Genomic DNA, 115,246 nt, shown 5'->3' on the forward strand with positions numbered 1-115,246 from the left:
ATGAACCAAATTAATTAATTAATCAAATTAAATTTATCTAATACGTTAAATGAATCCCTTTTCTTATTCTAATCTCAAGCCTAAAAATATTTTAACATAATATAACTAGAAAAAAATGGCCCTTTAAAAGGTTAATGCATACGAGCAAAACGCCTACAAAACGAAGAGATCTAGATGAAAGAAATTTGGTGCATAGATTTATCATCTAAAGTATAAATAGGTATCAAGTTTAGAACCACATCTGTGAAGAGTTTGATCATCTGTCGGTCAGTATTTTCACAATTATATAAACGGGTCTACTCAATTCTTTAATATATGAAGGTGTGTGATTTTATGACTATAATTGTAGGCTATCTGTATCAAATTATAGATGTATATAATCGATAGGAAAAAAGCGTCCAAAATATATATTTGGCTTCTGGTACTTTTGTGTTAACAACATCTGAGTGATTAATCGCCAACATCTTACTCGAATAAGCTTTTCCGTAACTATTGTTTGCTAATGGCATGCAATTAATAAGTAGCTACTGTTCGCTAATGGCATGCAATTAATAAGTAGCTACTTTTCGCTAATGGCATGCAATTAATAAGTAGCTACTGATCGCTAATGGCATGCATTTAATAAGTAGCTACTGTTCGCTAATGGCATGCAATTAATAAGTAGCTACTTTTCGCTAATGACATGCAATTAATAAGTAGCTACTGTTCACTAATGGCATGCAATTAATAAGTAGCTACTGTTCGCTAATGGCATGCAATTAATAAGTAGCTACTTTTCGCTAATGGCATGCAATTAATAAGTAGCTACTGTTCGCTAATGGCATACGATAATATAAAACGCAACTGCATTTATTAAATAGTATACAAGGGCATTAAGGGAAGATTACTCCCGCTGGTTTAAGTCGCATATTCAACAAATTGATACCAGATTCCTTATTACAATTCTAGTTATCTCTGGCGACTAGTCGGTTCATCAGGATGAAGGGTTATTACAATTTTCAATCTATTATTTTTCATAATTTAGTCTTAATGACTTTCTCTGCAATATATTTTTGAATTTCAAATTTGTCAAACATATAAATTATACTATTTTAAAAGCTTTATATATTTCTGTTCATTGTGTCAGTCATTTCCTTAATTTTCTGTTTAAATATTTCCAATATCACGGGAAAGAGCATTAGTATTTAAAAATGGATAGACATAAAATCAAGTGGAAAATTTCTCGCCACTACTTGGCTCCGAATTTGAAATGCAAATACAATAAAGCTTTAAATATTTTATTAAAAGCATGCATTATATGGAAATCTACTGAAAATGGGAAATTAAAGTGCATCGTTATACCTTAAACTATGAACAATGGAAAAAAGACCAGGATGAAATATTATTAGCAACAATAAAAATATTTGAGTTTCATGTTTAGTAGGATGAAATACGTCGTGAAGAATAAAAAATACACTGACATTCAACAATGAAGTATATATTTGCAAAATACATTTAAAATATTTTTTAATTTAATTAAAAATTGAAAAAAATATGAACAAAAGGATTTTTACATATTTGAAAGTTATCGCATTAAAATGCTAAAATTATATTCAATTCTAACTGATTAAAATTTCAGAATCTTGCTTTTGTAATTTCAAGCTTAGTATTCTAGGCTGATCGGTCTGGCCTGTAGAGAGCCGTCATAACCACACACATTCATTTTTATTATTACTAGAGACAGAGAGATGGAATGAGAACGCAAATGAAGCAAAACTCCTTTCTCTGAAAACATGCGTTTATTACAGTATTTATTTGTAGAAATATGAAAAACTGTAAAATTTTGAAGAGTTTATAAAAAAGTAGTTTTAAGTGCATTTGTATAACCTTTCCCTGCAAGCATGCATTTATTAGAGTATTTATTTGTATATTAAGTGCATTTTAATATTTACTGAATCAAAAAACGATATTTTTTTTCTTTTTTGTGTTTGAAGAATATAAATGAAAAGGAACTAGACATTTTGACGAATTTTTTTGTTTCAAACATCAATGATCCCAAAAGACATATTTTCGGATTTATGTCTGTCTGTTCATTAATCTGTGTATGATAAAGATATTTTATTCCTAAGAAAGTTCAAGTTCAGATACATAAGAATACTGGAATACCGAGTTTTTATACCAAAGAAAAAAAATATTCATTGATCTTTCAAAATCACAATCACAGCCCGTGTTCAGAGGAAACTGGTGTATAAAAAAGAGATTTTTTACACCTCAGTTTTAGATTTCTTTCACAATTTGAGTTAAGTTTAGCTGTCCAGGTACAAGTGAAAACGATAGCTATGTACTGTAAAGAGACAGATGGATCAAAATTTAGTATGCAAATCTAATATTTAAAGTGTAGATTCTTATCAAATTGTAAACAAATATCGCAAAAGATTAACCATTGGTCGATCGGTGTTTTTGCTTATATGGAAATGCAATGATTAAAAAACGCAATGATTTAAGTAAATGCAATTGAACACTTCAACTCGTGACTAATCTATATGTAGTTCTGTGCCAAATTTCGCCACGGTTAAAGTAGAGTAGACTTTGCTAAGGCTGCCTTACATTTCTATAATTTGAAGTTATCTCTCTACTTTATTATTTTCTTTTTTAAAAAGTAATTAATCTTTATAAATTCCTTTTTTGGTAACGTTATTTTTCTTCTGACGTCATTGGGCTTGTGGCGTCATTATGTTTACTTTCAGATGTAATCTCGGCATGAAAAGGAATTGTTTTTCTGTGAAAGTTGAATTTTATGCATTTAAACCTGTAAATATTTGTAAATAATTACTGCCGTAGCAGAAATTTTATGTATATACCTAAATTCTGAACGAGTTTTTATTAAATCTGCTTCATTAGAACATGAAGTGCAGTGAATTATTTACAGGCGTCCGCATACAATTTATCAGAAAGCTAAGTTAGTCAGTGACTGATTTGATACGCTTTAATAGGCTCAGTCGTAATAATAGTGTACAAAATACAAGTTTGATTATTGGATACATGCGCTTTTACCACAGGCCATGAATGAATCGCCAAAAAATGCCGCCCAAATAGTACGATATGTAATGTAAGATTGCTAGATTCACATCACAGATTTAAATATTTTATTTATTGTTCAAATGGCATACAATACGTTCGGGGCTCTTATTCAAGGCCTACAATTTTATGCAAGGGAAGGGGGACACCACTTTATTAGAGATATTTTTTATTTTATTAGAGATTATGAGAAACTTTTATTAGAGATATATGAGGATATTATTAGAAATATATGAGAAAAACTTTTGGTTAGCTGAACTATTTATTTCGTTTGCAATGCCTCACGCATGGGTTTTGGTTTGAACTTCAGATTTCTAAAACAAACATTATTGAACGGTTTTTAAAACATTTTGGTGGTATTTTTTTAAATTTAATAAATTTTATAATTTTTTTACTTTTAATAAATTTTATAATTTTTTTACTTTTAATGAATTTTATAATTTTTTTACTTTTAATAAATTTTATACTTTATTAAGCTAACTATTATGGAATTTCAGGAACTTTACTATCTGGTTAAATCTTCCGAAATTTATCACAAGACGGCATTTCAAGTATTAATAATTCGAACAGTTTCTCCTGTCTGAGAACCTATGTAATTCGAGTTTTGTGAATTGGGACTTTGCATTGTTGATAGTGGAAAAAGCTCTCAAAAATGATTCGGAACGCTGCAGATTGTTATGGTTTTCATCTTTTCGTAAACGAACTATGCAAAAAGAAAACATTGTAATGGTAAAAAAAATACCAAATCGAGATTTTGACGAATTTCCATGTTTCATACTTCCCTGACTTCAAAAAACACATTTGTTTAATAATGCATGTCTGTCCGTTTGTTTGTGAGCAGGAAAACTCAAACACACTTTGAATTTGATGGATGGAATATGGTATATGGACTATACACAACATTTGTAGATTTCTGTTTGATTCTGAACGAATTACATGAACAAGAAACCTGCTGTTTGAACATAATTGAACTCAATAACTGCGAAACGTAAAGAACTATACAGGTAAAATTGATACACAATTTTAGCATTTAAAATGTCGATTCTTATCACATTTTGTGCCAAATTTATTTAAAGGTTGACTGTACATTGGTGTGTATTTTCGTAAGGGTGTAAATGCAATAATTCATGAACGGAATGAATTCATATTTCGTAATTATTATAAGCTAATTCCAGGCAAGGTATTCTCGGTCTTACGTTAGATCCATAATTTATAAGGGAGGTACGAAATAAAATCTCAACTGGAGAATATGCGAGAAAGTTTCAGAGAGACCACTCCCAATGGTTTAGTAATGATTTCATGTTTGCTTTATTTATGTTGATTTCTGCAGCGTATTCTTGAGGAATGAAACATTGTTATCCGTTATCGAGCGTGGTGAACTCACCGTGCACTCACTGAACAGATTTTCCGTAACAGCATATCTCTCTCGAAGAATGTTTTCAATTTTTACGTTAAACAAGTTTTTTTTTTGTTTCAGAATGTCTCTTCCTCCGCCTCTGAATAATCCTCAATAAAACTACTTAACTCACTAAGAATTCATATTTCGTAATTATTATAAGCTAATTCCAGGCAAGGTATTCTCGGTCTTACGTTAGATCCATAATTTATAAGGGAGGTACGAAATAAAATCTCAACTGGAGAATATGCGAGAAAGTTTCAGAGAGACCACTCCCAATGGTTTAGTAATGATTTCATGTTTGCTTTATTTATGCTGATTTCTGCAGCGTATTCTTGAGGAATGAAACATTGTTATCCGTTATCGAGCGTGGTGAACTCACCGTGCACTCACTGAACAGATTTTCCGTAACAGCATATCTCTCTCGAAGAATGTTTTCAATTTTTACGTTAAACAAGTTTTTTTTTGTTTCAGAATGTCTCTTCCTCCGCCTCTGAATAATCCTCAATAAAACTACTTAACTCACTAAGAAAATTATTAAATCAGAAGGAGGAAGCAATACATATTTAACTAATAAATAAATGACTTTATTAAAACAGAAACTCATTCGCAAATAATAAATAAAAAACAAATAATCTTGTCGCCATTATTCTCTTTCTCTCTCTCTCTCTCTCTCTCTCTCTCTCTTTTTTTTTTTTTTTGTTTCTTCTACTTTGAAGACAGATATCAAGACATTAGTGGATAGAATTGTATTTTTTCCTTTGATCAGCTGCTTCTTTGGGCACGTGAGAGATAACATCACTCGAAGGTTCTTGGTCAGCCCAGTCTTGTTTATTGGAAGTTGAGAAGAAAATGAAAACGAAACTGGCGAAAGCTAATAGAGAAGCTGTTATGCTAAAAGCGATTCTCCATTGATGTAGAGTATTCTAGAAAAACAAAAAGAAAAAAGGAGCTTTATGTAAGAATCTAATTATGTGAATTAATGTGAATTGAATTATGTGAAAAAATTACATGATACATTATTCTTAAGCCAGAAATATTATTTTTCCAAACAGTTTTTAAGTCTTAGAAAGGCAACACTAATTGTTCTAGTTGGCAAAGCTCATAGAAATTCAGGCATGCTGTAGAACTAATCGAACTAGTTGTTTGTCACTTTTTAAATTGTTGGAGTTATGATTGTGGTGAATAGCATATACGCCACTTAACAGCTCTGCTACCCGAACGACTGTTTTGGTATCATGGTTATGTTACTGGACTGCGAACCACAAGGTCCCAGGTTCTATCCTTCGCGCATCGCAATCGCTACATTGGTGACCTCGGACGATGAACCTAAAAGCTTTCTACAGCTGTTGTGGTGCCATCTACCCGCAACCAAAGTCGTCAGATTTACTTGATGCAGAAACCAAAGTCACTTGACGCAGCAACCCAAAGCCGTCAGACTCACTTGGCGCATCAGCAACCACAAAAACGCTCGCCATAACGCTTGGCGTTACTCAACTGGGTACAGGCCCATTAGACAATAGCTAATACATCACCACTCAACGGCATATCATTCGTCTCACCTCCGATTCACTGGAGGGAGAGTCTGTGGTGAATAGCATATAAGCCAGTTAACAGCTCTGCTACCCGAGCAGGCGTCCGCTCGTTTGTTTTGGTATCATGGTTATGTTACTGGACTGCGAACCACAAGGCCCCAGTTTCAATCCAATTTCACTAAATGATAATGACGAGGCCTACTCTATATATCAGTTACAAGTCAGAAATCAAGCGTCATTTCGAATATAGTCTTGATTTAGCAGTTACTGAATACTTCCACAAACAAGGGAGCACTTATGAAGACAATTATGAAGAAATCCAGATAACTTTCAATAAATAGCCAAATAAATCAATGCATGATTTCAACTAAGCCGCACTAAGCAAGTTTAACCTAATGATATCAAATTGGTAATCGTGTGGAAAAGTATTTGTAGATATTCTTCAATGTTCCTGTCATTATATACCATCTATTAATTCATAATTTTTTTTTATTGACATTATAATATTTTTTTCTGATTAACTTATTTAGTACAAAAATGTCCCGCCTACATTTTAAAATTGATTATTCTATTGTCAAGAAAATTTCAGTGCTAATAATTGTAAATTTTCCATATTAGAAAGAATTAAAGCATAATTGTGAATGTTTTTTTTTCGTATTTGCAATTTTTTATGTAACCTTTAACAATAATTATGTTCTGCTATAAATTATTACGGATTCTGCACCTCTATCCAAATCCCACTTTATCTCATTGTAAGAAAATTGCAAGATGTATTTAAAACTGGAATTGTATCCAAAGGTAAAATTCTAGAATTTACTGCTAATGATCACTAATTTTTCTCAAAAATTTAATATTATCATCATTTTTTCGCAATTGTTTTAGAATTGAAATCCATTGCAGGAAAGAAACCATTTAGATTCTTAAATCAAATTAATCAGTTTTTTTTATAGTTAATATAAGCTATTAAATTTGTTTAACAAATGAAGAATATAGGAATAAAAAAAATCGGCTTTTTATTTGAACGAAAAATTTGGTAAGAGTTTAGAAAAATCTTGTCAACGTAAAATGTTGACAAATTATTGTCTCAAAATAATTAAAAAAAAGTACTAACTGATTGATAATTAATTTATTTGTAGAAATTACATTTTGCAAATAAAAAATTTATTCACATTTTTTGTGGTTTCTGATTTTTTTGACTTCAGCTTTAATTAAAGAAAGTAAAAACTCTTTGGGTGATGAATTTTTGGTGGTGATAAATTGATGAATTTTTGTGGTAAATGCATTTTGCATGTTTATAGAAAGAGCCAACAAAGATTAATAAGTAACAATTGCTTTTTTAATCAATAATTCATGGCTTATTTTTGTTCTTGGTGAACTATTATTTTGTAAAAGCTGTTGGATAAAAAATAATATTCTCTATGTAAATAACCTGCCACCACTTACCCTTCCATCAGTAAGTGCCCCAACTACTAAGGGAGTTAGGAATCCTGTCAAATTAGCAATCGTATTCGTTATACCAAGTAAGGTGCCTAAAATAAATTCAAAACATCATTTATACATATTAATCGTATAGAAAGTATGAGGGAGGTCATTTTGTAAACGTATAAGGCAAAATTATATTTACAGTCATAATTCAAGGAAATATTTAAGATAATTTCCAAAAACTACAAATACATTAGTTATTTATCGGCATAATCTTTGTAAATTCAAAGGCATTTGTCACATGCATGAAGAGACGTTTGTACCATCTGCTGCAAACTAATTTGAATATCCTTTCGCAGTATTGCTGTTTGTCAAATTTCTAGAAGTTTTCTAGTGAGGTGTTTTGCAAATCCTCCTGAATTTCAAAACATGTTTTCGCTAAAAATGTTTCTTACTTTTAGAACGAAAATTAGAAGAGGTCTGAATTTCGAGCAGTTATCATCAGTGTATGAAGAGCTTGGGCTGTCTTTTCTGTTTCCTCGGATTACCCTTCAGATCCTTTCGTCTATATTTACATTTTTTGGAACCAAACGTCGGCTTTTGTTGACTTAAAACTTCAGCGCATAAACACTCACTAATCTGCGATGAATTTCGCTTTAGAAATTAACTTTCTAACTCTTTCAACTTACCAAAAAACTGATAACTTTCACGTTTCTTAAACTTTGTATATTCTGCAATTAAATACTTAAAGTTTTTTGGTTTATAGTTTACATATAAAAACGTAAATATAAACGGAAAGATCTGGCGATAAAAAAGACCAAAATTTTCACACATGGATGGCAACTTCTGAAATGTCCATCTACCTTTGATTTTTATTTATTCGAACCTGCAAAGAATGTTTTGGCGAGAAATCGTTTTGTTTTGGCGAGAACCGAGGTGCAGGAGAATTTGCAAAACTTTATTCTGAAATACCTCAAGCTCTTAACATATACTAGCAGTATCACGAAGGAGAGTTCAAACAAAGTTTCACCCTGGGACAAATGTCTCAACATTCATGGAACTTAACTGCATCTGGAACAAAAAGGCAGTTCTGTCTAATTTACTTCACTGCTAAACATGCCAAGTGATGCATTCACTCCAACATTGTACATATAACTTTATTATCGGACAATCCTCATAAATATAATAATTACTAAACATGAATATACAAATTAATATTTTCAGATGGATCAGTTATACAATGCTTTCTAATATGTTGGCAATTAAGAAGACTTACCGATGTCACATAAAGATGTTTAATCTATATAATGCAATCAATTCGGTTGCAATAATTGTTGAGGCTACCTCAGACATCTTTGATATCAAACAAATCGATGCAATTTTATAAAATTCCTCCTAATTTTCCTCACAGTACAATTTACAATTGGTATCTAACGTTGTGAAATTGCTGCCGTTTAAATTTATATATGATTGCTTAAATACTTTCGAAACTGACGAAAACGATTTGAACTACATATAAAAAGAAGTAATATATATATAAAGAAAATTTTAAGTCAATTCTTACTTAGGTCAACAACAAAAAATTAATTTTAGTTACTTTTTATGAAATAATTACAATTATGACAGAGTTACAATATTAAGAGGCAAAATGGAGCTTGGCGACGAATTTGGCGACCATTTGGTGACAGGGAGACGGATTTGGCGACTTTGGTGACCAAATAGAAATTACTGGACAAATTTAATTAATTAATTAATATTTGAAAAAACTGTATTAACATCAAGTGCCAGCCACTACAAGTTTAAAAAATATATTTTAACTTGAGTGGATGAATAAAAAGTATTTTATTAATGATTAAAATTTGAACAAATATATATAGAGAGAGAGTGTGAGCTAATAGGAGGAATTGAATAAATGTTTCACAGTAATTTTTTTAAAAAAAAACCCACGACGTAATATTTTTGACATGTATCAATGAAGAGGATAAATTATATATAAAGCACTTGCGTCTATAAATTTTTATTCTTATGAATCAAAGTTTTTTTATTTCTTTCTTACATTACAGTTTTTAAGTTAAATTGCGAATCATTTTTGTAAACATGAATGAAAAATAATTTATTGTTGGCAAAGTGGTTACAATTCCAAGTGATTTGTACCTTTATCTAGCAAGTGGTTTAGCACCGTATATTGGTAAGGAGATTTAATGATATGGGGTAAAGGAATTGAAGCAAAAAACAAAAAACAAACTTTACAATAAGATTTTAAAATTAATGTAATATTTTTTAAAATCTGAAAATCAAAAAAACGGGATTTTCATATTAGGCCAAGAGCGCCAACATAATGAGTTTATTTGGCAATTATGAGATGGCCAATCTTCATTGTACATAAGATACCAATGTATCCCCAAAATGGTTGCCTTTCTGTGTTACTTGGCGATTTTCAGATTTACTCCCAAAATTGTTTATGCTGTGTTGGAAACCACCACCAACTGGCGACGTTATCATTTTTGGCGATATATCGAAGGAACCATAACAATGAAAAAAGTATCGAAATCTGCATCACTGTCCATAATATATTATTTGAATGATGTTTTGGAAGTAAAGAAAGAACATCTTAATAAATGTATGTTGGGTTTAATTTTCAATGAAATACATGAATTATTATGATTCCTGTAATATTTTTTAAAAATCGAAATGTAAGAGACATTAAAGCTGTGTTATTTTAATAATTTTACATTCGTGTTGTTTATTTGGTCATTAAAATTCTTAATAGAATCACTATGTATGGCATCATTATATCATTAAAATCATAATTGTTCAGGCAATCTATAATCTAACTGGCTGTTGACATTCACGGTTGATTCCATTCATTCAAAATTTCAATTTCGTACATCACGTGCTCAAAACGCTATGAGTTAAAAATTGGATTAAATAAAGAAAATGGTTAGAACTTTTTTTATCATCGAAATTCAACAAAATATTGCTTAACGAAATATTGGTTTATATTTTTAAAATATCAAGGTAGAGCCATTAATTAAAATATACATATATAAGCGATGCAAAAATAATTTTCGTTTAAGAGTACTCTTGAAAATTATCTACATAAAAATGCCCAACTCTCGCTTAGTTTTTCACTAATTAAATATCTATTTATAATTTCAAAAACTAACGATCGGAGGAGCACGTTCTGATCAAACAACATATATGTGTAGGACATTCATAGTTCTAAGTGGCTTGTACAGCGCCAACAGGCTCATAGATACGTTTTCCTTTATATTTAATAGAGTTAAAAATATATCATTCAACTTTTCAATTATTTTCATTCTGTTTAATCTTTTGCAGAACTTACCTGCATATTCCGGTGACATGTCTAAAAGTGTGAGATTCTGTCCATTGTATGCGAAACCACCAATAGCTATGGCGAATATGAAAAAAAATTTGTTCAACGATACGTCACATCCTGAGAGACAAACACCTATCAGACCTAAGACAGTACCAAATCCTGCTGAAAGAAAATGAAGGAAAAATGTAAAGACAACTTCAATCTTATCTTTACTTGTAATTCAAATAATAATTTGTAATTCAGTGATGCATTTATTAGATCACATTCTCAACATTTTTTTTTAATCTGCTGAAAAATTATATAAAAGTATATGCTAATTATTGTATATTGTGGGATAGTCTCATGAGCACCGATCCCTAATGAAAGTATCACCCTCTATATCTTCAGTCTGTTGGTTAAAAGACGAACTCCCCTTCGAGGAATGATCGAACGATTCGGGATTGAAAAGTTTTCAAACATGCTAACTCATCATTTCTGAGTAATATATTTCATCAACGTAGATCTCAGACGGATGTAATAATCAATTATTTGTTCTGTTCCCCATTAGAAACTGACTAATCATTTTTAAACATTTATATCCAAATTGTCAAAGAATTAAAAATCCGATTTCAATTAATGAACTCTTCAATCACTTTCCCACATTACAATCCATCTTCGTCGACTAGCTTGTTAGATGGAAAAACTAACGTAATTTAATGTCATTTAAACCTTTTATGTATAATTTAACATTCATGGTTCCCTAATTAAGATAAATAAAGCAAACCTTATCAAAGTGCCCCAGAAAAGTAACTTCAAATTTTAAATCGTGATAAACAATTAATCCGTGCTCTTTAGTATCCTTTCAAATGTCTTGTTTATTGACAGCATGAAAGTACCATATGGTAACATAATAACACTAGAATGTATCAACGAAATTTATATCCAAAAACATGTTAATAGAATTTAAAAATAAAACTGAGAAGATTAAAAAAATTAATAAGCGTGATCTATGGCAATATTTCTTTTTACTTAAAAGATAAATTGAAAAAATAAAGAATAAGAAGAAAAGTTGCAAGTATCTATATTGCAGAGTTGGCTTTATCAGTAAGATAACCTGTCGTTCCAAGTGCCCTGGGACAATTCCGACCTTTTCGCGAATTGAAATCATGTTCATAATTTGCTCTTAATTTATATTGCACATATAAACAATATAGTCCCTTGTTATGTTTTATTAAATAAAAAGCCATATTAAAAGGATTTAATTAAAAATATATAAGAAAAATTACCTTCTTTGTTTTTAAAAAGTATAAATTATAATCCATCCGACCAGAGAAATAAAAAAAATGCTTCTTTGATTATATAAAGCATGGTAAATCAGAAAGGACTAACCTATAATTTTTTTGCTCAACTTATCTAATATTTATTTCCAATGAAAACTTAAAGAAGAAAAATTCGGTAAACATTGTTATCTTATATATCTAATACAAGATAAAAAGACATATAAAAATAAAATGACTGCAAATAAAGTATTCTTAATACTTTTCAAAAGATAATAACTTACGTTTACAGCAAATGAAACTATGTCACATTTCTGAAAATTCAGTTACTCATCTGTAATGTTCATTTCTTGTTATATTAAATTTAATTAATTCGAAAATTAAGAAAAGCAAGCTTACACACAGAATTGCGGAGTTTTCTTACAAAATTCTAAATTCAGTTACTCATCTGTAATGTTCATTTCTTGTTATATTAAATTTAATTAATTCGAAAATTAAGAAAATCAAGCTTACACACAGAATTGCGGAATTTTCTTACAAAATTCTAAATACAGTTACTCATCTGTAATGTGCATTTTCTGTTATATTAAATTTAATTAATTCGAAAATTAAGAAAAGCAAGCTTACACACAGAATTGCGGAATTTTCTTACATAATTCTAAATTCAATTACTCACCTGTAATGTGCATTTTCTGTTATATTAAATTTAATTAATTCGAAAATTAAGAAAAGCAAACTTACACACAGAATTGCAGAATTTTCTTACAAAATTCATGGAAAAAATCTCTCTACGAATAAGTGAATCAGCCACATATGCAACCATCAAACCAACAATGGTTTGTAGAACATGAGGAAAAGATGAGTAGAAGCCATTCTGCGGGGAAAACATTTCAATGAATAATTGAATAAAATTTATTTGCCAGCTTACAATTTTAAAAATATAAAAACCAAAATATTAGTAAGTTTACGCCAATATAATTTTTTGTCTACAATAATATTAAAAATTGAGTGAAGAATCAGAATATTCAGAACTTTTTTATGTGCAGTGACTTGTATATAGGATTGACCCTTAATGTGATTAGGTCGAAACTTAAGAATTTTGATTGCAATAAACGATTGATAACAGTAATAGAATTGGATAAATCTATTATATTTTAATCAAATCAAGGAAACGGGAAAATTACTTATCTTGAGGCTATCTATAATTTATTACAAAAAAGTAATTAAAAATTCCTTAATCCTTTCTTATAAATATTTATTCCTTTATAGTTCACTTCGTACGTAGTCCTATTGTTCTTAAAATTGTTTAAACAATGCTGCAGGCTACGTTTCAAATTATTAAATACTGGAATCATTTTGGTATTTGTTGAAGCATTGATTCCACAGATTCGTCCCCGTCCAAATTATTAACGTTTATTGTTTGGTCTTTATCATAAAGAACCTCGCGAAATTTCTAATCTTTTCAAAGAATAGGTAATGAAGTCTTGAATAAAATGCTAGCGTTGTCGTGACCGTGTTTGGTAAATTTGACACTTGTTTTTCTTTAATTGTGAAATCAGTTCTTTTTTTAAGCCCTTTAACTTTTATAGTTCAATCGCAGACAAAAGTAATGTATGACTTTTCAATAGATATAAAGCCAAATGTGACAACCCAATTGTCCATTTAAACTGATCCAAACAACTTTAGTCAGACAAAAGAATAGTACGAATCCTATATGAAAAATGATTCCCAAATACTATCTGCTTATTTGAATAAAATATAAATATCTATTTCACCATCTTTCACCCCAGGCTATTCTGATAAAATCAACACAATCTGGCAGATACGAAAAAGCACCATATCTGAGAGCAAATATCCCAGACCGATGTTCGTCAATCTGATAAGTGTCCGCCACAGTTTTAGCAAGTTTTACAAAAATCCAATACTCCTATACATTTTATTTTACTCAAAATTTGATATAGGCCTGTGATTTCTAACTTTAGAACACTTACCATTGTAGTGCTTTTAGATTATTCATAGAAAAGGTCTGTTGACGGATTTTGATGAAAATAAATCGTATTTCCAATTTTAGATGTAAAGACCATGTTGAGTGTTGGATTCATATATCCACGAAGATAGGCAGATAAATTTATGAATTAATTAAAAGTTTGAAGGAGATCTTCAACACAAGTAATAAAATTGACATTTTGTTTATCTAGTTAATTGAAATTTTAAACCATTCTGTTTATACGTTCATTTCAACAAGTAGACTTCCGGAGAAAGGATTTCACTTGAAAGTTTGCAAAAATCTACAGTTTGTAAATATATGACATCCACCTTTTCGAGTTTATAAATTATCTTGTCCAAAAATGCACCAAGAAGCATCATTCGAAAAATAAATATTTCAGATTTAAGGTTGTCTAAAATGTAGAGCTTCATCAAAAATCTAATCGCTTAGTTTCTTTTTGCATGCTTCATATCAGAAACAAGAAAATATGTAAAATGAATTGCTGGTATTTAAATATATACAAACACTTCAGCTTTCTAATCGAATCTCAATTTGAAAAAAGCGAAAAGTATTTCCGAATTGAGTTTATGGCAGAGAGTAATTTTATTTGCATTAAGTATAGTTCTCATATTAGAAAATATTTATTAAAAATGAAATGAGCAATCACAAAGCTAAATAATATAATTTATAAAATAAGAAGTAAAACATACTTCAGTCATCGTAAAATGTAAAATGGTGCTAAAATATGACGGCAAATCTGTCATCATAGTATAAAATGACCAATTTTGGCAGGTGATAGTGATGACGGCAGCCCAGAACGGCACGGATGTCAGTATTTTCCTCCATGGAATGGGAGGAACCTAAAAATAAAGTCATTTTCATTGCTAAAAATATAGATTTCTCATTTTTTACTCTATACAGGTTTTCAGAAATAAAAAAATAGCAACTGACACAATTTTTTTTATTATTCAATCTAATAGTACGCTATCTATAACTAAATTTTGCATGTTTTATGATTTTCTTGCACCGTGCTGGGCCATTCTCTGTTTTACTATTTCCTTCTTAATTAATCAAAATATTACATACATGACAGAATATTAATATTAACATTAATAATAATTAATAAAAATATTAAAATTATTATTATTATTATTCTATTAATAATAAACTCTAACAATGTCGCAATTCAGAATGATTAATTTTAGCTCATATTCTAAAAAAGCCACAAACCTTGAATTAGAAATAAATTTTTCATTTTGTTGATTATAACTACCTTATTGACATATTCATTGTATGTTGAGATGCCAGATATGCTTACGGCATGATTTTCGTACCTATCAAGATCGTGGTAGTTTGGTAGTTAGGACATAGCATCGGAACAAACGGTTCGAAACCTGGTCCCATTGAAGAATTGTCATTCAAATGGATGTTGACCATTCTAAATCCATCGAGACCAAATGTTCTCCTCCTAAGGCGTGGACATTTGATAAGGTATTGCTGGCTCGGGTGTCTTTCTCGTCATCAGGACACGAGTCAGAATTATTAATTGCGCTCTAAAACTGTCCAAACGTTGTTTCAATGCGGGGCAAAAATATAACTAAAATGAGCTTCAGCATATGCCGTGTTTTTTTCCGTTTCAACTTAAAATATAGTTTCACTTTGAATATTGATCAAACTGATTTTCATACAATAATTAAAAGAGCATTTCGAAAGTAAGTATTTCGTTGTTCTGTGCTAAACAAGGAAAGGATAATTTACTTACATCTGTCTGACAACAACAAGAAAAGATATAAAACCTCTAGAGTATTTAGGATGATTTGTTCAGTAAATGCTTGTCAAGTGATTGTAATGTCTCCTAAATTCACTCCGTTAACGATTTCCTCATACTTCTTATGTTCTCTTACATAATTTAACAGAATGTACAACAGGATTTAATAGGACGGTATGTCATCTTAAAACGCTTTTCCAGCTAGCCAGCGTTATAACATTTGTAACTATTAACAAAATTTGTTGGTTTGTTGTAATTTTACGTCAAGATTTTGGTGAGCAAACATTATTACATTAATCACGTAAGTATGTAATTATAAATTAGATTTTTTAAGCAAAACATAAAAGTACTACTTTGTTTCAGTGAATACAAGGATTTGAATGAAACTATAAAGAGCATCGTCTACTATAGGCACTAGTCATAGTATGTTGTGAACTTAGGCTAATATCACCTTTTATATACTAACCCATAATTCGCCAATTTTACGATAACCTTATTATAGTATTCACTTACGATATTAGTAATTAAAGAAGAAAGTAAAATAACTCTCTTTAAACAACTGCTCAAAGAGCCATCTTCTAGTTATAAAGTTTGATACCAGTTTTTTTTTTTTTTTTTTTTTTTTTTTTTTTTTTTTTTTTAACTTTTGTTCACTAGAATGATATATTTTATTTTTCAGCAACTAATCAATTATTCAATATTCTTGATAACCAGAAACATGATCTTCACATTGATTGGTAAATAACAAAAGCATTTGCTGCAATTGGCAAACTACAGAAGGATCTATACGGGTCCAGGACAGAATAGTATTATACTGAAAACTAAGTTTACGGCTAGTCTCACTTTTGGTTAGTTATCAAAGTTCTTTTTTTCTGAGATACAGATTAATACCATTGGATTTAATGATTAAAATGAGCCTTAATGGATGCAAAAGAAAGGAATAGATGTTAACATCTATTCACCAAAGAATAGATGTTAAAGCATTTAAAAAGGTTTATAGTTCCTGACCAAAAAATGATGTTAAATGCTAAAATTGCATTGTCCATTCTTATTATCTAAGGACTAAATTAATATTGTCTCTGATGAATATTAGTAATTATGATGCAAGTTCTTCATAAGAAGTTCTAAATAAATAAGTTATTTCAGCATTTCATATATCTATCTTTTCTTACCAATTTTATTTGATATTTCCACTAATTACCTTTGATTCTTATCCCATGTAAACAAATCCATCAAATTTTGATATTGTAGGTTTATATTTGGAATGTCATAAATAAGATGATCGCTATAGAATATGCAAAATTTGAAAAGCTACATTTAAAAATGGAAAAAAGTTGCATTACAAACGTAAAGGAAAAAGGAAAAGTCATCTCAGAAATGACATAAAGAGACATCATTTTTGAAAGTATACATAATTCTATGTATATATTTATTTTTGAACTTATATGTGTTATTTAATACCATAAAGTCATAAATTTACATATCATGAACTCATGAATGTGACTGCCAAGAGATAGATACCTATTTACTGTGTACTAAATTCCATTCTTGGCAGCATATCTAATGTTATGGTTTCAAGAAACAGGAATATTTCTTCTTCTGAGCTTAATTGTATTAATCATAACCCGAGAGAAGAAAGGCTTGATTTTTTACCAATTATTATAAAAACAAGCAGAAAAAATTATATCTAGATAGGGATTAAATGTCTGATAACGATCTTCTCTGCTGGAAATCTGAGCTACAACAATTCTTCTTACAAATATCCACAAAATCCTAAGAGACACTTCTCACCGAATAGACAAAATTCAAATCGTCCTATTCACGATATGCTATTCAATAACTAATTCTTTTATAGGTGCTTATTATTTGAAGTCGAGAATTGACTGACCTAAATCATGTATTTAAAACTATATCTTAAGAATTTTGTTGTAAAACTGTATTTAAAAATTTTTTGGCAAAACTGTTTTTTAAAAAAAATTTATGAAACCGTATATTAAATTTTTTTTCTAAAACTGTATATTAAAAAGATTTTGTAAAACTATATTTTAAAATTTTTTTGATAAAACTGTATCATATTTTTTTTTTTTTTTTTTTTTTTGTAAAACTGTATTTTAAAACTTTTTTGTAAGACTATATCTTAATTTCTTTTTATATACTTACTTCTTTTCGTAGATCCATCTTCTGGTTTGCTGTGATGTAGTTAATTTCTTTCTCCGAGATAAACGGGTGAGTCAAAGGTGAATCTGTTACTACGAAGCACCACAAGATAAACCACATAATCCCGATACAACCTGAAAAGATTTTAAACCAATTAGCAAACTCATTTTTGCATTCGAATCTGAGCAAATTTGCCCTCTCAAGAGATCACAAAATTTCTCCTAGATTAAATCTAATGATAGATAAAGCGCTAGTAACTGATGTGGCTAGTAAAAGAATAAAGTAAAAAAGAAATTGGTCCATTTTCTAAATTTGAATGATTTTATATTTTTTTAAAATAATTTTTGCTTCTCCCTCACCTGTAACATAAAAGGCTGCAGGCCATCCCCCAATAAAGTCAGATTCACAGAGATATCCAGTCAGAGACATCGCAACCAAGCTGCCTACATTGACACCTGCATGCACTAAGGTATTAATCATGCCTTTTTCTGAATCCGGTGCCCATTGACCAACCATATAATTCATAGCTGGAAATGTTACTCCCTGTAAAAATTCACTTAAATTAGAGAAATCAAAAATAATTCATCGGTTTTATTTAGCCATAGAATTCCCAACTTCTGTGTTTTAATATGTTTTATTTTGATTTTAAATACAAGTTATTACAGCATTCAACCAATTAGAAGGCTTTTAATTCGAGATCGTCCTTAATTACAACCTTTTCTGATCCTTAGAATTTTTTTCTAATATAAAGTTAAGATAGTATTTACAATTTATTTTGTTTAGTTTCAAAGATATCCTAAAAATTGTGAAAATCAAAATGAAGATAATTGCATATAATGGTGCATTAAAATTAATGATTAAATTAAAGATTAGACTAATTGTCGTAAAGTTGGGGTATTTAGTCAAATGATGAATTAAACTAAGTATTAAAAAATAGAAATCAGGAGAGTAATAAGCTAGTCATCTTACTAATCATCTAACATTTATGTCAGAAAATGTTTATATTTTGTAGTTTAATTATTTATTTAATTTTTTTGTGACTAGAGATAGTCCAGATGTCTGTCAGCAGTGAATAATTTCTTAAAATGTAAGGAAATTCAAATAGACTATGAAATGATTTAGATCAAGGACTTTCATCAATGTCATTTGAAGCATATGTATTATAACCAACAATTTTGAATAAACAAGGATTTGAGAAAAAAATATTAATACGATTTCTGTAAACAGTTGTTCAAATTTAGGTTTAAATTCAGATTATACTTGAAAATATAAAACAACACATTAAAAAAAATCTGAATTAAAAAGAAGCCTCTCTGAATCGAATGTCATGTTTTAGCATTTAAGAGCTTGAGTTATGAGCTTGTTTAAGGAAAAGCTACAAGAGTAGTGCGACGATATCACCATGTTGGAATTTAAAGTTTTATTGCCAAATAAGTTTTAGTTAGCCAAATTAGAAATTATTTGGGTAATTACCTAGCAATGTTGGTTTTAAGATAATTCTGACTTTTTCAAGTGCATGTGGCGTCTGGTAGTACTCAGGTAAGGGAATGGACGAGAAATCTTACTAAGGAATGACAGTTTAATTAAAATATTAAAAATAATTAATAATTAATAAGCAGCTCAATAAAAATAGTTTAATAATAAGTCAAATATTTAAATTAACTTATCAAATATATAAGCTTTCATAATAAACGAGAATCCTTTAAATGTTTATCCAATGAAATTTCATTAAATGACTTTCAGATTAATTTTTCAGCAACCATTAAGAAATAAACAACGACAAAATAAAAGAATTCAAAACTATATCGTTAACATCAGCATAAAGAGACTTAAGTTATCTTTCTAAAATTCTCACAATAATACATTTAATTTGCAACAAAAAAAAGTTCTTTTTTCCACTGTTAATATTTAAATTACAATTAAAATCATTCTAAAAATCAACGTCACTCTTAAAATCTCTTCAAACTCTTGTCCCTTGGGACCAAAAACTTTCACTTTAGTTTTCACTTTTACTCTTTCACTGTGGGCAAGAATTTGTACCTCTAAATGCTCCTTTATAGCATTAGAGGCCAACTTCTCAGCCTCATAGCCAACTTCTCAGATTAGCTATGCCAACTTCTGAAGCGAGAGAAACCATGCCCATTCAAAAAATAAGACCTCTTATTGAAAAGAGATGAGCTATCGGTTCCAGATCGGGCATTCACAATTTTCTTACTGCCTTGCCGCCCGCCAACTTACCAGCATAAAAATTTTATCGTAAGATCAGAAACAAGAAATAAATAATTGATTTTACTTCATTTCTACAGGATTAATGTGCCATCCAGTACCTATAGACTATACAGGAGGAAGTGACGTCTTTGCTAAACAAATTATTAAAAACAATTCAATTTTAATAGCAAATTATTATGATTTCGAGTTTGGTTTGTGCAGCAGACGTTCAGGTCATAGAAGGCTTTGAGAGGTTTAACCTGATTGCAGTTGAAAGTCTTGGGAGATATTTTGAGAAGTAGCTCCTGCTGTCTGAGACTCCCGTTGCTTTGGAATGGATTTTCTGGTAAGAAAAATAAGATTTCTTGTGAATGATTTTGTTGGCTGTTAAAAAAATATTACAGCGGTTATTTTATCAACCCTGCACGAAGCTCGAAATGTGCAGCAATATCCTACTAAGGAAGAGTAACTTGTGACTTTATTCCTAACTCAAAAATAAAAATAAGAATTTACCATCCACTGATAGTCCAAATTATATCAGGACATGGGACATTTCCTGCATATTTCCAAATATTTGGAAGAATGCGGCAATATAAATGCATCTGCAGTGGAATTGCAACTGTTTATCAATATTCAATGGAATGCATACTAATCTCGTATTAAAAAAGAATCTGAAAGGTGAAAATGATGACTTAAATACAGTACTGATGGTTCCAAACAATCTTAAAACATTTAAACAATGTTTTTTTTACAAGCTATTTGAAAGTTTTTAAAATTTTTTGGAACTCTTTAGTTGTGGAACGAGAATTTGGAGGAATATTGAGAATTTTGAGGAGATTTTCTTTATGTGGTTGCTTATTCCTCGTTTAACAGGATAATAGGTGTATCGGAAGATGAGAAGGAAGGTCAGTGACTGACCACTAGTGTCTGGGGGCCAGCCGACTCGAAGAGGATGACAGTTCGGGGAATCTGCCAATGTTGTGGCTGGGTTAGGCTTAAAACAACAAATCCACACAATTTAGAGTGGTTCAACTGAGTAATGTTGCTACCGCAATAAGTCCTGTCGATACTGCTTCGTTCAGTGATGGTGGGTAGGTCAGCTGCATATCAGAAGGAAAATATGCTACAAGATAAAAAATTTCTTCCCTTGCTTAGCATCATGACCTGGTTAGGCTTAAGACAACAAATCCCCACAATTTAGAGTGGTTCAATAGAGGAATGTTGCTACCGCAATAAATCCTGTTGATACTGCTTCGTTCAGTGATGGTGGGTAGGTCAGCTGTATATCAGAAGAAAAATATGCTACAGGATAAAAAATTTCTTTCCTTGCTTAGCATCATGACTGGGTTATGCTTAAGACAACAAATCCACACAAATGGTGTGGTTCAAGAGAGGACTGTTGTTACAGCAATAAATCCTGTCGATACTGTTTCGTTCAGTGATGGCGGGGGCGGGTTGTTTGATTGTACATAAGAAGAATATCATACAAAGTAAAATTTTTCTTCCTTCGCTTAGTGTTGTGTTTTTACGCCTATGCTGTTAGTAATCCTATGTAATGCTGTATTGCATGCCACAAAATAATGTATTAAATACAATTAAATCCATAACAGTTAAATTACTAACCTGCGCAAATCCTTCAATGGCTCTTATTCCTATGAGGAACCCGACTCCTTTCCATGCTGCCCAAGGTGTCAAGAGGGTAAGAAAAGATGTTATGAGGGTACTGAGGCCGAAAACCCATTTAGCACTGAATAGCTCTGCAAGTCTTCCACCAGGGATTTGAGAAATAACATAGCCATAGTAAAAGGCACCGAGGACGATTCCCTGCATTTGAGATGACCATATAAATTCTCCATCCTGAAACAGAAACAGTCACTGTAATTTTCAACAGAATTTATCATCATTCTTATGACTGCAATTTTAGCAACTACATATATTTTTTTTTTACTGCTTATAACTCTACAATAATTATGAATTAGAAGCCTGAAAAATGCATGCATTAACTCCTGTTTCTAAGAAATATGTTACTTTATGAATTACAAATAAATCTGTATTTGCATCAGATTGTTTTAGACGTACTTTAGGCATCAAATTATTTAAATTAGAGATTTATTAAAATTTTTTGATTAAAATTATTATCCTATCAATGTTAATTATATATATAAAAGATGAATACTATTAAATCTTCTAACTTCCTTATTATCATTTAGATACAACTCTATGAATAGTCTGAATACTTTTGCAAAATCTTCATTTCCATTTAACATTATAACAAAGTGTAATTTTTAATGTGACCTATTCTTACGGACATAAAAATTTTGGTCACTAACAGTTCTGAAGAGTATTAGCTTTGTTGATATTCAAAGTAAACTTTTGATTTCAATAGTTAAATTTAACAATTAATTTAATTAAAACACAAACATACTTTAATATGAGTCAGATCAGTGACCAACAGAAGGGGCACCTTTACAAAGAATAAGGGGCAATTCAAGATACAACCATTTATTTATAAGAACAATTATATTTAGCAAAATAAAAATAGTTGTTTGTAATTCAAATTACACTGTATCATAAAGTATATGTCAAAATTAAATAATATTTGCTAAACGATCGTTTACAGCTAATGAAGTGCTCTTTGCAAACAATCCTTTAATTAATAGCAGAAAAATATTTAAAAAACTAATAAAAATAAAAAAAACAAGAAAAATATAAAACAACACAATGCTATTATGAATCTATAATTCTGCTTTTCTGTAACTCTAGTTCTTCGCTGCAAAGACAAATGTAGGAATATTCGAATTAGATATTAAATTGATGCAAATTCAATCATCTGCGATCTTGGCGATAAAATTGATAGCATTGGCGATAAGAATAAGGCTCCTAAAAACACAGGACAATATCTCTATTAGAAGTCGAAAAGCGTAAATTCTTCTATAAAATTACGTATTCTGTTACGGAAACTTTATAAGAGGAGGTACTCGTTCTTAAGAATATTAATAGCGGAGCAAACTTTCTGGCTATACTCTGAGTGATACTACGGTTTTCCTTCTGCTTGTGTTGTGAATTTCTACAAATACATCTCATTGTTTAAGCATTAAATTTATTTTTACTGTGCGTTGCGTTTTCTTGTAGAGTAAAGAGTCGTCTTAAATTAAACTGTGCCTTTTTTACAATAAAACAACAGACAATTTCAGTAACAAAGACATAAAAAAGGAAATTAAAAATTCAAAAAATAGCTGCTTTAAAACAAAGCAAGCAAAAAGGGATTACCATTCTAATGCTAAAAAGCTTTATGTAACCCTATTAGCAAATTTCACGATGTCGTCCGACATTTTGAAATCCATACAATATCACGAAGACAACGTAACAATACATGCTAATAGAAAAGATGCTCTCTGGTAGGAAAATTTAGAATTAATTGTTGTTGTTTTTCATTTATTGAATATTTTCCCCATCTTTCTATTAATCATTCGACGCATTTCACAAATATTTGATAAACGGTTAATTGCAATGAACTCTAATTAGGGGAAGTTTAAATATGCACATTCTGTACTTAGCCACTAGTTCTTTCATGAAAATAGTTCATTAAAATCAAATTACCTTGATATCGGAGTTGTGGGAGGAATTGCTGAAATCGTTAGAAGCGGTAGGTGATGGACATTCTTTCGAGGAGAGATTGTTGGCTGAACTGGCAGCTATCGCTGTTTGATTGACCATGGCAACGATGGCCACGCTGATATTCACTCGCAAAGCATACACAATCAGGAAACCAAGCATTCCATTCAAAGCAAATAGATAGCGAACGCCTGGAATCTCTATAGAAATATATAAAAAAAAAAAGAAAAAAAGAAATCACTGTAAGAAAATATTTTAACTAGTCAGTAATATTTCTTTCGCAAGATGTTAGTATCATCGCTAAAAAGAGAAATTTGCAAATATTCTGAGAGGATGATATGTCAATGATCCTCAACTTTCGAGATTCATAACTTGACGGACATTGACGATAAAAATCAAGGATCTGGAAAATGCAATAGTTATGAGGATATATATTTTAATAACTAAGATCTAGAGATCCATCTAGAAAATTCCATACCTTGTTGGGAGAATATTAAAGGTGAAGTGTTCATATAAGGAATCAATTCTCTCTTTGATGCACTGATCGCAAAGCGAGCTTTACAACTGTATACGCCCAGGCGCTATAGTGCTGTGATGTTATTTAATTAGCTGTTTTTGGTCTGTTAGCTGTTGTTAGTGTCTACAAAGGCTTCATTTTATGTACATTTTAGCTATGCGTTTATGACCTGATCTTATTGTCTTCTGAAATGTTCATAGAATATAGTGCCCCTTTATAACAGTCAGTATATTTTATTCTTTTTACCGCACACCAAACAGAGGATTTCCATAATAATACATTGCATATAACCGAATATCATTTTGTAATTCATCATTTTAAAGGAATCAATAAATGAAAATCAGTAATTGAATGGGATTTCAGGAACGAAAGCAATATATTTTATCTCAATATCCAAAATATACCTATCTGAAACTGTTCACAGAACCCAAACAGATGGTTCCAGTTCGTATAAAAAATTTGGAGATTTGAGATGCCAAATGAATAACGATTCAAAATAATTAAAATGCTTATATCATAAATTCCTTTTTAACCATAAAAGATGTGGGGGATTTTATAGTTTGAAGATGTCATTATCATTTGAAAAAATATAATATCGAAGAAAAAGAACTTAAAGTGTATATCAAAATGTCAACATAATCTCAGCTGAATAAGTTTCTCTCTTACGAAGTCAATAATCCACGAACTGTTACATTATTACAGAAATCTGAATGCAGATGGTATGCTGGAGCTTTTGCCAGGTCGGCATGCATGTCTTAATTCATCTAGTTTACATAATATGTTTCTAACCATCAATAATCGATGGCCAAAAGATGCTGCAAATTACAACCTGGAAGTTTTGTTATAAAAAAAATCCATATGTTACTTTCCTTGTTATTTTATGCTAAATGACCATTATATTCTATTTTCGTCTGCAAACCTGCCTTCCAGCAGCAAATTTTACCGCATTTCGTATGGTGGGGATCAGTTCTAACATTTCAGGGACTTGCAGTTTGAACATTAGTACAAGTTTAGTCATTGGAACCAACTTTGCCAAACTGCAATTTATCATGCAAAATAATAATATTATTTTAAATTTCACAATAAACATAGAGCATTCTAACTGATTTTCAATGGACATAAAGTGACAATGTCAATAGGCGAAATCGGTCCAGTTATTGAAACTAATTGTCAATGGCTTATTTTGTGAAAATTGTTGATGTTTCAGTTCGTGAGAACTCTCAAAACTGGAAAATGGAGGCATAGAATGACAAGGTGAGGTTAATGTAATAAACCTCTAAAAAATTGACAAGATCGGCATAGAAACTGATTCTGGAGGGCTCTATTGGGGTCTTTTTTTATTGAGAATGCAAAATGAAGTGAGATTTTTGGAACACAGAGTTGGTGCCGTGGAAAAGGCGACTATTGATGACATATTTAGATAAATGAGTTTTCATATAAAATAAATCAGTGATTGGGCTTGGGTCTGATTCTTTCGGTTTTTTTTTTTTTTTTTTTTTTTTTTTTTTTTTCATTTTGAGAGATTTGGGTATCAAAGAGTAAAACTAAAAAAGATCTTAATATGTTAGAATCTTTCTTTCGAAGATCTTACACTTAATTATGTTTTATATAGATAAACAGAGCTTCAAATTTTAATGAAATTTAATTTCGTATTCTTCCACTTTGATCATTCCTTAATATTATAGTGACTTCTTTTTCAGAGTGTTACCTTAATTAAGTAAAATACTGTAAACCAAACTTCGAATTAAAAGAAGAAAATAAAAAGATATATATGTAAAAATTAAGGCAAACGTTCATGTTGATGACAGTTCATTTATTCCTTTTCACATTTATTTTCATCTTTTCAAATTAAACTTATCTATAATTTTCCATTCAAATCAATAGAATATTTTGAAAAGCAGACAAAATAAGAATTTTTGAACTTAGATATTGGTTACAACATACTGATATAAAAGACAATGATAAGATAAATTGAACGATTAAAATTATTGTCTTTATTTTTCAGCTGTTATGGCATTTTTCGCTTTAACAAGGTAAAGATAATGACTGTGAATTATTCAGTTAATCTAATGAATAGTTCATCTATTGTGAATATATAAAAAAATTCTAATTTCTCATAGCAAATCAAATAAATCACTTGTGAAATGACATAGTATTCTATATCACTGAGATAATAGTAAATTTAAGTAAGTGAAAAGGTAAAAGTGATTAATTTTTTTTATTGTTTTTTTATCTATTTTATAAGTTTTTTAAATCAGTTACAGACTTTAAAAGAATCATTCATTCACTTTTGCTAAAAACACAAGAAAAACACGTATAAGAAATCAAAAAATTTCAGAAACAATAAAAGAAATTTACTATAATTTTGTTTTTAATTTAAAATGTATCAAAATAAATTCAAATTTTGGTTGATGTTATAAAATTGTGTAGTATATTTAAAGTATTTAAGAAAAAAATTAGAACTATTGGCTGTTCTGAATAAAATTATTCAGTAAAGGAATTCCTACATTATGCAGCAAAATACATAAGAATAAGATAACTTACCATATTTTCTTATTCTTTTTTTAGTTGGATCCATTGAAGCTCTATTAATAATTTCCAGAATTCTATCACAAGAGCTTCTCTACAATTCAAGTTAAAGATTTCGGTCCCTTTCAGTTTCCTTGTAAAGTTAAGTAAGAAATAATCGTCCAGCAAATCACTTAATCAGGAAATTTCCATATTCATTTTTGAACATGGAGAAAACTTCAAGAAATCATTCCGCGAATAACCTAAAATGAAATTTTATTTTAGAACATTTCAATATTAATATTTTAATTCAGAAAAATTCTATGATAATAATCGCAAAAATTTGTAGAAAAAATTCTATTAAATTTTTAATTAATTTTAACTATACAGTATCATGCATGATATTATTATAAAGTTATGGAGCTTATTTTTTAAATAACTGATTTCATTTTCTGTTGAAATTTTAATAAAAAAATCTATAATTATTTGTTCAAAACCCCTTTTGTTAAAAAAATTACAGAAACATTCAGTCAATTTGGTACTGCTCTAAGATGGGAAAGTGTCTGTATATTTTATAGAGACAAGGTTAGACAATAACTTTTTAAGAATTAAAATACTTTTAAATACAAAACTTAAATCAAATCTTTTTTTTGTTATAAATTATACTGATTAACACTATGTCATTATAAATCTGCAACATGGGGAGAAATTTCATGAATCAGTTATCAAGCTTGTCATTCCAGTTTAACACTTCACTGTTTTAATTAATTTATTCAACAAAAATAATCATAAAGCCATCTTAGGATACCACTATTCAACTTGACTCATATATGAAATCCATTTCATTCGAACGGTTTGAAAGACTCAGCTGAAATGAAGGCAACAGCCTCTTCCTCTAGTTACGAAATAGTGAGGATAGTCGGAATTCATAGAATTTTTTCATATTTAAATTCTATGGTTAATAAATTTTAAAACTCTCATAACCACCTTAAGCATAATCACGTTGAGCGATAATTTGACAGCGACCGTACAACTTCTCAAAAACATCTCACTTTTGCAGTACCCAAAACAACATACTCAGGTACGTTGAATTGATTCTAGTATTTACACTACCTGCCCCTACCAACAAACTTAGTTGGGGGGGGGGGGTCTTCCTTAATAACATTCTGATTGGAATAAATAATATAGATATATAATCATAATTTCATATACAGATGACTTCCTAGGTTAAATTAATCATTGTTTATTGTAAAGATATAAATTAATCATTTTGCTTTCTGACTTCAACAGGATAATTTTGTATTCAAAAAAATAGAAGAATTTTATTTCCTGAGCTACTATTAGGTTTATGTAACAACTGTGCTAAAATGATTAATAAATGAAGTAAATGAAAAAAATTAAAATTAAAATATTAAATAAATATATTAAATTAATTAAAATTAAAATATTAAATAAATATATTAAATTAATTAAAATTAAAATATTAAATAAATATATTAAATTAATTAAAATTAAAATATTATTGACGATAACGATATTATAAATAAAGTGAACATGTACTGAAATGAAATGTTTATTTTAAACTGAAAACTGTAATTGGTAAGTTTTAGACTTTCTAAATAAACACAACAGAAATTGGGTATGATGTTTAAAAAAATGTTTATTGTTGTATGATATTAAGTTCTATAATCTAAGATATTTAGACAAGTTAGCGATTTTCATTTCAATTGTGAAGCAGCTGCAACTGAACTGAATAAAATGGAAATATTTGCTATTTTAATTCAAACTATTTTTTGTTTCCAAAAAGTTAATGAACAGTCATTAAAAAATAAATAATTATAATTCATTATATAATCAATAATATTAATTAAATAAAAAATTAATTTATAAATGTATGTGCATAGAATATTTTGTGCGTTATTCTTTTATACCTTATTGACTTCAAAGAATGTGTTTGTGCCGTATGGCGGCAAATGATATTATCTGTTGATTATTAAAACTAGATTATTCTGTTTATGACAAATGACATCAGTATTTTACATTATTTTCATCAGAATATTAAAATTTAAAAATATATCATTTCTGTGCCTTTCTTATGCCTTGTATCAGATTAAATCTTCCATATTACAGAAAATAATTTTATGAAATTCTTGATGTTTAAAATACACAAATATGTTTCAAGGTATTCATTTTGATTAAAGTACCTGTTTCAGCTATATATTTAATAATATTTCCAAGAGAAAGCGCTAAAAATGTCAATTTCATTTTCTAAATATATTTAATAATTTTCTCTAAACTAAAACAAAAAAATTAATATGTAAATAAAAATGCAGAATACAAAGCAACTTCCATATTTGTAGAAAAATTTATAATTATAATACAGGTTGAAATCACAATAAACTAAATATAACATTTTAATAATATGAGATTAAATGTTCAAATTTATTGAATAAATAATTGCTAAACAAGGTATTCGACTAGGTGGAAAACATGAATTTGGATGACAATTAGTAATTTTATTTTACTTTTGCAGTTTCAAAAAATAGATACGTTTCTGTTTCCAATTATATCTTTATTTTCTCTCTACGTCAATTAGAAGCAAACTATTATAATAGCAAACTACTGACATGTAAGTGATGCCTATTTATAAGCATTTAAAATCTTTAAATGCATTTTCTGAAGGACTAGTTTTAAAAAAAAAATGTAGATAATATGCAAAGGCAATATATAAGGCAAATTCCATATTTCTAGTAAAATTTATAATTATAGTAAATGTTGAATTCTCAGTAGACTAAGTATATCATTTTAATAATATGACATAAAATGTTTAATTAATTGTTTAATTTATAATTGTAAGAAATATTTTACTTACCAAAAATGAGCTAATTACAGTATAAAAATAACGTTATATTTTCCAAGCAGGTACCTCAACTCTTGTTTTCCTCCACAACACAATGTCAGCTGATCTCAAAGATGACGCAACTGGTATGCTATCGTGTAGTCCTGGATACAAACACTGATTAGGATTCTGATGACCTTGACAAGAAAGTGCATGCGACTCGTATAGCTTTAAAAGATATCTCGATAGATTTGAAATTCATATAGTGAGGTGTTACACGCCACAAATTTATCTCAGTTCACACATCAATTAGGAAACAATTGCAAATGCTTTATAACGAAAGGCCTAAATCATCGCAAATTTGGCGCTATTAAATTTGTTACTTGTCTTCAAAATTTCTTACAAAAATGTTGTTTTTTTATCAATCAATTGTTTTTATTTATTGTCATAGATAAAAATAATTTTCAAAATTATACTCTTATTAATGTACTAAAGAATATGTTTTCAATTTTTTTTTCATTTTTAATTTATAATTCCTTTATTAAAAATATTATGAAACTTTGAAATATTTTTTTTTAATTCATAATATGTGGCATTATTTGTTGGAAACAAAATTTCACTTAGTTGATCAATTCAGTAATAATTAGGCTCTGAAAATATCAAATTAAAAAATATCAAATAACGATACGAAAAATCTAGAAGAAAGTATGTATATGTGATGCTCTACAGAGTAGACAATTTGACCATAAAATACCAAATTTGACACCCACATGTAGTAGATAGAAATGCGTGTCTGAAGGCATTTTTAAAATCTAATTAGAATTTTAAATAATTAAAAATGAAAATTTTTTAAGCCATGATTTATTGAAAATATTATTGCAGGTAACTGAATTTTTCACCATTTTTGAAATGTAAAAATCGCAAAGTGCGAAAATTTTATGACTTCTAGCAATTTTTAACTGCATTTTTGGCACAATTTTCAACAATAGATTTCATTTTTTCTATGGAATTGAAATGTGAAATGAATTTATATTACTGCAAGAGCCAACTCACATTTTGCAACAGTTTACCCAGACAAGCTCTGAATAGCACTAAGTTGCTATAGGAGTCGATTGCATTAGTGTTCATGAATACATAGAACAGGTGCAAGGCTATTTTAATTTTTGACGCAATTTGATGCTTCTAAATAATTTTTTAAGTGAGTCATTATTATAAATGGAAAATTCAATTGAAATTAAATACAGCAAATATTCACGCGAATCATCTGCTCGCAAACGCGGCTAATGAAAAATACATATGTGTACATAATTTAAATTTTAATACATCAAATAATGTGTCAGATCTAGATTAAAAATTCTATTTATGCAAATATGAAGCTAACTAATTCACTAAAACACTTTTTTAAAACAAAGTTTTGTTAAAAATTGTTAGTTAGTGCCAGAGCATTTTTGTGCTTGTGTGTGGAACTGTAATTTCACTCTCCAATTTCTCATGAAAACGTTGCAAATAATAAATAGAATCTTTCTTCCTCTACTCTCAACAATCGGAGAAAATAATCTTGAATAATAATATTTTCGTTCGATATATATAATTCAAAAAGTTGCAAGAAATAGTTTTAAGAATTTTTCAAAATTGTGGGAAAATAATTTTATGGTATCTAAATTGGTACTATTGAAATGAAAAATTTTTAAGTGGTAAAAAAAAAGGCATTTTTTTAATAATGTGCTCCAAAATTAATGAGAAAACGTTAAAATCTCGCTAAATTTTTAATTTAAAATTCAGACATGACTCCAGATGGCGCTACTCTATATAATCGTTAGAGAAACATAACATGAAGAAAGTGACTAGGCAGTTACAGTGTGCTAATGTGAAATGTATTTTAATTGGTGAAAATGCATGTTTATCAGCTTTTGGGATATTTTTTTAATATGAGTGTGAGTAATGTTTAGAGTCTGACAAACTATCCGTAATTAAAATAATATACATTGTCGATTGTCAGACTTAGAGTTTCAAAATTTGGTAGGAATTACTTCTTTTGTTGTAAGTGCTAAAACTATTTTTGCTAAAAATTATTTTCAAAAAATTATTTCAAAAATAATCAAAATTTTAACGTTTTCTTCCATTAACAACATTGCAACAAATTAATTTTCAATATCATTTTTATACAGCAAATTGAAAAATATGCTTTCCAGTAATAACATTTTATTTTCGAAAGATTATTTCTTAATTTTGATATATTTCCTAAGATATTTTCAAGTATATTTTATAAAAATACAATGATTGTTCATTTGCTACCATTACGATGATATTAAATATATTTTTAGCACACGTTGTCCTTGCTTATTATTAAGAATAAATTTTTAAAGTAAAGTTTAAAACGTGAAGAAAAAATACGGAGTAAATGAGGAGTCAAATAAAAGCAGATTCAAACAAAAAATAAAACTTTTATTTCACAATGTATGATTATCCTAAATTTAAAGAAGTAATTCTATGAAATATAAACTTTCTGAATTTTTGAAATCACTAAAGTGATTGAAACTATATAAAAATATTGCAGGTTTTTTTTTTTTTTTTGACAAACATGAAACAAGACGATATTCTTGTATCGTTGTGATGCGTTTTTTTTTCCAGAGTTTTTTGTTAAGTGTACTAAATGTACTAAAGATTCTAATGTGCATTCAATATATTTATTAAAGTTAAAATGATTTGAGGTAATAACTGATTTCAAATTATTACAATTATCTTCAATTTATAAAACAAAAATAAGCACACAAAAAATAGCTAAACTTTAACTGAAATAAAACAGTATGCAACCTGGGAGTAAGTACACAAAATTTAGTATCACTTATAAGGTATTAAGAGTGAGATTAACTGAAGAGGTTAGGATGATTTCCATAATAATGAAGACCCTCAAAACTGACGAAGTAGGTCGATTACAAACTGCTTATGAATAATGTAACGTTATTTAAATTAGGAAATTCAATCTGTGGTATTCAAATATTTCTGGGCATTTTGCGGATGATTACCAGTATTTATACACCAATGAATTATTTCATTTAACAATTCAAATATTTCTGGGCATTTTGCGGATGATTACCAGTATTTACGCCAATGAATTATTTCATTTAACAATTCAAATATTTCTGGGCATTTTGCGGATGATTACCAGTATTTATACACCAATGATTTATTTCATTTAACAAAATGTTTATCTTTCGATGAATAATAAATGAAATAAATAAAAAGAATAGATGCATTAATCATCAAAAAAAAGGATGTAATCGAATGTTTTGGACATGTTCTAATTTAAAAAGTGAATCTTAATTTTAAAAAATCAAAAAAAAAAAACTTTCAAATTATTATATATACAATATTTTCTCTGTCAGTTTAGAGGAATATATTTGTTAACGGACGATGTCTTTGGAACAGTTAACATTTCATCACTTTTATCAGATTTGGACGGCTCCGGGTCAGCCCAGTCTTGTTTTTCAGAAGAAGAGAAGATGATGAAAACAATACCAGCGAAAGCTAAAATACTAGCTGTCATAATGAAAACGATTCTCCACTGACGAAGAGTATTCTAGAAAATAAAAAAAATGAATTAAAGAAATCATTTAGTTAAATACATTATATTTGACAAAACAATTTTTAAAAACACACTTTTATTATTATACTATAAACTAAAATTTTAATTCCAACCTCAGTGATTTTTGTATGTTTTACTATTTAATTTATAATTCATTAATAATAATATTATGGAATCTTGAAATATGTTTTTCTTTTGTAATTTATAGCCAGGTTTCCGCTAGTATGGAATCAAATTTTAACTATATAAACTGACAATTAAGCTCAAATATAATTAAATACGGCAATAGCATCAAGACCGTATAAGTAAATAAACTTTCAAGATATTAACATATGAAGTGAGTTAAAAAAATAAATTCAAACTTCCATTTTTACTAACTTGATTCAAAAATAAAGAAGTAATGTGAAATAAAAGATTTAAAAATGGTGCTAAAATAGAAAATAAAGGTAAAAATTTAAACTCAAAATATATTGTTTTTCTACAGAATAACAATGAGACATTGCTTATTTCATTAATATAAAGAACGAGAATATTAATTTACACATATACATGAATATAATGGCTTAGATTTGAAATTTTTGTCGGAAGTTGATTCTTTCTTTTTGTCAGTAAGCATTCACCTACCGAGGAGTACTTCAGAAACAGTGATGAGAAGTTTCTAATTCAATAGTTGATCCATCCTTTCCTAATGAACATAATAATATTGCGAGATTGATTTGCCTGTACTTCAATGACGGGGCATATATTATTCAGGTGGGATGTACCATAGTCAGTAATGTTCATTTGGACTTAGCTTTAATTTCAACCTCATTACTTTTGCAAATGTTGCAGCGAAGGTTGTTCAATTATCTGAAATGATTATGAAGAGCGAAAATAGCTCGAATGTGTAATTATCATTATTCCTTTTATTGTGGACTCAGCGTGCTATTTCTTTATTAGAGTATATTGTATTTAATATTTCAAATGAAAAGTTAACAATTTCCATATCATCATTACTTTTGAACAAAGAATGAAAAGTTGCAAATATTTTACAGATGCGCCAAATCGTTAAAAGTAGCTTCTAATTAGTGATTTAACTTTTTATTTCAAAACCAGGCATACCCTTAATTTTTGTTAATCAGTAGATAAGAAATCGATGATTCGGTATTTTGAAAAAATATGTGCAGCTCGTTGAAACCAGACGACTAAATTAAGACAGTGGAAGTTACACACAGTAGTAGAACATTAAAAAGCAGAATAAAGAAATATTTGACTTAAGCATGTAACAAATACAATGATATCAAATGAACTTTTCCTTGCCATTGTGATAACTTGTAATATTTTCTGAAGTTCGCATTTTTTTCTTCCACACACTATTTTTTTTACAATACCAACCAATTTTTTTAAAATTATTTTTTCACATTTTGATTATATGAGTACATGCTGAAGAGCTTTGTTTTGGAGTGAACCTAGAATATATTCTTCACAGAATATATTCTCATAGAATTCGCCATTTTAATATACTTTTAATTAACCTTTTCTCAATCTGTTTTGATCAATTTCAGTAATTTATTTTCACTTATTTTCTATGTGCTGTATTTCTAAAATTTTATTCAATTTTGTGTAAATTACAGCATTTCAGCATTTTAATGATTTTGAAGGAATAGTTTGATAACGTAGTTCAAAAGACTAAATACAAAAAAACGAGAATAAAAAGAATTAAGACAAGTGCGTAAAGAAAACATATTTCTAAAAGACCAAAAGCAAATCGCGAGAATAGAAAGAATTAAGACATGTGTGTTAAAAAAAGAACATGGTTTGATAAACTTTTATTTTTGAAATAAGATCACTGAATGTATTTGATATAAAATTATAATCTTTTTAAAGATGAAAGCAATATTTGGTGACTCATTATCCAGGTTGTGAAAAAATATTTGCATTGATTAGATAATGAAGCAGTACATGTTAAATTCATATATTGGAATATTCATCTCAAAATGATAAATTCAACACATGAAACGTTAAACAGTGATTGCTATTCTAATTATGGCTATCGCATATCTTCTGTAGTAAATCTCCTATATTTACATATTTTTATATTGTCTTATCATGCGCGTATGATAAAACTACTTTTTCGCATGTATATTATAAACTCATTCAGCACTTATGATTCGAAAACATCTTTTTAAAGTTTCACGGTAACTTTATTTTCTTATATAAAAATCTGTTTCAAAATTCATGCACCATTATAGTTTTAAATATGTAATCAATTTATTAAATAAATTAAGGAAACTAGAAATTTACTAAAGGTTAAGGAATTCTTACCTCTTCGTTGGTTAGTGCTCCTACAACTAGTGGAGCTATGAATCCATTCAAGTTAGAAATAGTGCTTGCCATGCCCCATAAAGTACCTACATGTAAAAATAAATAAATAAAATAAAATCAGAAAATTAATGTATTATAAATTGGGATGTAAAATTATATAAAGCCACCAAATTGTTCTTTAAAAAGTAATGAATATAATTTTGTCTTGATCTTGGGGAAAAAAAAAAACTCTAGACATCTTTTCTTGGTATTTTATATGAAAAATCATGTTTGACTTCTCAAAAGAATAAAAAATATTCATATATAAAATTTGTTAATTAACCACTTCAGCTGAAGAATGTTTCTAATTTACAATATTCTTTGCATATTATCAGAAACGTCAATGAGAATTACATGTTATCAACCATATCTTAGTATTATTATCGAGTCATTTGCTATCGCCAACAGCAAGCATAATTTAACAGTTTCATATATACCTTTAAAAAATAAGAAAGTCAGAACTGAACGATCATTGAAAGAATAGATGGAAATTGAAGCCAGAGTTTATTAGTTTGCACACAAGTGATCACTTATTAGTGGCATGGCTTATAATTTAAATCAGCTGCTAATATTGCGATGGGTTAAAATACATAACATTGAGAACAAGTAATTCAATGGAATAATTATATATATATATATATATATATATATATATATATATATATAAATTTTGCAATCAGAAAAGACGAGATATACATATTTCTCGTAGTATAAAGTTTAAAGAGTCTCGTGATAGAAAGGAACATAAGGTATACAAGTTTTGACACTCTTGATCCATAATTTTTTTAAAAAATTCGAAATGGAGGATATATTTAAATATTTGGTATTCATTATATTGACTATTTATACTACATAACACGTCGTATAACATGTATATTATAATTCAGCAACTGATTGTAAAACCCTCCGCGCTTTTGCGCATGCGTTAGGATGGGTTTAATTCTTCAAAATAGGGATGAAAGGAAAGATGAAAAGAGGAAATGTTTACATTTACTAGGGAAATCCAAGGTCAAAGGGATTACTCATCGTTCCGCTTTTCACCCTTAATGAGATGGAATCGTCGAAATGCAGTCATCTCAGAATCTGTTGACGAACTATACACAGCAAGCTGGGCAAAACTACGCGTATCTACAAAGCCATCTGGCGGATAAAATTGTAAACTACTTCCTGTGGGATTTTTTCTTTTTTTTTCGTGATGAAGATCAACTTTCCTCTACGTTTTTTCTATGCAAATGACATTTATTTATCCTCATTATTTTGCATACATATGATTTTAACATTTTTGATAATTTTGTAAATTATCCTTATATTAATTGCATTAAAAATAAAATTATTGAGTCAGATATTATTAAATTAATCTTTAATTATTTTTCATATAAAAATAATTGCATTTTTTATGTTTTATTTCACATTTGTATAAGATCTCTTCCAATAAATGTGGTATTTCGCTTTTGTTTAAGTAACAGATAAAAATCTATTCGAGAAATGTTGAGAATATTTAAGAAAACATTTTGTTTAACTTTCGTATCAATTCCAGAATAATATGTTCCAAAAACTCAAGTAAATAACATTTTTCTAATCAGTATGCTTCTCTGTTGTTTTAGTTAATAATTTCGAAAAATATGTACAGTTATAGTCTTTGATTTAAACAACATCAGACTTAATTTACATATAGTATATGGAAAAGAAAAAAAATACTATTGAGAGCTTCTGTAACTATTAAATATATTATGTTTTAAATTTTTTATTTATATATATTTATAAAAGAATTGGCACAGAAGAAAATGATTAATATTAGAATTTAAAATCATAATCAACTTGTAGTAGGCATTAGATACTTTCCCTCTTTAAGTCGGCTAAATGCAATTTATATTTATAACCATAAATGTCATTTCAGTAATTAGAGGAATTTCAAATTGAATTCCTGATATTATAATGAACTTCTATAATTTAGTATTCTTTAATTTTACAATTTAATTTAGTAATTCTTTAATTTTTATTTTATTTTTCCAGGTATATACCATCGCCTCTTTATTTTTCAGAAAGTTTAAATTTTTGTCGTCGTGTACATTTTATATCAACAAATCTGTGTTTGACAGACATTTGAACACTAAGAATATTATATGAAACTAAGAAACTATCCTTTATTCGGTGTAGATATTGTTGAATACCCCATATACGCTAAAACTTCATGGATATCATGTATACATTAACCTGCTGAACGGGTAATCAATTTATATTCCCAATGAAATATTTCGTCATATCCGGTTAACAGGTTAAAGTGGCTTCAATTGTTTGGGGTTTTACCTGCATATTCTGGCGCCATATCCAAAAATGAGAGCACGTAGCCACTATGAGCAAATCCACTAATGGCTATGGCAGAAATGAAAAGAAACTTATTCGTCACCACATTGCAACCAGCGAAGCAGACTCCTACTAAGCCTAAAGCCATTCCAAATTCTGCTAAAAATGTATAAAAAATATTAATTCTCTATGAGATTGTATTTTCATAAGCCAAGATTTCCTAAGCTTATATGGCATATTGGTATAAAAATATACATGAGATGGAACAGGAAACCAATAAGTAAATAATTCATTAAATGTCTAAGAGATTGTATTTTCATAAGCCAAGATTTCCTAAGCTTTTATGACACATTAGTATAAAAATATACATGAGATGGAACAGAAAACAAATAAGTAAATCATTCATTAATTCTCTAAGAGATTGTATTTTCATAAGCCAAGATTTCCTAAGCTTTTATGACACATGAGTATAAAAATATACATGAGATGCAACAGAAAACAAATAAGTAAATCATTCATTAATTCTCTAAGAGATTGTATTTTCATAAGCCAAGATTTCCTAAGCTTTTATGACACATAAGTATAAAAATAGAAATGAGATGGAATAAATAAGTAAATCATTCATTAATACGACTTATATTTACAATCGTTATTACGTGAATTTTATTAATGACTGCTTATTTATAGCAAATTAATGCTTCCGATTAATAGAAACATTGCATGAAAAAGGATTAAATATGTAAGAGGATAATAATTTATAATGACATGCACAGAAAAAAATTAATTAAATCTCAAAGGCAGTTATTATTATGAATAAAATTATGAAAGTGTTCACAAACATACTTTCATTTGTGTACTAAAAAGAAGAAAGTTCTTTTAATAAAAAAAATATGAGTAAAAACAGAGTTCATAAAAACATGACGTACTAATACATATAATGTAAACAAATGCGCATTCAAAATATGTTTCAATTTTTTTTTTCGTTGAAAAATTATTTTTCGCATAATATATATACATTATGGTTTAATTTCCTTATTATACTGCTTCCTTGTTTTTATGCTTTGTCTTTTAATTCCGAAATTTCAATTATAAAAAGTGAAAAAAAAGTCTGTTTTTACGATTTTATTTTCATTGCTTTCCAACATTTTAATTTTGAATATAATTTATAATTGAATATAAATATTAGGAAAACAGTTTTTTTCTCAAATTCATTATCAGTTGACATCTAAAATCAGAGATAATTAAATTCTAAACATATTTTCCTCAGAATGTGAATAGCATGTTGTATTTTAATCGGAAACACTCAACTATACAAAATTTCAGAATTGGCAAACCTGGAAGAAAGTGAAAAATCCATCTCAAAATTCGATTTTTAAAAGCATGAAAGAGGTTTCTATGTAAAAGTTTCTATCATTTTTTTAAAAAGTACGTCCAATTCTGTAAGAATTTAGTATTTATCTTTGTGCCAATTTCAATAAAAAAATGTAAATAAATAAAACTTACATACAGAATTCCAGACTTTTCTTACAACAGTCGTTGATGCTATCTTTCTTCGAATAAGGAAATCAGCTAAGGCCGAAACCGCTAAACCCACTATTGTGTGCGTTAAGTGAGGAAGTGCAGAAAAGAAGCCATTCTGAAGAACAGGAAATAAATAAATAAATTTCGTTATTATTGTTACTTCTCAACTTTTATTCATTTTGTACAAAAAATAAAGCAACAAATAAACTATTGATTTATACACAAAAATATACTTGTTTTATCTAAATATATATATTTTTACATCAGTGTGAAGTTTAATTTAACTGCCCTTTTCGTATATATATATATATATATATATATATATATATATATATATATATATATATATATATATATATATATATATATATATATATATATATATATATATATATATATATATATATATAATATCTCGTAATCTAACTTAAATCTTAGCTAATTTTCCAATATTTTCTTTGAAATCAGCCCAAGTATATATTTCCTTCTAAAATGTTCTTTTATTTCCTAATCGAATTCCCACTTTTTATTCAATTAATTCTATACGCGCTCTATAAAACTGCTTAATTCAGCAAGTCCAAACGCTCTGGGCGAAGGAATAAAAATCCTTAACGCTTACAAGATTCTTTTAAACATACCTGTATCAAAGAAATCCCTACCAAAATCTCATAATAAACCACTGGAAGCAGAAATTTTGGTCACTTTTGCTCTTGTATCGCGATGTAGACTGACGAATTTAAAATTTCAAAAGTTTCCTCTTTTCGGACCCGCATTTAACTTCGTTTTGTTTCCATCGATTTCGATGAGATTTTGATAGGGATTTCTCACACGTGATAATTTTGATAAGGAAAACACAAGGATCTTTTAGAAGAATTTGCTTGGCTGTCAATTTGTTTATCCCTTTACTATTAGTAAGGGATTAGAGGATATTCAATGATGTATTATTCCATTATTATTCTTAAATGTTATTAAATCTGACTCAACTAGATTATTAAATTAAAAATGAAATATTAAATTATTGAATAAAATATTAACATTGCTATGATTTCACATAAATGAAACATCAATATAATGATTTTAAATAAAGTATTTGGACTGTAAATACAAAAAAAAAATTCAAAAATTCAAAAAGATTCAAAAATTTCAAGTAAAAACTTGGAATTAGAGTTTTATATATATTATGATATGCATATTTGTAGAAATCCCTTATTATTCGTAATATATTATAAATCTCTTATTTTGGACATTTTAAATTATTTTTTGACTAAAGGAATGGGAAGTTCTTTGTACCGTGTAGGTTTAGATACTGCTATTGCTTAAAATAAATGTGTAAAGGAACAGAAGAGTGTAGTCGATATTTCTGAAAAATATACGTATCCATATTTTTATATTCATTCAAAATGCAGACAGTTTTATTTAATAACTAGCCGCCTTTGGCGACCAGCCGGTTCGCCAATCTTAATGTTCGTTAAAATTTTAATAATTAAATATTTTATGCAATTTCTACTTTAATAGCTTCTTCATCAAAATATTTTAAAACTTCAAATTTTGATTATCATATAATTCATTCATAATATTATAAAGGCCTTCAGTCATAACGTAATATGTATCTCTCTCATTTTCTGTTAGCACCCGTAGAATTTATGCTTTAAATAAAAGTGGAAAGAATTTATCTTCAATTAATATAATAATATTTTTTACTGAAACAAAGCATTTTTTTATAATCTGATTACTGAAAATAGAGTCACTCAGCGTTTAAACTTTATGGGCACTAAAGAATCTCTTTTTTAATTTATGTAATATCTCAAGAGTTGGTCAACAAAATTTTCTTAGATTCATTATGAGCAGATCGATTAATTAACAATGTTTAAATTTAAATGCATCAAACACTAAGAAAATAGAACTAATCGTTTAAAATAAACGGTTGAAAACAGGTTTAAAAAAAACTACTTAAAACTATAAGCATATACAAAAAATATATAACTAACATAAATACAATTTACTTACAAAAGCATGCAACTAACCCAAAAATAATTTAAATCATCCATTGATAACGTTGTCATGGCAACAATCAGAACAGAATGCGCATGCGTGAATTTTCTTCGCCGGTTACGTAACGCAAATACGTGATTTTTTCTACGCCAGTTGGGGTAACGCTATTCGGATTAGAAATTTTTAATTTCCTTTATTCTGTTTTATTTTAATTCAAAAGTACTTCAGAATGAATCTGAAAGATTGATTCATTAACAATGTTTAATTTTAAATGCATCAAACATTAAGAAAATAAACAGAACCGATTGAAATAATCCGCCGAAAAATTTAACCCTAGCCTCATTACTGTTGGGAGAAAAAAAAACTGAAACCTTTCTCGTTTGGCGCTGGGGATAATGGAAGATTTTTTTGGCGGAAAAGTTGGCGGTGGGGAAAATGGAAGATTTTTTTGGCGGGAAAGTTAGTTTTTAATTAATAATTAAAATTCTAATTGAAAATTCGAAAAAAGAAACCCCAGGTGCACATTCCCAACCTCCAAGGTATACATGTACCAAATTTGGTAGCTGTATGTCAAACGGTCTGGTCTGTAGAGCGCCAACACACACACACACACATTGAGCTTTATTATAAGTACTAGCCGCCTTTGGCAACCAGCCGGTTCGCCAATCTTAATGTTCGTTAAAATTTTAATAATTAAATATTTTATGCAATTCCAACTTTAATAGATTCTTCAGCAAAATATTTTAAAACTTCAAATTTTGATAGTCATATAATTCACTCATAATATTATAAAGGCCTTCAGTCATAACGTGATATGTATCTCTCTAATTTTCTGTTACCCCTCGTAGAATTTATGCTTTAAATTAAAGTGTAAGTGATTCATCTGCAATTAATATAATAATATTTTTTACTGAAACAAAGCATTTTTTTTAATAATATGATTACTGATAATAGAGTCACTGAGCGTTTAAACTTTATGGGCACTAAAGAATATCTTTCTTAATTTATGTAATATCTCAAGAATTTGTCAACAAAATTTTCGCAGATTCATCATGAACAGATCGATTAATGAACAATGTTTACTTTTAAATGCATCAAACACTAAGAAAATAAAATGAATCGTTTAAAATAATCGGTCTAAAACAGGTTTAAAAAAACTACTTAAAAAACGATGTAATTAAAACTATAAGCATATACAAAAAAATATATAACTAACATAAATACAATTTAATTACAAAAGCATGCAACTAACCTAAAAATAATTTAAATCATTGAAAACAGGTTTAAAAAAAACTACTTAAAAACGATGTACTTAAAACTATAAGCATATACAAAAAATATATAACTAACATAAATACAATTTACTTACAAAAGCATGTAACTCACCTAAAAATAATTTAAATCGTCTGTTGCAAGTGGTTGTCATGACAACAATCAGAACAATGCGCATGCGTGAATTTTCTTCGGAAACTTCTTTTCCTTTTCCAGCTGTGTTGCCATAGAAACCGGCGCACAGCTGTTTACACGTTTATGTTTATCTATTCAGATTTTATAATATCTAATCAGAGTAACGGTGAATATCAGTGTTTTCGTGTTCGTCAATAAATGTTAATTTTTTTAATAACATGATTAACGAAAACAGAGTCACTGAGCATTTAAACCTTATGGGAACTAAAAAATATCTTTCTTAATTTATGTAATATCTCAAGAATTTGTCGACCAACCGGTTCGCCAATCTTAATGCTCGTTAAAATTTTATATTTAAATATTTTATGCAATTCCTACTTTAATAGCTTCTTCATCAAAATATTTTAAAACTTCAAATTTTGATAGTCATATAATTCACTCATAATATTATAAAGGCCTTCAGTCATAACGTAATATGTATCTCTCTAATTTTCTGTTAACACCCGTAGAATTTATGTTTTAAATTAAAGTGGAAAGAATTAATCTGCAATTAATATAATAATATTTTTTACTGAAACAAAGCATTTTTTTATAATCTGATTACTGAAAATAGAGTCACTCAGCGTTTAAACTTTATGGGCACTAAAGAATATTTTTATTTATTTTTTAATTATGTAATATCTCAAGAGTTGGTCAACAAAATTTTCTTAGATTCATTATGAGCAGATCGATTCATTAACAATGTTTAAATTTAAATGCATCAAACACTAAGAAAATAAAACGAATCGTTTAAAATAGACGGTTGAAAACAGGTTTTAAAAAACTACTTAAAAACGATGTACTTAAAACTATAAGCATATACAAAAAATATATAACTAACATAAATACATTTTAATTACAAAAACATGCAACGAACCTAAAAAAAATTTAAATCCAGTCCGCATCGGTTGATAATAATTCGTCAACACAATGCGAAATTCAGAACACAAAGCGCATGCGTGAATTTTCAACGCCAGTGACGTAACGCAAATACGTGATTTTTTTTCTACGCAAGTTGGGGTAACGCTATGCGGATTAGAAATTTTTAATTTCCTTTATTCTGTTTTATTTTTATTCAAAAGTTCTTCAGAATGAATCTGAAGGATCGATTAATTAACAATGTTTAATTTTAAATGCATCAAACATTAAGAAAATAAACAGAATCGTTTGAAATAATCCGCCGAAAAATACTAACCCTAGCCTCATTACTGTTGGGAGAAAAAAACCCCGGAAGCCTTATTCATTTGGCGATGGCGAAAATGGAAGATTTTTTTGGCGGAAAAGTTGGCGGTGGGGAAAATGAAAGATTTTTTTGGCGGGAAAGTTAGTTTTTAATTAATAATTAAAATTCTAATTAAAATTTCAAAAAAAGGGACCCCAGGTGCACATTCCCGACCTCTAAGGTATATATGTACCAAATTTGATAGCTGTATGTCAAACGGTCTGGCCTGTAGAGCGCCAACACACACACACACACACACACACACACATTGAGCTTTATTATAAGTATAGATAGATATAGATATAGATAAATGTGCCCTACTTTGTAAATAACAAATGAGGTACACTTTCACCTTCACAGAGTTTGTAACGAATCATTAGCATTAAGTTACTTTTCGCTTCACTATATTGTCCCTAGATGGAAGAACTTTTTTGTTTAGCTTAATCGCCACTAGATGGCAGCCCTAAGACAAAGGAAGCGTCATATTGCAGTACTACTTTCTGATGCTTTTTGTTTCTGTTCATTTATGTACTTGTTTTTCAACCTGTTCAGAAGATTACTTTTTAAAAATAATGTTCACTTTACTTGCCTTATAAGTACAGGAATGTTGAAATAAAACGGAAATTACAATTACATCACAGCAAAAAAAACAATAAAAATAAGAACTTGCAGAACATATTTAGACCAATTTTATTGAAAACAAAATCAGTTAATTATATTAAGCGAAAAAAAAAATATATAAGCTAAGAATTTAGTTTCGTAATTTTATTTTAGTTTTATATTATTAAAATTTTATATTATTAATATTTAAGTTTTATATTTCAAATATTCTTATTTTATTTCTGTCATTTGAAAGAAATAGTATATAATTTATTATTGTTATTCACATATTTAAATAACCTTAATAATTCTTCATTAATTAATTTTTTTTCTTAATATTATCAATTAAAATTCTCTTTGCTAACAATAAGTTCTACTCTAGCAACTTTCACAGAAAATTTACTATACGTTTACCTCTTCTATTGAAAAGTGCAAAATAGTACTAAAAAAGGTGGGCAAGTCATTCATGATTATAAAAAACGACCAATCCTGGCAAGTTGCCGTAACAAACACCGCCCAGAATGGTACAGATGTTAATATTCTTTTCCATGGCAGCGGAGGAACCTGAAAAATAATTTTGAATTAGAGAAGAAAAAGAATTAATTCATAATAAGTAAGAGGGATTTTTTTTTCATGATCTACTTAAAAAATATGGAACGGAAAAAAAAAAAAAAAAAAAAAAAAAAACGGTAAAAAGGAAAAAAAAAAAAAAAAATACTTATAAATTTTGGATTCAACATGTCTGATGTTTAAAATTAACTGCAACTGAAATATTAACCATTATGAAAAGATTCAAGATCTTGATTAGGATTAATCATCATTAAAATAATCATAATCTTCATTAACAGTAAACATTATTAACGCTAAAGAATAATTAAATATGAGCCGGCTTCTTGGCATAGGGGTAGCGCATCGTCCCCGTGATCTGGACGTCCCGGGTTCGAATCTCAGCTCGGGCGTGGTTGTTCATTATCTGTGTTCGATCTGTGAGGCGTGTGAATGTGCCCCCCTGTAAAAAGGGGTTGTGCAAGCGACTGTGTGTGTCATCTTCATATGAGCTAGAAGTCAGGCTTCTGCCCTCGGGTGCTCAGGGGTCTTTACCCTCAGAAGCTACTGCACCCCCTTTCCGTGTTAACTTGACACGACATCATCATCAATTAATGATGAGTTAAAGAACAAAACGTTCAAAATAAGATAATCATAATCTTCTAAACATAATTAATGTTAATGAAGATGGATGAAAGATTCCATGATATTCATAATTAATGATGTATTAAAGACTAGAAAGTGTACAAATAAGAGAATCATAATCTTCACTAACAGTAACCATTATGAAAAACTATCAAGATCTTCATTACTATTATCTATTACGAAGACTATCATAAATCGTTATTACTTTTAGCCATAATGAAGATCATCGTACATCTTTTATCATTTTCGAAATTCTTCGATCAATTAATTAATACAAATACAAGATTCTCAATGACATTATACCATTTTATTATTTTTAGTAGTTAATCGATTAATTTAATCTAATTTTCATTCTATACAAGCGGGTTGATTTGAAAAATGGATGCAACATTCCATATTATTCATAATAATTATTTATTAATTAAAGTTAAAAAGCTTCAAATAATTAAAATGGGACATTTTATTTTTTAATTCGCTAATAAAATCTATTTTAAAGAAACGCTTTTTTCACTGATTTCAACGTTTTATTTAAAAATTTCATCGCACAGTGAATAGAATTTTTATGGTCAATATCAATGTATTGATTTCTTTTACTAAATCCAAATTATTACCAATAATGTTAATGAATCATGTTGGTATATAGGTATGTCCATTTCAATTAATAACAAGCCTTGGAAATGATAGTTGCTGACATGAAATCTAAAATTGGTGAGTATGACATCGATTCAAGTTTCATTATTGCCATATGGCTTAATTAACAATCTGGCTTCTGTAATCATTGTTACGTAAGCATGTTGCCCCGACTCTCACTTGTAACGCCCTCTAGCGGTATATGTAAAAAACCATCAGTCTTTGTAACATCATCGACGTAGCAGCAACGCCGAAAGGCAAGGCTCAAAGTAACTCCCGAAAGCGGAGAAACAATAAAATCTTTTAAAATACAAAAAAAGGTCCGTCATCATTATCGAACCTCTCCAATCATCACTTGTAAAAATCATCACTCTCTAATCATTGTTGTAAAAATAGATTGCTACTCCAGCAAATCTAAGTGCAACAAGTCCTCAGAATTACAAAATAATTTCAGTTTTCTTATATCATGAATATGTAAAAATGTGTTCCAGAGAATAATTAAAACTTCAATACTTAATTAAATATCCTTATCTTAGAACAAAATGCATTTAAATTACTCAAAAATCTTTTTAAATATTTTTGCAAATAAATAGCTTTTGCTATTTGATTCATTGTGGAATAGTTTCTGTATATTGGGATCTTAAAAATGTTTTTTTTTTAATTTTAAACCACATAAATAAGAATAAAAGATACCATCATAAATATAAATATATTGAGTAAAAATAAATTGATATATCCATTCAGTGTTTATAATAAAAAAATAAATAAAAGGTGTTTATAAATTGTTGTTACTTTTCAATAATCTCAGCATGGTTTTTGAAGACAGCACATTTATTGGACATAGGAAACGAAAAGAAAAGAACACAGGTATTGACAATTACGCACACAGCATCTTGTTCGCGGGAGGAATGGTGCCGGAACGAACCGTCAGAAGCGTAGTCACACAGATATTCCTACGCGATAAAAATAGTCCGCTCGCTTCATCCCAACATAAATGAATATCCCAACTTTGCAGGACTATCAAAACAAAATATAACTTTATTGTTCATCGAGAATGACAAATAACAGTTGAAAGTTTAAATTCAACTCAGCCATAAATGTTCATTGAATTCCCTTCCAAAAATGCGAATGATATCAATACGTTACGATAACTCATTCCATCGTTTTCAGCATCTCTAACGTAAAGCTTTGAAAACGTGCAGATATGCATGTTTCAAGTTCGTTAACGTTATTGATAGTAGTGACTCAAACACCAGTCATTTGATGTAGCTCAATAAAAAAAAAAAAATTGCCATAGAAGCAAATCTGTTCCTTTCAAAGCTTCACACCAAGCATGGAGAAAAAAATCGTACGATGAATTACCGTATTGCTTCAATATCCTTCGTATTTCTCAAGGAGCTCACATAGAACACTTATAAATGTTGAATTCAAGCTTTCGACTATTATTTTTTATTTCTAATGAACAAGAAGACTTTACTTTTTTTTTTTTTTTGATTTTTTAACAGACCTGCAAAGTTGGGATAATCTTTTATAAACACCCTATCTGTTAAAATTATATTATTCAATTTTTGTTCGTAAATGAATTTTTTACATTATTTCAAAATGTACTACATATTGTTATAAATGGTGGAACATTTTGAACATATATATATGTAAATAATTTCAAATCCTGTCGACTAAATAATATGTAATGCTTTTCAAATCCTGTCGGCTAAATAATATGTAACACTATTTTGGTTGAAGCAGAATGCAGGTTTGAAGACATAGATGAGACGTTGTATTTTTAATTCTCTTTAATATCCATCTCGGGAAAGCAATTTATTTACAGGCAGACGCAGAGCGGCACAAAAGCAGAAGTAAGAAAAAAGCCCGAAACAAATGATCACTAGTCTTATATAACATAGGATTTCCGGCCACGCGCCATGTTTTGACCTCTGATAAGGGCAAAGGTATCACTTTCATTTGAGACGTAGTACTGATGGCGTATTAGTTTTACAGAGGAATTAATGAAACCGAAAGTGGAATTGGATCACGAAATAAGAGAATATTTTAGAATGAAGTTACGATGGGCTAAATTAAGATAAAATCTTGTAAATAAATTAAATTGAAATTAGAATTAAAATATCATTACCTATATAAATAATTTAATACACAATTAGTTGTACATGCACCATTGCATGATTAATCCTGTTCTATATTATAAGAACAATTTGTGTGCTATATAAAAAGAACAATATAGGAACTGCAGTCAGGGATAAAAATGGATGAAAGGTCCTTTTAAAAATAAATAGAGGAAAAACGTTTGGCAAATCAAAATGTTTAAAGAATATTAAGCGAATAAAAAACTTACTTCCTTACGATGATCAACTCTCTGATTGGATGTGATATATTTCAATTCTTTTTCTGATATGAATGGATGAGTGAGCGGTGTATCCGTAACCAAGAGACACCAAAATACAAACCACAAACAACCAATAAGACCTAAAATAATAAATTAAAAAATATGTGATACGATATATTTCAATCCTTTTTCCTAATAAGAATGAATGAGTTAGAGGTGTATGCGAAACAAAGAGGCACCATAATATTTAAAAAAAAGTCAATGATATAAAAAATGTACCATGAAACTGGCATGCTATGTAAGTTTAAATAATTAAACTAATATATTTATCTCTGTAATTTAATGAAAATGTGCATTTTTTAACTATCTCAACCCAGTTCAACAAATAATACTCATTACCTATTTGTAACTTCTTCCTTTTTTTTTCAAATTTTAATGTGTAATTTCTTTATTTAAGGGTGGCATATAAATATTATAATAGGCTGTTAATATATTCTTAGCTCTTTGTCACAGTCAATCATTTTGTTTAAATTATTTAGGTAGAATCCTTATGGCATTAATACTTACTACTAGGTTGTCATGATAAACTTCATGAAAACATCTACACATTTTTCCAGATCTTTAACCATCAAACTCGAAAGAAGAAGGGAAGAAGAAGTTGGGCTCATTCCCGCACCTCACAGATAGAACAGGGGTACAGGTGCACAGAGGGTTGTACTCACACAGGGTAGAAAACAACCATGCCCGAACAAGGGCTCGAACCTGGGACGTTTAGATCGTAGGGAAGATGCACTATCCCTATTTGAAGACGCTGGCGCACGATCTTATTAAATGATTAATAAGATCAAAATATGAAGGATATTTTTGTGTGCAAGTATGTGTTGTAGTCATTTGTACATTGTTTCTAAATAATTGTATATTTTATAGCTCAAAGTTTTAAATCTATATTTTCTTCACTGAAACAAGTAAAGCATAGAATATCTTAAAAAGGGTATTTTGATGGCACCCTATTTTATGCAATATTATCTAAGTAATAAGTAATTCATTTAAAATTATTTTTCAAAAATAAATTTTTAAAATTTTTACATTACATATACTGTACAAAACATAAAAATCTGAAAAACATTTCTTGACAACAACCTTTGTATATCTTCTTAATAGTTAAATGCTTACAATATAACTTGCCATATATAACCAAAATTTATGTTCTAATCAAAATCATTTGCTGTTCATTAAAAATAATACATGAAGAAGCTTTGAATAATGCAAAGATTCAGAATATTCCATAAAGAATTAATCAGTAATAAGACTTAATATATTTATATACTTGCTTGTTTACAAAGTGGACTTAAATAGGTGTTTGTTTTGCTCTTACCCATAATATAAAAAGCAGACGGCCAACCTCCAAATAAGTCAGAATCACACAGATATCCAGTAAGAGGCATGCTAGCCACAGCGCCAATACTAATACCACAGCGGACGATAGTGGCTAAGAGACCCTTTTCGGAATCTGGCGCCCACTGACCAACCATATAAATCATGACAGGCAATTCTACACCCTACAAAAGTATCATTATTATATGTCAAATATATTTATTTAAAACTGTTAAGAAAGTCATTTTATGAGTTAGTTGATTGAATGAATTGAGTGGAGCATCTCAAAAGAAAGACGTGTTATATGCTTCCTGATATTAATTCATTTTGGATTGGATAGAATGATGTTAGAATTAAACTATCTCTATTTTAAAGTATCTTACTTTTATGGGAAAAAAATGCTTTGAGAATGTCAAATATAGAAGGTATTCAAATATAACAGATAAGTGGATGGCGAAAAAATAACAAAAAAAAATAATTAAGAAGAATAAAAAAAATTCGGACAGTAAATTCGATATTTTTACCTAAATAATATATATGTTACCGTTAAAGTATGAAATCCGTTATTTTATGGAATACCTAGTTATTCCATGAAATAACTGATCGTGTCCGTTAAAGTGTAATACTCTCTTGTATTTCATGGTTTAACTAGTTATTTCATAGAATAACGATCTCTAGCCCGTTAAAGTGTAAAATAATCTATATCATATATCTCGCAAAACAAGAAATATCGCTCCTGTCGGTTGCTACAGCTCAAAGTTTAGGTACTGGTTAGGGATTTAAAAAATGTTCGAGTAAAAACCAGTGTGTCAACAAAAAATGTTTTTGTTTTAGAAATAATGTTCTTTGTAATTCCAAGCGTCATTTTAGTAATCCTTGTTGTAACAAATGATTTTATGGTACGTTTCCATAAATACCATTTATACGCTGCATAAATTAGATAAATTGCTTCTTTTTCATTTTAATTGTCTATCATTAGTTTAATTTCATTTTAGATAAATTGTTTATTTTACACTTGTAACTGTCTCTCATTAGTTAATTTATAGAATACCTAGTTATTTCATAGTATAACTAGTTAAAGTGTCAAATTAATAACATATTACACACTTTAACGGATACGATCAGTTATTTCATGGAATAACTAGGTATTCTATGAAATAACTGCATTATATACTTTAACGGTAACATATATACTAATTAGATAATATACGTTAAGTTTTGAATGTTTATGAGTATTACTATCTATTACTTATGACCTAATCCTATACCATTTATAATTACTCTTTAATATATACTATGACCGAATTACATGGCACCACAATTTTGACCGAATTATGGTGGAATTACAAACAAATTATCTAAACTGTTCATTTTCGGAACATATTGCACATCCTTCTTTTCCTAATTTTCCTAAAATGAATAATACTGAGATATACCTTTTCCTAAGACCGCAAATTTTAATTATTTGGGATATTTTGTCTGTGGATATTCTGCAATTATTATTTTGTCTTTTGAATAATCTTTTCCCTGGTATTTTTCAATGTAAAAATAACTTGGAATAGAATGTTGTTCAATAAATATTGTCCACTTTTTGAATTATTTATTTACTGCATGTTGGTGCAAAGAAGGATCAAATGAGGTGTCAATCGTGATAGTTCATTAAACTCTTATTTCTGGTTTCTCCTCTGAAATTGAAAGTAATCATATGTCAATGAAGTTTGTAGGTATTTATTTATGTTTCCCATTGAAATCGTGGAATGTGAATATATATGTTGCCGATGATATGAGCATGAATTTCTGCAGAAAATTCATAATTTCTGATACTTAAACTTCAGGGCAGAATTTCAGGATGAGGTAACACATGTTTTGAAATGGATAAGGTTTAGCTTTCTTATAGCTCATTATGTTCCTTTATAGTGTTCTAAATAAGGCTTGTACTTAGCGCCCTCTATGTAGAAATTCAAAAAAAAAAAAGACCAGAATGAGAGAAGCTGTGATGGAGTGACGTGAGTATGAGTGGTGTTATGTGGTAAGACAATGTGCGAGTGATGTGTCTCGTGGAATATGACCTCAGAAAACTGTTAATAAACGGTCCATTTATTGCTGAAAGAACTACATATCTCTTATATGTGTATACCTGCGATGTGTGCAATTAATTACTTATTAAAACATATTACACTAAAAAGTTGTTGACTATTATTTGCTCTTAAGAGACGTCACAGGGTGCTTTAAATGCATCCATTCAATATATGGATTCAATTTTCATTTCATTTACCAACGCTCTTTCAAAAAATTACTCAAGTTAGAAAGTTAGAAAAGGTCTCACACAAGGCTTTTGGAATTTTTCTTTGTACGAGAAATCCCTATGCCATTTTGCACAGTTGGAAATGAATATGAACGCTAAAGATATTAAAAATTGTTATGAATAACCATTTTTTTACCATATCTATTTTAATAATGTATATGTTACGGTAAATGTGATTAACTGGATGATTAAGCATAATTACCGGTGATTATTAATAATAACTTATTTAGAAAATTATGATAAAAGTGATTATGAATAAGTATCGGTAATTATGTATAATCATCAGTGATTATTGATAATAACTTATTTAGAAAATTATGCCGGCGTCCTGGTATAGGGGTAGCGCTCTTCTCAGTGATCTGGGCGTCGTGGGTTTGAGTTCCGGCTTGGGCATGGTTGTTCTTCTATCTGTGAGATGTGTGAATGTGCCCTCTTGTAAAAAGGGGTTGTGCAAGCGCATGCGTGATGCGTGAGTAGCAAAGTCGTACTCTTGGCCCTAATTGGCGCTACTACAGAAACAAGAGATGCTCCCCCACCGGCTTAAAATCGCTGTCTTCGCAACAGCGGACTTGTGCATGGCAAGTGCCATAAGAAACAACAACAGAAAATTATGATAAAAGTGATTATGAATAAGTATAGGTAATTATTTATAATCACCAGTTTATAATATTTACCGTAACATATACGAGATTAAGTTTTCCAAGTTAAAATTAGGGAATTTTTAATAGATACTTCATTTCTTTTAAAAATTCATTTTCTTATTCTGACAGGCAAGCGGGCGAAATTTTCTGTTCTTTTAATACCTACCTTTTTCTTTATTATGTTCTAAACATGGGGGCATGAATTCTACCTACCTTGTATTTTACAATTTACAAAAAAGTCTTTTAGTGACTTTATGATTTTGTTAGTTAATAAGAACATCTTTCTGTAATCACCACAAAGTGTTTTCTATTAATTAGTAGTTGCATTTTTGTTAATTGTTGCGAATCATGTAAAATGATTTTAACCTGAAATAACTCTTAAATTCTAAAGAACCCTTAAAACTAACTATAAGATATCCTATTTCTTTTCGAACATTATGGAGATCACATATGCCTGATGTTCCTTTTTTTTGTATTTTTTTGGCTAATTCTTTTATGTTCTGAATTCCTTGCCACCAAGGATTAATATTTTCAAATTTCTACTCTCAACTCTAAAAGGATTTAAGGGAAATGCATGAATTTTCATCAGCCTGAATATTATGTTTATATGGATACTCTTTACCATTTATTTAGTTTTGGATTTCAATGCTTCGTAAATTAATATTTCTGCAATCTCAATAAAATATTTTGTGAGTTAATAACTTTATCAATACCAATTATTGGTAATCACATGATTTCTAACCTGAAGTAACCCTTCAATGGCTCTGACGGCTATTAGATATCCAACCCCTTTTCGAGCGGCTATGGGGGTGAGGAGGGTGAGAATGGAGGTGAGAAAGGTGCTGATGCCAAAGACCCATTTTCCACTGTAGAGTTCGGCCAGTCTTCCACCAGGAATTTGAGAAATAACGTAGCCATAGTAAAAAGCGCCGAGGACGACACCTTGCATTTCTGGTGACCACAAGAACTCTCCATCCTATAGGAAAGAAATATTTGCATGAAAAATATTATTATTAGATTATCTATTTATTATTGAAATTGAAATATATATATATATATATATTGGAATCATTATTTTTGGATCTATTCAATGACCGTTTAGTTAATTTAGAAATATGAAGAATTTTTAAATGCTTTTTAAATGAAAGCTTGAAATCTTTGTGATAGAGATGTGGGAGAATGTAAGGATAAGTAATTGCAGCACTCAGATTGAGCTTATAAAAAAGCATTAGAAGTATCAAAAATAAATTATCATGATAATGATGTCGTGTCCACGTTACCACGGAAAGGGGGTGCAGTAGCTTCTGAGGGTAAAGACCCCTGAGTACCCGAGGGCAGAAGTCTCACTTCTAGCTCATATGAAGATGAAACTCGCACATTCGCTTGCACAACCCCTTTTTACAGTGGGCACATTCACACACCTCACAGGTAGAACACAGACGAAGAACAACCATGCTCGAACCAGGATTCGAATCCGGGACGACCAGATCACGGGGAAGATACGCTACCCCTATGCAAGGACGCCGGCAATAAATTATCATGAACTGCTTATAATGATAAGCAATTTTTATTACTCAGTTAAGATTACAAGAGATTCCAAGTTCGGGGATATTCTGTGGCGAAAGAAAGCGAAAGAAAGTTAAGATTACAAGACTATTCTATCCAGTTTCAATTGTTTCATCAAAATTATTTATTATGAGGAAAAAAGTATCAACAATAAATAACAAGTCATGTCACAATCGTTTCAATAAGGAATTTCAAACTAACATGAAACAGTGAAATGTCTGGATATTAAATTGTTACTAGATGAGTTATGAAGTTCTTTATTAGATATATTATGAAGCCACTGTTTAATAAATATATAACAGATATTACAAAAGTAAAAAAAAATCTAATTCAAAACTAGCAGCTTCAATGGCAAATTTATTCGTCTGGAATACGGACTTTCGCAGCATTTACAAATATTAGTATAGAATGGATTAATGGATTCATTTAAAATGTCACCTTGTAATTTTATAAGATTGAAAAATAGAATTTCAATAGAATCGGTCTATAACGAATTACTGTGCGTGTAAACTAAATAGTCTAAATTTTACAAATAAAAGCGAAAATGAAAAAAAAATCTTATTTCGGTACAAGTGTCCAAAGAAAGTAACATTTTATCTTAACTCTGGCAAAGCAAGCGGTAGTACAATAAAAATGGTACAGTAAAATTAATTTAAATCTTTGGTGTCAAAATGCGTTATAGTTTATTTGTGATAAAGGGAAATGTGTTACCTTGATTGGCTCACTTGTCGAATTACTAAAGATTTCCCTTGGGGAAACGAAGCATTCATCAGAAGTATTATCTTTGGAGGGTTTGTGCTCAGCTGTCTGGTTGACCATGGCCACAATCGCCACGCTGATGTTCACTCTCAATGCATACGCGACACATAGACCAAGAAATGCATTCACAGCAAATAAGTATCTCACACCAGGAATGGCTAGAAAAAGAAGATCATTCAATAAATTTTTTATCTTTAAAAAGCTTGTGCTTAGCTGCTTAGTTCACCATGGTCACAATTGCTACATTAATCTTCACTTTCAACTCATATACGACGTATTGCTCAAGAAATTCTTTACATCATATAAGTATCTCACACCCCTAGTAGAACACAAATATTCTACAATATTGCATGACATTGATCAATATTCGCAATATTGTTTAATATTGTAGAATATTATTTAATATCATATAATATTGTAGAATATTATTTAATATCATATAATATCGTACGATATTGTACAAAGACATAAAATTTAAAGTAAGGCATAAAATGAAATATCAGTGTCTGACAGTTTTAAATACTTAATTTCATTCCTTGATGTCTTGAAGTATTTTTGTGATTTCATTAACTTTACCACTATGAAAATATGGTACTGAAATATGCATTTTAAATATTTATAGTAACGATAAAACTACATTGTTACGATATCTTCATATTTGCCAGCATTCTGAGTAACGGAAAAATATCATGGAAAAATCTTAAAATATCTTTTGTAAAAAAGGAGAGGAAAACCATTTGACAAATTATTTAATAAAGACATTTTTTCATAGAAGTACATAAATTTGAAACAAAAACAAAGCTATACCAAATCATGAAGAAAAGTAACTAAAAATTAAAAATATTTGAAAAATCAACATACTGAACTTCCTTTTATTTTCATTGAATTTGTCCATTATGTGTTTATTAAGGTTCAGAGCATCAGCAACAATTCATTATCAGCAGATAATCTGAAATAAAAATGATTATAATTTGTCATTTAATTTATAATTCGCCATTTATAAATATACTTTTGTACATTATCAAGTACAATAATTAATAATATGCATTTAAGTTTCATAACTTAGGCTAATGAACACATACCTGGAATCTTATTGGTTTTCGAAAGTTTCACAATTCGAAATAATTAACCCTTTCAGGGCCCGTAGGAAGTATGCTTCCCACCAAATTTTTCAGTTTTTGTATTGAATTATGTAGACTAGCCCAAGTTCTGTCAAATTTTGCAATTAGAAAAAAACTTTCAGTTCCTTATCTCACATACAATGGTGTATCTTGATTTGTTATTTAATTACTAATTAACCATATTAATTAATTAATCAAATTAAATTTATTTAATAAGCTAAATGAATCACTTTGCTTAAGCCAATCTTAATCCTAAAGATTTTAATACACCATAACTAGAAAAAAAATGACCTTTTAAAGGGTTAATATAATATTAATTTTAAGGCTTTTACTCTAACTAATCATAGCGAAATCTTAAACTCTAAACCATTAGAAATAAACATATACTAACAACTGAAAAAAATGCTTTAAATGGCGTAATTAAATATATATAGTGTTGCTTCAGTCAATAACAGAACTTTTGGAGAAATATTGTAGGTTTAAATTTTTCTGGCTCCAATTTATTTATTTAGCATATTTTGCATATTTATTATATATTTTTTACACACTACAATTTTAGAAAAAAGAATCGCACTCTTCTTTTCTATTGAAACTGAAATTCATAAAACTTTCAATACCACTATTTTACATGATTTTATATCGTTTCAACAGCTATGAGGTGAACATAACAATGAACGAAGCTCTTGAGGCATTCATTAATTCTAAGCTTCATAATTCTAAGCTCAATCAGGTTCAGTGCGAAAGAGAGGAATTTTTCAAATTTAAACTAGTGTCAGTAATATTTTTGACTGTCATGAATTTTTTTATGAAACATGACTAATAAATGGGAATGACTGTTTAAAAATTTAGATTTTGTAATTTTTCAGAGTACATTTAATGGTTCAAATACTATAAAATATATTTCTATGGTCATTTAAAGCAATTCTTTAAATGGAAGTATAAATTTAAGCTCTTAGAAATTACCTTTCGGACAACAATTAGAGTGAATATTTTGTATATTTATCTCAATTTATCATCATAATCACAGCTACTCAGTAACTGATAATGGGTGTTCCAAATTAAAGCAAAATTTGAATCTGCCACCATTTGTATATTAAAGTATTGACAACGCTATTAAAAAAAATTTGATACTCATAGTTTAGGGTTTGTAAAAATGGAGCGTTGCACGATAGAAAACGTGTTAACACAAGATTTGAATTAAATAAAAAACACAATTTTTTGTCTTTAAATTTTTATATTTTTATTGAATCTTAAAGAGTTGTAGGGTTATGTAAAAATGATAAAGTCATGTATGGAATAACACATAGGACAAATTGCCACCACAACTTTGCTGGCACATACGCACCCTTTTGTTCAAATTTTCCATGACCATTTTGTATAAATGCAGCTGAATTTCTTTCATGCAGCTTTGCATTTCCTCCTTCCACACGTGCTTGTGGGCTTGTTTTCACAGATCTTTGACTTCAAATAACCCCATAAAAAGAAATACAATGGTGTTAAATCACACGATCTAGGGGGCCAATTCACAAATTTTTGAGAAGTGGCCGCTAAACTTTCATTTTAAATAATGTTCAACAATGAAAACACGTTGTTCTATTGCGTAAAACAGCATTTTTACTAACCATAAACTATCAGCTGTCAAATGGTTTATTTAATAGGATTGCCAACACTTCACTGCGCGAATGATGGCAGATTCAAATCTTGTGTTAATTTTGGAACACCCTTCATTTCTGAGGGATATCAGTGGGAGTTATTGGGGGAATAAGTGGGAGATTAAGGGGTGTTTCACTGTCAAATATTCATTCGAAATGTAGCATCCAGTTGATTTAACAAATATTAGCTATTTTGGGTGTGGAGGAGAATGGATACTAGAGAATGGATTAAATAGACTTTTCAACTTTGAGAATACAGGGACTGATAATATCCTTTTGATAATAGGAAGTTTATATCTGAAGTATAGCATAAATGGTATTTGCTGCGTTATAAAGCATATCGTTTTGCTAATGAACCAACTTTGATGGAATTTTTGTGAACAGATAGTTAGAGTGAAAAGAAAGCATAGAATTCAACTTCCTGTTCTCCGTACATAATTCCGATGGATTTATCTTTCTAATAATAAATGGAACTCAATAATATTTATAGCTCAAGGCCGACTACATTCGCTAATTGGAGAGTATCTATTGAAACATTATGCACTTAAATTCGAAATGATTTACTCCTTTTGCAATTCCATCAGTTAGTTTTATCATTAATGCCAGGCAAATATATAATCGATGAAGACTCAGACAAATTTTGTAATCAAATTCTACATTTATATAAATCGATCTGACATGGGAAAGGTTGACTTTTTTGTGAATTATTTATATAACAGATATTCAAATTGTTAATGTTTTCTTCTGGGATACCATAAAAATATATTGAATTCAAACGTTATTTAAACGTTATTTATTATTATCCCTGCTCTGCTATATTTGAATTGTACATTGCTATGCAATCCAAATAAATAGATAGACTTGAAAGTAGTCTTGCGGTAACAATGACAGTTTTGAAATTCTTATTTTCGCATAATTGTTATCCTAAATATATAAACAATGTTGTTTTTCGAACAGAATAAAATATTGCAATTGTGTAAGAATTTAGATAATGGCAACAAAAAGACAAAGAAGTCACTTCATACTCACATAATATATATATATATATATATATATATATATATATATATATATATATATATATATAACACTGTAACAGCTTCATTTTAGAAAGGGCGTGATTTGACATGATAATGTGAAACATACAATAAATTCTCTGTAATTCGTCCCCCTTTTTCAGCCCAGAGGTATCAAAAGGCAGAAGTTAGCGTTACATAGAAAATAAGCCACCACAATTATTCAGTGACCTAGGCGATACATAACAACATGATTTCGAAATATTGTAATCTTTTGCATAATTTAGTTCATTCTGTAACATTTGTGCGATGAATATAAAATGTTCCATTCAAATTGACTTCTTAAATAAACTTATATTTATCCGCTGCTTTAGTTAATCGGTCTGTCCTCTAATCTGATAGCTGTCAGATTACTTAGAGTCTGTTGTACTAGACTCTTGCAAACGTAGTTAGCTGTGCCCTGTGAATGTGACGTCACAAGAATAGTTTGACAGATTTTTAATAGAAAAATCATTTTAAAATTTGAATACTTCAATTTATAGTTATGACAAAGTGGTGAAGATAAAGGATTTACATTAATTGAAATAATAATTGATAATGAAAAGAATCATCAATATAAAATTCTAACAGAAATTTCTAAATATAAATTTAATCTGATGTAATCTGCATTTGATAAAATATTTACACATATCGTCAAAAAATATGAAATTGAATTTTTTAAACATTTTTTTTTTTAAAAAAAACAAGCTTTTTTTGTTTTTGTTTTTTTGTGCAAATGAAAACTTCTCTAATATTAGAAAGTTTTCTATGAAATGTTTGCGAATTATATTACATATGAATATCAAATTTAGATTAAAGCAAACACATTCTTAAAAATAAAAGATTGCTAGTGCATAATTCATGGAAATTGCATTGGCTTTTTACCGCGTTCGATGGCAAAATTACATTTAAATATGCATTCATGAATAAATAAATATGTAGGTAATAAACATCACTTACCAAATAATTCTTTTTCAATAATATATTTGGGCGAAACACGAGCTAATTACATTTATTTCGTTGCATTTTCGCAATATGTCTGCTGAATATACAAAAGTGACATAACAGCTATGTTATCACTTATTGTGTTCAGAATCGATAAGAAATACATGTTTAACCTTGATGAAAAAAGGCATTTTTTTTTATCTACTGCGATAGCTGATATTATTAAAATAAACATTTTAATTTACGTTTTATTTCGTTTTATTTATCATCTCTAGGAAATCGACAAGCGATTATTAATTATAAATGCATTAAAAAAAAAATTTGTAAAACTCAAAATATTTGATGCACAGTTTCAACATTTATTGTCAAGATGCCAATGATATTTTGAACCAGATTCGTGAAAGAGGCTAGTTCAAAATGTCTTTCAATCTACAAATTCGCATGTACGTAAGCTTAGCGATTGAGATAAATGAAAGTCCGTGTGTAATCTTACGATTTAAATTGTAGTTTTTGTCAAATTTTATTTTCAGTCAGTTTGCAGAAAGGTGATCGAAATGCATACTTAGATTTCATAAAATGCTAGAATGTATTATTCTAAAAATAAAAACGTCCCACAAAATGCTGAAGTATATTATTCTGAAAATAAATATCCAAGCACTCGTGGCGTGGCATATACGTCCTTTCACAAAATCCACAATTTTTATATAGGGGAAAGGGAGACTAACAATTTTTTAGGGAGAATGGAAGAAAGCTTTAGTGAGACAATTCTCCTTAATCTTATCATGAATGACAAATAATCTAGGATAGCATTAATTATCATATTATTACACTAAAAAATCAGAAGTGTTCTTTCATGGAAAGCATTTATGTATAACTTCCTCCTTTATAAAGTATATAACGTAGCATGCATTTTGAAGATTCTGATTGTTAACTGAAATCTATATACAAATCTAGATTAATAGAAATAATAATAAAAATACTATATATATATATATATACTAGCCGCTTTTGGCGACCAGCCGGTTCGCCAATCTTAATGTTCGTTAAAATTTTAATAATTAAATATTTTATGCAATTCCTACTTTAATAGCTTTTTAATCAAATTATTTTATAACTTCAAATTTTGATTGTCATATAATTCATTCATAATATTATAAAGGCCTTCAGTCATAACGTAATATGTATCTCTCTCGTTTTCTGTTAGCACCCGTAGAATTTATGCTTTAAATTAAAGTGGAAAAAATTTATCTTCAATTAATATAATAATATTTTTTACTGAAACAAAGCATTTTTTTATAATCTGATTAATGAAAATAGAGTCACTCAGCGTTTAAACTTTATGGGCACTAAAGAATATCTTTTTAAATTTATGTAAAATCTCAAGAGTTGGTCAACAATATTTTCTTAGATTCATTATGAGCAGATCGATTAATTAACAATGTTTAAATTTAAATGCATCAAACAATAAGAAAATAAAACGAATCGTTTAAAATAAACGGTTGAAGACGGTATAATTTATGCTTTAAATTAAAGTGGAAAGAATTTATCTTCAATTAATATAATAATATTTTTTACTGAAACAAAGCATTTTTTTATAATCTGATTACTGAAAATAGAGTCACTCAGCGTTTAAACTTTATGGGCACTAAAGAATATCTTTTTAAATTTATGTAATATCTCAAGAGTTGGTCAACAAAATTTTCTTAGATTCATTATGAGCAGATCGATTAATTAACAATGCTTAAATTTAAATGCATCAAACACTAAGCAAAAATAACGAATCGTTTAAAATAAACGGTTGAAAACAGGTTTTAAAAAAACTACTTAAAAAACGATGTACTTAAAACTATAAGCATATACAAAAAATATATAACTAACATAAATACAATTTACTTACAAAAGCATGCAACTAACCCAAAAATAATTTAAATCATCCAACGTTGTCATGGCAACAATCAGAAAACAATGCGCATGCGTGAATTTTCTTCGCCGGTTACGTCACGCAAATACGTGATTTTTTCTACGCCAGTTGGGGTAACGCTATGCGGATTAGAAATTTTTAATTTCCTTTATTCTGTTTTATTTTAATTCAAAAGTACTTCAGAATGAATCTGAAAGATTGATTCATTAACCATGTTTAATTTTAAATGCATCAAACATTAAGAAAATAAACAGAACCGATTGAAATAATCCGCCGAAAAATTTTAACCCTAGCCTCATTACTGTTGGGAGAAAAAAATACTGAAGCCTTTCTCGTTTGGCGCTGGGGATAATGGAAGATTTTTTTGGCGGAAAGTTGGCGGTGGGGAAAATGGAAGATTTTTTTGGCGGGAAAGTTAGTTTTTAATTAATAATTAAAATTCTAATTAAAAATTCGAAAAAAGAAACCCCAGGTGCACATTCCCAACCTCCAAGGTATACATGTATCAAATTTGGTAGCTGTATGTCAAACGGTCTGACCTGTAGAGCGCCAACACACACACACACACATTGAGCTTTATTATAAGTACTAGCCTCCTTTGGCGACCAGCCGGTTCGCCAATCTTAATGTTCGTTAAAATTTTAATAATTAAATATTTTATGCAATTTCTACTTTAATAGCTTCTTCATCAAAATATTTTAAAACTTCAAATTTTGATTATCATATAATTCATTCATAATATTATAAAGGCCTTCAGTCATAACGTAATATGTATATCTCTCATTTTCTGTTAGCAGCCGTAGAATTTATGCTTTAAATTAAAGTGGAAAGAATTTATCTTCAATTAATATAATAATATTTTTTACTGAAACAAAGCATTTTTTTATAATCTGATTACTGAAAATAGAGTCACTCAGCGTTTAAAGTTTATGGGCACTAAAGAATATCTTTTTAAATTTATGTAATATCTCAAGAGTTGGTCAACAAAATTTTCTTAGATTCATTATGAGCAGATCGATTAATTAACAATGTTTAAATTTAAATGCATCAAACACTAAGAAAATAAAACGAATCGTTTAAAATAAACGGTTGAAAACAGGTCTTAAAAAAACTACTTAAAAAACGATGTACTTAAAACTATAAGCATATACAAAAAATATATAACTAACATAAATACAATTTACTTACAAAAGCATGCAACTAACCCAAAAATAATTTAAATCATCCATTAATAACGTTGTCATGGCAACCATCAGAACAGAATGCGCATGCGTGAATTTTCTTCGCCGGTTACGTAACGCAAATACGTGATTTTTTTCTACGCCAGTTGGGGTAACGCTATGCGGATTAGAAATTTTTAATTTCCTTTATTCTGTTTTATTTTAATTCAAAAGTACTTCAGAATGAATCTGAAAGATTGATTCATTAACAATGTTTAATTTTAAATGCATCAAACATTAAGAAAATAAACAGAACCGATTGAAATAATCCGCCGAAAAATTTTAACCCTAGCCTCATTACTGTTGGGAGAAAAAATAAACTGAAGCCTTTCTCGTTTGGCGCTGGGGATAATGGAAGATTTTTTTGGCGGAAAAGTTGGCGGTGGGGGAAATGGAAGGTTTTTTTGGCGGGAAAGTTAGTTTTTAATTAATAATTAAAATTCTAATTAAAAATTCGAAAAAAGAAACCCCAGGTGCACATTCCCAACCTCCAAGGTATACATGTACCAAATTTGGTAGCTGTATGTCAAACGGTCTGGCCTGTAGAGCGCCAACACACACACACACACACACACACATTGAGCTTTATTATAAGTATATAGATAGATATAGATATATATATATATATATACAGGGTGGTCAAAAAAATCTTCCCCTATATATGAAACTCTAGCTGCCTATCCGCTCAACCAATCGAACCAAAATTTCAGACATGGTTGTTTGAAAGTATGCGCTGGAGATTGTGATGATTCTAAACAACGAAGAGCTCACAGTTACGGTTACAGTGAGAGAATTTCGAAATTTTCGAATGGCAAAACCCACTTTTTCCTTGCGCAAATTGATTAGCGTATTGAAAAACCACAAACTGTGTTGTCATCAGTCCTTTATAATGCTCTTCTTTGCAAATGCTCTACGGCGGCAATTTTAGTCCACGCTAATCGTTCCAACTCCATTTGTGGTTTTTCAATACGCTGATCAATTTGCACCAGGAAAAAGTGGGTTTTGCCATTCGAAAATTTCGAAATTCTCTCACTGTAACCGTAACCGTGAGCTATTAGTTGTTTAGAATCATCACAATCTCCAGCGCATACTTTCAAACAACCATGTCTGAAATTTTGGTGCGATTGGTTGAGCGGATAGGCCGCTAGGTTTTCATATATAGGGGAAGTTTGTTTTTTTTTGACCACCCTGTATATATATATATATATATATATATATATATATATATATATATATATATATATATATGTAAGAAATTAATCAAAAATACAAACATTATGAAATTTTAATCAAAAAGTTTCTTCTGAATCAAACTAAAAAAATTTAAAAAGATGCAAATATGTTTTAGTAGAGCGCTTATGCTGCTACTACTAAAACACAGATGCACTTAACCAAATTAGAAAAAATATTAAGTTAAAATAAACAAAAAGAATCAAAAAAAGGAAAAGAAATGATAAATCCGACCTGAAGACTTTCTCAAGGGTCGCTCTCAGGCAAGGTTTCAAACAAGGAATTTTTTCTGTGAGGGCTCTGAGTTTCATCAAAGAATATTGATCCCTCGTGACCCGAAAATCCCCTGAAATTGAGGCCTTAGAAATAAACTAGTTTCATAGAAATAAAAGTGCTTCGTCATTCTAAGAAATAATTGTAGGTTCTCAGCGCCATCTATTGAGTAGTTTTAGAACTAAGATAAATCTTCTCTTATTAAAACTTCTATATTTCAAAAGTTTTTGGGAAATTCTAGTTACGTTTTTAATGAGATTATTTGTTGCTTCAATATAAGAAATTTTGTTATTACAAATCGTTTTAATCCTGTTAAATTGTGAGAAAATTAAATTTTTTAAAATTTTAGAGTTTTAATTAGAATGGTAATTACTAAGTTTTATTATTTTAAAGTTGAAATCCATCCCTTTTATTGTAGATACCTACTAATGTTTTACTATTAGAAATTTTGATTCTTAAATCTAGATAGGTAGCTTTAAGTTGATTTTCGTTTGTTTCAGTTAGAACTAATTCTTTTGGATAAAATTAGTAACAATATTAGTATTATCTAAGCTTAACGAAAATAAGTCATCAATATATCTCCAACAGTTTATTAAATTGTGTTATATATATATATATATATATATATATATATATATATATATATATATAAAGAGAGAGAGATTAAAAATTTGTTTTTCTAAACCTTATACATTTCTCCATCCATTGATAGATTCATGTGAAATTTGGCACTTTGTTCCTTGATATATAGAAGAATTAAATGCACTATTGAAATTTTTCTACGTCTCTCGAAGGAAGGTGAAATATGAGTTGAAATAAGATTAAATATTTTTTCCAATTTTTTTTTTTTTTTCAAATTACAGTAAGAAACTGACTTTGCACTATCTGAAAATTCAAAATATTCCTTTATAGTAAAATCCATTTAATTGTCATAAAAAGCGTGTCTGATTTTTAATCATTCTTTTTCCAAAATTAAATTTAGCATACATTTTATCCAATCCAATTTTTGTCAAAATATTAAACCTATGTTTTATTAAAATAGAAAAATATTTTAATTAATTAATAATCAAATAATATTAGGTTTTGTCAAAATATTAAACCTAAACATATGTTTAATTATATATATATTATTCGCATGCTTTTGCCAACATTAATATTAAATTACTTTTAATTACTTTGACTTTTAATACGTAGTGTAAAAGTTAGAATTTTAATAAACATGTTCAGAACTAAACACTGTATTTTAAATTTTTTTTGCATTTAATACGTAGTATAAAAGTTAGAATTTTAATAAACATGTTCAGAACTAAACACTGTATTTTAAATTTTTTTTGCATTTAATACGTAGTATAAAAGTTAGAATTTTAATAAACATGTTCAGAACTAAACACTGTATTTTAAATTTTTTTTGCATTTAATACGTAGTATAAAAGTTAGAATTTTAATAAACATGTTCAGAATTAAACACTGTATTTTTCATTATTTTGACTTTTAATACATAATATAAAAGTTAGAATTTTAATAAGCATGTTGAGAATTAAACACTGCATTTTTAAAGTTGTTGCAATTTTTTTAAATGTTTCGTCTAATTTTTCTATCACTTTTTGAGCTCTTTTAAAATTTTAATGCATCCCACTGAGAAATCGTTTTTAGTTCTATAGATTTTTATGTTTACGTATGTGTTCAGTTGAACGCGTAATAATTTTGAAATTGAATTTTAATTGGAATTTGAAATAACTCTGCATCAATAAATATAGACATTAACCACTTTTGAAAATTAATTACTAATCAGCTACTTGCATTAAATATCTATAAAACTGATTACAAGATTGTCTGAAATTCGATCCGGCATGTTGTAGTATCCAAATGAAAAATTCGAGATAGCAACTGGGAATTGAAGCAAAATATTTATACCATAAAATTGTTTGCAATTGAAAATTTTCAAAATAAAGATAGCAGAGATGTATGCAGACATATAGAGGGTAAATGTTTCTATAACTATTTATCCCTCAAATTAATTCATCTATATCTGGAATTGTTACTATAATTATATTCTATTATGTTCAAAATGTTTAAAGAAGAACTTTTCGAAAAGTAACTCGAACCCAGTCTTGAGAATAGTATCCGATCATCAAAGCTGGATTTTCTGAACGATTTCTCGCCAAATGTGCCAACCCAAAAATCATCTTTTAGCTTTTAAAAAATTTATTCAATTTCTTACGATCATCCAAGATGCAGGTTTTCACCGCACTTCTGGAGAATGGCATGCCGATTGGAGCACATGTTCGGAGTGTTTTGGGAAAAACCAGAAATTTTTTGCTAATTTTTATTGAAAATTTATTTTTGAAAAAATCTGATTTCAGTGAATTATTTTTAATAATAAGTTTGACAGTTAGAAATCTCAGACGCTTATTAAACCAAGAACAATGTAGCGGATTGGAATGAGCGACGATAGAACCAGGGACCTTGTGGTTCGCCGCCCAGTAACATGACCACAATACAAAAGCAATTGCTCGTGTAGCGTAGCTGTTAACATAAGCTTTCACCACATACTCTCCCTCCAGTGAGTCGGATGTGAGACGAGAGATACGGCTGTTGAGTCTAATGTGCCTGTGCCCATTTAAGTAGCGCCAAGCGTTATGGCGAGCATGTGTGGGTGAGTGGTTGCTGATACTGTTGCGCCAAGTGAGTCTGACGGCTTTGAGTTGCTGCGTCAAGTGAGTCTGACGACTTTGGTTTGCTGCGGGCTTTCGCCACAACAGCTGCACGAAGTTTGAAGGATCATCGTCCGAGGTCAACAATGTGGCCGATTATTATGAGCGAGAATAGAATATGGGACCTTGTGGTTCGCAGCCCAGTAACATGACCACAAAACAAAAGCAATTGCTTGTGTAGCGTAGCTGTTAACTGGCTTATAAGCTATTCACCACAACAATTAACTAATATAGCTGTGCATAAAATATATAATTTGTTCGTTCAATTTTCTTCGTTCACAAATTTTATTTTATCAAATATGAAGAATGCGTTTTATTTTTTAATATCCTAAACTTTTAATTCAAGAACATGTTTAAAATTGGCAAAAAAAAGTTTGAACACAACATAAAAAAATAAATATTTATTTTATTTAAAATATCATAAATGTTAAAATAAATTGAAAGTTCAAACATCAATTTAAAATTCTTCGAATATTATTACTGAAATGAAAACATTTGAAGATAAAAGTCTACTTCAAGGTAGGCGAGTTCATTTGTTTTTTCAGAAAACAGTATTTTCTGATACCCTTGTAAGCATCATTATATCAGAAATAAATAAAATGGCATGAGTATTCAAATAGTTCCATAAGTACTAGGATTAATCGACTGTTCTTTGTCTGTTATAAGCATGCTAGTGCTCGGGCTGCTAGTTTCAGCCCAATCTTGCTTCTTTGATGACGAGAAAAAGAGAAAAACTAGCGAAGTTGTCGACAAAACTAATACGGTGATGCCAAACACGTAACGCCATTGATGTAATGTTTGCTGAAAATAAAATAAATATTTCAGAAATTTTATAAAATAAACCCAAATACAAAAAAATATGTTAAAAAAATTAATCATGAAAATATAATGTGTGCCAATCCTATTAGCACAAAATTCTCAATAATATTGTTACAATATCTTCGCAATATTGGCCGGCATTCAGAATATCGAACAGAATCATAAGGATATTGTACAATGAAAAGGAGACCTTAACTGAAACAGTATTGTATCAAATCACAGTGAGTTAATAGATTAGCCGATAGATGGCGCGGTAATAGTCCCAGTTGTACATGCGCAGTTAATGGTATTACATTAATGTCTTTATTTCCAAAGAGTTGTTTTCTCGGTTCATTGTATGATGTATTCCTCAAGATGCAGCACAAATAGCAATTATCCAATTTCTTAGCGAAGAAGGGAAAGAATGATTCAAAAATTAATAGCAGGATGGAAGAGATGCAGGAGAAGCAGTGTTTCGCATGAAGCACCATATTCTAATGATTTAGGGTTATGAGGAGGGATGCATAAATATCAAGGACTTGCCATGCTCTGTGCAATAGGTCAACAATATCATGATGGAGGAACGCATGCGCTTATCGTCGGATCATCCCAAGTGAAATCTTTGTTCAACTGTCGATAAGCAAAGAAATTATATCACATAACCCCCCCCCCCAAAAAAAAAGAAAACTTGGTTATGGTCTAAGCATCGGAATAGGTCGAAGCTCAGAAATTTCTGCGTTGAAGCCATTCCCTCAGTTCCTATGTGCTGTGATCAATGTTTTATTGTCAATAGCGATTATTTATAATTTTAATGTTTCATGTGCTCCATATGAACTGTGATTATAATGTTGTTATTAAACCTTCTTCAAATATAACTGTAGTCTCCTTTTCATTTGTGCACAGTTTATAACATTTTGTATTTTAAGTACATTAATAAAAGCACAATTTTATGTTGATTTAGTAACTACATCAAAACACACATTACTCTCAGATTTACAGAAAGAATTGCCCTAGTTGTAAAAGTAATCTATGACATAATTTAAATGGAGTTAAAATGTTTTCTAAACTGAAATTCAGTACATTTAAAACTAGATTTACAAAAATAATCCTAATGAACAGGTGATAAAAAAAACACTTTTAAATAAAATATACCGAGTTCAAAACAAAAATTAACTTGTTAATAAATAAAACAGAATTACGTAGCTAAAGAAAACAGGAAAATAACCTATTTACTATAAATAACAAAAGAATTTTTCACAATTGTATGAGAGGAAATTTTTATCTATATTAAATTATAAGTTTGGCATGATGCCGTTCATAACTGTTATAAAATTTGCAGAAAATTTTAAATTCCGTATTTCTGTTTATATACATTTAAGCCGATTAAAAATGATTTATTTAACATTTTTCTTCTAAAATGTTGTATATAATAATAATTCAGAAGTTATTTTTAAAAAAATAAATCAGATTTGTATCTATAGTTTCTCTGTCTGATTCTTTTTCGTAAAAATTCTTCATGAAATTCGATGATAATTTTTCATGTGTGATATAGTCTTCTGTTTTTATGTTCTGATAAATTTTACTTTTCGTTAACGATGATACACACACATATTCAAATGTATTTAATACTTTTGTAATCTGCGAAAGCATGAATGTGGTAGAGAAAACAATAAACATAATTGTTATAAAATATATTTAAAACATTTTATAAAAATTAAGTCAAAAATTGATCAAAAATGAATTTGATATGAATACAAAACCGCTTTTTTGCATTTTAAATTTGGATAAAAATGTGTAATAAAATACTTCGATTTTATTAGAGAAAAAAACGCAAAAAATTGATAATATTTTTTATTGGAAATCTAATGAAAATTTTGAAGAATCTTTACTTAGTGAGCCCCAATTATGTAAGAAATAACTACGTGTCATATTTAGTAGCTCTAATACTAACTGTAAAATTCTTGTTAGTAAAATTAATTTCTTAGCATAGATAAAATGAATTTTCAATGATATAATAATTCATACTTTTTCCAAAAAATATTCTCCATTTAATGAATTTGTCTATTAATGTATGGTTACTAAAACTGATTTCTTTACCTGTTGATCAGTGAGGGTTCCGACAATCAGTGGCACAATGAATCCAGTCAAATTAGAAACAGTATTCGCAATACCCATTAAAGTACCTGAAATTCGTAATATGAACATCCGTTAATTTTTTTTATGATGATAAGAGAAATAATGAGAAAAATATTAATAACTTATAAATTGAATTCAAAAAGACATTATTGAAAAATATTATGTTCATTTAGCAAAACGACTTATTTGCATATTTTTACCAAACATTTTAAGAAATTAAAGATGCTTTCATATTACTATAAGTACAATTTCATTTACAGCATATTAATAGGCATAAAAACCTGAAGGGATTGTTATACATTTGGGAAATAAACAGGAAGAAAAATATATAAGAGGCATCTACATTTTTACCGCCTGATCAGTAAATCCAGAATAATATTGTAATTATAAAATTGCAAAAAATATTTTCCTGCAGAGTTAATCTCACAATAAGTAAAAAAGACTGGATATTTTAATGGTATGCCAGATCCGTCCTTGCTGATGATGATTTGGCGGCAATTTCGTGACTTTGGCGCCAAAAATTAATTAATTATAGCTTATGTCTATGTAGGAATCGAGATCCAGAGATCCTTCAAGAAACTTCTGTTGGGAAACTATTAAAGGTGAAGCGATGTCACGACGACTCAATTTTCTATTTTAAAAAATAATCGCAAAGGAGCTCTTCTAAATTGAAAACTGTTCTGCTGTATTTTTATTTATTTAGTAATTTATTCACTGCTAGTGTATTATTAGTGTCTACAAGTGCTATTTCTGCAGATCTTTTCTATGGGTTTTTTTTTTTCAATTGTGCTCAGTGTTTTCTAGAATAAGGCGTCATCTTCCCTTATCCAGAATGTCGGGCTTCTTTCACCATGCACTGCAGGAACGTTTTTCGTAAAAATATGTGAAAACCAGAGCATCCGAAAGAAGCCCTGTGGCGTAGTGGTAGTGGTTGCGCTTCGCGCGCCCAACGCACTGGCCCGAGGTTGGATCATCGAGCTGGACAAAGTCGACTCAGCCCTTCAGTGAGTCGATAAACGAACCAAGTATGCTTGGGAACTAAACACTGGGAGATCCGCCTTAGGCTGAACACCTAATCGGGTCGTATGCTTCGCACCCCAGGACCCACAGTCAATAAAGCAGATATAGACAATGTAGGCCTTGGCCGACATGGGCTGTCGAGGCATTTATTTTAGAATATTCGAAAAATATTTTAAACTGTTTTAGATTTACATCTACAAAGTCAAAATTTGGCTTAAGATTGCAAATAATCATAATTATAGAATTTTAGATGACATACATTGAATAGAATTTCGAACATGTGTGCTATAGAAAATTAAGGCCATCATATTATTAATTATTAATTCGTTGGTAGAAGATGGAAAGTTTTTTCAAGGTAATCAAAATGTATTTTACGATATTATCAGTAATTTTAAAATAATACGCGATTTCCAGAGAATTCGAGGAGTCAAACTGTTTTAGACTTTGTTAAACAATCAAAATTTGATTCAAGAATATCCGATGTTATTATTACAGGATTTGAGTAAAGTATTTTATATATGATTGAAAATTTTAGTACTTTATATATGGTCGTAGGTAGTGGGTTGTAGTTGGGTGTAGTAATTAAATATAAGTAAATAAAAATGAATTATCTATCTATATCTTTATTCCAAATATATATTTTATAAATACAACATATGTATGTCGTTACAAATGTGTGAAAAAACTTCATTTGAAAAAAGAAATAACATTTAATTAGCTATATAATTATATATATGAATGAAAACTTTACCAAGAAATAGGCGAGCAGCATGGAGGCATCCATTTAATGACTCCAATTAGTGAAATTTCTAAACAATGGAATTAGGAACAATAGAATGACAAATTTTATAAAAATCTATTAGTACCAGAATATATAAGGAACCATGGCTAATTATTTCTGGTCTGTATGAATATCCTGATTAAATTGCATTTCTCTGCACTCACGAATAATATTTTAGACCGAACACATAGTCTCCATTATTAACAGCATATACGACGCCTCAGACAGAAGCATAACTAGATATCGCCGCCAGGCCTATTTACTAGGAGTACTCTCTAGAGAAGTAAGAACCTGCTTGCTTCCCATTGCTATAACTGAGCACCGTGAAGAGAATGGTGGAACGAAAAAGTTGAAATATTAATATTTTCAAATAATATAAGCCTTTTAATAATATAAACCTCACTTACATCAAAGTTTCCCGACGTATGTTAATTAAAGCAACTGTAAAATTAAAAAAACAGATAAAAAAAAACTCAGATTTTTGGGAAACCTACCAGCATATTCTGGTGATAAATCTAATGCAGACAACATATATCCACTGTAACAAAATCCACCAATTGCCATCGAAAACATGAAAAAGACTACATTCAAAGTTACATCACAACCTGATAGAATTACTGCAACCAATCCAGCGGCTGTTCCAAATCCAGCTGCCGAAAACATAAAATTTTATAAATAATATATTTATTAAAGAAATACTTTATATCCATATACTTATAAAATCGAATTTATGTATACAAATGAAAAGAATTTTTGACCCAGTAAAGATTAGAAACTTACATACTGTGTTACAAAACTTCCGAACACAGTTCGTCGTCGCGCATCCTCTTCTGATAAGTTCATCCGCAACGAAACCAACAATTAAACCGACAGCAGTTTGCAATAAGTAAGGAAAAGACGCCAGGAACCCATTCTGAAATGCATTGACAAAGTCAGCATTTGGCTAATAGTATTTGATTAATTTAAATTGGTAAAAACTAACAAACATCGGAAATTTTTAATTCATTCCTGTAAAATATTTGATTTCACAAAAATTTTCTAAAATAGAAATAATTTTTCCCCTTCATCTAAGCAGCCTTACAATACAATAGCTATTACATCTTTCTATATTGAATGATATTAAATTTATTCGCATTATTGTATAATATTGTGTAACAATATCGCACAATATATATATTATTTATTTATTAAAGAAATAATATTATTATTTATTTAACGGATTGTGTTACTTGCGTCGTTAATATTATATTGAGTGATTCAAAAAGTTATGATGGCGTTATAATTCCGTTGATGCGCTGTGCTGTTATCAAAATAATTTTTTATTCGCTAAATTAAATCAATATGAAAATTTGAGAATAAAGGAAAAAAATTTTCAAATATTCTATTTATTTTGTACTTTTAAAATATTTTCTAATCATAAAAAAATACTTTATATTTCACAAGTCACAAGCCATTCCTAAATTAAAATATATTGGCTCTTAATTTGTGGACAAGCTCCACACTGTTCCCAATATTAAATGATAACGTGACGTAGTAACCAAATATTGACGCCTGGCTTTGTCGTGTTAGCACTGTTTCTAAGAAATGATTCGAATACCTAGAGAAATCTACGAAATCTACAAAAAAGTGACATCGCTTTATTCAAAGAACAGTGGCAAACTCATAAATCTTAAACTCATTGTTTCCAGTTTGTACGAATAATTTCTTTGTCACACGATATGGAAACATTGAGAGAATTGCATTTCATATCATTAGCAAATTTAGCAGATTTTTTTTTAAAAAACCTTAATATTGTGGTAGATCGGTTTTTATTCAAGTGATAATACACAGAAAGATATCCAATCGAAAATGTAACTAATTTCGAAATAGGCAACTTCCGAATTAAGAGAAAATAAATTATCACACTTTAAAGTTGCTATTGCAATAAGCGATTTGAAAAAAATCAATTAAAGCAAAATGCCTAGGCCTAATCTCAACAATCAACGCAAAAAGTTCAGTAGTCATCTCAGAAAAACGTTCAAGAATAATCTCAGCAATCACAGTAAAACGTTCAAGAATAATCTCAGCAATCACAGTAAAACGTTCAAGAATAATCTCAGCAATCACAGTAAAACGTTCAAGAATAATCTCAGCAATCACAGCAAAACGTTCAGGAATAATCTCTGCAAAACCCCAAACTATTGCTCACAGGGATGCACTTGCTCATGACTTCAGTCTTGTTTACACAGAGTGTATAATGCCATCATTTCGACTGGTCGCCTGTTCAATAAAAATGTTTGACTTAAGTAATTTCAGATTGCATATAGCAGCAGAACAGTAGTATAATAAAACGAACGATGTGTCATTATCATAAAGCCTTATCAAAACAGACGAGATGAGAGCTATAAGCATAATTTTGAGCTGCCATCTGTCGAATTTCTATGGAACTACTGCTGGGATTCATTAATTAATTTATTTATTTTTCAATCTTTTAAGATTGTTTTCGACTCTTACGATTGTTTTTAATTAATATTATTTTACAAACTATTTATCAGTTTTATTTCCAATGCGAATTTAAATTTGATATCAACAATTCACAAATAATTTGACATACAACAACAATTTCTGCCATGTATACACATTGTTTTAAACACTTCTTAAAGTTATTTCTAAAAAAAAAAGAAAAAAAAGAAACGAGCCTTCAACTGCAAAGTTAAGCCAACTCCTTAATCTCTTTTTCTCTTTGTTTCACTTTTCATTTTTTTATTTATTCAATATTCACTATGAATAAAGTACGTTTGAATGCTTACTTTTTCCACTTTAAAATGCAGGACAGTAGCGAAGAATGTTGGGAGATCATTGAGAATGGTATAGAAACACCAGTCCTGACCAATCTGTGTAATGACCAGAGCTAAAAAGGGAATGGACGTCGCAATTCTCGACCATGGCATCGGCGGTAACTGAAAATAAATTACAAGTTATGGTACGTCAGACAAGTCAGAAGCTTTTCTTTAAGTGTCTCCAAGCAATTCTTTAAAAATATTTTTTTTCTTTAACAATATCCAAAAATTCCACAAAATGTCATTTTTTTAATTATTATTATTATTATTTCTAGCTCCTATGATAGCTAAATATGCCTGGATAGCGGTATCTGTAATTTTAAGAAAATATTAGTACATTTTCTTTTAATATTCTTGTATCTATATATATAAGCGGTAGTATCCAGAGCGGTATCTGTATTTTATTAGGTTATTTAACAATTTTTGGTGCATGACAAGGAAATGAATAATATTAAAATACTAATTTTTCAGATCTCCTATTAAAATATAATTTGATAAATATAGAATTTCAAGACCCAAATATTATAGAAATCTTTTAAGATTTTTATTAAAACAAATTTATGGACGTAATTCTTCAATTTTGATTTATTTTATATTTAAAAAGTTCTCTTTTACAATAATTAAAGCTTTGTTTAGAGTTTATTCGCATATTGCTCTTATACAATCTAAGAGTTTTAAAATAGTAAATAAAAGTGAAATATTTTTATGCACGTATGGAATTTACGTTAATTGTAAAACCGGGCATAAAATAAGCTCTGTGATACATATAACTGCTACGATTAAGATTTAAAAAAATGTTAGTCTTTACTTTATTTATTTTTTAATGGATTGAACAGATTTATTGTACAAATATAAAAATTTATTATTAACACAAATTTTTTCAATATCTTTATAGAAAGTGTTTAGAATAAATTTACCTGCATTTCATAAAAGTTGCATTGAGGTTTATTTGAGGAATGAAAAACTTAAGCTGATATTTCTCCATTATGATTCATATATACTAGTTTTAAACCCTAAGTTTTATATTTTTTACAGCTGAAACAGAAAGATTTTTTACAATTGTAGAACGAGATTATTTTCTAAAATGCATTTTCATAGAAACCGTATATAGAATTAACTTCAAAATGAATATAATTTTTTTTAAAAAAATTTAAAGAATAAAATAATATATTCTTGAAACTCTTTTCTGTGTCTAACAATAAAAAAATAATATAAAAAATGAAATATTAATAACACAAAGAAATCCACACCAAGTTTTGTGTAGTATATTATAAGGAAAAATTTGTAAAAAATATTAGTAAAATAATCAAAAAGCTTAAATTTAAAAAAAAAACTAAAATTTAAATTAAATTAAATTTTAAAATAAAAATATTAGAAGCCTTTTACAATAAATACAAAATATCTGTGGATGATAGCTATGTAAAATTAGTTTACTAAAGATCCAATTAAAATCTAATTCATACGTTAAAAATTAAATACAGTAGACTCCCGATTATCCGCGGGCGGGTAATCCGCGCCTGCCGCACAAAGTTTTTTTTTTTTTTTTTTGACTGATTTTTTCAAAAAGATGCAGTTTTACAGTTATGCTTTTGTAATTAAATACATTACAGTATTAAAACAGTACATATGTATTAATGTTTCTGTGCATCCTTAACGCCTCTCGTAAATACAAAGCACTTTTCTATTTTCATTAACAAAATGCAATTTAGGTTAGTTTTGAGTGATATACTAAAATATTAAGCGTTAGTTAAACATTTCCTGCTGTTTATTTTACGTTTTATTGTATATAAAACGATTTTTCAAAGTTGAAATGACTGTTTTCTTTTTTGCTATACCCGTTTTTAGCTTTTTTCGGATTATTCGCGATTTTTGTTATCCGCGGCGGCCGCGCCGCCCAATTCCGCGGATAATCGGGAGTGTACTGTATATGGAATTAGATTTTAATTGGATTAATCGTAAAGTAATCGATTCTTAATCGTAAAGTAAAAGATTAAATCGTACCTGTTTGTTCAGCTCAATTTTCTGATTTGAGGTGATGTACTTCAATTCTTTCTTTGAAATGAATGGATGAGTCATTGGTGTATCAGTGACACAAATACACCATAGAATAAACCAGAAGCAACCAAAGAGACCTAAAAATGAATATTTGTTACGATAGATTTTAATGATGGATTTATCTAGTTTAAGACGTTATGCAAAAGGAGGAATTAAACTTTTTATTTCATGGCATTTAAGTACATTTATTAAAAATTAGTGCAAGTATGAAAACAAATGCAAAAAACTAAGCAACTTGTTTAATTTATTTTTAATTTTCTTGCATAGGGTCACTGAGGGTAATTGGTAGCAAAGAGTAATTGGAAATAGTGTCAACCGCAATATATACCGGTAAAGTCTCAGTGAACCTGTGAAACATGTGTCTTCTTTAAAGTACTCTAAAACGAAAGCACTTTTTTGCTTTTTTCACTGTTATTTTGTAATGTTTGCTTAGTTGGAGCCACCTTCGAAAAGGAAAAGCTGATTGAAGTGAAATAAAATCTTCGGAAGTATCTTACAAAATCCGAGTACAGAAGAAAATTGATCTCAAAATATTAAAAAAAAATGATGCAGGAAGAGAAATTTAAAAATGAGGATTTTGACTCGTTTAAATAAGAAATGGATGTCTCGGATTGATCAGATTGTCATGGTTGATGTTTTAACTAATATGAATTTATCCGTTATGTTGAAGGTGCCAGATAATTTACTTTACCAAAAGATTTTAAATAGTTTATCTAAACTTGATATTTCAGATAATTTACTTTACCAAATCTGAATAGAAATTCAGCCTGTATAAATGTGAGAGAAAAATTGAATTTAATCAGAGGTTGAATGTACTGTTTGAAATATGAGCTCAAATTTCTATAGCTAAATTAAACCACAAATTGTTATTCATTTTAAAGCAAGTTTTGAAATCTTTTCCTTTTTCTATCTAAAAAGTTCAGCCATTTTTATTTTTATAAAAGTTCATTTCCTAACTTTTCCCGTTAAAATTTAGAATAGAATGATTGTAAATTGATACGAACTACATGTATTAAATAGTTAGGAAGATTTGTGTGCAATATTTCATGAAATACAGTACCCTTTTTTATTGAAAAATAGCAACAAAAAAAAGCGCATTTTGGCGTAGTTGGGAATGGGCCGTCAAATAAATGCTGAGGGAGAAATGGTACTTTTTTTATCATTACAAATATATTCTTTTCAAATCAGTTAATGACTGATCAGAAGTCAAAATAACTGCTCCTAATTACCATATAGTCTCCGAGATAATTAGGAAAAACCGGGGTAATTACAAACGTCACTGTAACTTAGAATGGTTAGTTATTAATTTATTTTGGAAAACAATATATTGTTTAACGAGTCCTCTAGGACATGTTTATGCGCTCACATAAATTATATAAATTTTCTATCTCATAAGAACATTCAAAATCGAAGAAAATGAAAAAATCTGCAAAATTCCTTCCCAATTAACCCTATTAGGTACATAAAGACAGTATACTGTAATTGGCAAATTATTTGATCGCAAAATTTGTTTGAATTTTAACGCTTTAAACCTTCTTATGCCAAAAAAGAAAATTTGTAAGTTATGAATGTTTGGTATCTTGATCACTCAAAAGCAGAAAGAGTCAGACGAATGTATTTAACAGTATTCTATATTCACGCACAATTTGTAAATGTCTTCTAGTTTACAAGTAGACTGTGAATTTAACCCTTTAAAGGGCCATTTTTTTTCTAGTCATATTATGTTAAAATATTCTTAGGCTTGAAATTAGAATAAGAAAAGGGATTCATTTAGCTTATTAGATAAATTTAATTTGATTAATTAATTAATTTGGTTAATTAATAATTAAGACACATAATTTTCTCTGAGATAAAGAACTGAAGCTTCTAAGTTTCTGTCTTTCTAAAAAAATTTGTCAGAACTTATGACCACCTACATAATTTCATACAAAGATTGATAAATTTGGTAGGAAGCATACTTCCCACGGCCCTAGAAAGGGTTAATTGGCTACCACTTTATATGGGAGTATGATGATGCAACAACATTACGAATAAGATAAATGAAATTTGATAAGAGATTTTGATTCAAAAATTGTGAATTCGTTTGGAATTTTAGATAGCTGATGGGCTGATTTTTTTTTTTTTTTTTACTGATTATGATGCCGAATATGAAATTTCAAAATAGTCAGAGTTTACGAAAGTTGAAGCGAAAACAATCCTCTGTTTGTGCCTCCTTTTCAAACAAATTTGTGTTTCCTTTAAAACCTCATTAAGATTGTGCAATATTTTACAGAATAATGTTAATAAATAATCTATTTGGAGAGGCACAAAATACTGTTAAAATGATAAATCGATTATTTGTACAAATAATCATATTTAAATGTTGAAATTTTTTTAAGAATATAAATATTATATGTGCATTGTCATAAAATATTTTTAAGTTCTTACCAATAACATAAAAAGCGGACGGCCATCCGCCGAACCATGTAGAGTTACATAAAGCTCCAGCTAATGGCATAGCTGCTACTGTACCTATGTTTATACCTGTATATACTACAGTACTCAGAATGTTTTTCTCTGTATCTGGTAACCAACGACCCAACATCGAATGCATGGCCGGCATAGTCATACCCTGAAAGAAAATTAAGAGAGCTTGTTTATTGAACGTTTTAAAAAATATAAAAGAATTTCTATGTTTATCATCAATAAAATGCCTAATTCAAATTTAAAAATGGTCATGTATGATATTTATACCTATTTGTTAAAATAACAAACATGTTAAAATATCTGACTCATGCGACAGATATCTTATATCTTTATAAAGAAGAACAAATTCGTAAATAACAAACAACGCAAAAAAACACAATCTAAAATTAAATATCAGCATTATAGTACACTTGAATAACTGGTACATATTAATTCTGTACTTATGGTACATTCTGGGCTGCTTTTAAATTTATTTTTTGCTGGTGAAGATTCTAAATGTTGTAGTCTTGTTCAACGTTGGCTTAAACTTTGCCAAGATGAAAATTTTGAAGAAATAGGAAATTAAATAGTTTTTAATCTTTTGATGATTTAATACCTAATTTTTGCACATACGTTTTGTGAGTCAGAGATTCTATTTACACATATATGAGGACTATAACCTAGAAATGCATTGGATTACATGAAAGAAATTTGGCTTGCGATCGTACACCAAATTTGTAGTTCTTGCTAAATTTCAGATTAACTCCGGGGATAGGAAGAGGCAATTCTATAACGTGCATTCTCAATTTCCATTACAATATTTAAACATTATTTCAAAATATCATATTTATTAAAGAAAAACTAACTATCTTTATCCTATAAAAGCACTGCATAAAATGTAATTGTCGCTTAGATTAAACAGAATTAGATCCAATGAAAATATTGCACAAATATCTTAGTGTGCAACTTTATATTACAACTAGTCATCAGCGTCATAATAGCATCAGTTTTGTAAAACAATCAACCAGTTTTTAAGAATTATATTGCATCATAGCAAATTAAAATTTTAATTTTAAATTTAATTCAAATTTTGAAATATTAAAATATATTTCTACTATGAACATCGAATAATCTGCTTGGTTAACTATGTATGCAAAATAGTGAAATTATTTTATGACTAAAATTAGCAACATCAGTGTTTACGGTTTGTTGTGGATTGAATTGAGTGAGAATAGAACCCGAGACCTTGTGGTTCGCAACCCAGTAACATGCCCACAATACAAAAGCAATTTCTCGGGTAGAGTAGCGGTTAACTGGCTTATAAGCTTTCACCACAGACTCTCCCTCCAGTGAGTCAGAGGTGAGACGAAAGATATGGCTGTTCAGTGGTGATGTATTATCTGTTGATTCTAATGACCTGTACCCATTTGAGTAGCGCTAAGCGTTATGGCGAGCGTGTGTGGGTGAGTGGTTGCTGATGCTGTTGTTGCGTCAAGTAAGTCTGACGGTTTTGTGTTGCTGCGTCAAGTGAGTCTGACGACTTTGGTTGAGGGTAGATGGCGCCACAACAGCTGTACGAAGGTTGAAGGTTCATCGTTCGAGGTCACCAATGTAGCGGTTTGGGATGAGCGAGGGTAGAACCGGGGACCTTGTGGTTCGTAGCCGAGTAACATGACCACAATACAAAAGCAATTGCTTGGGTAGCGTAGCTGTTAACTAGCTTATAAACTTTCAGCACAGGTTCTTTAGTTTTATTAATGATTTAAAATATATAAATAACGGAAAAAAGAAAACTTATAAAACTGTAGATATTAAAGGATTTCAACAATTTTAAAACAAGAGAAAGAACCATTTTCAGTGGAAAGATTAAAAAAAATATAATTAAATCTAGAAATAACCTTGAAAAACTGTCAGTTAAAAAAGTAAAAATGAATTCTTCGAGGTAACTTCTTAATGCATAGATAGAACAATTTATTACATAACATCTGAGCTCAATAAGTTCAGTTATATGTTCCAAGTGAGATGTTCTTAGTGAAACTATTTGGGATACGTTTATTATATATTTTCAAGCTTTATAGACCAACCCAGGTTACATATTTAATTAGTATAAAAACTGAGTATTAGTATAATTATTAGCATTCATGAACTATTCGATGATCTAATAGAAACAATTCACATACCTGTGCCAGTCCTTCCAAGGAACGCACAGCTATCAACAGTCCAACGTGCCATCGCGCTGCCAAAGGTGTGAGAAGTGTCAACAGTGCTGTGATGACAGTACCGATGCCAAACACCCATTTACCGCTATATTTTTCAGCCAATCGTCCCCCTGGTATTTGAGAGATGCAGTAACCATAATAGAAAGATCCTAGGATGACACCTTGCATTTTTGGCGACCAGATAAACTCGCCATCCTGCAAACAAACACAAAATTAAATAATGTTCAGTATGCAGTAGTTTACAGTTTCCATTGAGTATATAATTCTAGCTTTTGGAATAAGAAACAATGTTATTACAGATTGCTCTTAAATAATTTTTCTTGGCCATTTGGCATGTGAATTTACGCTAATGAATTTATATACAATTGAATATTTGTATATAAATACAATATACAAATGAATATACAAATTACAATTATATACAAATAAATATATACAAATGAATATTTGTATGGCTTTTATACAAATCTACAATATTTCACCAATTTTGATGAAAGTTTGCACATGCGCTTTTAAAGGCAAGAAAAAAGTCGCTGTCAACATCTCAAAGAATAAAATGTAATTAAAATAGTTATTAACTAAAAATTAAATAAAAACTTAGTGTTTTTCATGTAAGTCTCCCTAAAATATTATTTCACAAAAATAAATTATACATTATTTTAAAACTAAGAAAGAAATTTATCTTTTTAATGATAGCTTCAGTTTTAGTTTAGTTTAGTTATATTAACGTCCCGTTTGAAGCAACATGGGCTATTTTGGGACGGACCTCGTCATTTTGAACCGCGGTCAGATGACGAGGACGACACCTGAGCTGGCACCCCCCTCTCCACACCGCACCACACCAGCGGGAGGACGTTTGGTCATGACGGATTTAACGTGCAACAGACCCCCCTTACACGACGGTTCTTCGGTGGAATCGGGTCTCGAACCTGAAACCCTTCGGTTCCGAAACCGAGACCTTACCACCAGGCCACCGCGGACATCTTTTTAATGATAGCAATTTCATTTCTGTGCTGTTTTTTCTGATTTTAATAATACATAAAATTTTAATTTATTGCGCCATTTGTAACAATATTTTTATTCTTATGATGAAATTCAATTTTTTTCTAAGAAAATTTCAAATTTTATGATACATTCAAACTTACAATCGTGCATTTTTTGCTAAAATCGCGATGTAAAAAATCACGAAGATCAAAATATGCTTCCTTGGGTATTAATTTCAAAGTGAGAGCTTAACCACCGGATTTATTTTGTGGCATCTACTCTTTTTACTTTACACAAGTACAAATATGTTATAAATTGTGTTCACAAAACTAATATTTTTAGACTTATAAAATAACAAATTTTAGATAAATGTTTCTCATATTATTAATTTAATAACCAGGAAAGTCTATATTGTTTCGAACATTGCTGGTTGCCAAATGCGGTTTGTTAATTGATAAAATTTGAAATTAATTTCCTATGACATTCACTTCAAGACTGCCTTGAGGCATTAGTTGATGGAATTTTATTTTGATTTTTATCATATTTACTGAAAAATAATCTTAAATGAAATATTAAATTTTGTTATTTCAGTGTCAGAATAATTATAGATAAGAAACTTAAAGAAATTCGGTACATTTTATTTAAAATCTGAAAACAAAAGAAATATCTCGAAGATTAAACGCCATGTCTTTATATTAAAAACTAAAAAAAAAATTCACATTTTTCATGGACAACATATCATTAATATAGGTTTATTCAGTGCTTGATATTGGAGTTAAAAAAGATTGAAATGAAGAATCATATCGAAATCGTTTGCTCTCAAAAGATAATTATGAGTTGAAATAAATATTCAGTGACTGAAATGATTAGAGAAAGCGTTTAATAATAATTTTGAATCGAGCATATATAAATATCAGAATAAATCGTCCCTTAAAATTAAATATAAGATCATGGCTTCTCCAAAAATAATGTTATTGTTATCAATATTGCTTTAAAATTCTATGGACTTCAAAAAAAAATGAGATAAAGTGTGAACTTTTTATCACAATTATAAATCAACCTTGTGCCAGATTTATTTGTTTTTGTTTTAGTTTCCCATATTATTTATTGAAAACAAAATGGCTGTTGATAAAAACTATGACATTGTGGAGATAATTCCACAAAGAAGCTCGTTCGTGATAAGGACGATTCGTTCCAATTTTATAGGGGAAAAAATAGAAACTGAATTTAAAAGTAGATCAATTATGATAAAAAGATGATATTTATGTGATTTTTTACTGTAAACATCTGTTTCGCTAAGTGTGTACTGATTGATCTGGTTTCGTTTGTACTGATTGATTTGAGAATCTTTGTTATCTTTCTTTTGCACGCAGCTGTATTTTTGATCATATACAATTTACTGTATTTTTGATCATATACATAATACTCGGGTAAAACTATATAACAAATAATATAACAAAGATTCTCAATTTGTCAGTTTTGGAAGTCTCAGTTTTGGTCATAATAAGCTGAAATATGGAAACCGTGTGGGATATGAAAGCATATATGCCTTATATGTGGGAATCTTAAGGAACATAAAATACAATTATGCCATAAAGAACATCATACGACTAACATTTTAAAAATAAATATGCAAAAGTGCAAGTTTAGAATATTGATGGTACTTGGAACAGATATGCTATATGGTATTTCAACATAAATTGTTACTTAAAGATGCTTGTGAAATAACAAATAAGTCGATGATCTTCTAGTTGAATTATTTCTAGTTATTTTAATGAAAAAAAAAACAGTGTAAATTTCAAAGCTACTAATTATATACGAATAATTTTATGTTTTTATAGTTATGATTATCTACACTAATATAATACTCTTAGGTTTTTAAGTCTTTTATATTGTGATTGATTTGAAAAGATGTATTTTTTTTTAATCTGTTGCATTTTTGATCACACACAGTTTACTCGCGTAAAAGTATCAAACCTGCAAAATTGACCCTTAATTTGTCCGTTACGACTCCTTATAGATAATATCATTGTAAGGGCGAGGTCTGGTCATACTAAACTAACCTATAGAAACCTTATGGATTAGGACGCAAAATATAAATAAATATGTCATAAAGAACAAAGCAATTAATATGTAAAAAAAATATGTATTTTAAAAGTAAATATGTAAAAATGTAATCATGCAGAATAGTGATGGTATTTTAATAGATATGTATGTGGTATTTCACCATAAATTTGTATTTAAGGACGCTTGCGAGATAATAACTAAGTCGATGATCTTCTAGTTGAATCATTACTAGTTATTATAATGAAGAAAACAGTGCGGATTTCAGAACTTTTTTACTACGCCCCTGGGAAGGACACCTCAAACCCCTGAGGGGGGGGGGACACCACGAAATGAGGATGAGATGCTTCCAGCATGGTGACTGGATTTCGCCACCCTGGAGGTTAAACAAATAGGTGGAGGATCTGACTCCTCCCATCGATGACGCGACGTACTCCCTTCGGGGAGGGTTGTACAGTGGCCAGTGATGGCCCTTAAGTCTCAACCACAGTTCCCGCCAGTGTTGCTGTTGCGGCGGTCTGGTCATTCAGTTTTATGGTTTAAATCCGTGTGCCTTCGTGGTGGGTCGGAGAGTCAGATGGCTGACTTACTACGCCATCAGAATGAGGAGATAATTTTACATTTTTATAATAATACTGATCTAAACTATTATGATTTAATCATATGTTACTGCTAAAGTGCAAAAATCAGTCAAACTACAGATTAACAAGCTAACCTGCACACTAATTTGGGTGTTACGTTAAAGTGCAAAAAATTGTTTCATTTCACAAATTATCAAGGTAATATGCAAATTATTTAGATAATCTGCATATTATCTACTACGCACTTGTTGAAGTGAAAATAAGATCTTCGCTAGAACAATAGCAACGTTTATGTACGCTTAAATTAAAATATGTTTATTTATTTTTTGATATCTAAAGAATCAAGTTAATATAATTGAACAATCAATACATTAGTTGATAAAATCTATCATCAATCAATTAAAAACTTCAATACAAAGAATCAAACGGTTTAGAATAGTGTTGCAATTAAGAAAATGGACTCAATGTTATTTATTTATTTTTCGATATCTAAATAATCACGTTAATATAATAAAGCAAACAAAAAAATTAATTGATAGAATCAATCATTAATCAATTGAAAAACAATTATACAAAGAATCAAAAGGTTTAATAGACTATCACAATTAAAGATATGAATTTGCGAAACATATGATAAACAAAATCAAACTATAAATGGAGGGAGAGGGGAGGGAATAGGGAAAGGAAATGAAAGAAACTAACTTCTGAACTTTAATGATACGGAAGCCACTAATGTACACATTACCTAGTTAAAATGCGAAAAATTCTTGATTCTACACTTTAACGGAGCAAATCAGGCAATCTGTACATTAACGACTTCCGAGATTTAACAGTAACACATATAAGCGTATCAAACCATACAGGGTTGATCCTTAATTTGTCGGTTATGACTCTTTGTAGATGATACTTATATCTCATTTTATTTACAAGAGTCAAGTTTGGCCATACTATGCCAAACTTATGGAAACATAACGGATTATGAAGCAAAATATAATTAAATATGTCATTAGGAACAGCACACACCTAGCATTTTAAAACTAAATATATAAAAATGTAATCCTCCAGAACAGTGAAACAATAATGATATTTGAATAGAAATTTTATGTGGTATTTAAAGGAGAAACAAATTGATTTTGTTTGGCAATGGATTCTAAAATAATCTGCGGTTTTGCGCATTCGTCAAGATGGGTTTAATTGCACAAAATAGGGGTGAAAAGAAAGATGTCAGGATGGGATGTTAACATTTAACAATAAAATAAACTCGGACTACTGGCGAACTAAATTAAAATAAAATAATTTGGTCAGAAACAACCCGATTCTCATTTAGCAGATTATGATGAGCGAGGATAGAACCTGGGTCTTTGTGGTTCGCAGTCCAGTAACATAACCATTATACCAAAACAATTGTTCGGGTAGAAGAGCTGTTAACTAGCTTATATGCTATTCACCAAAGACTTTCCCTCCAGTGAGTCGGAGGTGAGACGAACGATATGGCTGTTGAGCGGTGATGTATTATTAAGCTGTTGTCTAATGGGTTTATACCCAGTTTGTAGCGAGTGTGTGTGGGTGAATGGTTGCTGCTGCTGCGTCAAGTGAATCTGACGACTTTGGTTGCGTGTAGATGGCGCCACAACAGCTGTACGAAGGTTGAAGGTTCATCGTCCGAGGTCACCAATTTAGCGGTATGAGATGCGCGAAGGATATAGAGATGCATAATCCACGATTTTTTGAATAACAAATAATATTGCTATTGTTATTTTTAAATATGCGTTCCAAATATCTGTTATTTCAATCATATTATTCATTAAAAATTATTACTTAATATTAAATATAAAATTTATTAATTGTAATTAATACTGAATTTACTAATTTAATTAACGTGTGATTGAATTAATTTATCTGTTTCAGCTTACTTCTTAAATTTTATTTTTTTTCTCAACACTATTTATTTAATTTATTTATTAGAGTGAACCATTTTCTGGAAAAGATGAGTTAAAAATATATGTCATTTCTTTAAAATGTTTACTTTAGTCCTATATTCTACCAATAGATGGCGTCAGCAGTAAACAGAGTACATGTAATCAAAGTCAATCACGAGCAATTAAAAATGATCTGTATGGAATAGTGCATCATCAAATACGAATATCGGGCACTCCCGTAAAGTGGAGAGGTGACTTCGCACTTTCCAGTGAAGCCTCGCACTTTCCGGTGAAATCACCGCTCCGATAAATTTCAGTGATATGCAATTCAATGATACGATACGATAATTCCAATAACCGGTCCGTTCACTTTTCAATCCAATCACAGATTTCTTTCGAGAGCTTCCATTGGACAGATCGTATCGTCACCGCTCCGGCAAATTTCAGTGATATCGTATCGATTGTTAGTTTCTATCGTGATCCAAAACCTGTAATCGAAATATCATCAGTAAGATCGTATGAAGGATTTGAATCACACCCCTCTTTGAAAAGTATTGATCACTTGTATTTGTGACTTTTTGATATTGGTTACGTAATAACCGCTCTGAAAATATTCGTAATCCCTAGAAGGATAGATAGAACCTGGGTCCTTGTGATTCGCAGTCCAGTAACATAACCATTATAGCAAAACAATTGTTAGGGTAGAAGAGTGTTAACTGGCTTATATGTTTTCACCTCACTCACATACACGTTAAAAAATGAACGAAAAAGTATCTAATAGGATGGAAATCAAGGTCAAACAATGAAGGAGAATTCTGGAAATGCGCTCTCCTTCGGCGTCTCGCCCTTTGTGAGATAGAATCATCGAAAACTGGTCGTCTCAGTATACTGAGACGAAAATTGCTAGAAAATGTTTGCGAGATAGAATCTTCCAGCCAAATCATGACTAGTTATTCTAACTAGAAAAATTGATTGCTAGAATTTCAGAGCTTTTAGTTATGTTATCAAAAAGTGTAGATAAATTTATGTTGAATCAGTGAATCAGTACATTTACAGCTGATAAATTCTTGTATGGGTTTTGATAAATGAATCGCAACTTTCAAAGATTTTGCTTTAAAGTATCAGTGATCTGATGATGGTGCATATCAGTTTTACCGAAGGGAATTATTGCTATTGGTAGTACATAATTTCACAGAATAATCATAACTCCCTACAAAGCACAGAAAAAAAATGTTTTTTTTTTTTTTTTTTAAATATAATATATTTTTTTATCTCTTACAATCCCTCAAAACTTATTTCAAATCTTAGTTGGGATTATGAGATAAAATATTTTTGTATAAAACAATAAAGTACACGCACCACTGAGATTCTATTATATAGTGTTTGTTTTATAAATCCTTTTTTTACTGTGTTTTCACAATATTCGCGCAATATTTAACAACCGCGATATCACACATCATCTGTCAGCGAAATAAACAGGACAATTCAAAGTCCAGTTTATCACCTCTTTTTACAACCACGATTTTATGTTCACGTGATGCAAAATTTAAACTCTGGAGCTATGTGCTTCAAGACATAACAAATTTTTAATACCGCAGTCTTGTGAGACTTATTTAGTGTCAAAAATTAGATAGCGGGAGATTACATGCAATTATTTTCTTGTAAATGTGAGTGATTATGAAATGAATTTCAATTATTTGCCAAGCGTTCATCATTCGAAATTTATCTTTGAAATGCATTATGCCATTAATTTTTAATTAATCTTTGATGCTTTTTCACCATAACTTCCGAAAAAATTACGCACAGTAACTTTTTTACTCCACATCAAAATTCAAAAACGCTGTTTTTACAATCTTTTGCCTTATAATTGCTTTCATTACTAATCAATATTTTAAGTATATTTTTTAGCAATATATTTCATAATAAAAGTGAAATTTAAATCAGTTTCCTTATTTCTGCTATATTTGAGCCAGGCATTTTCCCTACTTTTCATGACTAAGGTTTGGAGCTTCGGTTTCTGCTATTGTTGCTGTTTCTTATGGCACTTGTCATAGACAAGCCCGCTGCCGAAGTCAGCGATCTTAAGCCGAGAGAGCGTCTCTTGTTTCAGTAGCGCCATCTAGGGCAAAGAGTACTTCTTAGCTACTCATGTATCACATTCGCTTGCACAACCCCTTTTTACTGGGGGAGGGGCATTTACACACCTCATAGATATAACACAGATGAAGAACAAAAATGCCCGAACTAGGACTCGAACCCGGGACGCCCAGATCACGGGAAAGACGCGCTACCCCTATGCCAGGATGCTGGCACCTCCGTTTCGTTTTTCATGTGAGTAGGTCTCAGTGTAAGGCTTACTTACGATTAAGATTTAATTTTGGAGCCAAGCAATAGTGATAAACTTTCAAATGACGGCCATTTTTAAATACTGCTTCTTTTTCTTGTGATTGTAACTGGGTGTATAAAAATACAGGCTATTAAAAAAAATTTAGAACACAGTGAACAAAACGGTGTAAAATTTCCAACATAATATCAGTTATATATCTTTCAAAATTTGCAGTATAAAAATATTTTGCAGGTGAAGTCATTAAAGCAATATATTTAATTGTAATTTTTACAATAGATAGACTATGATTAATAAAATATTGACTGAATATTGATTAATTAAATATCAGATAAACCATTGATAGATATTGTACTAAGCAAGAAACCATTAAAAACATCAAAATATTCAAATACTATGTTTAAAAACTATTAAACTCGATGAATCAACAGATCCTCAGAAATGACTAGTTTATAAGACCAATGAATCATTAAATATGAGAATTAATAATTAAATAATAATTCAAGTTTCTGAAATTATTTAATAATGTCATTTAATTCAATGGCACCGATTGCGGCATACTTACACACCCATATTTATTACAGTTAAAAATTAGATAATAATAACCAACAATAATATAATACATTCTAGTTGAAAAAATACATTAGATGGTGCAAAGAATTGTATTCTATGTGATCAATAAATTAAATGCTAAAAAAAAATGACAAACTTTTGTATATTCCCCCGAACTTATTAGTCCCTTTAAAAAATTCTTTTAAAGCTTAACATTTTAAACAAAACAAAACAAAAATATTCCAAATTTCTGTAATTATAACCGATTGATTTACGAAACTTTGAATATCATTATTTTAAACAGTTTTAGATCACTTCAATGGCGCCAACTATTCACTCCTTCAAGGGGTGAAATAAAGAAACAAAAAACAAAGAATTTTAAAGCTTCATAACTCGGTCAATGGCAGGAAAGAAGAATTTTGTTTAAACAACCTTTTACTAAATGTGTCAATTAATAGAGAAGGAAAACTTAATACAAATTTAGACATCATAATTCTTTCATCAATCCATTTATAGATAGACAACATAAAATATAATTCATTAATTCATTTCAAACGTTTTTCCTATTCGAATTTAATGTCTATCTAATCTATCATGTCTATATAGTCCTCTATCAAGCTACAATTAAAAGAGACATTTTAAGTACTGCAGGAAAAATTGCTGCTGTAATCTCTAATTATCTTTGATTTTAAAATTAATTCCTGATAAAGAAGAATAAATACTTATATCTCGAATAGAATATTTATATATACAGTACCATGTTTTACCAAGGTACTAAATCTTTTTCTTAGTATATTTTTTGGCTTCTAGAATACGAATACAATGGTTGGGAATCCCTCACTTCATTGAATCTTTTATTATTACATTTCCAGAAATAAGTATGAAAAATGACTACATACTGGTTCACGCAGTCGTTATGCAAGCAATGGAAATTTTGATTATTTTTTTTCTGAGCATAATCGAGAGTAAAATTGTCAATTTTTCGCTTTGTGTGTAGTTAATTTATGATCACTGGTGTCTGATCAAAGACAACTGACATACTTAAGTGAATAATGTCTTTTTCTGTTGCTGTTGTTAAAGAATGACGTGAGAAAATGAGTAAATCAGCTTTAAGAACACTGCTTTCTTGTCTATAAATATGTGACGGACTTGGGAAATTTTTCTTAGGGATACGTCGGAGAAGGCCTTTATGATTTTCCAGGAAGAGTAAGTTCGTTAATCGATAATTTTATATATACAGATTAAACCTTTTAGATGTAGTTTTTTTAAAATTAAAACTATATTTGTGGTTAATGCAAGTTAGATTAAGTTAGTTAACTATATTACGGATGACTTAAAAAATTGCTATTAAATACTTCTATTTTTAAATTTTTGCTTAAAATAGATTGAAAAAGTGGCTAATTAATAAAAATAGAGCAGTTAAAAACCATAAGGGTATGCGAAAAATTCATAAATTTTAAGAGATGAAGAATTAATATGTATGTATTATTATGATGTATTGTATATGTTTTAATAGCATATGCATTAATATGATGTATTATTTTTGAGAACATTAATCGTTAACAATAGTGAACTGCGCTATGTAATTTATAGAAATACGTAATTTGCTATAATTTTATTTAAACAATATAAAATGCACGAAGGGCTTATATCCATTAAAAATATATATATAAAAATAAAATTTAAAACTATATAAATTAAAAGTTAACATAAATGACTCAATATATTTGATTTTGAGAATAAACTTTGAAATACTTACATCGTAAAAAATGTTTATTTTATTTATACGGATGATTAAAATTATAACATGCTAAATCAGTTACTAAATGATACCTCTGCGTCAGAAACGTTTGCGAAATTGCAAAAATATATTAATTTAGAGCTAAACAGAATTCTTAATTAAAATGATTGTATTTGTAGCATCAAAGAGTTTTCTTAAAAAATACAAACTGTACGAAACAGCATTTAATAAGCAGCAAAAATCTACCTTTTTCTATAAATTACTAATAGATTTAAAAGAAGGTTAAAATATTTAATTAAATATTGTTGTACAAGTACAGTTTAGAATATGAAGACAGCAATTTTTCGCAGTAAATTTCAATCTAAATCGACTGTTAAAATTAAATAAATAAATTTTGAATCAATTTTTAAGCAAAAAGATATTTTGACTGAATGTCAATACTATAAAGTCTCAACGTAATGATCATTTAGGTAACATTCAACAAAATTTTTTATTTAATAAGCTTTCTTTTTTATATTTTTGCTTCTCTTAATTCTAATAATTAACAAATTTTGCAAGCAGCTATTTTATTTTCTGGGTAGTATTGCGCTACACAAACAAAACATGATTTTATTTAAGAAAAAATTATTATGGAATTAATTCTTACGAAACCATTACTAAAATCTTTTAAATGCTTCATAATATTTGTGAAGAAAAACTATTTTGTAGTCTGAAATTTTGGCGTTTGTTTCATTTAAATTGATATAAACATTCTCGGAAAGAATACATTTTATTTTGTATTAAATTAAGAGATTGATATTAAAAATAAAATTAAAAAAAATCGAATATAAAATGCTTTATTATTTAAGAAAAGATTTTTTTTCCTTCAATTATTCTAAATCTTTCTATTGATATAGCTTGCAATTATTATTTTTGCGGTTTCGTTAAAACTCTGACTTTCTTTTACAATCTTCCGCCTATATTAAAACTAAAAATTATTTCAATAAAGACACGATTTTTAAAACAATTATAATGTGTTAAATGAGTAACTAGATAAACTGAAATAACCTGCGATTAATCTTTTTTCTAAATATCGCATTATAATAACTTCACTATTATAAACTTTTTATAATACAAAATATAAATATAAAATAGAATCGTCCTACTTTAGCTTTCAACAATGAGAGAAAATCAAGCGATTAAATAGTTGACGAAACAATGAAAATGATGTTAATCACAAAGTAGCAATGTAATATATTTTATTTATTTTAAAATATTTTATTTATTTTATTATTTATTTAAAAATCAAAAAGTTTTGTATGAATTTAAAGTCGAAGCATTCAAAAAATAACCTTTTGAATTTTTAAGACATAATTTTTCTGATGTTTCATCTTTGAACTGTTAGATTTTGGTGGGGAAAGTAAAAATTCCTCTTAATTTTTAATTAATTTAAATAAAAAAAAACTCGCTTTGAGCTGAACGCTCCCACCCCCACTCACAAAGTTTAGCTCAAAGCCAACCCCCCTCTACCCCCAAGAATGGTAGCTCTAAGTCAAAAAATTTAGCCAGTAAAGCGCCAACACATACATACATTCGTTTATATTATTAGTAGACATTTTTTTCATTCAATAATCGAAAAACTGCTGACTATAGAATGGATTTCATCTGAGTTTCTTACCTGGGGCGATTCATACGACGTCCCGTTTAGGTTGAATGGAATATTAGTATCTTTACATTCCCCAGAAGTTGTCTCATTATGTTTGTCATAAACTGCTGTGTTGTTGACCATAGTAACAATTGCGACATTTATGTTTACTCGGATTGAATATATCACACAAAAACCAAGGAATCCAGAAGCTGCGAACAGATATCGAACTCCAGGAAATTCTGATAAGGAATAAAAGAAAATCCGTAAATATCACTTTAATTTAAAGTTATTTGACCTGTTGTTATGCACAGTTATCTACTAGTAATTCATTCTATTTAGATTAGAAAGCCATTCAAATAAATATTTTCAAATGAAATCACTCTTTTAACGTTACTTAAGATGCACAATTAGCACAAGATATTGTACGCTATTTTCATGATGACATTCGATATTTTAAATACTGGCCAATATAGTGAAGATATTATAACAATGTTGTCGATTCTATGCTAATATAAATGCAGATATCGGTTAAAATGAAAGCGAACATGAAATCAATATGCTAGCATTCAAATTTCTACTTTTTCTGGTAATTATCTGCAATCGGATACAAAAATTAACTTTTATGTGTTAATGACCGCTTGAAATATATAAATTAGATATACATTGTTATGTATGATACATAGATGTATTTTATTATAATGTTTTTTTTTTTGTTTTTTTTTCTTTGCAATTGAGTGATTGTGTAATCATAACCATACTGTGATATTTACAGATTAACACAGATAGTATATAACCTAAAATTTCTAATTATTTTTATTGATGTGGAGAGAAGAATTTCCTTTACTTATCTGAAATTCTGAGAGCCATGTAAACGATATTCTTATATCCAGTGTAATTCAATAGAAGACTTTTACGGAGTGTGAATAGCACATAGATAAAAAAGGTTGTCTGAAGACTCACTACAAAATACTTTTAATGTTATTCAAACGGATTGACCAACTTAATCGCCAGGTTTGAATCCGATTGAACATGTATTGGATCCTTTGAACAGCAAAAAAGTTGCAGTTTGTCAAATGTTCCTCGAAATCTCGAAGAACTAAAGATTCTGCTTATTGATGAAAACTTAGATAGAAAACCTATAAAGCAAAGATGTGAGGTTTATATTTCTATCAGGAATGATGACATCTCGCAGTGAAACTGTACGTTTGAAACCATTTGAAGCAATTTTTCAATCACTAAAAACTTTTCTTGAAAACACTTATGAGTTTATTTCACAGAAATACATGTTGAAAAGAGATTTGGTAGAAATTGTTTAAATTTTTTTTCGATAAGAAGAGTTAAGTTGTATTAATATCCTATAACTTTGACCAGAAGCGTTTACAAATAGATAATTCGATGTTGTAATAAGAATCAAAAATGAATTTGAATGATATAATTATAATTATTTCCGTGTTTCCCAAAATAAAATTTGATATACTTTTGAGAATAATTCGGAATAAATTTATATTTTAATTTTGAACACTTACATCCGTATTAAAAAGCATATTAATCATTATAGTTAAGTATAAATGAAATTAATGTAACATAAATATAAATTAATGATAAATTAATTTATATATTAAAGCAAATTTGATATTAATAATTATTTGATACAGTATATATGTACAATTCATAGCAAACTCCAATTACATATAATGCTACAGTATATAATTAATATAATATTAAATTAATATAATATTAATTTCATATAAAATTAATTACATTAATTATAATAAGAATAAAATAATTAAAAACTAATAAAACTAAATTATATTGACACAAAATATTATATGAATAGTTTTGATGTCTACTTACCAAATCGTTTCCTACTTGAACGATCCGCTTCTTCAGCTTTCTGCATTTTTATTTTAATAAATGATGATTCTTTGATTTAAAAATGAAAACGATTCATCTAGAAATTAACGGAAAACTTATTTTAATAAACTGTAATATTGTTCAAAACAGTGCAATAAACATGTATTGCAGCTCTTTTTTTCGAAACAAATATGTCTCGTGTTAAAAGCATATTAAACTCGCTTACTTAAATATATAAACAAAATTTGTTTTTCACATAGCAAGACAGAATTGATATTTATTTGATGCGCAAGGTAAAAAATATCAAAATGTCATTGTCTTTAATAAGAAAAATATTTTTTTTCATCAAGCAATAGATTTTAATGAAGAATACACATGTACTACTTCCGCAGAATCATAATATTTTTAACAAAAGCAACAAATTACTATAATCGTTAATAAACCAAAATTATAAATAACATTAGCGAATAGTTTGTTTATATAAGAAATTATTGCAATAGTTTTAAATGTTAAGAAATTGTTCGTCGAAGTATATATCATCACATAGATAAAAGAATGAGTTTAATTGAAAACGGAATATTTTTTCTTTGCTTAAAACGTCATTAAGGACAGTGGTGGCCTGGTGGTAAGGTCTTGTCTTCAGAGCTGGAAGGTTTTAGGTTCAAGACTCGATTCTACCGAGGAACCGTTATGTAAACGGGTATAGCGCATGCTAAATCCGGCTGGGCCAATCCGTGGTGTGGAAGCTTGGAGAGCGGGTACCGGCTCTGGTGCCGTCCTCGTCATCTGACCACGGCTCAAAATTGCGAAGTCCGTCCGAAATTGGCACTAGTATTGTTTTAAAAACGGGACGTTAATATAATAAATTATAATTTTATTAAATCTGTTTTACGAATGATTCAAGCACTTTGTATTATTATTGAACATAATGTATAAGTTCTTTCTGCAGAATTCAACAAACGTGAATGGTTTCCTCACAACTTCTCACACGCTTTCCAATAAATGTACTTGTGTAGTATTATCTACATTCCATTAGGGAATAATAGTTATGAAAGTGCTCTTAATATACGATGTCTGGAGTTAAATTGCAGGGATGTAATTAAAGCTCAAGCAACAGAATACCAAATGTGTATTTTGGACGTCTTTTTTTCTACCGATTGAAAGCAACATTTGATACATAAATCCATTATAATCATATAATTACGCACTAATTTTCATATATTTGAGTTATTGCATTTACATGTGAAAGTACAGACAGACAGACAGACAGACAGTCAAACCTTGAGAGATTCCAAATTTGACTCCTATCTATAGATGTTAAATCTGTGTACAAAATGTTATCTGTCGTTAGATGATAAATTTGTGTACGAAATTTTTGTCTATCTAACTTTTTATGTTTGTAATTATTGTGTTTATTTGTACTTTTACAATCGGATAGCACTATGTTTATATTTTTTCTAGCTCTCATCGTTTTGCAGTCATTGTTTCAATTTACATTAATACAGCATTCACTTTTGTATATAAAATATACAAATAACAACTTTTAATAACAAAAGAATTTTTATTGTATTAGAAAACAAAGAATAATGAAATATTTCAGATTACATTTATATTCCAATACTAGCCGCCTCTTGCGACCAGTTAATTCACCGGGATCAATAGCTGTTAAAACTTTTAATTAAATATTTTATGTAATTTGGTTTTAATAGCTTTCTTATCAAAATAGTTCTAATCTTCGAACTCATATAGACGTATAGCAAATATACTTCATATTTTAGAAATCCTATTCCCTTCTGTCCACTGTGCGATGCATTTTAATGCTTTCCTTTGAATGACTTTATATACTTATATCACAAAAAAGAGTAACAACGTTTCAAAATGTGCACATCATTGTTTAATTCCGAAGCTGAACTGCAATTTTAATAATTAGATCAAAATTTCAAAAATTGCATGAAACCGTGCCTTATATTGAAAGCTACTCAACAAACAAAAATAAAAGTAATTATTATATTTTGATTCAGAAAAAATGGAGAAAAAAGCCATTATAAAATATTAGTATTAACTATGTAAATGATTGAGTTTAATTTAAATAATGGAATAAATTGTAGTAAAATGTGCTTAAGATATTTTTAAAACTAATTAGAAAATTGAAAAAACTATACGAAAAAAATAAATTTGGCATAAAAAAAAGAAAAGTTTTTTTTCTAAATTTAAGGTGACATAAAGGTTATTTTTATATTTTTTGCTATGGTGAAAAAAACATCAACATTTCGACTAATTATAATTAACTAAAATATAATCAAAATTTCATTTGAAATGCACATTCCCACATTCCAAAAAATATATGTGCCAATTTTGGTACCTTTAGGTCGAATAGCATGAACCTAAGGCATGACCCATGAGAAGTAAAAAACGAAATTCTGAAGACGAAATACTTATCAACTTACGCATGTATTATGTTGCTAAAAATGAACAATACTTAATTAAAATGCTTAATAATGATGATGTCGTGTTCGCGTTACATCGAAAAGAGGGATGCAGTAGCTTCTAAGGGTAAAGACCCCTGAGCACACAAGGGCAGAAGCCTGACCTCTAGCTCATACGAAGATGATACTCACACACATTCGCTTGCAAAACCCCAATTTTACAGGGGGGCGGGGCTCTTTCACACACCTCACAGATAGAACACAAGTAAAGAACAGCCATTCCAGAACCATGACTCGAACCCGGGGAAGATGGGATGCCGACATTAAATGCTTGAAAGTATATTTTACCCTTAATATAATATTTAACAGAAGTATAAGAGAAATTTGGAATACGCGTATAATTTTCCACACAACCACGTGTGTAGAGGCGAAACGAGACGAGCGGATTTTAAAGGCGTCGCTTCGTTTAGATTTCGTTAGCACACTATAAGACATAACAATCCTCAATCCGATTCAAATTTTTCTGCTGCATGTTCCTGGGATAAATTCGGTGTTATGAAAAGTACTTATCAGATTTTACTTTCACGCGGACCCGAAATGGAAAGCTTGTGGTTTGCATTGCATAATAACCACACGTTCTCGTGTATTTTAATTTAACAAAATATGACCAAATAGATTATTGTTTGCGGCATATTGTTTGATTTTAAAGACTTTATTGAAAGGAAATTATTTATTTTACTAAATGTAATCTCTGAATCCATAAATTATAACTTAAAACTAGGCACTTCTTTAAATAAAACCATTAAAACTAAATTTGGTGTTCCTTAGATGACCATTACCCCCCCCCTCCCAAAAAAGAACGATGCAAATTTCAACTTAGATGTAACTAATTTAATGATGTAACCATTACCCCCCAAAAAAAGAACGATGTAAATTTCAATTCAGATGTAACTAATTTAATGATGCTAATGACATCTGTAGTTAAGCTTATTTGAACTAATCAATAATTTAAAAGTAGAAAATCTCAATCGAAATAATCTTTTGGGCAGAATAATTCTGGATATTTAAACAATATACAAAAATCTAATAGAAAATATGAACAAAAATTGTTTAAATGTCGTTCTTGAAATTACACACATGAAATGGGTAAACTGATTGCAAACGAATTATAATTTGAAGAGAATTTTTTTAATAAACTAAAATTTTGACAATTATGGTTTATACAAATTACAATGAATATATGATTCGAATTTAAGATGTAATCTAGTTGCATCTCTCTTAATACTTAAGCGCATGAAATGCAAAAACACGCCTGATATAAACGCTATATGAAGATTAAATAACTGCATAAACATCTTAAGGTAGTTTTTTTAGAAACGCATAATGAAAATTATTAGAAAAAATTGTATTAGAAAATTTTAATTCGTTGTATTATAAAAATTTAAGTACAACGTAATCATCATTTCGTTTAAATTATTTTGCATTCTAAAATGCAAGTTTTAATTTTTCTAAGTACGCAATAAGTAAATATCTCTTTTCCAGAAACTTCAATCATTTAATCTTTCTTTTCTGCATTTTTATTGATATTTGTAATCGAAATGTTTCTAGATAAATTAATGAGTTTGTAAAAGTTTCGTTGCAATCAAACTTCGTTAATTCTGAAATAACTATAGCTTCCGACATTATGCGAGAAAAAATTTCACTTGAAAAAAAAAATTGTATTTGAAAAACGATTCCAAATTCATTATAGACTAGGAAGGAAATTTTCTTTGTGTCATCTTTAAAGAATAAAAGAATACCAGAGTTTCAGAACACAGTAACAATAAATTCATTCTATGTAGAATTTAAATAGAATTTAAAACAAACTGTGCTTGTTCAAAATATATACATTAGTCATTTACATTATATTCAAATTACAAATTATGTTCATTGCTCAAAATTATCAATAAAATTGCAAAAGCTTTTTTCTCGGAAAAAGCAAAAACATCCGGTCCATAGCGAATAAATGCTTTATCCGAAGTGGTAATTAGGGGCGAACTCCAAATTACACATTTTTAAATACAACTGCTTGCAAGACAACGCAATGAAGAAAAAATTGGGACTGCACATTTTAAAAAAAATCCATTCATTGTATTATTATAAATATGTTATGAAAATGATTGCATTAAAAATTTATAACAGTTATATAGATTTAATTAAAGTTCTATGTAGAAAATTCGTTATTATACATTACCTTCTTAAATGGTACTAAATTGCCTGTTGCATCTTCAGGTTGAACTCATCATGGAATCAATTTGTAATTTATTGGAATATAGACAGCAATACATGCAATTCAACTATAAAATAAAAGAATAATACTTGTACACATAAACAATAAAAATATTGAGTTCATTCAAATATAAGTCGTAAAACCAGACAGATTTTGAGATTCGAGACCTGTCTTCGCAAGGTGTTTACTTGAATACAAATAGCAATTTCGACAAATTTTCAATTTTAAATATCAATGTTATTAGAGAGAATTATTAATTTATCCTTTATCTAATGAATCTAGTTTTTGGTGAATAAAAAAAATTTATCGTATTACATATCTGACAATTTATTTTTTTAAAGAAAGAAAGTTATTCAGTATTTTGCAATTTTAACAACTGAATATCACAAAAAAAAATCTATTATGAAAAATATTATAACCATTATTTAGCATTAAGAATACAATATTAGTTTTGAGGAAAAAAAGGTCTGAATTTTTTTTTAAACAAATTCTCAAAACCTTTTTTTTTTTTATCCTCAATAAGTGGAAAAAAGTTTAAAATGTACTGACTAAGCTTGTCAGGTTATTTCAAAAGATGAATAATTATTATTTTTTAAAATATATTATTAAATTAAAATTCTATCTCATACAGTTAACAGGGGGGGATTTAGAAACAAAATTGCATAAAACATTCGTGGTTGTCATAGAAACATTGAATGCTCAAGCTTCGACCTTCAATAATACATACAGTGGCTCAAAAAATTGAGAGTACACCTTACGTTTACTTGATAAACGCGACTTTCAATATAAATAACACATTAACGGGGAGTGTAAACTTGTTTTTATTTTTACACATAACAAATGGTTTAATTTAGAGTAAAAATAAAGAAAAATCAACGAAAAATTTCTAAATTGAAAATTTTCAGAAGCATTTTAAATAAACATACGCAGAATTTTGCTTCAAAAAATTGAGAATACACCAATGAAATTTTTGCAATATTATGCATAGAAATAAAGTGTCACTATTAAATTGCATGTCTTTTGGCTCTTATAATGGTCTCTAAACGTCATGATACCGATTCGACCCATTTTTGGTGGTATCTGAAGATATTTTACCCCATTCTTCTTGCACCACTTGTTTTAAATGGGTTTGGTTTCTAATTTTGTATTTTTGAACCACTTTCTCGAGTATCTCCCACGAATATTCAATGGCATTGATGTCAGGGTACTGTGGTGGTGTGTGTAACTGTTGTGTACAATGAAAAAGACATCATATTTTGACGTTACGTGCATTCTGTTTGGGGTCGTTGTCCTGCTAGAAAATGGAATTTCCATCTAAACCCAAATTTTTAACACTTTCCTTTAGATTGCTGCTACCATATGGTTCATCCAACTTGTTGCAGAAACTTTTCAAATCATAGGCAGAAGTGTAAGTGCTGAAACTGTGCTAAATGCCATTAAACAAGCTGGATATAAAAGTAGCATTGTTAGAGAGAAACCGTTCACCAGCTTGCAAATTCAGAAAAAGCATTTGAAGTTTGCAAAAACTCATCAATTGAAGACCAATAACCTTTGGAAGAAATCTATATTTAGTAATGAAAGAAACCTCAACATTTTTGGCTGAGACAACCATCTTACTGTATGGAGAAAGCCTAATACTACTTTGTATCCAAAAAATTTACGTCCTACAGTTAAACATGATGGTGACTCCGTGATGATTTGAGGTTACACGGCTTCATTCGAGGGTAGGAAATTTAATTTTTATAGATGGCACTATAAATGATACGGTTTACTTGGATATACTTCACAAAAATCTAAAGGAAAGTGCTAAAAATTTGGGTCTAAATGGAAATTTCATTTTCCAGTAAGACAACGACCCCAAACAGAATGCACGTAACTTCAAAATATGGTGTCTTTTTCATTGTAAATAGCAGTTACACACACCACCACAGTACCCCGACATCAATGCCATTGAATATTCGTGGGCCATATCCAAAAAAGGGGTTCAAAGACACAAAATTAGAAACAAAACCCATTTAAAGCAAGTGGTGCAAGAAGAATGGGGTAAAATATCTTCAAATACCACCAAAAATGGGTCGAATCGGTACCATGACGTTTAGAGGCCATTATAAGAGCCAAAAGACATGCAATTTAATAATGACACTTTATTTCTATGCGTGATATTGCAAAAATTTCATTGGTGTATTCTTAATTTTTTGAGGCAAAATTCTGCATATGTTTATTTAAAATGCTTCTGAAAATTTTCAATTTAGAAATTTTTCGTTGATTTTTCTTTATTTTTACTCTAAATTAAACCATTTGTTATGGGTAAAAATAAAATCATGTTTGCACTTCCCGGTAATGTGTTATTTATATTGAAAGTCGGATTTATGAAGTAAAAGTAAGGTGTACTCTCAATTTTTTGAGCCACTGTATTTCAATATTTTTTTTTTTTATTTCAGAAAAAAAAATAATGTTTTAAAACATTTCTCTTTTTTTTAATCGTCGTAAATTATTCTATTATTTAATAAAAAAGTCAATTTCTATTTAGAGATCATTTTTTGATAATGAATTTTAACTCTGGTTCAGAATTTAAATTTATTACTTAATCAAAAAGTTAATTTCATTTGTTAAATTATTCAGATATTTTGAAATTGTACAATAGTGATTTTAATATCAATGATAAAAACGATTCGTTATATATAAGATATTTTTAAGCTTTATATATGCAGGCTTTAAAGAAGCCTTATGTACTCAGAATTATTTTCTTTTAATGCTTTACTAGCAATATTTTCTTAGAACTTTCTATGAAATGTATTTATAAATTATCGTTAAATTTCATTCATTTTTCAAAAATATTTTCAATCAATTGAAATTAAATCCTGTAATTTGTTTTTACACTCTTAAATGATTCAGAATAATTTATTTATTCATCTTTTTTTAATCACCGTTGATCTAAAACCGTATTTATAAGCCATATTTAAAAAGAAAAAAATAAATAATTGTATTACTTTTAATGGTTCGGCCCAATAAAATAATTACTGTATAAATATCCCTGAAATATTAGTGCCATAATTAGTGTTTAATAAACAAGCTAGAAAACTACAAAGAAAACACTGAAATACAAATAATGGGGATACGCAAAATATGTTCATGAAGAACAAAGTATGTTTAAATGAAGAATGCAACTCACAGCAAATAAAAAACAAAGGAATTAAACATAGACCATTTGGCAACGAGTCAAAAGTTGAACAACTTACCGAATCAACCGAGTCATTCCGTTTGAAGCTCCGATTTAATTGTTTTATTTCGTATTTGTTTCCAACAGTCTAACAAAGAAATCTTATCGACGGATTGATAACAAGTAGCTGGCCTGTATCAGTGTTTCACCTCATAACACCTCTGGCACTTCGAAAACATGGTGACCTTCGAATTAAGCTTTACCAGCTGAATAATTTCAAAGGAACCTGTACTTGACGCAATGCACGTCTCTGATATCGGCAAATCCAGTTCGTTTAAGAATAAATGTAAAAAAATAAAAAATGATTCGACCTTCTATTAAAATACAGTTCTAAAAGAATTAACTTTCCTATGTTATAGCAGAAATGAAGAGGTCTCATTTTTGGCGCCTTTATTAAACGGAAAGAATAGAAAAAAATATCAGTGGCGAAGTTTGGTGGGAAGAGCGCCAGGTGAAAATTTGCCAATGTTTACCTTATCTGTTTATTGAAAATGAGGCTTGAAAGTTGAAAAGTGTTAAATTAAACTGATACAAGAATAAAGAAAGGCAAAAAAAATGTTTAATGATACTTTATGGATTTGTTTGATAAAAACTGACTGAATGTACAAATAAAAGCGATGAGATTGTATAAAAGAACAAATTATACATATTTGATCTATTAAGCAAACGGCTTAGAATTGTGAAGTGTAAATTCCAACCATTAAGCTTAATGTGGCCAAATTTTAGATTCTATCTTACCTGTCGCAAATTTTAATATAATAATTAATATATAATATTTTAATTAATAACTAATATAATAATTTAATAATATATATATATTAATATATAATTTTAGTATAATTAGAGCATCTAGGTTTGAACCAGATAATGAAGAACTTTTAGATGCATAATTACATCATCACATTGAAGAGTTTTTAAGCTGTTATTAAGATATAAAAGTCAAAAATGGCGAATAAAATATATCGACGACTCATTTTTTGTTTCTAAGCACAGAATATTTCATTTAAAAGTCAAGTATATGGTGGAATAAAGATCATTATGATCCGTGCAGAGTATAAGCATGTTTCCGGGAACATTTCTTTAATGCTCACATTGTACACAAGACAAACACGAAGGCAAGACATTTTCCTGCTTAACACTTTACCGACCGGTAGCGGTTCGAACATACTATGCCATTTCACCGCCCGCTCAGCTGAATTTTTTTCAGGGCATGCTGAATTGGTGGAAAACGTAGTCACCACAGATCGGTCAAAAGTCGATTAATCGACGACCGGTCGGTAAGCGCTGGGGAGCAAACGTCGAATAATCGACGACCGGTTGGTAAGCGCTGAGAACAAAACGTCGATTAATCGACGGCCGGTTGGTAAGCGCTGAGAACAAAACGTCGATTAATCGACGGCCGGTTGGTAAGCGCTGAGAACAAAACGTCGATTAATCGACGGCCGGTCGGTAAAGTGTTAACAGAACAACTCACGTCTCATTATAATTACAATCGCAATGCACTATGGGATGTGTACCTAATCAGGCATCGCCATCTATTATCCAAAAGAGAAAATAAAGTAATGCAACTGTTACAAGTACATAATATTTTAATACAATACATAATAATAATACATTTAATATAATACAAGTACATAATAGCCTTTTTTTAACCCTATCTTCTTATACTTTATAAAACTATGTGTCCATATATTAAGAGGCAAGCTTAAAATGTCATTTGTTAAACACAAAATTAAGTTTTGATTGATTGAAATGAGAATGACATAATAAGCTAAATACGAGAAATAAATTTTACTGTGATTGATTGATGAATGTGAAAATGTGTTGAACCACGTGTGAAATGTTTAATGCTATAAGAGGAGAAAAGATAAAGCGTGGCAGTATACAAAAAGATAATGTAATTATACAAATCAGTCATGCATTTTTCCTGATATGATGTGGTACAACGAAAGCATTTAGACGATTTTATCCGTCGTATAAGTATTAATAAATGAGAAAGCAGTTCTTTCAGAGAATTAATTAATGAACGCGGAATCGTCAAAAATGGTATTGGACGATAGTTGAAATGATTTTATGAAATCAGAATAACTACAAGAATACAGTAAATAAGGATTGTGTATGTAGATAATAGCCTAAAAACATTTTCAGATAAATATTACTAAATAATAATATTATAGCTTCTGATAAATATTATTAGTATAAATTCTAATTTATTCTACCCAAATCATTCTCCACTGAGTCTCATCATTATGTTACCAACAATGTTGTCATTCAATAGTGAAATCATTTATCCAAAACATTCTGAACAATTAAAAAGATTTAAAATGCTTTTCAAAAACTGTCTTTTTCTATGCCTATACCAAGAAAATCATTCAACTTTTCAAAAAAATTTAACTTTGATCTAATTGATAGTTTTCCCTTACAAGACATTTGAATCTCAATCCAAAAATAACCTCAGTTAAAATGCTAACGGTTGCATTATATTTCAAAAATTTCAACATATATTCTCATTACAAAATCGAGAAGCTATTCAAATTAATTTTCTAGAGAAAGATAAGTATAGCAATCGCTGCAAGCTGAATAAACATGTTATAACACTTCAACGCATTTTCAAGACCTGAAAACGATTATTTTTATTTAAAGCAGCTGCATTTTGGATATTTCGCAGAACATTAAATTATCCCTATTTTGTGTTTTTAATATTAATTAAAAACATATTTCAGACATATTTCTGGTTTTACATATTTCTTCTATAAATTTCGCCTTAGGGGATTTCGCTTTTAACCCAAGCTAATTATTTTCAATTATTTGTATTATACTGAAATAATGATAATTTCTCAACGTATTATTATTAAACGTAGAAGATTAAAAAAGAAAAAACAGCATTTTTTTTTGCTTTCTGAAATAAAGGATTTGAATATTTATCGACGTTTTAATTATCCTTTTATATATTATTATAAAATATTAAACCCCTACAATCGCCATCATTTTTTTTTAAATCTTTGCTCTTTAAAAAGAATTGTAACACACTATTGCATCACCTTTAAGCATTTTAAAGGTACAGAGGAACTATTGCAAAACGAGATGGCACGAAGACATTCAAATCACCTTTCAAACTGAATTAGAAATGATCATTAAAATTCATGGTAAACGATGGAAAACATTCTTAGAAGTGCATCATATTTCAACACTAATATTTATTTCTTATTAACATTCTAAACTCTAGTATGATAATCAACCAACAGTTATTTTCTTTCTCTTGGGATGTCTTTCTTAATATTTTTAGGAGCCGTGGTGGCCTGGTGGTAAGGTGTCGGCTTCGGAACCGAAAGGCCTCAAACTCGAGACCAGATTCTATCAGAGAATCATTGTGCAAGCGGGTGTGGTGCACGTTAAATCCGTCGGGGCCAAATGTCCTCAAGCTGGTTTGGTGCGAAAATTTAAAGAAATCGTGCAGCTCAGGTGTCGTCCTCATCATCTGGTTCAAAATTACGAGGTCCGTCCAAAATTGTCCTCCTGTTGTTTTAAAACTAGGCGTTAATATAACTGCACAGAACTGGACTTCTTGATATTTTGAGCTTGTTACCATGAGCATTTAGACCACAAAATTTTAAGAATTACACAAATATGCCAGTCGTGCTGCTTCCAAATGGGTAGTGAAAGCAAATCAGCTAAATTAGGCTTAACTTCTCTGTTTTCTTTTGCGCCGATTTTAAAGAAATCTGAATTTGGTTAAGCTAAATCCTTTGAGAACAGACTTCATAAATTTCTTTACTAAAATTACAAAGAAAAATGAGTTGGCTTTTGAATCTCCACTTTTCTACGTTTTTTAAGACCACAATAGTATCAGGAGATTCGAGGATCGAAATTCGATTGCACCAAACACTTCTCGTATATAAATCTGTATTAATACGATGAAATACGGTATTGAAGAAATTAAGTCTATTACTAAATGAAAAGTGACATTTCTTTACAACAGCAGAGAAAGCAATTATTAACATTATGGCAACATATGAGGAGTTAATATATGAACATTATAACATCCACAATTGCATGGTAATGAAATCCTGACTTCTGGATCGGTAGATTGCAGGATCGGATTTTGAATTTCATTGAAAAGCATCATGTAAGCAGACCTGACTCTTGACTTTTGGACAGGAATATTTTAAGATCGCCAGGTATCAATGATGAGTGAAGTTAAAAATGCAAAACCCCTCTCGTATTGCTCTCGTTATTTGATTTATTCCGCCTCCGAATTATCCAACCCATACAAATGGATAAAACTGCAAATAGTATTTGATGGATTTAGATCAAAATTTCATACAGACTAAAATGTTATAAACAAAACGGTTTTCAGCTATATACTCTCTGCGATTTTGTATTACGTCACTCGAATGCGAAATAGTGGTGGATTTGGACATTCTGTTACCCTGTGCAGTGCATATTATGAAGACCCTCTTTTGATAAGATGCCGATTGAGTTCCATATTTTAACACATTCTTCTCCCTCAAGTCCTGTAGACTGCCTGATCGTGGAAAGGGGGTGTCATTGGGCAGAATGGGTGAAGTACGTTGAGAGATTAACTCCTGGCTGGATTACCCTAAACTTGAAGGCCATTCTATTAGGCCCAGCTAAGGTCTAAAGGCATTGGAGTTAAGCTAGACTTCCACCTTTGGTGCTCCAGTTTTAGGACACAGAAGCTGCCCATTTCTCCCATTTATGAATAAGTTTGAAGTAGATAGGATCAGAGTACTTTTCCTCTCTTTCTCGGTTTAGTTTAGTTCCATTAACGTATCGTTTTCATAGAGCAACTCAAAGGGCTATTTTGAGACAGACCTCGTAATTTTGAACCGCTGTCAGACAACAAGTACGACACTTGCGATGGGACATTTTTCTGCAACTTACCACATCACAGCAGCTGGAGGACGTTTAGCCCCGACCGATGGATTTAACGAGCACCAGTTCCGCTTACATGACGGTTCTTCGGTGGAATCGTGCCTCGAACCTGAAACCCTTCGACTCCGAAAGCGTGACCTTACAATCAAGCCACCGCGGCCTCGCTTTCTGAGGGGCACCTCAGACCTCTTTTGGCCTCTCCAGGCAGCATCTTATTAACAATCCATTGTTAGTATTGGAATTCTTCAGGGTGCACAATTCCATATACTTGATACAGCTCTCTTATTCATGGGGATATGCAACAACAACAACACATTCTTAACATGTTAATGGTTCATGTTAAATTTAATATTTTTTATAATCTCAATTGTGTGAGTATGTATTTGTTTTAATTTATCTATTACCATTCCAGATTCCTCGGTACCCACGTTTGTACACAATATTATTAAAGTAGATGTAGGATTTTATAAATAATCTAATAACAAAGTAAACGTAATAAAACACAGGAAACTGTTCAGATATGCTTTATTAAGTGCTAATACTGTCTTGATATTTTTCATTTATTTGTTTTGTAATTTTTTATGAATTTATTTTTCAACTAAGAAAACAGAGTTTCTTAATTTGTCTTTCTTGTATCCTTTTATTTAGCGTTGCGGCCCTAGGCTTGTCTGCCTAATTGGAAATACGCCACTGATATGATACGAATGGGCAGGCAGACTTCTTATTAATGTAATTTAATAAAAAAAAATTAACACAAGTCTATAGTTTTAATATAAAGTTTCATATAATAAATTCCACAGTTTTAGTTTGTTCTGTTTTTCAGTTTAATTTTTCAAACTGACATAATTCTACAAAAATAATTTTTTTCGGATTACGGGACAAATTTGGGGATGATGAAATTTGGAAAGCGGAATGTTTGATTTTACTATAATTCTGAAATTTGAAGATTATAAAATTTTAAAAAAGAAATATTTGACTGTTACAATTCTAAAATTTATAAAATGAAATATTTGACTATTACAATTCTAAAATTTGGAAATTACAATGAATTTTATAAGTCTTGAATTTTAATGTAAAACTCATATAATAAATTCCATTACTTGAGTTTGTTTTGTTTTTTAGTTTATCTATAGACAAATTGACATAATTCTACAAAAATAATAATGGGACATATACAATTTGAAATTGATTAAATTTGGAAAGCGAAATATTTAACTATTACAATTATGAAATTTGAAAATCATGAAATTTATAAAAAGAAATATTTGACTTTTGCAGTTCTAAAATTTGGAAAATGAAATATTTGACTATTACAGTTCTAAAATTGGAAATAACAATGAATTTTACAGGTCTTGAATTTTAATGTAAAACTCATATAGCAAATTCCATTTCTTGAATTTTTCTGTTTTTCAATTAATGTATTGACAAATTGACATAATTCCACAAGAATAATTTTTTTCGGATTACTTGACATATGAAATTTAGAGATGATTAAATTTAGAAAGCGTAATATTTGACTATTACAATTATGAAATTTAAAGATAATGAAATTTAGAAAAAGAAATATTTGACTGTTACAGTTCTAAAATTTAAATATCAGAAATTTGGGATGTGAAATATTTCACTGTTACATTTCCAAAATTTTAAGACAATGAAGTTTGGAAACTGAAATATATAACAATTACAAAATTTTCTATTTATATATTTCATATACGAGTAGGTAAAAAAATATTAAACGGTAATCTGTTAGTTATATATAACCCTTTAGTATAATAAATTTTATTGGATGCCCATATTTTTACGTTCGTAATTATTATTTGCATAAGTATTAAAATTCGAATGCTTTGCTCATTGCTTACATTTTTGACAAGCAGTACAAAATACTAAATAACGCACTTACATTTCCGCTGTTATGGTAGATGCGCAAGTCATATTATTTAAAATACTAGCAGATCCAATGTTTTTTCAAACTTTGATTCAATGTTCTTTGAAACGAAAAGAACTTCATTTTATATACATTTCTTTATATATATAAAAACAATTAATTGTATGTAAATAGATAACCTGGTAATAAAATTCAGATGCATATTGAATTTGCCTATTGTTAAAATATTTTTTTTTACGTGAAATGGGGGGGGGGTAAATATTTTATGATTAGAATATCAAAATTGTCAACGCTATATGAATTGAGAATTGGTATTTTCGTAAGCCAAAGGTGGAAATAAAATGGTTACTAGTGTATTAACTGGAATCCAGCGATTAATCGCCAAATATAGCATGCTACCAGAGTCTTTTGTTACTGATGTTCTCCAATGACATCTGGCTAATGCATAAATATTACACAATGTTTTCTCTTAAATATTATTATTATTATGATTATTATTGTTATTCTTTGATGCAATTTATTTCTAAAGACAGTTTTATAAAGATGTAAATGTTTCATGCAAAAACTATAATCAAAATTCTGATTCTGTTATAAAGAGGTTTTAAATCAATTGTTTTTGACATAAATTCAGGATAGATGTGAAAATACTAATGTGGAGAATTTGTATCCAAGTAAGATTTTGGAACGAGTGATATACATCAATAACATCAAAACTCTAACCCGATTAGATTAAATCTTCATAGATGTGTCTCCAAATGGATGACTTTTTTTAAATGCTTGGAATAAAGTCCAAATTTGGTGAAACTACAGCAATCGAAAGACAAAGGAAGACATTAAATCTTCACAAAAATTGTACAAAATAATTTTCGAAACAAAATTTAAACATTAAAAGGTGGCGAAAAATGATAAAAGTGTATTAAGGTTTGAGATATGAAAGACAATAAATATTTGAAATGGATAGAAATCAATAAAACTTAGTCAGAATACAAGATTCCCCTAGTCTGTAGAAATTCAAAAATATTAGAATGGGGCTTGTAAGATGGCTCTTTTATTTAAGGTGACTGACTGCCTACGTTGAAAATGTCATTTTTCGACCATCTTGGTCAAAAAAAAAAATTAAAAAAATATTTTAATTCAAACGTTTTTCTTTCTAAAACTGTTTTTCTTTTCATTTTATGTCTTCTAGAAGCCGAGATATATCAAATTAAAAAAGTGCAGTGTAGTTGAAAATTAACCGGAAGTGTCAGTCTGCAGCCGGAAGTTGTTGTAAAATGCCCCTTTTATCATATTTTTTACCTTTTTTTTGTTTTAAAATGCAAATAATAATTTTATAATGTTGCTAGTACACGGCCATAACTTTTGAATATCTACTTTTTTAATTTTCTTCTTGGTAAATGGCAACATTGTCACTCTCTCGAGACTCTGTTTACATTGTAGTTCGCCTTTCGACTCTTATTTTTCTTTGCAATTTTTTCACTGAAATCTATTTTTTCTAGATTTTATTTTGATCGTAAATCACATTTAACTTTGTTGAAATGGGTCACGCAAAAAAATATCGCAGCACGAAACGAAAGTTTGCTGGGAATCGCTATTCAAATGCGAGTACCAAAACAGATGATCAGCATGTTCCTGATAATGGCGATCTTCCTGATAATGGTGATCAAAAATTAATACAATTTTATAAAATGTATGAACTATGAGTGGAGACAAGGAGAGACGATTTTAGTCCCAAGATTATTTAGTTTGCATATTTAGCGAATGGTATATAATATACATATAAAGAGCAACATATAACATGTAAACAACACCAGATTACCTTATTTTTGAACTTTACCGCTATCTCTTTCCGAATTCGACATTTCTTCTTTCTCATACTCATTTTCCTACTTGGCGATTAATTTTCTCGCCAGTCTCTTAAAAAGGCGCCATACTATAGTGACGCCTTACAGAGCTTTTCAATTTCTTATTCTCGTACACCTGTGGATTGAAAACATTTAAATATTGAATGTTAAAAACAGGGGATTCAACTGAAATAAGTTTGATCAATGTGGTGTGTTGTACAGGTTGGATACATTCTGTTTAGAGAACAATGTCCAAATTGCGTAACATGTCAGATACATCTAACTGTTTATTATATTTGAGATATTTGTGGCCTGTGACGGTACGGCAGAGCGGAATTTAGTTAATTTAACATAGAAAGCATGCACTAGAAGAACAAAAAGTCATTAACATATAATAAGTTTAAATGATAAATCAAAATCAGTCAGAAATATTTGGAATCCGAAATAGGGAAAGAGAAAAGAGGATTTTGAAATTTGTATTGACAAAGACCTCTGCAGGAATTATTTAGTCCCTGATACAATATCATATAATATCTTGTACCAACTGAGATAAGAAAGTAAATGTTAAAATTTTCATTTGTATAAATAAAAAAGTAGAACAATTTATCGAACGCTGTCTTTGTCTATTGAATAATTTAATTAGGCAATCACTAAATTAGATTGTCACACAATAAATAGCCATACATCAACAAACTGAAAATATAATCTTGGTGGTCAAAAGTTCTTGCATTTTTACTCTTTCGTATACTTAGTATAGAGAAAATATTGTAATCGGCAAAAAAATTCGAACAAGAGATCTTGACGAATCTGCAATGAAAAACATATTTTTGGAAAATGTCAGTTTATCTGCCTACGACAAACATAACTCAAAAATGCTTTGAACTAGACGAATGAAATTCGGTATATGGTCTTTACACCAAATTTGTAGATTCCGATCAGATTTGGGCAAAATCCATTCAGAGGAAGTCTGTCTGCCCGGTCGTTCAAATATAAATTAACATGATAACTACAAAACGAAGAGAGCTAGATAGATAAAATTCGGTATATATATTTACCATCCATAGACAGACACCTGTCACATTGTGAGACAAATCCAACAAGAAGATGGCCATCTGTCTATACTTTCAGAAATATGTACTCTTAAAAATACACTTACTTAAATATAATAAATGATATGATTTTGTGATTACAAGTATAGTGTTGTGTCAAATGTTTGTTTCAACCGGTTGGGAAGAACGGGTCTGAAACCCAAATTTGATTTTCAGATAGTATTAATTACCTTCCAAGGATAAATCTCTAAAAACTCACACGATAGATTTAGAAAAAATGCTAAATTCACGTCAAAGGTTAATATTTTGTAACTATTGTAGGCCAGTGCCATGCAAGGTATTCTTTAGGATAGCACCTTTATTAGAGATTATGTTAGAAAGTTTGGAGGAGAAAACTCCTGCTAGTTTAAATAAATATTGGTAATTTGTCATAGAAATTCAAGTTATATAAAACATAAAAAATCTATTGTATTAATCATTATAAATCTCTTATATCAGATGTAGTTGAAAAGCGATTGCTTTGAATTATAATGTAAATATGCTGGAATGGAGTCAGCTGTACTAAAGACATTCTACTCAGGGACTGCATTAGGAATAATCCTTACGGAATTTATTTTTGATTTCAAATATCTAAATATTTAGACTGATAACAAAACTCGAATTATTCGTAGATTATGATTGAACAGTGGAAACTAAACATTATGGTGAAATTAATCTTGCTGCGTTGTTGAAGGAAATTTAAAATCCAAGTTCCTGCCTAATATAGTATTATGTACTTATAAAACAATTATGAATGATTTTAACGAAATAACTTTATGTAACAAACGAATGAAATAATTTTAAATAATATCAAAATGAAAGTTACTGTACTTGTTAAATATAAAAACAATTTCTTGTAACCATAATCTTTTTTAAAAACTATATCAAAAATGTAGTCGGACTTATCTGAAACGGACTTTGCTTGAAAAATAACTGTTACGAATTCCTCACTATTTTTAAAGTTTTACAAATTTAAAACGTGATTTTAATCAAAAAATTTTAAATACATTAAACATTATATGATATTATTTTTTTTAATCTCCATTAAGGTTTAGAAGTATATAAATGTACCATTTAAAATCAAAATATTTCTTCATTTTTAATAACAAAACGAAACAAAATTAATTCTCTTACTTCAGATAAGGACATTGAATGAATAAAGAATATCATGCTGATATCAAAACGCATTTGAAAAAAAGTTAATTTAATAAAATTCATCAAAAATGTTAACCTTTAAATTAATTTTAAGAGCATCTATTGCAATTGATTAAAAATGTCATTTTGAATAAAGAATTATAATTGTTAAAGAACTAGATTGATAGACATGCAGCATTATGATGCAGGAACCGAAAATGAATAAATAAATGTGTAAGCGGAAGAGTTACGTAACTTCTATTTCCGTCTTCTTTCTGCTGGAATAATAACAAGAATGACATAACAGCTGTCAAGGATAAATAAGCAACAACTGGTCATAAATAAGCAGACGTGCTGCCATCTATATTCATTATGAAGAGATAAAAAATATTCTTTTAAATTAAAGGGCGAAACTTCAATCGCTATCCAAAACAATTCATTCTTCAAATATTCTCAAATGCATAAAATTACTTACAAACAAAAAAATTAGAAACAAAAAGGAATAATAATTAATTTCATGCAAAATTAGAGATTCATTTAATGAATCTATTGAGAAATTTTCAAAAAAAATCCAAAATTTGGAAAATTATTTTCTAATTATTGTTAATTTATCGACTCAAAGTGTATGATTTTAAATTTATTACAACATACTTTATTAACTAAGTATATGAAAAAAATTAGGAAAAAGAAAAACAAAAAAAATATACAAAAAACTTAGTAAAAAGGAATATATAAAGTGAATTCCAGGGAATTGCAGCATTATTTTGCTGAATTTTAAAACAAGATTATGACAACGTCAGTGTCAGCTCTTTCGATTAGTCTTGATATGAAAGTTGAGTTTGAAATTTAAAGAATATCATTTTCATTACTCAAAATTTTAATTATTTAAAATGAAATAATGTCAAAATTTTGAATAATTTTTAAAAAATAAATAAACTAATAAACAAATAAAGCCCTAAATAAACAAATACTATTATTATGTATGAGCATA

The 115,246-nt window shown here is 29.2% G+C and overlaps 3 protein-coding genes across 5 annotated transcripts; all 3 read right to left on the reverse strand.

The window, feature by feature from the left end:
• Nucleotides 1-5,034: 5,034 nt before the first annotated feature.
• Nucleotides 5,035-29,743, reverse strand: LOC129973086 (sialin-like). Its single transcript, XM_056087462.1, has 11 exons — nucleotides 29,639-29,743; nucleotides 26,803-27,029; nucleotides 23,727-23,941; nucleotides 21,750-21,983; nucleotides 18,278-18,461; nucleotides 17,922-18,052; nucleotides 14,704-14,853; nucleotides 12,748-12,880; nucleotides 10,757-10,912; nucleotides 7,432-7,517; nucleotides 5,035-5,379 (listed from the first exon to the last, which is right to left on the reverse strand). The coding sequence occupies exons 2-11, from the start codon at nucleotides 26,834-26,836 to the stop codon at nucleotides 5,188-5,190; spliced, it is 1,515 nt and encodes a 504-aa protein (XP_055943437.1). The 5' UTR covers nucleotides 26,837-27,029; nucleotides 29,639-29,743; the 3' UTR covers nucleotides 5,035-5,187.
• A 2,286-nt stretch (nucleotides 29,744-32,029) lies between these two features.
• On the reverse strand, nucleotides 32,030-60,342 carry LOC129972896 (vesicular glutamate transporter 3-like). Of its 2 annotated transcripts, XM_056087204.1 has the most exons (12): nucleotides 60,215-60,311; nucleotides 57,893-58,008; nucleotides 56,288-56,375; nucleotides 55,379-55,584; nucleotides 53,844-54,077; nucleotides 50,157-50,340; nucleotides 48,791-48,921; nucleotides 45,034-45,183; nucleotides 39,342-39,474; nucleotides 37,842-37,997; nucleotides 35,496-35,581; nucleotides 32,030-33,185 (listed from the first exon to the last, which is right to left on the reverse strand). In XM_056087204.1, exons 3-12 carry the CDS (start codon nucleotides 56,319-56,321, stop codon nucleotides 32,988-32,990), a joined length of 1,512 nt encoding a protein of 503 aa, XP_055943179.1. In that variant the 5' UTR covers nucleotides 56,322-56,375; nucleotides 57,893-58,008; nucleotides 60,215-60,311; the 3' UTR covers nucleotides 32,030-32,987. The 2 variants fall into 2 exon arrangements, with proteins under 2 accessions (XP_055943179.1, XP_055943178.1); XM_056087203.1 differs by lacking the exon at nucleotides 57,893-58,008 and having other exon boundaries at nucleotides 60,215-60,342.
• A 7,603-nt stretch (nucleotides 60,343-67,945) lies between these two features.
• LOC129972617 (sialin-like) lies at nucleotides 67,946-114,396 on the reverse strand. 2 transcript variants are annotated; one of them, XM_056086819.1, is made up of 13 exons: nucleotides 114,256-114,396; nucleotides 112,009-112,169; nucleotides 100,156-100,258; nucleotides 95,497-95,593; nucleotides 93,673-93,881; nucleotides 81,792-82,025; nucleotides 79,594-79,777; nucleotides 77,113-77,243; nucleotides 75,082-75,231; nucleotides 73,073-73,205; nucleotides 72,787-72,942; nucleotides 70,453-70,538; nucleotides 67,946-68,358 (listed from the first exon to the last, which is right to left on the reverse strand). In XM_056086819.1, exons 4-13 carry the CDS (start codon nucleotides 95,540-95,542, stop codon nucleotides 68,170-68,172), a joined length of 1,518 nt encoding a protein of 505 aa, XP_055942794.1. In that variant the 5' UTR covers nucleotides 95,543-95,593; nucleotides 100,156-100,258; nucleotides 112,009-112,169; nucleotides 114,256-114,396; the 3' UTR covers nucleotides 67,946-68,169. The 2 variants fall into 2 exon arrangements, with proteins under 2 accessions (XP_055942794.1, XP_055942792.1); XM_056086817.1 differs by lacking the exons at nucleotides 112,009-112,169; nucleotides 114,256-114,396 and adding an exon at nucleotides 103,431-103,812.
• Between the last annotated feature and the right edge of the window lie 850 nt (nucleotides 114,397-115,246).

Source organism: Argiope bruennichi, chromosome 6, assembly GCF_947563725.1.
Source record: "Argiope bruennichi chromosome 6, qqArgBrue1.1, whole genome shotgun sequence".
NCBI classification, from domain to species: Eukaryota; Metazoa; Arthropoda; class Arachnida; order Araneae; family Araneidae; genus Argiope; species Argiope bruennichi.

Bases quoted from the DNA above. Each gene is read 5' to 3' on its own strand.
- LOC129972896 (XM_056087203.1), bottom strand. From the start codon at position 56,321: ATGGACAAATTCAATGAAAATAAAAGGAAGTTCA. The intron at 50,341-53,843 runs GTTAGAAATCAT...ATACTTTTGTAG, and splicing joins CCATTGAAGGGTTACTTCAG to GGTGTAGAATTGCCTGTCAT. The intron at 48,922-50,156 runs GTAAGAGCAAAA...TTATTATTTTAG, and splicing joins GTCTGCTTTTTATATTATGG to GTCTTATTGGTTGTTTGTGG.
- LOC129972617 (XM_056086819.1), bottom strand. From the start codon at position 95,542: ATGCAGAAAGCTGAAGAAGCGGATCGTTCAAGTAGGAAACGATTTG. The intron at 82,026-93,672 runs GTAAGAAACTCA...GTTTGTTTGCAG, and splicing joins CGTCGTATGAATCGCCCCAG to GATGGCGAGTTTATCTGGTC. The intron at 79,778-81,791 runs GTATGTGAATTG...ATTTTCTTTCAG, and splicing joins CCTTGGAAGGACTGGCACAG to GGTATGACTATGCCGGCCAT.
- LOC129973086 (XM_056087462.1), bottom strand. From the start codon at position 26,836: ATGGATCCAACTAAAAAAAGAATAAGAAAATATG. The intron at 12,881-14,703 runs GTATGTTTTACT...TTTTCCCCGCAG, and splicing joins TACATTTTACGATGACTGAA to AATGGCTTCTACTCATCTTT. The intron at 7,518-10,756 runs GTAAGTTCTGCA...AATTTATTTTAG, and splicing joins CATGTCACCGGAATATGCAG to GCACCTTACTTGGTATAACG.